Source organism: Chanodichthys erythropterus, chromosome 12 (assembly GCF_024489055.1).
Source record: "Chanodichthys erythropterus isolate Z2021 chromosome 12, ASM2448905v1, whole genome shotgun sequence".
NCBI lineage: Eukaryota > Metazoa > Chordata > Actinopteri > Cypriniformes > Xenocyprididae > Chanodichthys > Chanodichthys erythropterus.
Window position 1 is genome coordinate 11,628,031 of NC_090232.1, and position 106,918 is coordinate 11,734,948.

Consider the following 106,918-nt stretch of genomic DNA (forward strand, 5'->3'; position numbering starts at 1 on the left):
GAAGGCCTCTCGAGCGGAGTCAGGGGGGGTTGAAATATTAGCATAACGCTGAAGCATTGTGGAGCCATACGTTCTGTAGAAATACTCATCTGGCTTAGCAAATTTGTTCCGGAAAGCAGAAATAAGTCGTACAAAAGGGTCCCGTACAAAAAGGAACTTTGTGTAATTCTTTACTTTGTGATGCATTAAAGGACGTGAGAAATTACCAAAGAGCCTCCAAAACTCGTGGGATAACGCTGGTGGTACATCAAGAGGATCCAGATATGGAGCTCCATTTGGTGCCTTCAGGTTCTGGCTGAGCACAATCATGACTCGTTTCCAGTTGGTACATGCTACCTTCGGTACAAAACAGTAAATAACACCGTGATGATCATCCACAATGAGATGGTCCAGTGCTTTGTTCGGAATCTGGTCAAATGTGATTAATTTCTCTTTAAAGTTCAGGCTGCTTTTGGCCGAGCAAAGCTCTCTTATGACACGTCTACGATGCGCTTGACGCAGTTTCAGGTGTGTGAGATCTTGTGATGAAGCCGTGTGTAGGGAAAAAGTCCCATCTCTCATCTCATCCCAGAAAATTATTATGAAGAATGTGACAAATACTGATCCCACAAGAAAGGCACACTGGAGCTGCCTCTGCATTCCCATTTTCGCTGGACACCAGATTCTCAAAAGAGATTGAATGCTAAATATTATCGTCTCTGGAATGAATCAAATTGGGAATTCTGGAGAAAAACACAAAAAGGACAGTTGAATTCTGAATTTACAATCTACCACCAAATATTCTCATCACTGTATATAAACTCACACACAATGTGAAAGGAGCATAAAAGTTGATATTTCCGTCAGACGACATTCTTTTTAAAAAGATTTTATCCATGAGACGGTTAGTCTAGTTTTAAAACATTCTTCATGTTCATCGAACTGTTTAGCAACAAGCAAACTTTCTAAGATTTGAGCCAGACTGTGAATGCAACATAGGCTTTATAATATAATACACAGAACTCATGCATTGCAGTACAATCTACTACCACAAAATATTCTGGTATCACTTTAGAATACTGATCCTTCATTAATGAATAACTACACAGGAACAAATGAATAATGCATTATTAACACTCTAGTAAAGACTATTAACAAGAAACTCTGATTAATGAATTAGTTAGTAATAGTGCTCAGTTGAAGGTAGTAGTTCAATATTAGCTAATCAGTAACTACTGTTTTTTCATACCTCCAAATGACTGTGATTTTAACAGCAAAAGACTGTAAAAATGCTGCGGTGAAAAACTGTCAATTGGTTTCCGGAAAGTTTTCGTACTATATACGGTGAATAACTAATAGATCTAATGTTATGTAATTTTACGGTAAAATACCGTTAAATTCACAGTTTTTGGAAGTGAAAAATAACAATTCATTGTAAAATTTACAGTGAAAAAACGTAAATTTCTATTCACACATTTGATATATTTTCGTTGAAATAACTCTGTTTCTTCTTAGTTTTTCTCATTTTAAAAAATAAATAAATCAGTTATGTACATTAGGGTTTTATGTTACATCTAATGTTGTTAAATTAATGTTTATTGCATTTTGTAAATTTCATGCATGTTACCATGATGGTGTTTAGTGTGTGTGTGTGAATGACACTGTGTGCACCTTCTACATGTTAGTGTTGTCCTTCTCAGCTTGTGGAAAATCTGCTTGTGATGAACTTTGATTCATCATGTGACTCTTATCACCACTGTGTTTGATGACTGGCAGTGTATTATAAAGGTACAAAACAGATATTAGTACTTCATTAGGTTGGTAAATTAACATATCAGTTAATGAAATACGTTATTTTACCGTAAATTTAACAGATTTTTTTTTACGTTGCTACTGTATTTTTTACGGTAAAGTTCTGGCAACCGCAGCTGCCGTTTTTTTACCATAAATTTTACAGGGATTTTTTTTACAGTTTACTAAAAAACTACTATATACAGGTTTATAATTAACATGAATGATGCATAATGTATAATTAATTCTAAAGTAAACACACTAGTAATGACTGAAGTATTACTAAATCCTTAAGAAGGAATTAATAATTATTTGGATCAGTATTCTAAAGTGAAAAGCATGATAACTACTGAAGTCATTGTAAACTTTTGATGTTTTTGTATGTTGTGTACAATAATTCCTTATGATGTATTTGGTAACACTTGAGTAATTACTAGTGGATTACCATGATCTTCAGTTTAGAAGTAATTATACATTATGCATTATTCACATTAATTACGAACATGTATATAGTAGTTCTTAGTAGTTCTCTGGGAGGTATGAAAAAACAGTAGTTACTGATTAGCTAATAGTGATCTACCTTCAACTGAGCACTATTACTAACTAATTCATTAATCAGAGTTTCTTGTTAATTAATAGTAGTTAATAGAGTGTTAATAATGCAATAATCATTTGTTCCTGTGTAGCCATTTATTAATAAAGGATCAGTATTCTAAAGTGTTACCAATATCCACTATAGCCTAAACTCACACACAATGTGAAAGTAGCATAAACGCTCATTTTCCATCAGATTACATTCATTTAAAAAAAAAAAAATATCCATGAGTTGGTTCGTCTGGTTTAAAACAGCATTCTTCATATTCAACTAGCTGTTTAGCAACAGATAAACTTATTAACATTTGAATCAGCATGGACTGCATGCAACATAGACTTTATAATAGGCTATAATACACAGAATTCATGCAGCACTTTAAAATGTTCATAATTTAGAACTAGCCTTTATAATTAGGCCTGTAAGGGTGATTTGTTAAAAAAATAAAATAAATAATAAATAATAATAATTCATTTAAAAAATAAATCAGGAAATGCTTTAGTAGCTAACATTTCACAAAAAAGAAAAGAAAAAGAAAAGAAAAAAAAGAGGATGATGACGGTCCTGCATACACACGAGAAAAATCAGGTTTGTTTGTTTTTAGTTTCCATGCTCATATATTTATATTAATGCAATTGTAATAAGCAAAAGTTGTTTTATTCCATGTTTCTTCAAGAAGGTGAGTGAAGAGGATGTTTATGCTGTCATTCTTTTCAAATAACCTACATACGCTAGTTACATATGCTAGTTTCACTGATGTCTTTGTTATGATGAGAATGTGCTGCAATCCTGTGCATTAGTATGTCTGAGATCATCTTCATATGCTAAATGTAAGCACAATCACAGCTGTTATTGCTACTAGTTGATTCTTCACTCAGCATGTTAAGGCGCACAGGAATAAGTGATTATTTCTCATAACATGCAATACATTGCTTTTAATATTTCTATGTTTTGTAGTAATCAAGAGAAGTGTTATCATTGCTGAAGAAATGGCAGATTTTAATCCTCAGACACCAAGTAGTGCAAGCCCTGAAGAAATAACACCATAGACATAATCTTCTCTGACACAACCAATTCTGAAACTCATATCAAATGTAAATTTTCACCACTTCTGACGCGTGTTCAAAGTTTCATGAGTTGTCAAGCATGTTTAGGCCCTCAAAAATGTGATTCATTTCGGAGAAAAAGAATAACAGACTGAGCAATTCCAATAGGGTCCTCACACCAAAATTCTTCCGGAAAACAGAAATCAGTCGTACAAAAGGATCCCCTACAAAAAGTGCTCGGGCCCTAAAAATCTAGAGTAGGATCATAAAACAGGACACACACACACACACACACAAAAATTAAGTAAAAATAGATTCCATCATGCCCCAAAGATGTTTTTTTTTTTTTTTTTAGCAAAACATTGACAATGCATCCTCAACCTGCTTGTTTGTCAGCTTCATTTTGATATCGGATCAACTTTCTGGAGTCCAAAAAAAAGCAAAAAACCCTAACTTACACTTGCACTGAATTTAAATATGACTGACATATGTTCTTGACAGGTTTCATGGGATTCAATATAATTCCTCTGCAATGCAAAACCAATTAGCCATACTTGTCACTCATCTAGAAGTGTCTCAGGTTTCTCGTATTCAAATAATTTAAAGTCTGTTTTATAAAGATTGTAGAGTTTTCTCCTGTCAGCTATGGATATGTTTGCAAACCAGTCTCGCTCCCAGTCTACTGATGTCCTATCCTTAAGCCCTGGGGGAAAGTGAATATATTTTTCCAGCCCAAGAATCTTCAACAAATGTTCTGTATCCTCATCAAGAGTTTCCAGCTTCCCAACAAAATCATAGTCAATTTGGCACGGATGGCAGAGTCTGTACATCTGCTGCCAGTGTTCATTGAATGGCCTCTCCTTCTCAGTCTGTGGATCTAACAGGTACTGAATAAAGTGAGTAAAGGACAGTCTGATACCTGCAGCGAAGGCCTCTCGAGCGGAGTCAGGGGGGGTTGAAATATTAGCATAACGCTGAAGCATTGTGGAGCCATACGTTCTGTAGAAATACTCATCTGGCTTAGCAAATTTGTCCCGGAAAGCAGAAATAAGTCGTACAAAAGGGTCCCGTACAAAAAGGAACTTTGTGTAATTCTTTACTTTGTGATGCATTAAAGGACGTGATAAACGACCAAAGCGCCTCCAAAACTCGTGGGATAACGCTGGTGGTACATCAAGAGGATCCAGATATGGAGCTCCATTTGGTGCCTTCAGGTTCTGGCTGAGCACAATCATGACTCGTTTCCAGTTGGTACATGCTACCTTCGGTACAAAACAGTAAATAACACCGTGATGATCATCCACAATGAGATGGTCCAGTGCTTTGTTCGGAATCTGGTCAAATGTGATTAATTTCTCTTTAAAGTTCAGGTTGCTATTGGCCGAGCAAAGCTCTCTTATGACACGTCTACGATGCGCTTGACGCAGTTTCAGGTGTGTGAGATCTTGTGATGAAGCAGTGTGTAGGGAAAAAGTCCCATCTCTCATCTCATCCCAGAAAATTATTATGAAGAATATGACAAATACTGATCCCACAAGAAAGGCACACTGGAGCTGCCTCTGCATTCCCATTTTCGCTGGACACCAGATTCTCAAAAGAGATTGAATGCTAAATATTATCGTCTCTGGAATGAATCAAATTGGGAATTCTGGAGACAAACACAAAAAGGACAGTTGAATTCTGAATTTACAATCTACCACCAAATATTCTCATCACTGTATATAAACTCACACACAATGTGAAAGGAGCATAAAAGTTGATATTTCCGTCAGACGACATTCTTTTTAAAAAGATTTTATCCATGAGACGGTTAGTCTAGTTTTAAAACATTCTTCATGTTCATCGAACTGTTTAGCAACAAGCAAACTTTCTAAGATTTGAGCCAGACTGTGAATGCAACATAGGCTTTATAATATAATACACAGAACTCATGCATTGCAGTACAATCTACTACCACAAAATATTCTGGTATCACTTTAGAATACTGATCCTTCATTAATGAATAACTACACAGGAACAAATGAATAATGCATTATTAACACTCTAGTAAAGACTATTAACAAGAAACTCTGATTAATGAATTAGTTAGTAATAGTGCTCAGTTGAAGGTAGTAGTTCAATATTAGCTAATCAGTAACTACTGTTTTTTCATACCTCACAGAGAGAACTACTATATACAGGTTCAAAATTAACATGAATGATGCATAATGTATAATTAATTCTAAAGTAAACACACTAGTAATGACTTTTTAATGAAATTACCAAATCCTTCAGGAGGAATTACTAATTATTTGGATGAGTATTTTAAAGTGAAACACATGATAATTCTCTAGTAACTACTGAAGTCATTGTAAACTTTTGAGGTTTTTGTATGTTTTGTACAATAATTCCTTATGATATATATTGGCAACACTTGAGTAATTACTAGTGGGTTACCATGATCCTCACTTTAGAATACTGATCCAAATAATTAGTGGTTCCTTTAGAATTATGTAGTAAATCTTGAGTTGTTACTATCCAATACTTTACAATGACTTCAGTAGTTACTAGAGAGTTATCATGTTATTCACTTTAGAATACTGATCCAAATAATTAGTAATTCCCTCTGAAGGATTTGGTAATAAGTACGAACATGTATATAGTAGTTCTTAGTAGTTCTCTGGGAGGTATGAAAAAACAGTAGTTACTGATTAGCTAATAGTGAACTACCTTCAATTGAGCACTATTACTTACTAATTCATTAATCAGAGTTTCTTGTTAATTAATAGTCGTTACTAGAGTGTTAATAATGCATTACTCATTTGTTCCTGTGTAGCCATTTATTAATAAAGGATCAGTATTCTAAAGTGTTACCAATATTCACTATAGTCTAAACTCACACACAATGTGAAAGTAGCATAAACGCTCATTTTCCATCAGAGTACATTCGTTTTAAAAAATATTTTATCTATGAACTTGTTCGTCTGGTTTAAAACAGCATTCCTCATATTCAACTAGCTGTTTTGCAACAGACAAACTTATGAAAATTTTTGTCAGTATGGACTGCATGCAACATAGTCTTTATAATATGCTATAATACACAGAATTCATGCAGCACTTTAAAATGTTCATAATTCAAAAATGTTCATCAATAATTTCATAAAACTAGCCTTTATAATTAGGCCTGTAAGGGTGATTTGTTAAAAAACATAAATAAAAAATTATAATAATAAATAATAATAATAATAATTCATTTAAAAATAAATCAGGAAATGCTTTAGTAGCTAACATTTGACAAAAAAAGAAAGAAAAAAAGAAAAGAAAAAGAAACGTAAAATAGTTATGAATTGCCATGAGATAATGCTAGCCTATCAGTGAAGTTTTCGCGTAATTATTTATCAGTAACACGACATTACCAACATTTATCCCCACCCAACGAACGTACTCGGTTACTAACGTAACCTCGGTTCCCTGAGATACGGAACGAGTACTGCGTATGGGAAAGGTCTCCTTTTTCCCCGTTACTGAAGCCTTTTTCAATAACGCAGTGTAACTGCATCGTCATTGGTTCACTCATAGACAAGTTGTTGAACCAATGACGGCGCGGCATAGCCGCTCGGCCTATGGCGACAAAGCCCGCGAATATTCCCGCCGAAATGGGCGGGGTAGCTATATAAGCAGGCGCGTCGCCATAGGATTTCAGGTCATTCGACTGAAGCGACGACACTGAAGCCGCAGCCTCGTGGCACGGCATGTAACGCAGTACTCGTTCCGTATCTCAGGGAACCGAGGTTACGTTAGTAACCGAGTACGTTCCCTTTCGATACTTCACTCGTACTGCGTATGGGGAACGAATTCAACCGCGCCGTGCCACGGCAGGGAACGACTGGACTTGTCTTGGACACCGCGAGGGAACCAGGAGGACAAGTGAGAAGGCTGGAGCCGTCGAACCCTTGTTACACTACTAAAAGGGGAGTTAACTCCCAGAGTGGCATGAAGCGGAGCTCAATAGAGGCCGCTGGATCATACCGAGATGACCGAGCTTGTAAGGTCGGGACATCCAAATGATAAAAACTGACAAAAGTGGACGGCGAGGACCAGCCGGCTGCCTCACAGATGTCTTTAATCAAAACTCCACTAGACCAGGACCAAGAGGAAGCAATTCCTCTAGTGGAGTGGGCTCTAACTCCTATGGGGCAGTTGAGGCCCATAGAGGAGTAACAAAGAGTGATAGCATCGACTATCCGACACGCAAGACGTTGCTTTGAGACTGAAGACCCTTTGGTGCAGCCACCAAAGCAGATAAAGAGCTGATCGGATTGCCGGAAAGGCTGTGATCGCTCAACGTAGGTCCTTAATGCCCTGACGGGGCAGGCCAATTCCAGCTCTCGCTTGTCCGACGAGGGAGGAAGCACTGAGAGGGAAATGACCCGTGCTCTGAATGGAGTCAAGACCACCTTAGGGACGTAGCCATGCCTAGGTTTCAAAACGACTTTGGAGTCGTTGGGCCCGAACTCAAGGCATGCAGGGCTCACGGAGAGGGCCTGCAAGTCACCAACTCGCTTAACCAATGCTAGTGCAAGTAGCAGAGCGGTTTTGAGCGTCAGGGGCCTGAGGTCAGCTGAACGCAGTGGCTCAAAGGGAGGCCCTTTAAGAGCTCTGAGGACCAAAGAGAGGTCCCAGGTGGGAACAGTGAGAGGACGAGGAGGATTTAATCGCCTAGAACCTCTCAAGAAACGCACCAGGAGGTTGTTTCGTCCCACTGACTGGCCAGCAATAGGAGCGTGAAACGCTGCAATGGCTGCTACGTAAACTTTGAGCGTTGAAGGTGTGAAACCCAGACTCAAACGCTCCTGGAGAAAAGACAGTATCGGAGATACGTCACACTCCACTGGGTCTATGTTGCGTGTAGAACACCAGTCAACAAAGACCGACCATTTCTGGGCGTAGAGGCGTCTCGTGGACGGAGCTCTCGCCTGAGAAATGGTATTCAGCACCTCCCTGGGGAGGTTAGCAGGCTCCCGTCGAGGGACCAGAGGTGCAGAGCCCAGAGTTCTGGCTGGGGATGCCAAATCGTCCTGTTCGCCTGAGAGAGGAGGTCCCGTCTCAGGGGGATCGGCCACGGGGCTTTCGTGGAAAGCCTGAACAGCTCTGAGGACCAAACTTGGCTCCTCTAGAGCAGGGCCACCAGGAGGACTCTGTGCTTGTCTTCCCTGATTAATCTGATGATCTGCAAGATCAGAGCAATCGGGGGAAAAGCGTAAAGGAGGGTGCTGGGCCAGACGTGAGCCAGCGCAATGTCCTCCTTCGAGAAATAAATTGGGCAGTGAGAGTTGTCTTCTGAGGCGAAGAGGTCTACCTCTGCCTTCCCGAAGAACTCCCAGATCGTGAGAACTGTCTGGGGGTGGAGCATCCACTCGTCTGAGGGGACATTGCTCCGGGATAGCATATCTGCTCCCAAGTTTGTTCTCCCGGTTGTGTGAGTCACTCTGAGCGACTTAAACCTTGGTAATGCCCATTCCAGAAGACGCTTCGCCAGAGCGCATAAGCGGCTGGACGAAAGACCACCCTGGTGATTTATGTATGACACCATTGTCATGCTGTCCGACTGGACTTAAGACGTTGCGTCCCGTCAGGTGTGTCTAAAAGGCGCGAAGGGCTCGAATCACTGCCAACATCGAGGCAGTTGATGTGCAGATGGCTTCTTCATGAGACCACGAGCCGAAGGCCGGTCTGCCCTTGCAAAGAGCACCCCAACCTGTGTTGGGTGCATCTGTTGAGAGCACCGTTCTTCTGAACACCGCCTATAGGGGTACACCTTGACTGAACCATACAGGGTACATCCAGGGTATCAGAGCTGTCTAACAGGCCTGATTGACCCGAAACGCAGGCGGCCGTGCCGCCAGGCGTGAGGAGGGACCCGGAACTTCAACCAGTATTGCAAAGGCCGCATCCGTAAGAAGGCAGAGCTGCAGAATCGGGAAGGCGGAAGCCATCAGCCCTAGCATTCTCTGGAAGTACTTCAGAGGGAGACAGGCTCTGTTCCTGACCAATGCCGCGAGCTGCTGAATGGCCAGAGCGTGCTCTGGCGATACCTACAGCCGTCATACGGGCTGAGTCGAAGACTGCACCCAGGAACATTATACGTTAGCTGGGGAGCAGTGAGCTCTTGGCAAAGTTGACCCTGAGACCCAGACACTCCATGTGGCTGAGTAGCACGGATCTGTGATGCTCCAGCTCAGCTCGTGACTGGGCTAGGATGAGCCAGTCGTCGAGAAAATTGAGAACCCGGATTCCCAACTGTCTCAGTGAGGAAAGCGCCACGTTCACGCACTTGGTAAAAGTGCGAGGAGCTAGGGACAGCCCGAATGGAAGGACCAAATATTGGCAAGCCACGCCTTCAAATGCGAATCTCAAGAATCGCCTGAGATGGGGGGGCTATCTGGATGTGAAAGTATGCATTTTTCAGGTCCAGCAAGCAGAACCAGTCCCCGGGGCAAACCTGCGCGAGGATCTGCTTCAGCGTTAACATCTTGAACTTCCATCTCATGAGGGAAAGGTTCAGGAGTCTGAGGTCTAAGATGGATCTAAGACCGCCATCACTCTAGGGAATGAGGAAGTAATGGCTGTAAATCGCTCTCTGAGGGGAGACCATTTCTATAGGCCCCTTCTCGAACAGAGACATCACTTCGACTCGGAGGACGTGAGCGTCGTCCGTGTTTACTGAAGTGGGAAGCACCCCGCAAAAACGCAGGGGTCTGCGAGCAAACTGGAGCGAGTAGCCTTGAGATATTATCCCCAGAACCCACTTGATACTCCGGGGATGGCCTGCCAGGCCCGCGTGACAAGGGGGTTGAATGGTGCCGGTTGGCGGGCCGCTGGAAGGGGGGCCTGCATACCGGCTAGTTTTTAGAAATGCTCATGCATCCTCATGAACGTGGCTTGCGGGGTGAAACCGGCAAACGACACGCTGAGAAACTCAGTAAACAGATATATGCTTCTTGGAAAAATATACATGTGTCCCACCTGAGTCAGGGGAGAGCATCAAGATATATTCCACAGAGCGGTGTCGGAAGTGAGACCGCTCTACCTCAATGAACATGGCTTGCAGGGCAGAGCCAGCAAGTCACATGAACAGAGGTCCAGCATAATGAGCATGTTAGTTCCACCAAGCACAAGTGAGCATTGAGCTCGCTTTCCAGTGAGCGCATACATCCTCATGAACGTGGCTTGCAGGGGCAGGGCCGGCAAACGACACGCAGAGAGACTGGAATAATATGCTACATCAACTGATATGCTGAATATAAATAACATAGGTCTCACCTAAGACAGGTGAGAGTGTCGTTATATTTCTCAAAGGACGCTTGCAGGGCAGAACCGGCAAGCAACGCGCTGAGAAATTCAGCAAACTCGGCAGAAATACGCTGTATCAACTGTATATATACACATATATATATATATATAACATATGTCTCACCCGAGACAGGGGGAGAGCGACATGTTATATTTCTCAATGAAGCGGCTTGCGGGGCAGAACCGGCAAGCAACGCATAGAAAAACTACAGAATCAGCTCCATTAATACAGTATAAAAACATGTTTCTCGCCCGAGTCGGGGGAGAAGGTCACGTTATATTTCTCAATCGACGCGGCTTGCGGGGCGGAACCGGCGAGCGACGCGCATTGAGATAAGGAAAAATACACTCACACAAATAGAAAATGTATCATGAGTCTCGCCTAAGTCAAGAGCATCATGTCAAATTCAGCTGAGAGATTGTTAACTTCTGCAAAAATCTGCTATATAAACTGAATGTTTATAACATGGGAGTCACCCAAGAGGGGGAAAAGTGACATGTTATATTTCTCAAACGCGGCTCGCGGGCAGAACCGGCGAACAACGCATAGAGAAGACTGAGTGCATACAGCAGAAAGATGCTCCATTAAATTAAGCATATAACATGTTTCTCACCCAAGCTAGGGAAGAAAGACATGTCATATATCTGAATTAACGCGGCTCGCGGGGGAGGGACCGGCGAGCGACGCACATAGGGAGAAATAAACTCACTCAGATAGAAAATGTATCACGAGTCTCGCCTAAGTCAGGGGAGAGTATCATGTCAAATTGAGCTGAGAGGGCGAGAGCTCGCATCCTCAACGAGCGCGGTTTGCGGGGAGGACCCGGCAAATAACGCGTTCGGAGACGGCATTTGAAGCAAACGCCAGCAAGAAAGTAGAAAAATAAGCTCTGTACTCACCTGACGGAAGACGGCAGGGAATAAGCTGAATGCTCTCAGATGCTGAAGGCGGCACGAGGGCGGCGCGGTGAACAGCTGCTAGAGAACGAAGATCCGCGGAGCGATTGGCTCTGCATGTGCCACAGTTGTGGCGCGGCATTGGAGGCAACGCCGCCGCCATGAAAACGGCGATTGTAGCTCTTTTAGAGCAGCGAGAGCCGCTGGGAAAGCTCTTAGAAAGCGGCGTTAAGCCGCGGGAAAAGCTCTTTGAACGGCGCCGGATGGCGGCAGGAGACGCGCTGAGAGGCGGCCGGAAGCGGGAAGCGGGCGGCTCGAGAGCGGCGCTCGAAGCGGCAGTCTGCGAGGGCGCCGGCGCTGTCTTCGTTCGGCGGTCTCAGCTCAGTCCGCTGCGGGAGCCTCTTCAACGGCGGCGAGAACTTCTCCCTGGCGAGCTTCTTCCAGGCGGCGAAGGCTTCAGCCGGAGATCAGCGAAGAGTGATATGAAGTCGTCGCTGAAGGAGAGAGAACTGAAATCCTATGGCGACGCGCCTGCTTATATAGCTACCCCGCCCATTTCGGCGGGAATATTCGCGGGCTTTGTCGCCATAGGCCGAGCGGCTATGCCGCGCCGTCATTGGTTCAACAACTTGTCTATGAGTGAACCAATGACGATGCAGTTACACTGCGTTATTGAAAAAGGCTTCAGTAACGGGGAAAAAGGAGACCTTTCCCATACGCAGTACGAGTGAAGTATCGAAAGGGAACAACTGTTTTACCAGACTCGAGTTTGTTAGTCGTCCATGTCTTAGTTTTTTAGATCTTGTTAAATTGTACTGTTATTCACATACCATCTGGGTTCACCCCAAAATGATAAGCAATCATTACTCACCTTCAGTGAGCCTAGTATCTCTTCATCCTGTAGTTGATCGAATGGCGTTCTTTCTCCAGTTGTTCGAATGTCCTTCTTTCTCCACATAAGGAGGAGCTGCTCTCACTCTCGAGTGGCCGGTTGCATAAACTGCTAAGACTAGTCTTACAAGTTAGTCATCACATTTTTTTCTTTAAGACTGTTCATAACTGTTTTAGGTCAAGTACATAAAAACGTAGTTTGATATAATTTGAAACCTAAAAGTAACACTGATTGCCCTTGACTAATCACTAGTTGGTCATACTAGTACTTAAGACACAGTCTTAACATATTGGCTATGTTTATGCAACTGACTGAACACACATTTACATACCATATGCATATTTGAATTTTTATATAATATTTTCTGCAGGTACAAAAACACCGCTCCCGGTGTTATGAAATATTCGGTGTCTGAGATTTTCGGTGACACTGGGCGGAGCTTACATGAATATTCACGAGTTTCCTGTTTTGAGTTAAAGCGCCACTGAAAGTGTTAGTGGATTGTCCTTGGATCACAACTGTTTTCTGTAACGTGATTGTGTTTCCGCATCAAATGAATTTATGATTCTTTTTTATTAATAACTGTTTATGTATGCTCAATTGTTTGTAGGTTACATTGTGTCCTGAGATATACTTTAGTAGTGATTACAGCCACTGGTGGTCTATCGTTAGGAAATGAGCCAACACTGAGTTTGTTTGTTTTAGTAGGCTACAACTGTTTTGATTTTATTTTAGTTCGTTTGAGAAGATAACTTGTATCAATGTAGGCCTAACTGTGGTTGCATAATAAAAGTTTCAGTTGTGATTGTGTCATTCCCTATTGCTTTCTCAGATAGCCTGCATAACTTTAACCAGACATTATTATTTATTATTTTTTTATTTTTACTTAGACATTATTATTATTATTGTTCCGTTTATGTTTTTGACATGCATTAATTAATGTAAACCTTCTTTATCCTTTTCTGCAAAACACACAATGCTCTCTATATGAATAGAAACATGATGAGACAGTGATATTAGCTTCCCTGCAGCACTTTCACAAGGTTTTATTTTAATGCGCTTTCCACAACAATTAAAATGTTAAAATTGAATTACAAGTGGTTAAATTGATCAGCTACAAAACTAAAAGTTACTAATGCAGGTTTTATTTAAAAATATTTATATGGAGAAGACAATTGGCAAAAGTATGACGAATATTATTGTTATGTGGATAATCAGACATATATACATAGCCTACTGTGATTGTTCTGTCATTTCTTAATTGCTTGCTCATTTGGTAAATATTTTTAAAGAGACTTTATTAAATCCTAAAGTTGTGTTATTTTTTTTTCATATTATTAGGAAAAATTCTCTTTTTTCCCACAAAATGATGCATTTCATCGACAAAATACAATTTTAATGTGGAAAAAACGAAGCACTGTGAATCAGGATTCAGTTTAACAGTGTTGATATGAAACTATATGGAACTAAATTATCAAACCTGCAGTATATTCACAATGAAATGTATTAGTTATATTCTGCAAGCTTTCCATAACAATTAAAATTTTATTTATGTTAAATTAGCTGCTAAAATAATAGACCATGTAGTAATTTGCATATCTGTAATATCAAAGATGAAAGTAAATAATGAGAGTAGTTTCATTTTGAATAAAAAAGAGCAACTGATTCTGTGTTGGAATTTTATTCACAAATGAGAAGTCACGACATATGACATATTTAATTAACAAAAACACTTGTATTTAAACACAGATTAACACACTTTACACAGGGTCTTGTGATCCCAGACAAATGAAAGTTTGGTCTGCTCTTGTGATCCCAGTGATTCCAGCCTCTATTGACACATTCAATCTGAAATATATAATAAAATGACATTACAAAACATGTATTATTAAAATTTTTAATACACTGTCATGTTCGAAACAAAGTGAAAAATACAAGTGTATGCCTTGTCTGGTGTACATGGATATTTATTGGCAAAAGTCAAATTTGTGAATGTAAGAATATTTGCTATAGATATTATATTAGTTATCGCATGCATTATTCACCGTGGCCTATTTGGATAATAAATAAACTATATTTAAAGTACATTAACATGGTTTCTTGCATGTGCGCAATTTTTGAAACATTACATATAGAAATTCAAGTCTACCCAGATTAGAAGTGCTTCTGCAAACTAGGAAAGTTTACTGCTGCCTTCACCACAGGAGTTTACAATTAATATTATTATGCTACCATACATTTTGGCAAACTTTCAAAACGACATGCTTAAAAGATTCAAGGTAATACAGAAACAACAAAAATAGGCTACTTAAAACGCTATTGGCTCGTTTAGCGAATTCTAATAACACCTCTGGCGAATCATTGCCTGTGTTCAAATCAAACATAGCTAACACATGACACAACATAACACAATATAGCTTATATATAATATCTTGTGCATCAATAACAGAATATAAGCTTCACTTCGTTTAACACTGAAACATATGCTAATTAACTTTAATGTAAGCCGAAGAGCGTGCACTAACATTTTCAGTTGCGCTTTAACTCAAAACAGGAAACGTGAATATTCATGTAAGCTCCGCCCAGTGTCACCGAAAATCTCAGACACTGAATATTTCATAACACCGGTAAGAACCAACCAATCAGAGTCAGGAGGAGTGTCTTAGCAGTGTCAATCAAGCTCGTGTGCGCGCTGATCACACTCCTGTCATGCACAGCCATAGTGCACAGCGTGTACAGGCATTCAAATTCAAGATCACCGGTGTGCAGCAGCTTTGCTTATGGCGGACAAACAATCCAGTTTCGTACGTATAATACCCCATAAAGTGCGTATCATATGCACGCGAAAAACTCATTTTGGCGTATATATTCTACGAGATTACAAACTCGTACTATTGATACGCATTTTCGTGTGATCGGGCTCTATTAAGTCATGATATGCAGTTTTAAGATTTTATCAGGCGAGAATGTGCTGGTTTAAAGCTGAAATTCGTGGTTAATTGATAAAGATAGCGCCTTTCTGACAATTTGATCTGACGTTGTCGGAGTTTTGAGATCGAGGCGATCACCGGACTCTCTGCGCTCATGTGCCCAGCCGAGAGCAGCCTTACCTCGGATAATCCTTCTGACGTTTGCCGCTGGCTCCGTTTTGGCTGAGGGCAACGTGACGTTTCATAAATTTATATGTGGCTATATAACTTTTGTGTCATACTAAAGCGCTGATTTTGTACACTTGACTGAATTCTTTGCTTTATTTCTTATTGTATATTTTTATACCTTTTATAATGGCTATTATTGAACATTAAAACTGACATTTAACAAAAAGAGAAGGTTGTGTTTTATGTTAAAGCCTATTTCATTTCATTACAGTGAAGATAATCAGAGTATGCACAAATAGTATTACATTTAATATGTTTGAAATGTAAACGAAAAAAGGCAGGGTTGTTTAATATTTCGTTTTGTTATAAATATAAGCAGACATATTGCAGATAATGAGCACCGCGATGCGACTGCAAAAGGCACTTTCACTTGCACGATCAAAGTGCAGGCCACTGATAAGCATTGAAGTGCAGTATTACAGTATACACATACCAATGAAACGCACAGATCTCCTCTCGTGCGTCCTCCACTGGATGAGGCAATATCACTTTCGTTTCTATTTCAGATATCTCTTTTATGGATGCCATGAATGCTTTTGCCTTTCAAGATGTAATTACCGAAATCAAAACAGTCCATAAACTATAAATCCTCATGAAAACGTCAGTCAAGCCAGCTCGCGCGTCAACCTGAGAGATCAGCCTCTTTACCTTAAAGTGTCAAATTTCTCGGTTTCTGAATGGACGGTTTGGCTTGATTGACAAACGCTAACGTTCGGGCATGATTTGTATACCATCGACCTGTCCTAAAACGTTAGCACACTTTGATCGATGGTTTGGAGATCGTGTGTTTCTCCGTTTGAGAGCGCATTTCCTGTTCACATCCGCGACAAAACAGCTGATTATTTATGAACGAAAGCTCACAGAAACGTGAAAATGGTCTCATTTGAAAGAAAATATCCTAAGCTAAAAGGTGATATAGCTTGACTGAAGCAGCCCTTATCAAAAGTGCGGGGGTCGACTTCTATATTTTCAAAACCGCGGGGGTCCTGACCCCCCTGTCCCCCGTGCCAACGGCGCCCCTGTACAGAGATAACCGGAGAAGCCAGTTATTTGCGTACTGTAAAGGTCATTGCACACCGAAAATTCGCATGCGAAACTTTCGCACGTTAAAAAATAAATTCGACCTCACGTTATGTCAATCGCATTTGCACACTGCCTCCGAAACTTTCGTCCGTCCAAAAAATATTCGGATCAGGTTCGATTTTCTGCGTTTTTCGCATCCGTGGCACGCATTTTGAGAGACGTTTTGACAATTCAGAGCCACCGTACGCGAATGCAAAAATCCAGAATGCCATCTGACAAGTTGATCCACGTCGTCTACAGCACAAAACAGCAGCACTGAATGACTAACAACGTGAGGAATACAAAGAGACCGAATATAAAGACAGATTGTGCCAGTAGTAAAGCATCAAACAGAGCCACTGACATTCTGAAGTAAACTTTTAAACGTCCCGCAGCTCCTTGATGAGGTGAATTCTCCTTTCTCTCTATGCAATCTCGGGATTGAATAGACCCAATATTTTCTCTTTCTTTTTCTCTAGGAGACAACTAATCGTGCTCACTGCTTGAAGACTTCATTTTGTATTGTTTTGCGATTTGTTTTGCGATTTTTTCGCAACGCATTCATTAATACGCATCGGACTCAGTGTGCAAGGTCTCTGTGCGTGACGAATTTTTAGGATTGCGAATACGAAAAAACGCATGTGAAAATTTCGGACTCAGTGTGCAAAGGCCTTAACCGTTATATTATCTTACTAGCTATTTATTACTTATAGAAATAGTGCACTTCATATAGTTACATTACATGTATTGCAAAATACGTAATGTTTTGAGGACCAAGTTTGTAGTCAAAGTATGGGAAGGCCATAGTCAATGTAAATCAAATTGTTGATGTTTTGTTCGTATCAGTGAATGTGCTATAACTGTTTATCCGCCGTCATCGGTGGCCCTGCTTGCTTACTAGCCTGCGCGTTCACGGCAGGCTCCGTTGTGATGGGGGAGGAGCTGTGGAGGGAGGGCTGTAGCGCAGCAGAGAGCAAGGGGGAGTGACCTGTGAGTTGTGCTTGTTCAAATTTTCTGGCTAAGTCAACGTTTTCTAAAAACTCCCTACTGCAGCTTTAAATGAGGAGTAGCCTAAGCTAACTAATATTTTATTGTCTTCGCAGCGCGTCGGTTATGGGTTAATACGCTATGATAGGCAAATGAATTGCAATATTAGGCTAAATTAATAATAAAAGTAGCATGATAATAAGAAAAATTATTTAATAGCTCTGCATGCCCGTCCGCTATATGCCACTGTGAAGGGATAAATGGCGTTCGGGCATGGCATCAAATCGATTAACTGTTTTATCTAAATCCACATGCATGGACGGTCCCGTGTTCAGTACTGCAATGTCCAAGTCTCTCCTGTCTCATGATGTTTCTCATGTGTTTTCAGTCGGCGCAAGCAAGAAACGTTTACTATACCGCGGACTAGCTTTGACTCCCTGAACAGTGGCCGCGCAGCCGAATTTTTATGACCATGGACAGTGCGTTTGTGCAAGCGCTGAACGCGTCTTTCCGCGCTCATGGGCAAGGAGTATCTTTGAAAGGCTTGCGCGCTCTGGGGCTAAAGGAGTATCTTTGAAAAGCCCGCACACTCATGGGTAAAGGAGTATCTTTGAAAGGAGTATCTTAGAAAGACTTGTTCAGCTGTGCGCGAGACGGAGGGGAACGTGGGAAATGCGGGCCTTAACAGCTCCAAATTAGTGGACTGGGGCATGCATATCATTCAGCATATTTTGCAAACGCACCTTTCGCATGTTGTGCCTCTGTTGACTCAAACGTCACAAAAGCTCTTACAGGCGCTTGTGAAGGCACGTCTCAACAGGTAAATGGGCTACTCTCAATAAAAGTTCCAACATATTAGAAATACTTTTTGCTGTGTTGCTATTTGTCACGAGCAAGCAAATGAGTAAACTAACACTGAGAACGCAAGCGTCTCGCATATTAGCTATAAACCCATTCAACGTAACTGCATTGGCCACATTTATTTACATGATGCACCACACAGCACACCCGGTTAAAAAAGTCACCGCTCGCCATTGCATTCTTACTATCCTAGATTAAAGTTTGGATGTGTGTCTCTAATTATGAGATTTTCTCTGTCAGCCTTACTATCTCACTGCATTTATGACATGTGACTCTCTCGTTGCTGACAGAGAAAGCTATACTATGCATGTGACAGGCAGTGCAAGTAAGAACAAAAGGAGAGGATGACATGACTCACCATGTTTGTAGACTGATCCGACTTACCACAGTTGTTTGATGGACTCATAGAAAAGGGAGCACGAGAGAGAAGAAGGTATGCATGGATAAGTTAACAGGCTAGTGAAATACTAACGCGTTGTGATAGTGATCAAGATTTAAATGCTAGCCACGTCAGATTAATATGATAGGCAATGTAGGAGCCATTTTGGTGCAGCTATACATCTGTCCATTGGGTGGAGCTGTGACAGTAGGCTATAAAGCCTCATATACACTGGGATGATTATGTCACGGTTTGCAGATCCACTGTGTCTTTCTGTTGTCTGTGTGTGGGTTGTGGGGTGTGTCACCTGATTGTTCTGTGTGGGCGTCGCTGCTGATCACTGATCAGCGGCAGCTGTGTATCATTACTTCTGCCTATATAACGCCTTGTCTTTCGTCTCATGTTTGTCAGATCATTGTTTGGAGTCCTGGTGTTTGTCCCATGTCTTTCTCGTGTTGTTTGTTCCAGGACTGGATTTCTCGTCGCTGTTTCCTGTTCCTGTCTGTTTCATTGGATTACTCGTTTTGGATTACGTTCACGGATCATCACACGGACACAGCCTCACCTCATGGATCACCATTCACCACGGACAGTCACCACCCATCGAAGTCCCTGTGTTACCATCTCTCCTGCTGTCTGTGTATTTACCGTAACTGTGTGTTTGTCTGACTTTCTTGGCGTGAAGCTCTATTAAAGAGATTAACTTGCTATTGCATCCAGTCTTCATTTCCCGTGACAGAACGATCTGACCAACCATGGATGCAGCGAGTTCAGCAGCTTTCACGGAGTTCATCAGTCACAGTATGAATCACATGGACCAGCAGCAGGAGAGCATCTCGTCCAGGTGCTGGTAATACAGGTGTCCGAGCTCTCCCAACAGCTACAACAACTTCGCGCTCCCACTGCGCCAGCCCCACCGTCCGTTCCCCCACCATCAACCGAGCGTAGAGACCTGTCGGAGCCCTGCCTTCCCGTTCCCCAGAACTATGCCGGTGAGCCTGATTTTTGTCGAGCATTTTTAAACAGGCGCTTGTGAAGGCACGTCTCAACAGGTAAATGGGCTACTCTCAATATCCACCGGGAAGTATACACAATGGATCTTCCTGAGACATTCAACGGGCTTGTTGAACTGGCGCTTCGAGTTGATTCCCACCTCCGAAGAGTGGAGTCACTAGTGGAGTCCGGAGAGAGGCACAGCGGTCTTCCTGTCAACCGGTGGATGCGGTTAGCCCAGCACCCGATCCTGAGCCCATGCAGGTAGGGAGAGCTCAGCTTTCTCGGGAGGAGCAGGAGCGGCGGAGGTCCCTTGGTCTTTGCTTATACTGCGGGACATCAGGACACTCAATGGACAGTCTCTTCCCAGTCTCTCCCACACCACGGATTTCATCACCCTCATCACCTCCGGTAACCATTCAGAAGAGGTTCAGTTCCTCCTCATGGACTCCCCTCACGCACCTGTCGTTCTTGGACACCCCTGGCTCACCAAACACAACCCTCGCATCGACTGGCAACTTGGAACCATCACTGAATGGAGCACCCAGTGTCACAAGTCTTGTCTTTTGTCTGCTTGTTCCACGGTGTCTTTTTGACCTTTGACCTCCTTGACCTGAAGGAGGTGTTCAGTAAGTCCCGAGCTGCTTCTCTCCCTCCGCATCATCCCTACGATTGTGCAATAGACTTAGTTCCGGGTAAGTCTCTGCCTAAAGGCAAGTTGTACTCTCTATCTGTTCCCGAGAGGGAGGCCATGGAGAAATATATTTCTGATTCTCTGGCAGCCAAGTTCATCCGCCTTTCCTCATCTCCAGCGGGGGCGGGGTTCTTTATTGTGGGGAAGAAGGACGGATCTTTGCGACCTTGTATTGATTACCGGGGGTTGAACAACATCATGGTAAAGAATACTTATCCTTTGCCGTTGATGTCTTCGGCATTCGAGAGGTTGCAAGGAGCGTCATTTTTCACTAAATTGGACTTAAGAAACGCATATTATTTGGTCCACATCAGGGAGGGGGATGAGTGGAAGACTGCTTTTAACACCCCTAGAGGGCACTTTGAATACTTGGTTATGCCCTTCGGGCTTTCCAACTCGCCTGCGGTCTTCCAAGCACTCGTCAATGATGTGTTGAGAGACATGGTTGATCAGTTCATATATGTCTACCTGGATGACATATTGATTTTTTCATCGTCTCTCCAGGAACATGTTCAACATGTCAGACGAGTGCTTCAGTGACTGCTAGGCGGAGAAATGCGAATTTCATGCACAATCTGTTTCTTTCTTAGGGTCCATCGTCTCGTCTGAGGGAATTCGCATGGATCCTGACAAGGTTAAGGCTGTGGTGGCCAAGTCCAGATTCCCGTAAGGCCCTACAGCGGTTTCTGGGGTTCGCCAATTTTTACCGGCGTTTTATTTGCAATTTCAGCCAACTAGCCGTGCCTCTGACTGCCTTGACCTCCCCCAGAACTATCTTCAGGTGGTCAGATGCAGCCGAGGCTGCATTTGCCAAACTGAAGGGCCGCTTCATTTCGGCCCCCATTCTGATAGCCCCTGATTCATCGCTTCAGTTCGTGGTGGAGGTCGACGCATCAGAGGTGGGGGTAGGTGCAGTTCTATCCCAGCGTTCTCCCTCAGATAACAAGATGCACCCTTGCGCGTATTATTCTCATCGCTTGTCTCCCGCCGAACGCAATTATGATATTGGTAACATAAAGTTACAACAAAAAGTTGCTGGCAGTCAAATTAGCGTTGGAAGAGTGGCGTCACTGGTTAGAGGGTTCAGGGGTACCCTTTATCGTTTGGACTGATCATAAGAATTTAGAGTATATACGATCGGCTAAAAGACTCAATTCCAGGCAGGCTCGGTGGGCACTTTTTTTTCGGTCGTTTTGATTTTACTCTATCGTACCGCCCGGGCTCCAAAAACATCAAGCCCGATTCTCTTTCTCGCATTTTTGATCCCTCCGAACACCCGTCTACTCCCGAGTGTATTCTTCCCGAGACATTAGTGGTCTCCACTCTTACATGGGAGGTCGAATCGAAGTTCCTGGCGGCCTTAGAAGGGGTAACGCCTCCGCTCGCATGCCCACCGAACCGTTTGTTTGTGCCGCATGAGTCAAGGTCCTGCGTCATCAAGTGGGGTCATTGTTCTAACGTGGCTTGCCATCCAGGGGTTAATCGAACCAGATTTTTGGTCAAGCAATGATTCTGGTGGCCAGGTATGGCTTGTTTTGGCTTGCTCGGTCTGTGCTACTGGTAAGACTTCCAACCGCCCTCCAGATGGGTTACTCCAACCGCTGTCTGTCCCTTCGAGACCCTGGTCCCATATTGCGCTAGATTTTGTGACTGCCCTCCCATGGCCTCCCGGTGGATGTGGTTTCTGACAGGGGTCCCCAATTTGTGTCCAAATTCTGGCAAGAATTTTGTAAGTTGCTGGGGGCGACGGTTAGTCTATTACACGTCAAACTAAGATTACTGTAGAGACAGAAAGTAAGACTGTTAAGCTAGCACTTCTAAACATATGCTCACTTAAAAATAAATCACTTCTAGTCAATGACTTAATAACCACAAACAACCTAGATTTTATGCTTCTAAATGAAACATGGCTTGAAGCATGGCTTGAAGACAGCTGCAGTGCAACAATCCTGAATGAAACAGCCCCTCCTAACTTTGCTTTCATGAGTGTCTGCAGAGCTGTTAGGAGAGGTGGAGGTGTAGCTGCTCTATTTAAAGATGTCTATCAATGCAAGCAAGTGTCATTTGGTTATTACTTGTCTTTCGAATACTTGGGTATTGTATTAAAAGTGCTCCTCGCATTCTACTTATAGTTATCTACAGGCCTCCAAAATACTCTCCAGCCTTTGTGGAGGACTTTATCAGCAATTTCCTCAGAGTTTGACTGTTTTGCTATTACTGGGGACTTTAACATCCACATAGAAAATGCAGAATCCAATATAGCAAAAGAAATCATAACTGTTTTGAATACTTTTGATCTGACTCAGCATGTACATAGACCTGCACACAATCGTGGACACACTCTAGATTTAATTATCAGTAAGGGTCTAAACATTTCATCCATTGTCATTAAGGATGTAGCGCTATCTGATCATTTCTGTATTTTCTTTGAAATATTGATCTGTCCGACTGTTGAAGCTAGATCTGTCTCGGTCAAAAAGCGATGCTTAAATGAGAACACTAGTGCACTGTTTATGAAGGCTATATCTTTAACACCAAGCATATCTGCAGACTCTGTTGATTTTCTCCTTGATTCTTTTAACTCAAAAGTACAGAATGTTATTGATAACATTGCTCCTGTGAAAGTCAGGAAGAAAAGTGGCAGACAAAAAGCACCATGGAGAAACTCAACAGCAGTGCAAAATATGAAAAGACAATGCAGAAAAGCTGAGCGCATGTGGCGAAAGACAAAACTTGAAATCCATTATAACATCTATAAAGATATTCTTCATGCTTTCAATGTGGAATTAGGCAAAGCTAGACAGACCTTCTTCTCAAATATTATAAACAGAAACTTAAACAACACCCGCACTATTTTTGCTACAGTAGAGAGACTAACAAACCCCCCAAGTCAGATTCCCAGTGAAATGCTCTCAGACAGCAAATGTAGTGAGTTTGCTTCCTTCTTCTCTGAGAAAATTAATAATATCAGAAAGGCGATCAGCACATCCTTGAGCTGCACTGGGGTAAAACAGATCAGATCACAGCCTCAGAAAGTAGCTATTATGTCTGATTTCGAAGCAATTGATGGTAAAATTTTGGAAGAAACAGTACAGCACCTTAAAACATCAACCTGCACCCTTGACACACTTCCCACATCTTTTTTCAAAAGAGTGTTAAACTGTTTAGAAGCAGATTTCTTAGAAGTGGTAAATTCCTCACTTCTCTCTGGGACTTTTCCAAAATCCCTGAAAACTGCAGTTGTTAAGCCCCTCCTGAAAAAGAGCAATCTGGATAACACCATATTGAGCAACTACAGGCCAATCTCAAATCTTCCTTTCATAGGCAAGATCATTGAAAAAGTTGTTTTCAATCAGCTGAACAAGTTCTTAAGCTTGAATGGATACTTTGATAACTTTCAATCTGGTTTCCGACCGCATCACAGCACAGAAACAGCACTCATAAAGATAATAAATGATATTCGCCTAAACACAGATACAGGTAAATTATCAGTGCTGGTTCTACTTGACCTCAGTGCTGCGTTTGACACTGTCGATCACAACATTCTTCTTGACAGGCTCGAAAACTGGGCTGGGCTTTCTGGGATGGTCCTTAAATGGTTCAGGTCATACTTAGAAGGGAGAGGTTATTATGTGAGTATCGGTGACCATAAGTCTGAGTGGACATCCATGACATGCGGAGTCCCTCAAGGTTCAATACTTTCACCCCTCCTGTTCAACCTATATATGCTGCCACTGAGCCAAATAATGAGAAAGAACCAAATTGCATATCACAGCTATGCAGATGACACCCAGATTTACTTAGCCCTATCACCCAACGACTACAGCCCCATGGACTCCCTGTGTCAATGCATTGATGAAATTAAAAATTGGATGTGCCTAAACTTCCTTCAGTTAAACAAAGACAAAACTGAAGTCATTGTGTTTGGAAACAAAGATGAAGTTCTCAAAGTGAACATGTACCTTCACTCTAGGGGTCAAACAACTAAAAATCAAGTCAGGAATCTTGGTGTGATTTTGGAGTCAGACCTGAGTTTCAGTAGCCATGTAAAGACAATAACTAAATCAGCATATTATCATCTCAAAAATATTGCAAGAATTAGATGCTTTGTCTCCAGTCAAGACTTAGAGAAACTTGTTCATGCTTTCATCACCAGCTGGGTGGATTATTGTAATGGGCTCCTCACTGGTCTTCCCAAAAAGACCATAAGACAGCTGCAGCTCGTACAGAATGCTGCTGCCAGGATTCTGAGCAGAACCCGAAAACTTGAACACATCACACCAGTCCTCAGGTCCTTGCACTGGCTTCCAGTTGCATTTAGAATTGATTTTATATAACCCTCAAAATGGATCTTTACAAAGTGTTTGTCATGCATACTGAATGCATGTGTCGGATTATGTGAATATTGTATTTATTTGGGTTTTTACATTTGATATTGCATGAGTTTGAGGCTATGCTCCGTGGCTAACGGGCTAATTCTATACTGTTGGAGAGATTTATAAAGAATGAAGTTGTGTTTATGCATTATACAGACTGCAAGTGTTTAATAATAAAAATAACGACGGCTCTTGTCTCCGTGAATACAGTAAGAAACGATTGTAACTTTAACCACATTTAACAGTACATTAGCAACATGCTAACGAAACATTTAGAAAGACAGTTTACAAATATCACTAAAAATATCATGTTATCATGGTCCATGGATCATGTCAGTTATTATTGCTCCATTTGCTATTTTTCGCTGTTATACCTAGTCTGGATCTAGTCAGACTGGATACCTAATCTGATGATTCAGCTGTGCACATCCAGATGTTCTGCCCTTGTGTAATGCCTCCATGGGCTGGAATATGCAAATATTGGGGGCGTACACCCCGACTGTTACGTAACAGTCAGTGTTATGTTGAGATTTGCCTGTTTTCCGGATGTCTTTTAAACAAATGAGATTTATATATGAAGGAGGAAACAATGGAGTTTGAAACTCAGCAGATGTCTTTTCCATGCACTGAACTCTTGTTATTTAACTATGCCAATATGAATTCAATTTTTTATTCTAGGGCACCTTTAAGATAGCATCTGATCCTGTGTTTGGAGATATCCAGGACAAGGTTAAAATTCCAAGCATTAGGGCTAATGTTGATTTGCTGATTAGAGCCAATCCATCCCAAGTGTAAGTACTGGCTGGTTATAAAACAGTCCATGATTCGAAAGTACTGATGTCCATGCATTTTTATTTATGGAACACCGTGAAAACACAAACAGAAAAAACAAGCACAGTTTTACACACAACAACACTAAACCACAAATCAACTAAAGGATATACAAAATATTAAAATTTTTACTGTGTTTGCCTGGTAACCAGCAGTAGAATGGTCAGCACTAACGTGTGTCTGAATTCACGTATCTCCATACAGTTGGCGCTAATACATCCAGGTTAAGTAATCAGGAAGAGTCACATGACATTCAGCTGTTAGACAACTGAGAGTTCAACAATAATAAAGTACAATACCAACGAAATTATGAAAATGACTCGCATACATAGAAATACATGTATAAATTATAAGATCATGAAAAATAAACATTAACCTCTTGAAAATCAATAATTTCATTTTTAACCCACAGCTGACCTATCAGTGTCAGCTACACTCCCACCAAATTACCTTTGATTTACTACATAATAAATACAATCCATATCAATCCAACAATACATATTCAATGGCAATTTCATCAACACAATACACATGAAATCAAACCAACATGATTCAAAACCCCACAATTCATAATTGCATATTCTTCAGCTACAAATGAACAAATTTGTCCACCATATAATCACATCATTTAATATTAACCAATTTTAAACACAACACAAATCAACACATGATCAAGATACAAATTAATACCAATGGGATTAAGATTCTAATAAAGTGATAGGGCAATTTTATCTTTCAACTTATGACTAGAAGAACTAGCAACTTGCACATTCCCTTTCAGTATGTAACATCTTTGCCCAAGGGAAATGTTAGCGACATAATCTATCCTCCATCTAATCCAAAACCATTTGCACAAATAGCGCACCTGCTTCCACCATTTCTTTGCATAAAGATCTTATTATTTGAAAGGTGGGTGTTGGGTGATCACTGTTGGATGATCACCTTCGCTCTGGTGGTGAATGATAGTATGAATCCCAGTGGATCATATTGGGATGCCAACACCTGGTAGGCAGCTCTCATAGTCAGTGTTGCATGCTCAATAGGCCGATAATGATATCCGAGGGTATCGGTTGCACAATTCCACCGGAGGCCCAATGTGGGCTCCATCGGGTCAACGTGGTTTTGAACTAGCCACTGCTCTGTGGCAGAGGAGCGGGCTTCAGTAGGAAGATGAGCTACCACCACTGGATGAGATCAAACCCTCCTTCTGCTAACATGCTGCGTAGTCCGTCCACTGTTTGTTTAGCTGCCGCAACAGTAGGAAAGCTTGTTAGGCAATTGTCCACGTAGAAGCTCTGGTGTACTTTATCTTGCAACCCTGGATATTTGGCTTCAGAATTGGTAGCATGATGCTGCAGAGCGAAGATGGCACAGCATGGACTGCTTGTTGTACCAAATGGTAGAACCTGCCACTCGTATACATCTGGAGGGTTCTCACTCTGCAGATCTCTCCACTTACAGCCACATGATGCTGCCTGAATCTTAGCAGGACGCCCAACAGTGATGGTCCCAGTGTAGGACCTGGCAGGAGTTGATCGTTAAGAGACAGACCTTGGTGTCTGAACGAACAGTTGAAAACCAGTCGTGGCTTGTTGTTATGGCTCACCAGATGGTGGGGCAGGTACCATGACTCGTCTGACTGGGCTGCTTTGCTTTGATTAAGCCTGGCAACATATCCTGCCTCGTTAAGCTTGGTAATCTCTCCTGAATATACTGCAGCCTTCTCAGTGTCTTTACAGAGCCTCCTCTCAGTACTCCTCAGATTTGCAAGAACGGATTGCATGGAGCCTTTGAGTTTAAGTGCATCTGGTTTCCACAGAAGAGGGGTGGCGTAACGTTGTACTCCCTTTACGTTGACTCGCTGCGTTTGGGACTCAAGCAGATCCATAGCCTCTTTGTCTTGCCTAGACCGGACAACCAGTTTCTCATTGCGAAAGGGCAGCACATCCAGTTGCCATAACCTTTCCACATTTCTGTAGAGAAGATCGTCTGGGTGGGAGGTGGAGAGGAAGAAACACTGCTGCACTGATGCATGGTCTGTAGTACACATTGCTGCTCCTTGGAGAGCCCACCCAAGAGCTGTATGGACTGCTACTGGACCCCCTCTGGTGCCTTGGCGAATTGGTTCTTTAGCGGTAATGAGGTGAACTTGATCTGAACCTATTAGCACCAGCGGACGTACCTTGTGAAATGGATGCAGCGGAACTCCCCTTAGATGTGCATACCGTCTCTGAAGAGTCTGAACAGGGTATGACTGTTCCACCAGATCAAGACCGGAAGCTGTGAATGCTCCTAGCACCTGATATCGTTTCTCTGGGTTACCTCTTGGGGAGATTTCAAAGGTGATCTTGAAGCCACTGAGATGAGTAGTGTCTGGTCTGACTGTACGAAGGGCTAAAGTCTCAGGTTCACCTTTCAGCTGGAGCTGCTGGACAGCAGTGGGTAGGATCATGGTACGCTGTGCTCCATCATCTAATATAGCATAAGTCTCCAATGTCTTTGTTTTATGGTGTAGCAGCACTGGTACTACTTTCAGGAGGACTCTGCCTGAGGTAATGGAAGGTAAGAGGTAGATACGGCTCTCAGAGGTAGCTGATGATGTGTCATTTGCATGAGTTTGGGCCACACCATGAAGCACTTGAAGGTGAATACCACCACAGTCACTGCAGGGTTTCTTTAGGTTGCATACCTCAGGCGCATGGGAACGAGGAATGTGGGAATGTGGGAATTTCCCACAGCGCTTCCCCTCTGCAATCCACTTGCAAAGTTCAGCAACTGACTGTTCTTTGATACTGCTGCATCGAGTGATGTAGTGGTCTTTGCTGGCACAGAAGAGACAGTTGACTTTGGGTGAAGTTCTCTTCCAAGACACCTTAGGACTGAGGGGAGTGGCTTTAGCCTCTGTGGGTGCTGCACCATGATATAAGGCTGTACTTTGGCTTCTAGGTTTAACCACAGTCTTTTCCTTTGCACTGCTTGGGGATTTTTCATATTGGTAACGTTGCACTAACCTACTGGACAGTCTCTGTTGCTGAGCCTGGACTTGGAGCCATCCAGCAAAGTCTTGTAGGTTGTACGGGTTAATATTTGGGGAATTGAGCTTTCCTTGCAGCTGGAGAAACTCTATGAAGCCATCTCTTAAGTACTTAGGCAGCTTACTGAGCAAGCGATCTACATGCGAGCAGCAGTTCAACTCCATCCCTCTGGGTCCCTCCAAAGATAACAGCATACTCACTAAGAGGTGGACACGGAGAGCGAAACTCTGGAAACTGCGAGCATCATTTGGCTTAACCTCTGGTGCTGTGAGGATTGCTGCTATTTCACTCTGAGCCAGCTGGTGTGGTTGACCATATTGCAACTGAAGAGCTTGCATAGCTGCTGAGTATGGATATGGATGATGGCGGCAGGATTGGCCAATCATCTGTGCCTCAGGCAGTTTGAGATGTTCCAGCAAAATGTGGTACTTGTATTTCTCATCGAGCTCTGCATGAGGTTCCAGAAGGTTATCCAGTGCTAACTTCAGGTTAGCAAATTCCCTTTCGTTGTCATTTACAAAATCAGGAATCTTTGGCTGGGGCGCAGCCTGTAAAGGGCGGTGAGGTACAAAGTATTCTGGTTGCTTCAATGGCTGGTTCAATGACTGTAAAGAAGTGCCTGCAAGGGTAGGAATGTTCATAGCAGGAACTGAAGCACTGTGCAGAGTTTGAGGCACTGACACTCCTGGAAGCATTGAAGTATATTGAGGAATTGAAAAACTTGATTCAGGTGGAGCAGCGACAGGTTGTCGTGGAGAAGGTGCCACTGTTGTATAGATGTATGGCAGACTGGGATGCTGGTAGGTTGGTGTGGGTGCTACTAGCTGTGGCTGCACCTGAGGTTGAAAGGCTTTTCCACCATCATCATAAGGGGGAAACTGTTTTGTGTACAATAGTGGCACAGTCTCTGCTCTTGTAGCATGGGGCACGGCGGCAGGTAACATACCAGATGAAATTGGTGAGTACAAAGGGAGTGAAGTGACTGGCTGTATTGGTACGAAACCTGGTTCGAAGTGCTCAGCCTCTGCAGCAGGTGTACTAGCATTCAGCTGTGTGGCACTCACATGTCTCTTGGCATGCAGCTCAATGTCAGGTGATTGTGACGAAGGGGTAGAATGACATGAGGAATGCGGAGGTGAAGAAATTACTGAAGGGGACTTTGGTGGTGTTGTGACAGGCTTTCCACTTTGATCCTCCTCCTCATCCTCTTCTCTCAGGAACGATGTAATATGTTCCATCAGCTCTTTGCTCCGACGCTGTCGTTTTTCATACTGTTTCAGTTTATTGTGAAGTGCAGCCATATCAGCAGCCTCATCCTTTTCCTTATCAGAAATGGACTTCAAGATTTTTCTCAGTGAACTCATGCTTAACAAGTCCATGGAGCTTGTGTCTGGGTGCTCACCCTGGCTGGAGACTGGTCGTGACTGACTAGTGGGGCTCACTGCGGCTGCTGTTCCTCTCTGCTCCACTGGCACCTCTGCTGTAGGTGGGGAGGAAAGTGCAGGTCGGTGATGGCCATAGTCAAGAAGATACTCCTCCAGATGCTTTAGTATGCGGCGCTGCCGTGAGGGCCTGTCTGATGTCGCAGCATGAGGTAGAGAGATGGCTTGCTCTTCCGATGACATAACTACAGTAGTCAATAGCTCCGGCTCGAAGGACCAATGTTGGGGATTGCCCCACAGAAAGCTGGTGTATATATTATTGACCGCTGCAGAACTCTGTTCAGGGAGTCGGAGTCATCAGATAGATTTGTTTATTGCACAAGAGTGACCATATACACATAGAAGTGTACTTGAGGTAGTTTTTCTTGGGCATGAAGGCTGCACTTTAGTGAGAGCTTGCGATCTGACTGCTCCGCTGGAGTGTTAGTGAATAGGCAGATACGCTGAGCTCATACACGCAGGAAACACTGCACTACGTTATTTACGTAAGACAAAACTTAAAATGTCACACACATAACGAACTTTAAACTTAAAAGGAGACAATTCACAACAGTGGGAATGTGTTTTAAAAGGAAGGGGCGTCTCAAGAGGGCCACATTCCTTCTGATGGACACCTTCCTTTGCAACTTGCAGGAGGCGAACATCATCCTGTGATATACTCTATTCTCCTAACTGTGTATCTACAAAATCCAGCTCAAGTGCTATAATAAACGCAGTAGATGTCACAGGGGGAAGCTCTTTAACTGACATACGGTGACATAGGCCTAAACCGGTCATATTCTTAAAGTTGACACTCTGTGGAGTTCCTCCTATGATGCTCCAGCGCAGGTCAGTCTTGATGGCATAAGGCTCTTCATCGACACCAGTGATGACCTGTCGAGGTGCCAGTGCTCTGGAGTAATCATAGCCGATCAAAAGACCCACTCCACAATCCATCCATGCAGGCATTTCTTTAGCAATCACTTCTAGATGTTTCCACTTTTTAGCTGTTTTACAGGTTGGGATGTGTGAGGAGATGTGCAGCATCCTCTAATTCTCCTCGCAGTCATTCAGCACCTGAAGACCCTTGATATGTGGCATAGCATCGCTCTGCAGGAAGTCACTGAACTCTCTTAGCTTGATGTACTCTGATCCACCAATCTTAGGCCACCTGTTAAGTTTCTCTCTGAAGGCACGTTGCACCACAAAGGAGTGACCATATCTGGCATTCAGCTTCTCCCACACTTGATATGCCTGTTTGTCTTTTCTGTAGAAGCTGCCTTCCAAAGCTGATCTTGCCTCACCATCGATATACTTCTGTAAATAGAACAGCCTATCTGGATTTGAGCATCGTCCCTCGATAAAAGCCTTAAAGGATGTGCTCCACTCTATAAACTTCAGTGGGTCACCAGAGAATACAAAGGGTTCTGGAGCAGGAAGTCGAGATAGAAGCATTGACCCTTGTACTAAGGATACTTCACTTTTTGTAACTTGCTGATTCAAACAGGACATTCATGTCACTGCATGCTGAACTACACTGCTGACTTTTCACTCTTGCCCCCTCTTCAGTATACACATAAAGTCTTGCTTCCATAACCTCAATGTCTCTACCATTTTCAAGCTTCTTCAGTTGGAGCCTTTGTGCATCAATGTCAGCCTCCATTTTCACTTCAGCTTTCTTTGCAGCCAATAGTGCAGCTGCCTCTGCTCTTTTAGCTGAAATGCTTTCAGACTCTGATGGAGGTTTCGAATTATTACTTCTAACCGTGGCTCTAGAAACTGTGGATCCATATATGGACCTAGCATACACACAGTCCAACAGCATGCGTAACCTTGCTCTCACTGCCTTAGCATCACACTCCATGTCATCTTCCACTAGGCGTACCCGAATTAATTTCACCAAGTCTGCCGTTACAGCTGAACATGCATCAATTTTCCTCAATATTTCTTGGCTTGGTGCTGCTTGGAGTCGCATGTTATAACTCTTTAAAATCAAACTCTTGCTTTTCAATCCCATCCATCATGTTATACAAGTCACTTTCAGAGCACTCATGTTTTAACCTTGAACAGACATTTCAGACTTGAATCTTCCAATTATCATATGCAGATTTGAACTTCCTTTATTTTTGAGCCAGTTCTTGCTCTTTTAACTCCTGCATCTTTGATGTCAAACGTTTCTCATTGGAAGGCTTTCTAATTTCATTTGTCTTCAATAAATCAAAATGAAGCTCTTTAAATCTTGCTTCGGATTTCTCTGTGCATGTTGTAGCTACATGATGGCGATTTCTGGCCATTAATTTTCACAATAAAGAAAGACATTTGTTTTAATTGCATCTACATCCGTCTGCATGGACTGTGGACGTTCTAAACTTGCTCAATCCTACTAACAATGCCAGCAGCTTAATGGAAAGCCATTACAGGCAATATTAGACAATATCCAAGATATATGGTGATGATAATATAAAAAACAAGGAATGATAGTAAGAGATTCAAAACAAAGCTACGGAGCTACAGATGCAAACCACTCTGAGCAGCGAGGCAGACAGGGGCAGGAGCAATCGATCAGCGATCAGGGGAATCCAACCAATGTCTTCCAAATGTTCAAATGTCTTTTTTGGCTCATTGTGCCTGTAAAAGAAAACCTGCCTAATAATTATGCACACCTGAATATAAAGAGTTATTTCATTTCCAGCCTCCATGAACAATTTTATATCACTTATAAATTAATAAATACAAAATTAATAGTAGTTATTAAGATTGATGTGGTTTAGAATTGGTAAAATGTGCCTAGAAAATCAGAAAATCAATGTATCTGCATGGTGTATCATGGGGAGATAGGGTGTGTTAATAGGTTAATAAATCAAGGCTATTGGTCTTGTTTAGTGCTTTTTGCTTTCATAATATCCAACCTAAAAAATAACTTCTGGGTTGACAGTTGACTTTAATTTGATAGTAATGGACACACTTCCTGTGCATGTGAGAAATGCGGTGTTGCCTTGCATGTTGAGCGCTTCAAAAAATGTCATGCAAGCCAAAAAATAAATGCAGAACATGTTCACACTATATGAACATAACCTATGACTATCTGCATGAAACCATTCAAAAAAACATTTGGCACAAATGGGTTAGGAGTAATTGTGTGCATATTTTCAAAATGAAAAATATTGTTTGTAAATAATTCAAATGCATTAGGCTACTTTTACAATAAATTCAAGTTCTTTTACATTATTCCCTTAAATCTCTTTATTTAATTCCTTTTCCTTTTATCAAATAATGGATGAACATTTCATTGTTTTTAGTTTAGCCCAATTTTACCATCACTTCACTGGTTGCTGGTTCATTAGTTGATTATAAACTCCTCCACTAATTAAAAAAAAAAAAAAAAAAAATATATATATATATATATATATATATATATATATATATATATATATATATATATATATATATAATTTGATCAGTGATTTATGATGTAAAGCACATTGGTCAGCTGTTGCTGTATAAATCGAGCTCTATAAATAAACTTTGACTTTTAGGTTTAATAAAAGGACATTTTTTGCTCATTACAACAACAGCACCGCACCTCCCTCCTCCTTGAGTAAGATGGATATAGGCCTGCCCATCTGGGTGGCGCTTACGCGAACATTTCTGGTATCCTCCTATTGTGGGCGTGTCCTTGAGACAACGCGCAAGCTAATGGAACTGACAATATTAGGTCTACACGCTCCTCAAATTGCATCGGTTTAATTGATTATTTCCAAATGTTAATACAATATTCCTTTGAAATATAAACCTTTGGAGCTTTGTTTTGATGACAGTCTTCACGCCAGCATCTACTTAAATAATGTTATTTTTGTTTAAGATATTATAATTATGATTAATTTTTAGTTTAGTTTCGTTTATTTAAAGTTTGACAAGGCAGGATATTGCAGCACAAAACCCTAAATTGTGTTAAACATAACACATACCCAAACAACCTTATGTAGCCTACCTGATTTAAAACAATTTAAAAAGCAGTCAAATAAAATAATTCTGATAATAATATAATTTATTTCTGTGAGGTAATACAGCACAAATGCACAGAAAAAAAAAGTATGCTATTTTATAAGATGACTATGGAGTCAAATTAATGCCTTAAAGGTTTGCACAAAAATAAAGTTTTGCAAAACAAACAAACAAAAAAGAATTGAGCAATAAAAAAAATGTTTTGCAAACAAAAATAAAGAATTCCAAAGGAAAAATAAAGTATTGAGCGGAAAAAAATAAGTTTTGCAAACAAAAATAATAAATTGCAAAATAAAATAACGTAGTGCAAAAATAAAAATATAATCAATTACAAAAATCAATGACAGCTGTAATCCTATTTTATCTTTGCTACATATTTTTCATGCTCAAACCTACTAAATCATTTGCAACGCTCATTTTATTCTGCGTTTCAGTCAAGCGTGCGCTCACAATACCGGTTTCTCTTTGCGCTGCACTGTTCTGTGTGGATCTCTTTATGGCACTGGTTTGACGTGGGGGTGGAGTCAAGAAACGGGGGCATGCCCCCGCGAAACATGTCATCGGCAGGAGACGCAGATCGCAAAAACCCAGAAATAAGTTTTTATAAGCTGTCAACCCCAAAAACCGAATGTTTAAGGACACAAAAATGGATACAGGCAGTGAGACAGAGTGCAACAGGTCATATTACTATAAGAAATGCGTTGGAGGGGGTCGTAATCGGCGACAACATATGCTGAACAAACCAACAAAAACAAACCTTTCATTATTTTAACCATGTCAAAGAATTATTTCAACTGTTGCCGATTACGTTCCCCTCCAATGCATTTCTTATAGTAATATGACTCATTGTGCTCTGTCTCACTGCCTGTATCCACTTTTGTGTCCTTAAACATTCGTTTTTTAGGGTCGACAGCTTATAAAAACTTATTTCTGGGTTTTTTAGCTTGTTAGTTGTACACCTTGTCACACAGCAGCTTTTAGGCATTGTTATGTTTTTTGTAATAAGTCAGAAAAGACAAGAAGACAGCCTCACGCAATACAAAGTCAATGGAGACGGTTGGATTGTTTCCCCAGGTTTTCAGATTATAATAAATGCGCTCTGTCTCTATGCTTGATCTGTTCTGTTGCGATCTGCGTCTCCTGCCGATGACGTGTTTCGCGGGGAGGTGCCCCCGTTTCTTGACTCCACCCCCACGTCAAACCAGTGCCATAAAGAGATCCGCACAGAAAAGTGCAGCGCAAAGAAAAACCGGTGTCGTGAGCGCACGCTTGACTGAAATGCAGAATAAAATGAGCGTTTCAAATGATTTAGTAGGTTTGAGCATGAAAAATATGTGGCAAAGATAAAACAGGATTACAGCTGTCATTGATTTTTGTAATTGATTATATTTTTATTTTTGCACTATGTTATTTTATTTTGCAATTTATTATTTTTGTTTGCAAAACCTTTTTTTGTGCTCAATACTTTATTTTTCCTTTGCAATTCTTTATTTTTGTTTGCAAAACATTTTTTTTTATTGCTCAATTCATTTTTTTTTTTTTTTTTTTTTTTTTGCAAAACTTTATTTTTGTGCAAAACTTTAAGGCATTAATTTGACTCCATATATGATGTTATACTTGTTATTATCGCCAATGTCATTATATGGTTTTGTTTTGCTTTTGTGATTTTCCACATTATTCTCATCTTGCAAAGTCACTGTCTGTTTCAGACTGGATGTGAGAGCTGAAGTCTTGGATAGCTCTGGCAGTGTGTGATCTGGACATACATGAAGGCTGTTCCTGAGTGCCAAGGCCCTGGTTAAATATTTACTTCAGAAGCTCACATTTTGCGTTGCTTCATTTCACACATTTTGAATTTTTTCAATTTGAGTTACATTCAAAGTAATTACTTCTGTATTTGTTATAACATTTAATGTAATTCATATTTATATAGGCTATGCCGAGGTAAATTAAATTTTTGAATCTAGGGCACCTTTAATGTGGAAAAAACATGAAGCACTGTGAATCAGGATTCAGTTTAACACAGTGGTGATATGAAACTATATGATAACTAAATGATCAAACCTGCAGTATATTCACAATGAAATGTATTAGTTTTATTCTACAAGCTTTCCATAACATTTAAAATGTTAATGTTAAATTAGCTGCTAAAATAATAGACCAAGTAGTAATTTGCATATCTGTAATATCAAAGATGAAAGTAAATAATGAGAGTAGTTTCATTCTGAATAAAAAAGAGCAACTGATTATGTGTTGGAATTTTATTCACAAATGAGAAGTCACGACATATGATGATATACTTGTATTTAAACACACATTGACACACTTTACACAGGGTTTTGGGATCCCAGACAAATAAAAGTTAGGTCTGCTCTTGTGATCCCAGTGATACCAGACTTTGCTACTGACACATTTAATCTGATTTAATTCTCAGACACCGAATATTTCATAACACCGGATACAAGCGGACCAAGCGCCACGCCTACCTGCTCTCTGATAGGCCTATTCAATTACGCACATCCCAGAGCCCTATATGGCTCTGGCACATCCTATTCCTTCATGAGAGTAATCTGAAAGTGAAAGTAGGCTACACAACGCTTGCACTGTTATTTTTCGCACTGTTATTTTTCGCTTAATAAATAGATCTTGTGGGTAAGTGCCGATTTTTCTGTTTTGTGAGTCCGAAAAGGCAGTTGACTGGTTTTTGAGTGTTTCGACTCCAAGGGAGGATCTCTATTTTTTACACACACAGGATTTTCAGAAACATGTCCAGAGCGCTACGAAATCTGAGTGAGTGCTTTCTGCCGGACAAATCCGGTGCGCGGAAGAGGAGCCGTGAGATTGATGCCATGCTGAAACGAGACTGGCGTTTGGGCGAATTGATCTTAGTGCTCGGCTCGGATAAGAGCGGAAAAACAACTTTCCTTAAACAAATGCGTCTTGTTAAGGGAGCAGAGTTCAACCATGAGGAGCGGCTTAAATTCAGAGAAGCAATTTACAACAACATTATACGGGTGGGTTATACCAATATAGAATATAGCCTATTGACTATAATGATCCAAGATGTTCATGTCTTTCTTTCTTCAGTCGAAAAGAAATTAAGGATTTTGATTAAAACATTCCAGGATTGTTCTCCTTATAGTGGACTGCAGTGGAGCCCAAACAGTTGAAGGTCAAAATTACAGTTTCAGTGCAGCTTCAAAACGTTCTACATGACCCCAGATGAGGAATAAGGGTCTTATCTAGAGAAACCATTGCTCATTTTCAAAAAAAAAGAAAAAAAAAAGTGCATCTTGAACTAGCTCTCTTCTTCTTCTCTCTTAGAATTCTGGCAGTGTAGACACTGCTAAGTACTGCCCTCAACAGGTCAAAGTTTCAACTAATTGTTATGTACTTGCACTAGAATATTGTATATGATAATTTAGTTCTAACGTTCGCTAAATGAGCGATGGTTTCTCAAGACCCTTATTTCTCGTCTGGGATCGCTGTAATCTGTAATTTTGACCTTCAGCCGTTTGGGCTCCATTGAAGTCCGCTACATGGAGAAAAATCCTGGAATGTTTTCATCAAAAACCTTCATTTCTTTTCGACTGAAGAAAGAAAGTTATGAACATCCTGGATGACATGGGTGAGTAAATTATCAGGAAATTTTAATGTGAAAGTTTGAAAGTGAACTAATCCTTTGGGACTTTGGTTATACGGATAGATCAGAGGACAGCTGTAAACAATTCTGCAGATTCAAAAACAATTGATTGTTTGATTCCATACATAAAGGTGTGTTGCACGGTTGTGACGAATAGAGGGTATGCATCGACGTCACTTTCCCGCCGAAAACGCTCTCCCTCAGCTAGACTGAGTGGCAAAAGAACCAGCTGCGTAACTGGATTAATAGGAGAAACGGCGAAAACGCGAGTAAAACTAACGAATTACCCTAAAGGTTGGACTCGAAAGTGTTTCTTACAACTTGTCAAATAAACCTAATCCTTGGATATTGACATGCAGCCAAGAGTCTTGTTTCCTGACATTTATATGTGCCCGATTTGACGCCAAGGAAATACATAAAGCAAATCTGCCTGTGAATATTTTATATAACTACAATATAGTTTAAATCTGCTTAATCACTTATATCAATGTTATATCGTCATATTGTCCAGCCCTAAAACTTTTATAGTATAGTTTTTGACAGTGTTGTTTATTTAAAAACACATATGCATAATATAAGATGGAAAATATTTAATTGATGAGTCGTCAACATAATTTATAACAATACAATATATAAGGTATGATTTTACCTCAAAATCCAACAATACGACACAAAATTATAACTGCAAATCCATGTTTCTCTGCTGGAGTCCAGCTGTTTCTGTGAATTGCAGTGATCAATTTGCTTCTTTTTCTGTTGCTTTCTCTAGTTTTTAAATATATACCTCAGATTTTGTGTCAAATCTATTTGTACAGTCAGCCGCAAAGCCGTTTTGAATGTGTTTTGTGTGTTTTTCGGGACATTCACGCTGAAAACCAATGCTGCTGCTCAGTCTTTTGCCACTCAGCGTGCGTGACCGCAGTCCTACGGTCGACGGTGACATCACGTGCATACTATAGACCCTTTTCACAGACTGTGATGACGCGTTGTAATGGTCATCAATATCGTAAATCCTGCAAAGTTATATATATATATTCCCTCTTACCATCATTTCTTACTGTATTCACGGAGACAAGAGAGTGTCACTATTGTCATTATTAAACACTTGCAGTCTGTATAATTCATAAACACAACTTCATTCTTTATAAATCTCTCCAACAGTGTGTAATGTTAGCTTTAGCCACGGAGCACTATCAAACTCATTCAGAATCAATGTAAACATCCAAATAAATAAGATACTTACGCGATTAGACATGCTGCATGGTGAATACTTTGTAAAGATCCATTTTGAAGGTTATATTAGCTGTGTGAACTTTGTTTATGCAGTGATAGAGTCGAGAGCTCGGGAGGGGGCGGAGAGCACGAGCAATTAAAGGGGCCGCAGCCTGAATCGGCGCATTTCTAATTATGCCTCAAAATAAGCAATTAAAAAAATTAGCTGCAACTTCACAGACACATTCAGGGGACACCTTAGACTTATATTACATCTTGTAAAAAAACGTTCGATGGCACCTTTTCACACATAAGTTGTGTGACAGATGTATCGCTTTTATTACATTTTTCCTTTTTATTAAAAATATTCACAAGTTGGCCAAATTGGTGCCCTAAGCAGAACTATATTGTTGTGCCCCCCAACCCCCTCCACAAATGCATTACCAAATTAGTTTTTTTGTTTGTTTGTTTTTTTGTTTTGTTTTTTATAAGTGAAACTTTAAAATGACTTAAAATACATAGGCTATATAATAAAAATGAGGCAGTAATACATGTTTCAATGAAAGTAACAAAAGCAAGTTATGTTTTTTTTTGTTTTTTACAACACTGTCAAAATACATAATGTAAACAATCAACTTACGTACATTATGTATTATATCAAATGCCTCCCCCAGGGAGTTACTGCCCTACACAACCTGCATACTCTGCGTATAGGGAGTGGAAGTACTGCGCCTGATATAAGTGACTTCCCAGCTAATATGGTACAGTTGGCAACCCTCAGTTGGTATATATCAAACCTTGGTATTACCATCTGAGTCATGGTACGGCTATGGCTGCAGAGATTGCATTATGATAAACTGAAAATCCTTTTTCTGACATGTCTCTCTGTTTGTTTCATAGGGTATGACAGTGTTGGTTGAAGAAAGAAAGAAACTGGGCATTCCTTGGCAAAACTCAGCCAATGAGATGCATGTGATGTTAACTGAGACGAGAATGAACTTTGAGCCTTGTGCATTTCAACCTTATGTTAGCGCTATTGATTCTCTCTGGAAGGATTCTGGGATTCAAGAAGCTCATCGCAGCAGGACCAACTTTGAGTTGGTAAGTGGCGGCTCTTTTTCATAAAACCAAAGCTACAGCAGATGAACGAATTTGTTTTGAATAATGACTTCCTTTTCGCACCCACTTTGAATATAGCTCTCAAGTCTTGTGAAGTGCTTTTGAAGCTTGACAGTAAATGGTCACTATATGCTTTCTTTTTATGAAAGACAACAAAGTAGATATTCTGCTTAATGTCATCATGTGCTCAATGAAAGAAAGATTAACCATACTGTTCCAATGAATGCCCATGGGGATGCCATAAAAATTACACACTCATCTTTTCTGTTTTTATGCAGTATGAATCAGTAAAGTACTACTTTGACAACATTCATCGTATTGGCCAACTGGTGAGTAGTTCACAAGTAATCATAAGTATTTGCTGAGGTGATGTGAAATGCTAGCACATATTTGGCTTAAGTAATCGGACATCTATTAATATTATTATTATTATTATTATTATTATTATTATTATTATTATTATTATTATTATTTACGGTCACATAGACCCTTTTCACAGTTTAAGGTTTGGACTGTTAAAGTTAACACCAGCAAGGTAAACTTCATTAGAGGTAAATGGGAGACCATAGCAAATATTATTTTCCTGTTTGTACCAAGAGCAAAAGAATAAATCCACTACTGTTTACATGACTTCCAAAAGAGGATATGAAAAGAGGTGGATTCTGGCACTCAGAAGAGAAATTTAAAGGGTTAGTTCACCCAAAAATGAAAACGATGTCATTAATTACACACCCTCATGTCGTTCCACACCCGTAAGAACTTTGTTCACCTTTGGAACACAAATTAAGATATTTTTGATAAGATCCGCTCAGTAAGGCCTGTATCGACAGCAATAACACTCCCTTTTTCAATGACCAGAAAGCTACAAAAAACATCTATAACAGCTCATGTGACTACAGTGGTTTAAACCTTAATATTATAAAGCTAATAGAATACTTTTTGTGTGCCAAAAATAACAAAATAGCAACTTTATTCAGCAATATCTAGTGATGGGTGATTTCAAAACACTGCTTCATGAAGCTTCAAAGCTTAACGAATCATTTGTTTCGAATCAGTGGTTCAGAGCGAATATCAAACTGCCAAAGTCAAGTTTCAAAACACTTAAAAGGTAACAAAGCCTCGTTTACTGAAAACATGGGATTTTGGCACTCTGAACCACTGATTCGAAACAAATGATTCGTTAAGCTTTGAAGCTTCATGAAGCAGTATTTTGAAATCGCCCAACACTAGATATTGTGGAACAAAGTCGCTATTTTGTTATTTTTGTATTCTCGTCACTTTATAAAATTAAGCTTGAACCACTGTAGTCACATGAACCGTTTTAAATATGTTTTTAGTAGCCTTCTGTGCATTGAAAAAGGGAGTGTTATTGCTGGCGATGCAGGCCTCACTGAGCCATTGGATTTTATCAATAATGTCTTAATTTGTGTTTTGAAGACAAGGTCTTGCGGGTGTAGAACGACATGAGGGTGAGTAATAAATGAAACAATTTTCATTTTTGGGTGAACTAACCCTTTAATCACTGTATTAGGAAACCCCTCACAGCACAACTTTTTTTTTTTAATTAAAGGCTGAGGTAAAATTAAGTATAGTTATATATGTTTATTAAATAAATAAATTAAAAAAAATTAAAAGTTGGCTACATTTCTTGATTCACATTCTGTGAAAAGTGTTTTTTCTGCATCTGACCAATAAAACGTCACATGATGCATATGGGAGCAAGTTTATTCTTTTCTTTTTTGACTGACACACTCTCTGTACTTGCAGAACTACGTGCCGAACAATCAGGACATTCTTTATACACACAAATACCGGAGCAAAGAAGAGGATTATATTGTTCTCCGTGATAGCCCTTTCCTTGTTACAGTATGCTGTTTGAGAGGGCCTTTTTCTCAGATATTTCCTATCATGTGTCCAATCTTCTATGTTATTGGATCCAGTGATTATGACCAAATTTCTGACAAGTACAACTCCCTGGTTCAGTCATTGGATATGTTTAAGACCCTCTACAATAAAAAGATGTTCCTCAACAACAACATCATCCTCTTCTTTAACAAAATGGACCTGCTGGCAGAAAAAGTACAGACTGCAGATATCCGGAAGCATTTTCCTGAGTTCCAAGGTGATCCTCACAGGCTGGAGGATGTACAGGAATTCTTGATTCAAAGTTTTAAAAAGAGGACAGGGAATTACAGCAGGCAGGTTTTCTATCACATGATCACTGCAGTGGACATAGAAAATTTTCGTGATGTGTTCAAGACTGTTGAAGACATAGTAATGTGCAGGAACCTCAAAGGATTTCCAATCCTGTAAGACAGGGTTTCCCAAAAGGAGGTTTATGAGTTGCTGAAAAGCTAATGTATCACAATATAGGACAAAAATAATCGCAAAAGTTGTGGAGCCCTATTTTTTTATTTTTTTCAAATAAAGTAAAAAAATAAAACATTACAAAAACACTATACAACAACATATTGAACAGACTATACATCATCCTTTATTAAGTGACCCTAAAAAAAGTCTCAAACTGTAACACAAAATATTCTCAATAGCAATCTACTGTATTCTCCTCACTCTGCTGGGCTGCTGAAAGAATGTCCTCCATTAATGATCGGGCCGAATTCACAACATGATCACTACTCAACTTCAACGTCCTCTGCATGTCATCTAGATCGAGTATGTGCAGTATCATAGGTAGGCTAATGTCTTTGATGCAGTGTAGATCACTGTCTGTTCTCTCATCAGATGCTGTTACTCCATTAGTCACACACACAGATCCTTTGGCCTGTTTGTTGAGGTATCTACTCTGCACCTCGTCCCCCCATCTGTTCCCATTTACATTTAAGACAAGAGCGTAATCAAAGTCTGTGCACTCAGATATAAGTGTTCTGAGTTTGAGCAAGAGCGCGCAGGCTTTCTCACACACTGGTCTGTCGCAGTCAAACAAGCAGTTAAACAGCAAGTCAAACAGCCCAAATTCTTTCAGTTTGCTCAAGGCCTGCGTCTTTTCAGAGGAACCAAAGTTCTGGACTGCGTACGGACAGCAGGTCAGTGTCTTCTCCATCAACACTTCTGCTAGCTCCAGTGTGTGCATTTTCACTTCCCAGTCGAAATCGTTGCCTCCCAGTGACAGGACGGAGCTCAGGGACGGGTGCACGGCTGTTACGAGGTGTGATCCTTTCAGCCATGATGTAAAGGCTTTGACCACTGCTCTACGTGGGAAGCCCTCTGTGTCCTGAGAGAGAATGGTCATCATCTGCTTCAAAGCTTCCTCCTAAAGTTCAACAATACATGAAGAACATGAGATTAGTCTGAGAAAGATAATGAAACAAGAATATCAACATGATGTCAAGAGTCAAGATTATTAAACATGTTTTCAAAAGATGTGGCTGTCTGCAGCATAATAAAAGCTCCACTGGTTTTCAGCTCCATCTTGCTTAATACTACAGTAATGTTAATGCTCATGAATATGATTTCAGCCTCGGATTCTTTTCTACCGACTGTAGACGTGAAGACAACACCTCCCATGATTCCGCGAAATCAAGGTGCCAACAAGCTATGCCTTTGTTTTGAATAAGCGACCTCTAATGGTTAAAATTACATATTGTGCCTTTAAAATGAACAATGAGCTATAATTGCACCACTTGACAAGTACACTGAGGTCAGAATGGCCTTCTTCACACTTGTGGGCCAAAACTCATTTTTAGATACATTTGAGTGAAACACGTTTGGTTTTTGTGGTCCAAACTACTGCTTCTCAGCTCACAATTCACTGTTTTTTTTTGTTTTTGTTTTTTACAATTGTTTATCATGTTTCATTGTACAGCACCATTTTTAATTCTTTTGATGAAAATATACTTTACATATATATTACTTATCTATATAGTACATAAACTATATACTGATTATGACAGGATCATATGAAACACACATATTCTTTTGACATTTTTACTCTTCAAAAACAGTTGTATTGTATTTTGCAGTGTTATTTTCCGTAAATTTAAAAAAACATTTAAACAATAATACATTTTGTTGGTGAGATTGCATTTACCTTTGAGCAACGAAGATGAATTTTCCATTAAAATGCCTATAGCATGCTCATTTACAAGTTTATTACTTGAATTTTGGGGTCTGACAGAAAACATTTACATGAAGTACAAAAAACACATTTTTCTTATACTGTACATAAATACTGTATTTTTTCACGCTCTGCCTGGAATGCTCCGTTTTAGTTCCTGTCTCTTTAAAGCCCGCCTCAGTCTGTAGTGATTGGTCAGCCGGTTAAAGCATGTGTTGGAAATGTAACATTTACTATTATCAGGTTTCAGCTCTAGGGCTTCATGAGCAGCTGTAAACAGTATTATATCTATGGTAACTATGGCATTTGTATTGGAAGTCCATACAATTCTTTTTTTGCCCTTGCAGCAGTACTTTTAAATGAAGAGCAGTCATCTGTGCTTTGCCTACAAACCTACAATAAAGAGACCTACACGTCGCTGGTTATTTTGTTCTCTTGCTTTCTTTTATGACAACAACAGCTTTGAAAATGTGGGATTGAGGGAACAGGTCCTACATTGATCAGAAACAAGCAATTTCATCACTTGCTAAGAAAATAATGCAGGACCATCCTAAAGATCATATTTGAAAAACTGGAATTGTAAGATATGAGTAATTGTCTCACCAGCAGGTTGCTGTTGCTCACAAGCACCGTCTCTTGGAAAGAAGAGGTAACTGCCTCCCCGACGGCAGCCACGGCACTAGCTCTTACATAGCCTTCTGCATCTGCCAGTGAAGAGAGAAGAACAGAGACCATCCCGCTGGTGTGGAGAGCTTCAATGAAACCAATGTTACCTGGGAGAAAGAGACAAAAAGTACAATTACATTGAAAAATATCTCTAAAATACTCTGCAGAGCAATAGATGAAATAGTAAAAGCATAATGATAAATATGCTTGTGGTACCGTTGAGGGCAACAGTCAGCTGTGTGATGAACTCTAGTGTGGAGTCTCTCACTTCCCATCGCAAATCACACGTCCGTTTCTCCAATACAGGAAAGAGGTCTGCAGAATACATATGCTTACTTTGTGACCATATAATGTGAAAATATTCACAATATATATATACTTCAAAAAGAATTCTTCATTTTTCAACATTGTTCAAAAAAATCTTCCTCTGTGTTCAGCAGAAGACAGAAAGTCATACAAGTTTGGAACAACATGAGGGAGAGTAAATGATGACATAATTTTCATGTGGTTGGACTATCAATCTGAATGATACAAATTAAAAATGAGGCTGACATCCTCCTCACCATGACTGATAAAGTGCAGGAGATCAGGGAAAGGCGAACACACAGTAATCCACCTCACAGTGGCCTGATATGTTTTCTTCAAGACCTTGGAAATCACAGTAGGTTCAAGTAAATAAGGAGCTTTAACAACTGATCTGCTTTGAAGGCAAAACTCTAATATTAGTAAGATATAAGGAAGTGTGCATACTTACTGTAGCATGGGAATCTGGACTCTGTAGATAGTCCAAGAGGACACTAAATATGTCCTTCCTTAAATCCACATTTTCTATATGTAGAAAGATTAATCAGATATTACAGCCAATCCAATACTAATTCAATACCAATCACTTTCAAGGTCAATGATGCCAAAATAAGGGCAGCCAGTAGGCTTTGGACTTTTTTTTTACTACTAACTAATACACATTCATAATAGTCCAGGTCAAATTAAAAGGATAGTTCTGCTAGCAAATAGCATCTGCCAAGTAACTTTAAAACTATAAATACTTTGCTCTCCACCAAGCTGTGATCAGGTTGTTTCATGTATCTACTTGTATATTTCATGTGCACTGCTGTTCAAAAGTTTGCGATCAATAAGGTATATATATATACATACATACATATAAATAGATAGCCTTTTATAATTTTTTATAAATTCATTTTTACTCAGCAAAGATTTATTAAATTGACTGAGTGTGACTGTAAAGACTTTTACATTGTCAAACATTTCAAATATGCTATTATTTTTAACATTCTAATCATCAAAATATCCTGAAATGTATTAAGGTGTCCACAAAAAATATAAAATATTAAGCAAAAAATTATTGCTGAAAATTCAGTTTTGCCATCAGAGGAATAAATTACATTTAAACTGTAGTAATATTTCACAATATTACTATATTTGTGATCATATAAATGCAGCCTTGGTGAGCATAAGAGAAAAAAAAATGCCATTTAAAAAAATCTCACCTTTAAATCTTTTCAACAGTAGTGTAATTATGCATAAATATTGTGTATATTGATAAGGTTATCTTTGGTAATTAATTACTGTATGTTTTACTCATCCCTGTCATATCAATATCAACATAAGGTGAAACTAAAATTCTGTCTGAAGGATTCTTTACCTTCATACATGCTGAGAGCACCTAATGTATCCAGGCCACACCTCTGAACCTTGCAGCAGCCAATCAGATGAGTGGAGGTATTAATATATAACAAAGAGGAGGGACAATTCCCAAAGCAAATCCTCAGAAGCAACACCACAGAGCAGGTGACCGAGTGAATGGAAATGCCATCAAACTGGTATTTCTAACAAAAGAAAGGGACAAATTTCACTGTGTAATATAAATACATAAAAAAAAAAAATCCAGGAAGATAGAACATGTTTTTGCTTTCAAAAAAGCAAGAGACCGCACAATAGATTTTAACTGCAGAGAGAAAGAGAGCTGCGTTTAGAGATACAGTACATCCTGAACCTAAAGTTTGAACTTGACACAATCTCTCTTGACACAACGGTCAAAGACATCCATCTAGTGCATGTTTACATAAAAAACAATTAAAAAGCAGCACAGTGGGAAAAAAGACAGCTTCTGTGTGAACCGGCTCTAAGAAAGTCTTTAGAGTGAAGCAAAAGTCTACTTACAGTGTATGCCAGCTCTGCTAGACTGGATAAACTTTGCATGAGGAGGGAAATACATGAGGCTTTCTGGGATAGCTGCTCCTTTAGGACTAAATTCATCTTTTCTGCTGGAGATATGAAGACTTCCGTAAGTACAACTGCATGATTTTTATAATATAAAAGGCATAATTCTGTGAATGTGTGATACCAGTGTCTTGAGACTGGGCTGACACACACTGCAGGGGGAGCAAGATGATATCAATGGCCTTCCTCTTTAAAACCTCAGGACTAAAGTATACACAGAGAGAGAAACAAAGAGAAATTACACAACATATAACTGACTGCTATTTGAAATGTGTGTATGTTGCATAGGGGTGGACGATATGACCAAAATCTTTTTATATGTAATTTTGTATCACGTTAACTAATTAAATCTAAGTATTATTCAGGTAACAATACTAAAGAAATACTAAAGTCATAAAATGTAAAAATACAACTCTACTTAGTCTTCACAGCAAGATGGACATTCTTTGACATAACCTTGTGGGTATCTGACAGTTTAATCACAGTAAGTCTTGAAAGAGAACCCAGTTCAGTATCCACATGCTATATGAAAGACGGCTTTCTCTGATTGCTCAGAAAACCGCCAGAAAACCCAAGGCTTGAAAGAGCATGCCAATAATAAACTTTCAAGATGGCGCAGAACTGTAATGTCACGTGAACGTAACAGAGATGATAATCTCAAATTTTTACTGGTTTATCATGTCGACCAGTATATCGCCCACCCCTAATGGTGCACTATGTATATGTGAAAAGTCTTCGGTAGTCACCATTTCTCCAGCTTTATGATTAGTGCAGCACACTGAAAACTCTCCTTTTTGTTTCCAGAACCCAACATGGCTTCCAATAATTTCTCCACTTTATACTCTGATTTTCCGAGCAGAGGCGTCCTGTAACAGACAATAAACAATTCTCTGCATCCTTGCATTACACTGAATACATTTTTAAGGGAAGACAATAAAACAATATTTACTTTCCATAATGAGTAACTGAAATAAACTATAGTAATACTGTATAATATAATATAATATAATATAATATAATATAATATAATATAATATAATATAATATAATATAATATAATATAATATAATATAATATAATATAATATAATATAATAATGTTTTAATTTATTTTTGCATTAAAAAAAAGCTTTTAAATTATATCAATTTAAAGGATTAGTTCACTTTAAAATGAAAATTACCCCAAGCTTTACTCACCCTCAAGCCATCCTAGGTGAATGTGACTTTCTTCTTTCTGATGAACACAATCGGAGTTATATTAATAAATATCCTGATGCATCCAATCTTTGTAATGGCAGTGAATGGGACCAACGAACTATGAAGCTGAAGAAAGTGCTTCCATCAAAAGCAAAACATACTCCACATGGTGCCGGGGGGTAATAAAGGCCTTATGAAGTGAAGAGATGCATTTGTATAAGAAAAATATCCATATTTAACAAGTTATAAAGTAAAATATCTAGCCAGAACACCTTCCGTATTCCACTTAGGAAGAAAGCGTAACCGAGTGAAACTAATGAAGCTTTTTTTCGTAAATTGAATAGAGAAGGAGTAGGACGTAGCGTAAGCGTTTTGAATTGCGAGAGGCATTACAGTTTCTTCGTAAGTTGAATACGAAAGGCAGTCTGGCGGAAGCTAGATATTTTACATTATAACTTGTTAAATATGGATATTTTTCTTACACAAATGCATCGCTTCAGGAGGCCCCCTGGTGTATGTTTATGATGGGTGGAGGCACTTTCTTGAGCTTTTATACTCGTTGGTCCCATTCACTGCCATTATAAAGCTTGGATGCATCAGGCTATTTATTAATATATCTCTGATTGTGTTCATCAGAAAGAAGAGAGTCTAGGATGAGTCTAGCACCTAGGATGGCTTGAGAGTGAGTAAAGCTTGGGGTAATTTTCATTTGAAAGTGAACTAATCCTTTAACCATAAATAATCAGGAATCAGGATTAATTAAATGTAACCCCAATGAAATATGTAAGGGATAATGTTATGCCATTATCATGGAATAAACCTAGATGTACAGCAGAATTACAGACTTTTATTAGCATTAACATTTATATGTTATTATAATACGTTTTTGGTAATACAAATATTTAAACTCAAATTAATAGATGAATAAAATGTAAGAAATGTCCTATTCAATTCACCTCACAGCAGCTTGGAGAACAGACATTAGAGGCTGAGTCAATGATTCAGACCCCGTGTTGATCAAGACTTCCAGAGGTACTAGCACATCTTTCCATAGCATGCTTTTGATAGGCTCTCCACACTGAGAGGTAACCGATGACAGAAGCCTTAAGCCCTGGAGGACCCGAGGATGATCATCTGAGCTCAACGCCTCAACCTCGCCATTCATAATCTCTGAGGAGACCGAGACCCAATCAGGGCTCAAAGATGATTCACTTGATCCCACAGCATTTCCGCCGTTGGTCATGTTTGATGATGTGAGGAAGTTTAGGATGTGCACTAAAAGCTGATTAGCCAAACAGGCAACAAACAGACTCCTGTCGTTCTGCAGCTGGAGAATTACTTTGATGAGTCCTGTGGATAGTATGGAATATCAGACTTAAATCTTGAAAATCTTTTTTCTTTTTTTTCATTGTTTCATCTGAACCTAAACATCAACTAACAGGCAACAATCTAGAATCAACATAATTCTGAATAATTTTGGATGATAGGTGATGACAATTCTCACCCTTTTGACAGATGAAATCCAGAGCTTGCCGGTGTTTCAGCATATTCAACAGTCCTTGCATCCAGCCACTGCGAACTGAGGCATCCTCCCAAAGATCACACACACACCAGGCTTCCCGATCAAACACACGCACCAAAAGACCTCCCTCCTTATTCCCAAAAACAGAGAACATAAAAACAGGTTGTAACTGGAAAACACTGCAAGAATACCATAGTAATTTTTGGTGTTAGTCCTACACCAGTGGGTCATCTGCAAACTTCCAAGGGGGGTAAAAGATGACTTAAAATGATTTAAATAGAACAAAAAAACAACCATTAAAATAAACTAAAACATAAAAATAATGTAAACTGAGATCACATTTCTTAAATAAAAATGCATTTGTTGAGGGAATGAATGAAGAACCAGAGTCTTGGAAAACCTGTATATACAGTGTCCTCCACAAATATTGGCACCCTTAGTAAATATGAGCAAAGGCAGCTGTGAAAAAAAATCTGCATTGTTTATCTTTTTGATCTTTCATTCAAAAAATTAAAAACAATTCTAACCTTTCATTGAAGGAAAATAATTGAAAATGGGGGAAAAGCTCATTATGAAATAAATGTTTTTCTCCAATACATGTTTGCCAAAATTATTGGCCTCCCTAGAAATTCTCTAAAATATCTCAAGTATATTCCCATTTACATTTTTTAGCACACCAGGGTGACTAGGAGCATGAAATTGTGCAGCCATGACTCCCTGTTCCACAGGAGTACAAATATGTGTATGTCCAAATCCCCTTAATCATTCATCACAATGAGAAAAAACAAATAATATAGTTCTGATGTGCAGCAAAAGATCGTTGAGCTTCACAAAATAGAAAATGGGTATAACAAAAAAGCTTACGCACTGAAAATCCCCATGTCCACTATCAGAGCAATAATTAAGAAGTTTCAATCAACTAAAGATGTTACAAATCTGCCTGGAAGAGGAGGAAAGTTTGAGTGGCCAAAGACTCTTCAAGGGTCACAGCTGGAGAATTGCAGAAATTAGTTGAGTCTTGAGTCTCAGAAAGCCTAAAAAAATTACCAAACAGCAACTACATTCCCACAAGATATTCGGGAGGGTTTCAAGAAAAATCATTCTTTGCAAATCCAAAAACAAACTCCAGCATATTCAGTTGTCAGACAAGACTGGAAGTTCAAATGGGAGTGGCTTCTTTGGTCAGATGAAACTAAAAAAGAGCTTTTTGCAGCAAACCCACCAGATGGGTTTGGTGCACACATGGATAAAAAGTGCCCCATGTCCACGGTTAAATATACTGCTGGATCTTTAATGCTGTGAGCCTATTTTTCTGCTGGAGGTCCTGGACATCTTGTTCAGATACATGGCATCATGGACTCTATCAAATACTAACAGATACAAAATCAAAACCTGACCACTTCTGCTAGAAATCCAATAATGGGCAGTGGTTGGATCTTCCATCAGAACAATGATCCAAAACAAACATGAAAACCAACACAAAAATGTGTCTCTGAGCACAAAATGAAGCTTCTGCCATGGCCATCCCAGTTCCCTGACCTGAACCCTAAAGAAAATGAGTGGAGTGAACTGAAGAGAAGAAGCACCAACATGGCGCTGGGAATCTGAAGGATCTGGAGAGATTCTGCATGAAGGAATGATCTCTGATCTCTCCTCAGGTGTTCTCCAAACTCATCAGGCATTATAGAAGAAGACTCAGAGCTGTTATCTTGGGAAAAGGACATTGCAATAATTGGGTGCCAATAACTGTGGCCAACATGAACTAGAGAAAAACATTTATTTCATAATGAGCTTTTCCACCCATTTTCAATTCTTTTCCTTCAATGAAAGGTTAGAATTTTGGGAATTTTTTGAATGAAAGATCAAATAGATAAACAATGCAGATTTATTTTCACAGCCGCCTTTGCTCATATTTACTAAGGGTGCCAATATTTGTGGAGGACACTGTATATGGGAATTTTAAAAGTGTGATATTTAGACCAGGATGTAAATTAATAAAATCCTAAAATGGCATGGCCATTTATTATAGTGAATAAACATTTTTCTAGTTATGTTGAGCTTTAAAATATTTTATTGGGTAGAAATTGCTATTTGTGAGTAAAAAACAGTATTTTAAAAACTGTAATCACAAATAATGAGAAAAGTCATTTAAATTAATTGGTGTAAAAGTGTAACTCTGAAAAATTTATTTATTTGAATTATTATTTTACTGAAATATTTTTATATATTGCCAATCCTGTATTCTGTAAATTTCTGTATTTCTAAATTCTAATTTCTGTAAATAAAGCATCTTTTGAAAACACTAAAAACAAGCATCATCCAGAAATATTTAGGGTGGCCTTCACATATTGTCTAAAATATTTGAGTCAGAAATGTTGATAACGAAACCACTGTCCTAGACATCACTGTAAGCAAGTAATCTGTCACAGATATTGTGACAGTATAGTGGAAACTGCCTCACCTCAAGCAAGTGGAAACCCTGCTTGGTGCCAGCCAAAAGTCCAGTGAGTTTGAGGGTGAAAGACAGGATAGCAGGATCTGTAGTTTTAGACTCACAAACACTGGAAATGAACTCCTTGAGGCACGGCTGATGCTGCAAAAGCACCTGTTCATCACCTGAGGAAACACGTAGTAATCACTGTCAGACAGTATGTGCAGTAGATATATACAAGCGCTTGCGTGTGCGCATCAGGTGTATATGTATAAAAGCTGTCAAAAATATAGTGTTAATTTCTGCGATTAATATTTTCAGTTTAACACAGCATCTGTTTTTTTCCCCTTCCTGACATCCTTTGACTAGCCTTACAGTATATAAACACACTATCCGGGTTACACACACCAGTTCCTTTAAGCGAGAGAGAGCGGCTGACTGAGGATGGTTCGCATGTGGCATCAAAAGCTCACATTATCACACTTCCCTTAGGGAGGACGATGGGAATGTGCATGATATGCGAGACCCAAAGGACGCTTACATGTTTCAAGCTCCATCTGGCAGCTTGTTTTTGATAATCCTGTCAGTAACGTGCTTGTCTCAATAATTAAAACGCGCAGGTGTAAGTGCAAAAAAATGTGTAAATACTAGCGCTACTGAAGTATTGAGAGGATCGATCCTCACAAAGATATAGATACCAAATGTTTTACCTAGTAATTTTCTTATTGTAAAATTAATGCACAAAATAAACTTAGTCTGGAAAAATTAACTGATAGCTTTTACTAAAACAGAGAGAGTTAATATTGACAGCGATTCTACCAGGATTTGTGAAGACGGTTTCAAGTTCAATAAAATTTAATAGTCTTTTTTAAGCCTATTAAATGTAAAAAAAAAAATGGATTTCAATTATACTGTAATGTTAAATGGCTGCAATTTGGCTACTCATTTCATCCCCAGAAATTGAAACAAACATCAGTTACAGTATTTATATCAATGATACTGACCTTCATTCATAGTAGGTAGTAAAAAGATGCCATTAAAGGTGCAATATGTAAGATTTCTGTCCGCTAGAGGTCGCTAGAGGCCTATTCAAAACAAAGGTGTAGCTTGATGACGGTAAGTTTGAGCGCAGAATCTTGGGACATGTGGTCTCCATCTCAACGGCCAGGGGAAAAGAATTGGGATAGGACTCGGGAAGAAATCATGTTCATGTATGTGATTATTAATGTTACTGTAATATGAAGCAGAGCAGGACCGAGTGTTGTGGGAGCTGATCGAGGCCGCTGGAGCAATTGCGCAACAGAGCAGAGAAACTTTTATTATGACACAGTCGCCAGAGCCGCTTCCGCTTTTCTGGTCACTGGTCAGTATGAGGTAACACAGCTCTGTTTATCATATTAGATACTTTTGAGTGTGTTGAAAATGTTATAACGTTACTCTGTGCATTACTCTGCAGTAAGATAGATCGATTTTACAATATCATATTAAATGCGGGATGGCTCGTGTTGATAAATGGCAATTAAATTTAAAACGTATTGTATGATGGAGAAAACGCTGCATTACGGTTACTAAAAATAAAGCTGCATCTGATTATGCTATGTTATCTACTTGACAAAATAGTGTTTTTCTCTGAGGCATGGTAAAGCATAGCCTGGTAATACCAGACTCTGCTACTTCACTTTGCTTCGTAGACAGAGTCTGGAATGGCATAATAGAGAAGTGTTTTCTCTCTCGCTAGGGGGCGCTTGTCTGAAGTTTAAAATCATTGGTTACCCGTAAGCCAATCAGATACGTTTAGTTATGACGTATGTTATGCGCCTGTACAGCCGCATCGAAGCACAGACATCATGCATCGAACTCAAATCTATGATTGAACTTCCACTGTAAACCTGTTGTAAACACATGATGATGCGTTTATCAAACACTCTTCTTGTTCTGGCTTCAGTTTGAAAAAGAGTTGAATGTTCTCCATAACAGGAATTGCATCCCGTGTCTCGTTTCCCATTTCCGCTGTCGTTGCGGTTTTCGATTTCTCTAACCTACAATGTAAAACTCGGCGCTTAGCGTCTACGTCACGGCTCTCAGCCCGCCCTCTGTTCGTTGATTGGCCCGGCTGTTTCCAGACCGGTGGCAAACAGAAAGCTCTGACGCTGTATCAGACTGAGTACAGAAACGAAATGAAATTGAGCGGAAGTAGGAAGTCTGACGTAGTCAGGCTAGGTAAAGCATGGTACTTGCAAAAAAAAATAAAATAATCAAGAAAATTAGATTTAAACAATAAGACTAAATGTGTTGAGCTGTTTAACAATAATTAGTTTTCTGTCTATAAATATATCAAAACAGTTGTTCCCTTGTCTATTAAAACATGTAATATATTAAAGCGTCTTTGGTGTTTCCATGGTTTTTACAAAATAAAACCGGAAACCAAGGGTAACGCAGGTATGACGCCATTGACAGGCGACTACTCACACGTCCCGGAGCCTTGGTTAAAATTGCAATTTTCTCACAATGTATAAATAGTTGGAAACATTTGGGATGTTGTAAGTACTCAAGTGAACAAAATATATAACACTGGCATAGTGGATATTTTACTTCAAAAATCTTACATATTGCACCTTTAAACAAATATTTAGAATATACCATCTTTGTTGTTTTATTATTAATTTGGAGAGTCAATGTGAAAATATGTATCAAATATAAAAAAGATATTTGTAATGTAAGGTGCAAAAAAATTGAAAAAAAAAATGAAAAATGTGTGATAAATTAGCTTTTTTACTTGATTAACAGCACTAATATGTATATGTCTGTACCGGGTGTGTCTCATACGTCCTGAAAAGTGAAGCCGCGGGCTCTTTGATCGCCCCCTGGTGGCTGGATGCTGTACAAGTTATAAACCCGCCCTCTCAATGCAAACTAATGGCACTTGTCAAAATAACAAAAAATTAATTACACATACAAAAAAAAATTCCGAAAGATGGTTTTGGTCATTTAAGGTAGTTGTTATCATGCTGATATATATTCAATAGTTCATTTTTGTGATCAGATTGATTTTTGCAAGCAATTTGGTGCTATAGAAACGGGGCGTATCGTCACGATTTACAGTTGATTGACAGCTTCTCTGAGGACTGTCGGAGCTTTGAGGGGAGATTGAAGATGAATAAATAACTATTATTTTTCGATTTCTGTGTTATTTCTCACTAACAAAAGTTGTTGTTCAGCTGTAAACTGTACTAACCGACCTACAGATTTGACGGATAACTGAGTTTTTTTCGGTCACGTTAAATGTGGGCTTTATAAGCTAAATGTTATTAGCCAAGATAACACGGCTAATGTTAGCCATGACGGAAAAAGCAGGTGATCATAATCTGGCAGTTACTAATTATCTTTATGGGTATAAAATAATAATTATCAGGACAAAACTAATCCTACTCTAGTTAATTAAGGAGCACTGTCTAACGTTACAGCAATCGATCTGCTGTAGAGTTAGTTCAACTTTACAGAGGTTTCAAAAATATTATTGCTCTAGAAACAGAATATTTTTTCACAAGTATAATTTTAATTTGTGTATAATTTATTTATTTAAAATACATCAATTACGATATGTTGTTTTGACCTAGTTATGAGTAATTTAGTTTAAAACTGAACAATGTGCATTAATAAACATTCAAATAAATCTAAATTCCTTATTGCCAGATGTAATTAGCATTGTTTAAGCCAGATGAAAAAGGGAGGAGGAAAAGAAAAATATAATAAACAATAGATAATAAAACAAATAGGTGATCTGATCTTGGTGACGCAGACGTCTGGGCGGAAGTTTGATACCGCGACTCCGCCTCCGCCTCCTGGTTTCACTGACGAGTCTTTCTGCGCATGCCCAGGTTCCAACATGTCAACGCCCATCATCGTCCGTTTTACCTTCAGTTCATTACAATGGAAGGAAGCGGCGTCGCGTCGTCCATCTTTTTTTACAGTCTATGGTCTGTACACTGCATTCCAAATTATTATGCAAGTGACATATCAGGAAGATTTCAGTACAATACACATTCAGATTTTTGTTTTTCTAAGAAAATGTTTGTTTATTTATCCATGTCTAAAGCCGGGCGCACATTTAACGACTAGCTAAAACATTCTAAGACTGAGCTCAACATACAAGCGATTGTTTCCTGCGACTGAAGCAGATTTATATACTTACACATGGAATTTGAACACCGACTGTAATCGCAGACTGAACGCAACTGGCTCTGACTGGACGCGTTTGAGCGCGATCAGTCATAAGTATCAATTTACATTCATAATCGGCCTTACAATCATTAAGTGTGTGCACGGCTTTAGAAAACTGCTATCAATCTCAGACAAAATAATTTGCCAAGTCTATGGAAACCCTACTTAGAGATTGTTCCACATTTTTAAGCAAGTCACAGTTCTCATGCAATATGGGGAGGAAGAAAGATCTTTCTGAAGATGAAAAGCATGAAATGGTGCAATGTTGTGCAAAAGGCATGAAAACAACTAATATTGTGTGAAAACTGAATGGAGATTATCAAATTATCATAAGATTTGTGAGTGATTTAGAGCACAGCAGAACTCAGTCAGATAAAGGTTTAATAATGCAAGTTCCTGTCAAAAAATGTATTGTATAAAAACAGGTATTGCTGGCATTGCCATTAATCAAACCTCACAAAGAGAAACATTTACAGTGGTGCAATGTTGTGCAAAAGGCATGAAAACAACTAGATAGACAGACAGACAGACAGACAGATAGATAGATAGATAGATAGATAGATAGATAGATAGATAGATAGATAGATAGATAGATAGATAGATAGATAGATAGATAGATAGATAGATAGATAGATATGTAATGTGTAAACTCTGAAGTAAAATAATTGAATTTCCCTCAAACACTACAAGCACAGACATACAATATATTACTCTACCAAATCTTGGTCTCAACTAGTCACAAATCTGTATCAATTTGTTTTCAGGTTACTCACTTTGGTTGTGCAGCTCTTTGAACCAATCAAGGAGCTTCTCTAACGAGGTGTCGTCAGGTGGAGACTGCTTCGGGTCGGCCAGTACCAGACAGACCGCTGGTAGCAAAGTTAAGCAGTCACTGTCCATGGTATCCAAGTCCCTGAGTCACCAGCACATAGGATCAAATCGAACTGCAAGTGGCAACAAAAAGTTAGTTACCTTGATAACATCACAACAGCGTACGCAAATATGGAGAAATGATTCAAATGAATGCAACAAGACATTCAAAAGCAAGTGGGGAAAACAACTATACACTCTAAACGTAACAACACTGAATAAAACACCTTTTCAGTCGCATTTAAAACAGCCTGCTGTCAAAAGTTGCCTGCACTTACTTTTGCTCCGTACGGCGTGCAGGAAAGGACATAAAAAAACTACATGTAGAGCGTCGAAGCTTCCAGCTACGTATGCGCAAATTCTGCGCACGTTAATGTTCTTCAATACCCTAACCGCCTCTCACTCACACACATGGTTACAGCGGACGCTTTAAGAGCTCCTAACTGCGCAGATAGGAGGCAATCAGCATCTATATTATCTGACGCATTTCTACCAGTTGTCTAACTAAAAGCAAACATACTGCATTCAAATTCAAGCCCGTCAAATGCAGGATACGGTAAATATGGCGGCTGAATCAGAATTTGATGAAGAAGAGGAGCCTTTGTTCAGCGATCCGGAGGATTTTGTGGAAGACATCGATGATGAAGGTGAAGAGGCTGCAATGAAATCCGCATTCAGCTATGCGCGCGGCCTCAACATGAGACAGTCACCATGCACAATAGATGAACTAAAACTGCTTAAATGACCTGCTTAATTTGGGATTTTAAAATATTTTTAATAATATTTTTTTATTACAGTTTATTTCTGTGGAATAAAAGGACGATCTGCTGATTTGACAGCAAGCAGACAAACGTGACAGGCATTCTGTCTTGATAGTCTTGAAATTATTTCTTATGAGATCATATTTTATATCCATTCAATTTATTTTTTTGCTACATTCGGTCCTTGGAAAAATATTTACCATGGTAACATCATTTCCGCCAGAATACAATGGAGGTACAGTTATTAAAACTGCATATTAATAACTTGGTACACAATTTTCATCAAAATATTAGCCTACCTTTGAAATAGATCCAAATTTATTTATTAATTTGTACAGTACCTGTGAAAAGTTTGGTAATTAAATTTTTTTACTGATTTTGAAAGAAGTGTATTCACCAAGGCTGCATTTATTTAATCAAAAATACAGTAAAAACAGTAATATTATTACAAATTAAAATAACTGTTTTCTATTTAAAATGTAATTTATTCCTGTGATGGCAAAGCTGAATTTTCAGCATTACTTTAGTCTTCAGTGTCACATGATCCTTTTAAACTTATTTTAATATGCTTTTCAAGAAACATTTCTTATCTTATTATCAATGTTGTAAACAAATTCAAACAATGTTACCAATTAAACATTTGTGGTAAGATTAAAAAAAGAAAGAAATTAATATTTTTATTCATCAAAGATGCATTAAATTGATCAAAAGTGACAGTGAAGACATTTATAATGTTACAAAAGATGTCTGTTTAATAAATGCTGAAATAGATTTAATAAATAAAAGTAATACATGTTGTAAAAATCTTTCTATTCATTAAAGAATCGATTTCCACAAAAATGTTAAGCAGCACAACTGTTTTCAACATTGATAATAATAAGAATGTTTCTTGAGCAGCAAATATATATTAGAATGATTTCTGAAGGATCATGTGACACTGAATACTGGAGCAATGATGCTGAAAATTCAACCTTGTTATCACAGGAATAAATTACATTTTAAAATATATTCAAATAGAAAACAGTTATTTTAAAATGTAATAACATTTTGCAATATTACTGTTTTTACTATATTTTTGATTAAATATATGTAGCCTTGGTGAGCATAAGACATTTCTTTCAAAAACATAAAAAATGAAATTTTTCCAAACTTGTTTCATACGTTCCCTTAAAATGTTCTTCATGTGTAAACATCTAAATTAACTGGTTATATTTAAGTTAAAAATATAATGTAAAATGAATGAATCCACTTTAGTTTACACTAAATCGTCAGATTAGGTAAAAAAAAAAAAAAAAGCTTATGGTTTCATTTTTTAAATTGTACACTTTTAAATAATAATTATAATATTAAATTTTATTATGATTTTATAACACTATAATATTTTGATGGACACTGGTAAGGGAGAGCGTGAGGAGCTTTTATGCTTTCTGTGCAAAACAGCAGGCAGAGTTTTTCCTCTACTTTAGTAAAACTGAACTCTACATTCTGTATGCTGCACAATTGCAGGATCTATTTAAAACATTTAATTCAGGCAATAAATATCATAATGCACATCTACAGTAACAGTTTCCAAGTTTTCCAGTAGGCCAATTTGTACTGCTAGAAATTTCTAGTGGCAAGTTATCTGTGCCGTTTTATGCAGAATTGTTGGAGGATGTTTTAAGGGAGAGACCTCTGGAGGCTGATGGGATTGATTCTGTGGTCGTGGTGGACAACGTTCCCCAAGTGGGCCCTGAACGTCTGGAGAAACTGAAAAATGTGATCCATAAAATCTTCTCCAAGTTCGGAAAAATCACTAACGAATTTTACCCTGAAGCGGCTGGGACCACCAAAGGGTGAGTTACTGACTTTAAGATTATACATTTTAGTAGATAAAACTATTGATTTCTCGATTTTAATTTCATTTTGAAGAACCGTTATCGATTCTTATCTCCCATCCAATAAATCATAATAAACTTTGTGCTTTGTTACTTTTGATATGAAACAAAGTCTCAGCTTTTAAATTCTGTCAATTTTACTACAAAATTCAAACTATAAATATTGTTTTTTTGCACTTTATTATGGTGCGGCAGATCGCTGTAGTGCCTCAGTTCAAGCGAATCGCACATGAACTGATCATCTCTTCCTCTTTACTACTAGTAACAGCACGAAATAAACATGAATGAACATCAGAAGGTACAGTATGTTGAAAGATACAGTACAATTTACCAAAATCCATATCACATCTCATGTAATCCTTTCAACTGCTGAAAGACCTCAGTAAAACAGTTTGTAAACAACATGTTGTGTAATTTAAATGTAAGTAGCCAACAAATCAGTTCATTTTAACCTTTATTATTATAGTAATTTACCAGCTGAGGTTCCTGTATATTTTACAGCATTAGTTGAGAGATATTTTTTTCCTTGAGGAAATTTGTCATGTACCATACCCAATTAATCAATATTGAATTGAACTGAATTGAAATCACATCTGAATCGAATCACAAGATTGTGAATCGAAATCTAAATGAATTGTGAAATTTGTGTCAATGCTCAGCCCTAATTGCAATGATGCTGATTCTTTTCAGAACACGATTTAGTGACAAATGTGAAATATTTGCTGTGTTACTTGTTCTCAGGTATATCTTTCTGGAGTATTTGTCCCCTAACCAGGCTCTGGAAGCAGTTAAGAATGCAGACGGTTACAAGCTGGACAAACAGCACACATTCAGAGTAAATCTGTTCACAGATTTTGATAAGTAAGTTTTAAAAGGGTCCATGTGTTTGGAAGCAGAACACAGCTGGTTATGACTGGTTTATGACTATTTTATTGTGAACTACAAAAAAAAGTTTCAGTTACTATACAAATATTGAGGTTCAATGCTTATGGGCCATTGATCCGTGTGTTTTTAGGTACATGAACATCAGTGACCAATGGGAAACCCCTGAAAAACAGCCTTTTAAAGACTTTGTATGTATTTTTTAATCTGTTATTTGAAAAAAAAAAAAAAAAAAAGTCAAGCTTGGTGTTAATTTATTTGTGACTGCCTTGTATTTATACTTAAAAATTTGGTTTTGAAAAACACTATAATTGAGACATTACAAGATTACTGGAATATGAGCATGTTAGTGTATGGCTTGCTATCTGTTTTTTTAGTGAGTAGGCAATGACATCTTGTCATTACATCATGTTCTGTCACTGTTTACCAGGGCAACATGAGGCACTGGCTTGAGGATGCAGACTGTCGTGATCAATACAGTGTAATTTATGAATCAGGAGAACGAACTGCCATATTTTCCAATGACCCGAAGGAGGCGATACTGGTTGAAGAGAGAGCTGTGAGCATGTTTCTTTTCAAACAGATTTGCTTTATTTTAGTATTAAATATATTCTATTAAATAATTAATACTATGAACAGATTTGCTTATTTTTTATAGTATTTTATTAATATTTTTTAATTGGCTTTTATTTTTATATTTTCAGTTTTCGTTTTATTTTAAAGGTGCCATCGAATTGAAAATTGAATTTACCTCGGCATAGTTGAATAACAAGAGTTCAGTACATGGAAATGACATACAGTGAGTCTCAAACTCCATTGTTTCCTCCTTCTTATATAAATCTCATTTGTTTAAAAGACCTCAGAAGAACAGGCGAATCTCAACATAACACTGACAGTCGGGATCATTAATATGTACACCCCCAGTATTTGCATATGCCAGCCCATGATCGAGGCATTACACAAGGGCAGGCAGTATTAACGTCTGGATCTGTGCACAGCTGAATCATCAGACTAGGTAAGCAAGCAAGAACAACAGCGAAAAATGGCAGATGGAGCAATAATAACTGACATGGCCCATGATATCATGATATTTTTAGTGATATTTGTAAATGGTCTTTCTAAATGTTTTGTTAGCATGTTGCTAATGTACTGTTAAATGTGGTTAAAGTTACCATCGTTTCTTACTGTATTCACAGAGACAAGAGCCGTCACTATTTTCATTATTAAACACTTGCAGTCTGTATAATTCATAAACACAACTTCATTCTTTATAAATCTCTCCAACAGTGTGTAATGTTAGCTTTAGCCACGGAGCAAAACCTCAAATTCATTCAGAATCAAATGTAAACATCCAAATAAATACAATACTTACGCGATTAGACATGCTGCATGACGAACACTTTGTAAAGATCCATTTTGAGGGTTATATTAGCTGTGTGAACTTTGTTTATGCAGTGATAGAGTCGAGAGCTCGGGAGGGGGCGGAGAGCGTGAGCATTTAAAGGAACCGCAGCCTGAATCGGCGCATTTCTAATTATGCCCCAAAATAGACAGCTAAAAAAATCAATTAAAAAAAATCTATGGGATATTTTGAGCTGTAACTTCACAGACACATTCAGGGGACACCTTAGACTTATATTACATCTGATAAAAAAACGTTCAATGGCACCTTTAAGTTTTAGTAATTTTGTTCATATTTCTATTTAGAAATTTGTATTTTAGTTTTAGTTTTAATTTGAGTCATTTTAGTTATTAAACTCAACTTGTGTATTTTATTTAGTTTCTAAAGCAACATTTCTAATTTTAATTTAAGATTTCACACCACTATTACAATAACGGCACAGAGGAATGATATTGTTGGAATCACTTTCGGAATGATTTTTTCCAGCTGATGAACAATAAAAACATTGACAGCCAATCAGAATCCATCCTGCTTTGAAGAGTTTGAGTATTTAAAGCAGCAGACGACAGAACTGCAGCGTGCGCTTAGAATAAACAGAACGATAATGTGCACTGGTGTGGACGCTGTTGTAGTTATCATTATAGTTATCGTTCTTGGTGTGAAAGGGCCTTAACTAGAGCTTTTCATCAAGACATTAGCTAAAGGAATAGTTATGTTCAAGTTAGTTAACATGAACAGTGAATTATCAACAGTATTTTTTACTGTTCAGTAGTTTAATTTATGAAGTAATTGCATCTGCATATCTTGTCATGTCACTCTACAAAGCAATTGCAATATAAGCCTTACAGTACTAAGTTGGATATTTTTACAGCGCTGGACAGAGACTTACGTCCGCTGGTCACCCAAAGGGACGTACCTGGCCACTTTTCACCAACGAGGAATTGCATTGTGGGGTGGAGAAAAGTTCAAGCAGATACAAAGATTCAGCCACCAGGGTGTGTCTCTCATTGACTTCTCCCCATGTGAGAGGTAAACACCTGAGAGGATGCAAAAGCAGCTGTTACAGAGTCAAAGATGTGAATAACACATAAAAAATTTGTGTCAGGTATGTGGTGACATTCAGCCCACTGATGGACACTAAAGAAGACCCTCAAGCCATTATCATCTGGGACATCTTGACTGGACAGAAGAAGCGAGGCTTCCATTGTGAGAGTTCGGCACACTGGCCTATTTTTAAGTGAGTGAATTAATTACCTTTTGTTTGTCAACATTCATGTACTTTTCATTCAGATAATAAGCACTTCTAAATTGCATCTCTCACAGGTGGAGTCAGGATGGGAAATTCTTTGCCAGAATGACACAAGATACTCTCAGCATCTATGAAACCCCTGTAAGATAAGCGTTTATCTTCAATTAATATGTAGTTTCTGTAATTACTCTTTTTTTAATAATACCTTGTTAATTTCTTCCAGTCAATGGGTCTGCTAGATAAGAAGAGTTTAAAAATAAGTGGAATAAAGTAAGTAATCCAGGATTGTAGAAAGTAATTAAAGGCATAATTCAGCCCTAACATACATACACACACACACCCATATACAGCCATGGAAAAAATTAAGAGACCAAGTTCAGAAATCAATGTTAAGTGGTCTCTTAATTTTTTCCATAGCTGTATATATATATATATACACTACCGTTCAAAAGTTTGGGATCGGTAAGATTTTTAATGTTTTTAAAAGAAGTTTCATCTGCTCACCAAGATTGCATCTATTTAATTAAAAATACAGTAAAAACAGTAATATTGTGAAATATTATTACAATTTAAAATAACTGTTTTCTATTGGAATATAATGTAAAATGTAATTTATTCCTGTGATGCAAATCTAAATTTTCAGCATCATTACTCCAGTCTTCAGTGTCACATGATCCTTCAGAAATCATTCTAATATGATGATTTGCTGCTTAAGAAACATTTATTATTATTATCAATGTTAAAAACAGTTGTATAATTTTTTTTTCAGGATTCCTTGATGAATAGAAAGTTCAAAAGAACAGCATTTATCTAAAACACAAAGCTTTTGTAACATTATACACTACCATTCAAAAGTTTGGGGTCAGTAAGAATTTTTTTTTTATGAGAAGAATTTAAAGAAATTAATATTTTTTTTCAGCAAGGATGCATTAAATCAATCAAAAGTGACAGTAAAGACATTTAAATGTAACAACAGATTATATTTCAGATAAACACTGTTCTTTTGAACTTTCTATTCATCAAAGAATCCTGAAAAAACAATATTGTACACAAATATTTTGTACATCTGTGCGCAATAAATGTTTCTTGAGCAGCAGATCAGCATATTATGATGAATGAATGATAAAATGATTTCTTAAGGATGTGACACTGAAGACTGGAGTAATGATCCTGAAAATTCATCTTTGCCAACACAAGAATAAGTTACATTTTCAAATATTTTCAAATAGAAAACAGTTATTTTAAATTGTAATAATATTTCACAATATTACTGATTTTACTGTATTTTTAATTAAATAAATGCACCCTTGGTGAACAGACGAAACTTCTTCATAAAACATTAAAAATGTTACCGAGCCCAAACTTTTGAAAGGTAGTGTATATATATATACAGCCATGGAAAAAATTAAGAGACCACTCCAAGTTCAGAAATCAATGTTAAGTGGTCTCTTAATTTTTTCCATAGCTGTATATATATATATATATATATATATATATATATATATATATATATATATATATATATATATATATATATATATATATATATATATATATATATATATATATATATATAGTATTTATTTCTATATTTTCTGTTTTAATTTAAATTTAAGTCAGAGATTTAGTAAGTTATTTTACTTGGAATAAAGTAAATAAACCTATCCAGGATTGTAGAAAATAGTTAAAGGAAAATATATAAAGCATACATATAAACCTAATTTTATATATATGTCCTATTTTAATTTTAGTTAAAGTTTTAGTAATGTATTTTTGTGTTTTTTTTTAATATGTCTACATAGATTTTATATATATTTTTTATTTTCTTCAATTTTAGTGAAAATGAAAATGTTAGTTATATATTATAAATATAATAAATGTAAAATAATATATAAAACAAATATAAATACTTAAAAAAAACACTTATTTTATTTCAGTTAACATTTTTTTCATTTCAAGTAATGGAAATATTTTTATGGCTATTAGTTTTAGTTAACTCTAATCACAATCTCATTCAAAAAAGAAAATTCTGTCATCATTTCACACAGAATAACATGAGGTTGAAAATTATTCCTTTAAAATATCTATAATGTGAGGGCAACTTTTGAATTATTGAAAATGATTTATCTTTGAGTGTTACCAGGAAGTCAGTTGATTGTGAAATGCAACCCTAAAGTTCTTCCCTGTCCGATAGAGATTTCTCTTGGTCACCGGGAGACAACATCATTGCCTTTTGGGTCCCAGAAGACAAGGACATTCCAGCCAGGGTAACGCTAATGCAGTTCCCATCCCGTTTAGAGATTCGGGTGCGGAATCTTTTCAACGTGGTGGACTGCAAGCTTCACTGGCAACGGCAGGGTGACTACTTGTGTGTGAAGGTGGACCGAACGCCCAGAGGAACACAGGTCGGTTTGTTTGTTTGTGTTTATTACCTATCTTTATACCTCCCTGATTTGTTTTCTGCTCTTCAATAGGGTGTCGTCACAAACTTTGAGATTTTCCGCATGAGAGAGAAACAGGTTCCTGTTGATGTGGTGGAGATGAAAGGTAACCAAGGCCTTAAATGCTCTTAAAAGCCTTCTGTCACATTTGATAAAATATAGTGATCTAGGCGCAATCACAAAATATTTGGTTTTGATCTTTATCTTAACATCTGATCTTTATTAGAGAGCATCATTGCATTTGCCTGGGAGCCCAACGGCAGTAAGTTTGCGGTACTACATGGAGAATCTCCCAGAATAAATGCCTCATTTTACCACGTCAAAAGCAATGGCAAGATTGAGCTCATAAGTAAGTGCCAATCTTAACGTCACTCATGAAATATAGATGTAAATCTATGTTAGTATATCTAATACTATGTAAATATATGCTAGTAATATTATCCTGATTGATTTGGTACTCGCAGGGATTTTTTGTGACTATTCTGTGGTTTTCCAGAGATGTTTGATAAGCAGCAGGCCAACAGTATCTTTTGGAGTCCTCAGGGTCAGTTCATGGTACTGGCAGGACTGCGGAGGTTAATTTATATATATTATAAGTATTAAATTAAATTAGATATACAGTTCGAATATTTGGGGTTGGTAAGATTTTTTATGTTTTTGTTTTTTAAAAGTCTCTTATGCTCACCAAGGCTACATTTAATTGATCAAAAATGCAGTAAAAACAGTAATATTGTGAAATATTATTACATTTTAAATAATTCTTAACTATTTTATTATATTTTAAATTGTAATCAATTTCTGTGATTGACTTTTTTTAGGATTCTATGATGAATAAAACGTTTAAAGGGGACCTATTATGCCTCGTTTTTCAAGATGCAATTTAAGTCTCAGGTGTACCCAGAATGTGTCTGTGAAGTTTCAGCTCAAAATACCTCACAGATCATTATAACATGTTGTGAATACTCATTTGCATGCAAAAGTGCATGCAAAGACACACTGTTTTCATGCATTTGTCTTTAATTGCAAATGAGCTGCTGCTCCCCGCCCCCTTTCCAGAATAGCGCTTCCTTCAACAGCTCATGCCTGCATTGGATACTCTGCCAAATACTAACATAACATCTGCTTGGTTTAGATTATCATCTAAATCATGATCACGCTCATGAACATTGCAGTTCTACTTCATCATAAAAGTTTATTATCTGCATGCGTTTTAAAACTATATCAGTTTAAAGGATTAGTTCACTTCTGAATTAAAATTTCCTGATAATTTACTCACCTGCATGTCATCCAAGATGTTAATGTCTTTCTTTCTTCAGTCGAAAAGAAAGGTTTTCGGGGAAAACATTCCAGGATTTTTCTCCATATAGTGGACTTCAACAGTTCCCAACGAGTTGAAGGTCCAAATTGTAGTTTCAGTGCAGCTTCAAAGGGCTCTACACAATCCCAGCCGAGGAATAAGGGTCTTATCTAGCTTTTTTAGTTTTTTGAGTGCACACATCTAAAACAAATGCACAGAAAGCTGGCTGTCAGATGGCATGTCTTGTGAGTATTAAACTAACTTCTCTTTCATGTTTTATTGTGTTTAAACTGTCACAAGGATATGTCAAAAACACACAAAGTTCACAAACAGTTGGTTATATCTGTTAACGTAAACAGCAGGGACAGAAATCACATGTGTATATTATATATATTATAAAACTAATCTTCTGCGTTCAGAGGATTAGTTTTATAATTATTCAGTCCTCATGTTCACTCTTACATCCAATAACAAACACCTCAATCGCTTACGATTTATTTTTGTCGCTACAGCTGCTCCGGTGTTGAGACAATGGCGGACAGTGTACAATTCCCTCAGGGCGGAAACGATGCTAATACGGCAGAGTCTGTTAGCAGTTGTGGGTGGGGCTTGTACAATGTGGCATCACAATGTACAGAAAATGAAAGCGGCTTGTTCTATGAGACTGTTTAATGGGAATTTAAAAAAAGGAGAGGATGGATTTTTATCATTATAGGGTGGTTGTGTATACACACTGCCAATACATATTTATGTTTAAAGTGAATTTTGCATAATAGGTGCCCTTTAAAATAACAGCATTTATGTTTATTTGCATTATAAATATCTTTGCTGACACTTTTGATCAATTTAATGCATCCAATGATCAGTTTCTTTAAAAACAAAAATAAAATCCTACTGACCCCAAACTTTTGAATGATAGTGATCTGTGTTCATGGCCAAATGTTTTTCTTCAGTCTTAATTGGTTAGCTCTTACAGGTGATATTTCTTTTCTTTTTCTGTGCAGTATGAACGGTGCGCTTGCATTTGTGGACACGTCGGATTGTACCATCATGTATATTGCGGAGCATTACATGGCCTCTGATGTGGAATGGGATCCTACAGGCAGATATGTGGTGACTTCTGTTTCCTGGTGGAGCCACAAAGTAAAATTCAAAGACATGTTCACTTCCTTAATATGAACATTTATCCTCATTAGGCTTTTTTTATTTACCCCTCATACTTTTATTTACTTTGCATACAGGTGGACAATGCATACTGGCTTTGGACGTTCCAGGGACGCCTTCTGCAAAAGAACAACAAAGACAGATTCTGCCAGTTGTTATGGAGACCACGCCCTCCTACTTTACTCAGTCAAGAGCAAATAAAGGTGATGTTGTTTACCTTTGTAACGTCTACTCAGAGTTTTAACTGTGAATATTATAAGGAGACTGAGGTTTTCTTTATTTTAACAGGCCATTAAGAAGGACCTCAAGAAGTATTCAAAAATCTTTGAGCAAAAGGACAGACTGAGCCAATCCAAAGCTTCCAAGGTCAGTTTTTTTCTTTCTTTCTTTCTTTCTTTCTTTCTTTCTTTCTTTCTTTCTTTCTTTCTTTCTTTCTTTCTTTCTTTCTTTCTTTCTTTCTTTCTTTCTTTCTTTTTCTTTCTTTCTTTTTCTATAAATGTTTAACTGGTTGTGATTATTACCTGATTAATTTGCTGTGTTTATTGACATAATTATGTAATTTAAAAAAATGTAATTAAAGGGTTAGTTCACCCAAAAATTCTATCATTAATTACTCACCCTAATGTTTTTCCAAACCCATAAGACCTTTGTTAATCTTCAGAACACAAATTAAAATATTTTTGACTCTTCCATAAGACAGCAATTTAACCAACATGTTCAAGGACCAGAAAGGTACTAAAGACATTGCTGAAATAGTCAACGTGACTGCAACCTTAATTTTATGAAGCAACGAGAATCACAAAACAAAAATAACGACTTTATTCAACAATCTCTTCTCTTTAGTGTCATTCTCATATGTTGTTTACGTTCAGCGCTTCCAGGTTCTACGTCAGAACACCGAATCATTATTGGCCAGCTCCTGCATCAGCATCACACGCATGCGTCGTGTTGCTCACGTGATCAGCTTTGGCCAATACTGAACCGGCGTTCAAACATAAACATGGAAGCCTTCACTGTGCTTACTGTGTCAATTACCTAAGGATAATGACAGGTAAGAGAAGAGATTGTTGCTTAAAGTCATTATTATTGTTTTGTTTTTGTAAGCAAAAAGTATTCTCGTCACTTCATAAAATTAAGGTTGAACCAATGTCTTTAACAATGTCTTTGGTATCTTTCTGGACCTTGAAAATGTCTGTTAAATTGCTGTCTATGGACGAGTCATATACCTCTCAGATTTCATCTAAAAAATCTTAAAGGTGCCCACGAACGTTTTTTTACAAGATGTAATATAAGTCTAAGGTGTCTCCTGAATGTGTCTGTGAAGTTTCAGCTCAAAATACCCCTTAGATTTTTTTAAATTAATTTTTTTAACTGCCTATTTTGGGGCACCATTAACTATGCACTGATTTCACTCGACGCTGCCCCTTTAAGACGCGAGCTTCCTGCCACACGAGCTGTCAACTATATTACAGCGCATTTACAAAGTTCACACAGCTAATATAACCCTCAAATGGATCTTTACAAGATGTACGTCATGCATGCTGTATGCATGCTTCGAATTATGTGAGTAAAGTATTTATTTTGATGTTAAAAGTTTAATTCTGAGTGAATCTGAGGCTGGGCTCCGTGGCTAACGGCTAATCACTGTTGGAGAGATTTATAAAGAATGAAGTTGTGTTTATACATTATACAGACTGCAAGTGTTTAAAAAATGAAAATAACGACAGTCTTGTCTCCGTGAATACAGTAAGAAACGATGGTAACTTTAACCACATTTAACAGTAACGTTACATTAGCAACATGCTAACGAAACATTTAGAAAGACAATTTACAAATATCACTAAAAATATCATGATATCATGGATCATGTCCGTTATTATTGCTCCATCTGCCATTTTTCGCTGTTGTTCTTGCTTACCTAGTCTGATGATTCGGCTGTGTGCAGATCCAGACGTTAACTGGCTGCCCTTGTGTAATGCCTTTGATAATTGTTGGGAACGTGGGCTGGCATTATGCAAATATTGGGGGCGTACACCCCGACTGTTACGTAACAGTCGGCGTTATGTTGAGATTCGCCTGTTCTTCGGAGGTCGTTTAAACAAATGAGATTTATATAAGGAGGAAACAATGGAGTTTGAGACTCACTGTATGTCTTTTCCATGTACTGAACTCTTGTTATTCAACTATGCCAGGGTAAATTCAATTTTTGAGTCAAGGGCACCTTTAATTTGTGTTCTGAAGATGAACAAAGGTCTTACGGGTGTGGAAAGACATGAGGGTGAGTAATTAATGACAGAAATTTCATTTTTGGGTGAACTAACCCTTCAATGTGTTAATACAATGTTTCTGCAATGCTCTTGATGCAGGAGTTAGTGGACAAACGTCATCTGATGATGGAAGAATACAGGCAGTACAAAGAAAGTGCCATTCAGCTTTATAACCAGCAGAGAGAGCTGCGCCTTCAGCTCAGAGGAGGTGAGAAACACCTCTGTCTTTCCTTTATTCTTTCTCTCTATTGTTTTCATTCTCTCTTGACATTTCCATCATGTCTGCACATCGCTTTTAACATGCACATGACCAGCCTTTTAAAGGGATAGTTCACCCAAAAATGTTGTCATCATTTACTTACCCTCATGTTGTTCCAACCCTGAATGAGTTTCTTTCTTGTGAGTTAATATATCACAATTCTGAAAAAAAAAAAAAAAGAGTCAGATTTGTGAGATTAAAAAGTCGCAATTATACCTTTTTATTTTTTTACTTAGTGGAGGAAACAAGCTTCCATAGTTAGCACAGGTTTAGTATTTCTTTTTAAAACCCGATTAATCGTAGGCTCATCTGAGGTTCAAATCTGAGGTCAGTAAGTTTTAGTCCAATTTGAAAACATTAACTAGCATTTTTGGTAAAAAGAATATCCTCTCTGGGTCAATGAGGAATGCCGGGACACAACATAAAGTTTAAATAGTTTATTAAATTAATTTATTTTGCCATTTTAAATAGTAATTGTATCAAGGTTTGTGTTCAGAGAAGAAGGAGCCGGGAACTGACGAACGTAAAACATAACTTTAATCCAAATATGAACAAACAACAAAACGAAAGTAAAACGGTAAAGTCCCTCATGGACGACTACCGCATATAAACATAAATTAACAACATAAAGTCCAGGCCTGGTCCTCTCTCGTCTTCCACTGTCATCCCTCCTCGTTCATTAGCACTCACGCCACTGACCTCACTCTGTTCCCACGGCTCTTGGCCCCACCCTGATTAAATGACTGCAGATGCACACTGCAGCCCATAACGGATTACCCATAATGCAGCTTGATGAACAGTACACACATTGTTTATCAGAGTGCCCTAAAATAAAAAAGTACAAATATTTTAATGAGAAGTTCATGAGTTGCACTGATATATCATCTCTCAGGTGTGGACACAGATGAGCTGGACAGTAATGTGGAGGACTGGGAAGAGGAAACCATCGAGTTCTTCATCAGTGAAGAGATCATTTCTCTCGGAGATCTGAAGTAGACCTACATGGAAAGCACTCATGTTTCCAGCTCTAAGACAAAATACTCACCCCCCAGAGGTCACCACCACAGGTCCTTTACAAGTGCTTTGTATGAGACACTAAGTATGTTGACATGCACAGTTATAATAGAGCGGGTTTTTGCATAGTTGAGTTTTAAGTATGCAAATGAAAATTTAAAGTCGCCATGAAACAAGAGTTGTGATGGTCTTTTCTTCCCTTTTGTGATGTATATCCAAGTAAACCAGCTTCTCGAACAAGAACAAATTTAGGGTGGGACTTAATTTTGTCCATCGGGAATTGATTGGATGGTTGTGGTTTGCTATTGCTGGGATGTCATGTGAGTGACAGGTTGCCCCGCCCTCACGCCAGTAAACCCGTCATCACAGAAGAGAAGAGATGTCACTGCAAGAGGAAGGAGAAGATATTTTGATTAAAGATTATGAAGGCACATGAATTTAAAAAAAATATATATAATGATGTGCACAGATAAATCATTTATAATAAATGCTGCATGCAATATTCCATAAACCAAGAATTATCCATTTTGATTTCATGGTGACTTTAAAGAATGAAAAAACCTCTGTGTTTTGGAGCAACTGTTCAAAGTTGAGGCCAACTGTAGTCTGATTAATGTTTAAACATGCTGGACGAAGCTGAGCTAGATCTGTTGACTTCGCAAAAACCAGACTGGTACGATTTCAGTCAGACTAAAGCATTTTCATGACATTTAAAATTGATGAATTGTTGTTTAAATCCAACTAAATTCAAACTTTTAAAGTGCTTGTAAACACACTTACTGATTCACATATTCCTGCTGAGAAGGGATGTTGTTTAACTTTAAGTTGAATTTTAAGGGTTAGGGTTCACCAAAAAATGAAATTTCTGTCATTAATTACTTACCCTCATGTCATTCCACACCCGTTAGACCTTCGTTATGTTGAGATTCGCCTGTTCTTCGGAGGTCTTTTAAACAAATGAGATTTATATAAGAAGGAGGAAACAGTGGAGTTTGAGACTCACTGTATGTCATTTCCATGTACTGAACTCTTGTTATTTAACTATGTCAAGGTAAATTCAATTTTTAATTCGATGGCACCTTTAATTTTATGAAGCGATGAGAATACTTTTTGTGCGCAAAAACAAAGCAAAAATAATGACTTTATTCAACAAATTTGTCTCTCCCCTGTCATTCATGCTATATACGTTGCAGTGCTTCCTGGTTCTACATCAGAATGACTATTTTAATTATATTTTTACTACTTTTCTGGACCTCGAATGTGGTAATTTGATTGTTTTCAATGGAGGATAAAAAAAATCTCGGATTTCATCAAAAATATTTTAATTTGTGTTCCGAAGATGAACGAAGGTCTTACAGGTTTGGAACGACATCAGGGTGAGTAATTAATGACAGAAATTTCATTTTTGGGTGAACTAACCCTTTAAATCTCCCTTCATACAATTTTCTGGTAGCATTCGCTGAAAGCAGTAAAGGGCAGTGATTTATCATTTGCTATTCTTCTGACAGAGCAAGAAAATGGTTCTGTTTTGTGGGTTATTGCTTCTCAAAAGAAAATATTTCTGATATAGGAGAGGAATTTCTTTTGTACTGTGGTCTCTGGTCTTTTGTATAAGAGCATTTTGTTTAACAAGGAAACTTCTTGTTTTTTTCCACCATCATTCCAGAGGTACTGTAATACCAAGTCATAATGTCAACTCCAAGCTGCACTTAATTAAAAATAATTGTAAGAGAATTTTAAAACAAACGTGTTGAAACATTTGCTAGGCAAGTGTAATTTATGACATGAGCCAGCATCATCAATTTTTAATATGAGAAATTTCTTTGTATTTTACTTGAATTTCCCATAAAATGAAATTGTTTTAAAGCTTCCATACAAGATTGTGTATGTTTACTCCCCTGTATTAAATGTAAACAACTAAATGTTTCTTCTGTGGTTTAATATTGCACACACACAGTGAGGTCATGACAGCCAAAATATCTTTGGTCAAAATATCATTGAAATCTCACGTGTCATTCATTATCTGTTATCTCATTTTAATACAATACATTTTTTATGTTTGTTTTTAAAATAATAGCTATTTTTATTATTATTATAAATAATAATGATGGTGTTTGTTGGTCAAACTGACCCTAACTGGTTTTAATACATTAAAGGTGCAATATGTAAGATTTTTGCAGTAAAATATCCCAAAACCACTAGGCCAGTGTTATAAATTTTGTTCACTTGATTACGAAATCGTGAGAAAATTGCAATTTTAACAAAGTCTCTGGGACATGTGATGAGTCGCCTGTCAATGGCGTCATACCCTAGGTTTCCGGTTTTATTTGGTAGAAACCATGGAAACACCAAAGACGCTTTAATATATTACATGTTTTAATAGACAAGGGAACAATTGTTTGGTTATGTTTATAGACAGAAAACTAATTGTTGTTATATATCTCAACATGTTTATTCTTATTGTTTAAATCTAATTTTCTTGATTTTTTTGAGTACCATGCTTTACCATGCCTCAGAGAAAAACACTATTTTGTCAAGTAGCTAACATAGCATAATCAGATGCAGCTTTATTTTTAGTGTTAATTAGTAGTTTTAAAATTAATTGCATGCCATTTATCAACACAAGCCATCCAGCATTTAATATGATATTCTAAATTCGATCTAGCTTACTGCAGTGTGTCTCATAACACAGCAGCCACCAAGCAAACGCACAGAGTAACATTATAACATCATTTTCAACACACTCAATGTATCTAATATGATAAACAGAGCTGTGTTACATCATACTCATGACCGGAGAATCGGCGCCAGCGACTGTGGCATAATAAAAGTTCAGCTGTTCGCGGCGTGTGTTGCACAATCGCTCTAGCGACCTCGTTCAGCTCCCACAACACTCGGTCCTGCTCTGCTTCATACTACAATGACGTTATTAATCGCAATGAACATGATTTCTTCCCGAGTCCTATCCCGATTGTTTCCACCAGCTGTGAGGTGAAGACCACATGTCCCAAGATTCAAGCTACACCTTTATTTTGAACTCCTCACATTTCGTCAGCACTTGACCCAGTAGTAGTAGCACTTACCTTGACTAATATTCTTCTCCTATCTGTGTATTTATATATAAAAAAAAAAAAGAGCACTTTACTGACATAACTGTGACTTCACTCAAAAAAAAAAAAAAAAAAAAAAAAAAAAAGAGCACTTTACTGACATAACTGTGACTTCACTCAGCACTTACATACTGTTGTTCTCATGTTGATTTGATTGATTCTACTACTCTCATTTGTAAGTTGCTTTGGATAAAAGCGTCTGCTAAATGACTAAATGTAAATGTAATGAATAGGCCTCTAGCGGAAAGAAATCTTACATATTGCAACTTTAATCCAAATATCACACTATGAAAACAAAACATAACAAAAAACACAATACAGAAATAAAGCATAATAAATATGACAGCATTTTGATAAATAAAACTTTATTTTTTCAACATTTTCTAATTGTATAATATTTGCATTTTCACTACTGAAATAGTCTGTATAGTAATATAGTAATTACAACTTTTTTTAAACTTCAAATTTTATGCCATGCTTGTTTTTTTGTTTTTTATATATATATATATATATATATATATATATATATTTACTACCCCTAATTAGGCTTATAATTTTTGCATTTGCATTTTTTTTCCAAGTACATTATGTGCGTTTTTGCAAGTTAAATTGATTTGCAAATGTGAGCAAATTAGCATTAGAAAACGACAAAAAAATGAGAAATATTAGTTGGGCTGACTTATTTTGACACAAAAACTTGCCAAAGTAACCAAACGATTATGTACTTGTCTCCATGGCAACAGTAACAGTTTTCTCGCACCAGTGTCTTGACTGGTTTCACGAGGCGCGCAAACACCTTTATCCTTTACTTTTTAAATCCTTCACACACGTTTACTCTTAAATATTAGCGTAAATATGAGGATGACTACGGTTTGGACTGATAAAAATGTTCTTTTAGCTGCACTGGAGAGGATGGGTTGACATCAGGTTGACATAGTCACAGCATGTAGGGACGCGTCAGGTTTTTTCACACCACTAGGGGTTTTATCTCCGTTAACAACAGTCCGCTAGTGAATCCAGGACCTCCGCAGGGGCCAGCACAGGTCCTGCCTCAGAAAGAGATTACCCAGCCATCAAGAAGATTAACTTGCCCGCGGTAAATCACCAGTATATTCTAGCGTGGCACTAGCCGAGGCGTATTTTGATCTTGTCTGTTAAAAAGCAGGCTTTGATAGAGCACAAGATTGGAGTAACTTGGGAATAAAAAGATGAAGGATTTGCCCGGAGAGTGGAAGGACCATCAGCTCACGGTAGGCTGTCGATCTCTTATTAAAGCACCACAGTTCATTCAGCAGTAAGGTTGAACACCTGTCGCTTGCACGCGCAAAGATAGGCTACTCGGGCGAATGTCCCGCCGGAGAAAAGTACAGGCTTCTCACAGAGATGCATGATAATGTGGCTCCTCTGGGACAGCCTGGCCTGGGGAGAATCACATTAGGAACAGAACGTTTCTCTTGTTGTGATAACAAATGATAACACTTTATAATAACTTTTGTTAGTACGTCACTACATTTGGAGACTAGAGCTGCAGTAATGAATATTCTTAGTGTTGTTTAATGTTTTGATAGTCAGTCTTTGCATAGACATTAAAAGATATTATAAAAAGATGTCAAAAGGGAGCCTAGTGGTTATTGGCAGATTAAAAAAAAAAAAAAAAAAAACTAAAGGCAATCTTTCACAACATAACAGTGTTTACAATGTATTATATTTGTTTTTTAATGGTTAATCAACAAAACAAACAATCATGAAATGCAAAATAATTCATTAATGTAGCAGCAAGTAAGACAACTTGCATTACCATTCAAAAGTGTGGTAATTTTTATTTTATTTATTTATTTATTTTTAAAGAAAGAAATTAATACTTTTATTCAGCAAGGACACATTAAATTGATCAAATGTGACAGTAAAAACAATTATAACGTTAAATACTGTTATTTTGAACATTCTATTCAAACCATCATGAAAAAAATCTATCATGCTTTCTACAAAAAATATTAAGCTGCACAACTATTTTTAACATTGATAATAATAAGAAATGGTTCTTGTGCACCAAATCAGCATATTAGAATGATTTCTGAAGGATCATGACACTGAAGACTGGAGTAATGATGCTGAACATTCAGCTTTGCCATCACAGGAATAAATTACATTTTATAATACATATTTTTAAAACATATTAAAATAAAAGTTTTACAGTTATCTTAAATTGTGATAATATCTTCACAGTTTACAATATATTACTGATTTTACTTTTTTTTTTATCAAATAAGGGCAGCCTTGGACCACAAAACCAGTCATAAGGGTCCATTTTTGATTATTTATTCATCTGAAAGCTAAATAAATAAGTTTTCCATTGTTGTATGGTTTGTTAGGATAGGACAATATTTGGCCGAGATACAACTATTTGAAAATCTGGAATCTGAGGGTGCAAAAAAATCTAAATATTGAGAAAATCTCCTTTAAAGTTGTCCAAATGAAGTCCTTAGCAATGATTATTACTTACAAAAAATATATATTTTTTTATATATTTACAGTAGGAAATTTACTATATATATATAAACTTAAATAAAATCCATAAAAATGTGTGTGTGTGTGTGTGTGTGTGTGTGTGTATAAAATCAGAGGTTGTAATGAATTACATATTTAAAAATATACAAATCACAGGTGACAACTTGCCCTGACCACACTGTAAACCCTAATGCTCAAAATACTTACTTGTTTTGAGTAGGACGAACTTAAATTGAACAAATTAGTTTAGTTAAATTAACTGTTATGAGTATTTAGAACTTTATTTTTCTTTTGAGTTCACAGCAATACATATTTCAAGTAAACTGAACTGTTTTATTGTTTTAAGTTGTATGAACACATTTCATTTAGACTAACTTAAGTTTAACTGAAACTGGGTTGGGATTCCTATTTCTCACCATGCTTTGCCCATGGCACTCGAAAGGGAGAGTTATGCTAAAATTAAGGGTTATATAATGTTTTTGTGCAGGATTAATGGTAAGGTAGATTCAGTAGTGAGTAATGTTTTGTTATGCTAATTTAGAAGAGTTTCTGTTAATGTGGGTTTTTGGAGAGTTACCATCATGGTGACAAGTGGCGCATGCGGCTTGGTTTGAGAGCAGGTAAGTTACAGTACATGTTTTAAGTTCATTCAGTAAGTGCTACCATGTTATTGTTAACATGTTAGCAAGTTGGCATTTTCTGAATGTTCTTATTAGGGTTTACAGTGAAGTAACATTTCATTTGATTTGGAAGAACTCAAAATAAAAAAGTGCATTAACTGAATATTTTATGTTAAGTGCTATCAAAGTGTATGAGTTAGCTAACTCAGTACTTCAAGTTAGGAGGAATTAACATGCATAACTTCTACAAACTCAAAATTTGATAGTTGTGCTTCCTTAAAATTGGGAACTTCATAGCCCAACTCATCCAGGTTTACAGTGCTGACATGCCCTTGTCATGAGAACACAGTTTGACCTTTCAGTTAAAACTGACATTTATTGTATATTTATTATATAGTTAATCCTGGTCTGAATTCATGTTAGTGTAGTGTGTCAAAACTGTACAGTAACTGAGACACAACACTAGAGCAAACACTTCCTTATGTGACAACTTGATGTGTAATGTAGATTCAAATATGAATATCAAATGAATTTATGCAATTTTAATGATATGGACACACACTGTTAACATGTTTTGCATCTGATCGGATGAAGGCAAATTCATTTAAATTTATGTTTTTAAATAAATGATGTGCACTGATACTGGTTCAAGGTTGCTCTGCGTATCCGGCCTCTGAACGATGCAGAGATTGAGGAGGGTGCAACAACAGTGGCGCACAAGATTGACAGTCAGGTAGGCAAAAAACAACATGGAGGACCACTAACTGAGACACACATTATCAAGTTCATGAGTTGCACTGATATATCATCATTACCTATAATTCCTGCCTGAAATGAATATCAAATGTTTAATCTAGTGACTTTTGACTTTAAACCTAAATACTAATATATAGTCTTGTTACAACTAGCCCCAGTGTCCCCTATGTATTTTTGTATACATTTTGGAAACATATGCATAATATTCACAACTCCTAATCAGGAGTCTGTTGCACAACCTGTCATGATGAATGATGGTCTAAAGACCTAATCCTCCCTTTCATCTGCAGTAAATCCTGTTTGCACTCAGTAAATAAGGTTTACTGTCTTCTTTGCTTATGCTTGATCTCTCAGGATCCTCAAAGGCAAAAAAAAAAAAAAAAAAAAACATGCAGCAGACATGTCTTTGTGTGCATAATTATTATGCAAATCAATATTCTTGTCTTATATAATTTACCAAGCACATTTTCCAATTGCAAACCACATCAATCTTAATAATTATTGAGCATAATGATTTACTTGAGAGACTTTAGCCACTTTTCCTTCGTCGGGCCAAACTGTTCAAACAATGGCAAGGAACGGTTCCAGTTATTTCCACTTGAGCTTGGTTCGGCACGATTACAAACCGCTCCGGTCCGGAATTCTCAGCACGATTGGCAACAACTGACACATTTGTATTACATTCCAAAGAGTTCTGTTATCAGCCCTGCGGTAGAAAATGAAACCTGCTCTGGATCGGCATGGAATGGAACGGTTAAGCAACAAGAATGTTTTGGCCGAAAAAAGACTTTGTTAAGGGAAGGATGGCAGAAACACGACACCCATTTAATTAGAACCCAGTTCCAACACCACAACATGAACATTTTTCTTGTCATGTACACTACTTTCTACGTGTAAAAAGTTTGGGGTCAGTAATTTCTTTAAAAAAAAAAGAATACTTTTATACAGCAAGGAAGCATTAAACTGATCAAAAGTGACAGTAAAACTTTTAAATTATTACAAAATAAATATTTTAATTAAATGCTGTTCTTTTGAACTGTCTAAAGCTGCGTTCACGTCACCTCGTATATACCGGAATCTTGAAATGACAAGACGTGACGTTATATTCGGAGCTGTTTACGTCCTTTTGGTCCTTGAACTGGGAATTATGCGTTTCCATGGCAGCACTGTCAACGCCTAAATGAATCTACAGCTGTCAGGTGGTACAGCGCGGCCACATGGTATATCTGGGAGCTTTCAGAAAACTCCCAGCTTACAAGCTGTAATTACGAGCTCTACGAGGACGTGAACGCTTTTTACAATCTAGAATCTCGTAACTACAGGAATTACGAGGCCACGTGAACGCACCTTAATATCAAAGCATCCTCTTTACACATTAAGCAGCACAACAGTTTTTAACATTGATAATAAATATTACTGCTGAAAATTCAGCTTTACCTGCAAAAAATAAATAAATTACATGTTAAAATAGTATGCAAAACACTTTAAAAAAAAATATTTCACAATATTACTGTATGTATTTTGATCAAATAAATGCAGCCTTGTTGAGCATAAAAGCCCTTTCACACCAAGAACGATAACTATAAAGATAACAATAACGATAACTATATTTGCATCCACACCAACAAACGATAACGGTCTGTTTATTCTAAGCTCACACGCTGCAGTTTCAAAGATTGTACAATGTGTTTTTGCTGTTGTTGTTGCATTTACATGGCTTTAACCAGCAGATGTCCTCAGCATGCAATTTTTCGAGTGAATAGCTAGTGTAATCAATCTAATCAAAAAGTGAATTTAGCTGCAAAGACAATGTTGTCAACATAGCACTGGATACCTGAGGTAATTTTATGTAGCCTGGCACAACCTCATCTCCGTCAATACTTCTCACCATTTATTATGAGGATATGACCGATTGTTTTACATATATCCGTTTTCTTTAAAGTATCCTTTTGTCAAACAGTGGTGGCTTTTTCTGGACCTCAGAGATTAACTTCTCAGCAGTGTCTGCCATTTTAAATGCACAGGCCCTTAAATTAAAACGGATTTTCTTCTGTCAGTGTTTTATCATTCAACAGCTGGAAAAAATCATTCTGAAAGTGATCCCAATGATATCGTTTCTCTATATCGTTATTGTTATAGCTGTGGTGTGGACACTGCTATTCTTTTATATTTAGAACAATATCTTTATCATTATCTTTATAGTTATCATTCTTGGTTGGAACGGGCCTTAAGAGGCTACTTTCAGAAACATTAAAACATTAACTGACACCAAACTTTTGAACAGTAGTGTACAGTATGTCACAGAGAGTGTGGACATCAGTCTAATATTTCAGGTCATTAATTTTGCAGTTAATGTTTGAACATTGCAAAACTGATCTAATAGTTTGAGTTCATTCTCATGTCTAATTACTTTCTTCAGATGGTGGTGTTGATGGACCCCTGTGAGGATGCTGACAATGTCCTGAGGGCCAACCGCTCACGTGAAAAAACATACATGTTTGATGTGGCATTTGATTATACTGCAACCCAGGTGTGTAGAAGTGTCGTTCTTACACACAAATTTTTGTAGGTCATGCGATACTTGATCCTCATTCTACATGTTTATTAAGATATTTAGGTGCCGTTCATCTGTTTTCAAATGATTTTTTTGTGTTTAGGTCATTTAAAGGTGCAGTAAGCGATTTCTGAGAAACGCTATTGAAAGTGTATCGGACCAAGCACCAAAACACACTTGTAGCCAATCAGCAGTCAGGGGCGTATACACTCATTAGGGGGCCGTGTTTGTTTTGGTGATTTCAAATATCAACAGCGTTTCTCAGAAATCACTTACTGCACCCGTAAGGTTTTCAGCATGATCATAGTTCTAGGCCTCAATGTTATTTACTTTTTTCTTTATTTCAGGAGGATGTTTATGTAGCAACAACAAAAAATCTTATTGATGGTGTGATTGCTGGTTATAATGCCACCGTCTTTGCATATGGACCTACAGGTAATGTAGATGTGAACTTTTCTTTGGTGTTTGGATAAAAAAACACTACTACTGTATATCCCAATTCCCTACAAAATTGTGATTACCCTAAATAATCTCTTCTTTTATTAGGCGCTGGAAAGACGTACACTATGTTAGGCTTAGATTCTGAGCCTGGCATTTACATCCGAACACTCAATGATCTCTTCAGGGCCATTGAAGACAGCACTGAGGACTTGAACTGCAGTGTTTATATGTCATATATAGAGGTCAGGTTATTGTTTTGAAGAGATTAAAAGATATGACATCATTTTTGGTACTGTCCTACGGGGACTTTATTCAAACAGAGTGTGTCTTGAATGTATTAAACACTAACTTTTTTGCAGATTTATAATGAGATGATCAGAGATCTGTTGAATCCGTCTTCTGGATACCTTGAGCTGCGTGAGGATGCTAAAGGGGAAATACGAATTGCAGGCATCACTGAATTCTCTACATGTAATGCTAAAGAGGTACTTTGATTTTATGATGATTTGAGGATTTTATCATAATTTTCTTTAAGAAATGAATACTTTTATTCAGCAAGTCTGCATTAAAGGGAAAGTTCATCCAAAAATGAACATTTGCTGTAAATTTACTCATCCTTAGGCCATCCAAGATGTGGGTGTCTTTTTTTCTTCAGTATAACAGTAAAGAAGATTTTTGGCTGAAAGCGTTGTCCTTGGTGAACTGAGTAAATGAACAGCAAATTTTCATTTTTGGGTGAAATATCCCAAATATCCCATATTTATAATGTTACAAAAATAATTTTTTTAATGTTTTTTTTTTTTTTTTTTTTTTTTACATTTCATTCATTAAAGAATTCTGAAAAAATATATATTATGGTTTCCACAAAAATATTTAGCATGATAATAATAATAATAATAAGAAATGTTTCTTAAGAACCAAATCAGCCTATTAGAATGATTTCTGAAGGATCATGTGACACTGAAGACTGAAGTAATGATGCTTAAAAATCTGATTTGCCATCATAGGATTTTATTTTAAATTGTAATAATATTTTACAATAATATTTTTTTTTTCTGTTTTTTTATTTTTTTTTTTTTTTTATCAAATTAATGCAGCTTTAATGAGCGTAAGATACTTCTTTAACCTCCAAACTTTTAAACAGTCTAGTTATTAGAAGTTACATTAGTTAAAATAATGTGAGCATGTCAGTGAAAGTGTCATCCTTTTGGGTCTGAATGTGGAATTTGATTGTTTACAGCGCAGACTCTTTTTTGAAGCAAGTCATTCCATTTGGTGGCCATCTTTGCCACCAATTAATTTCCCATGATTGGCCTCTGTCTACTCCTTACAGTGTCTCTATTAAAGGAAGATGTCCTTCTGAGCCTGGTGTTTGCTTGTGATTTTAGATAATGGCTCTTTTGACCAAAGGGAATAAACAGAGGACCCAGGAGTCGACAGCTGCTAACAAGACATCATCTCGCTCACATGCTATACTTCAGGCAAGCCTAAAACAGACACACACACAATAACCATGTGCATGACCTCAAATTGGCACTGTAGTCTGAGTCCACACCTCTTGCTTTGTCTGCTCCACAGGTGACAGTCAAGCAAAAGAGTCGCGTAAAGGATATCAACGAGGAGGTCAGGGTGGGGAAGCTATTCATGGTAGACTTGGCAGGAACTGAGCGAGCATCACAGGTACGTGCTGTGTGTGTAGATGTGCTGAAGTGGAAACACAAGCTTTCAGATTCCTCAAAGGTGCCAGATTTTATAGTCTAGTGCCCTCTCTCATCTTTCATTGAAATGAATATTTAAGTTCTTCTATCCTTCATTATTTATATGCAAATAATCTGAGACTGATTAAGGAATCTGAGCATGTCACATCTCGTATGGCAGCCAAAACATCACTAGCATCCTTCGTTAAATTCAAACATTCTTACACACAGTTGCTTTGTCTATTAACACCAACAGTCATTTGTCCTTTTCTGAAGCACATATTCTCTTCTCTCAGACTCAAAACAGAGGAAAGAGGATGAAAGAAGGAGCACATATAAACCGTTCCCTATTAGCACTGGCCAACTGCATCAATGCCTTGAGTGAAAAGGGTGGGAAAGGTGCTCAGTTTGTCAACTACAGAGACAGCAAACTCACTCGACTTCTTAAGGTGGGCAAAACCAGCCAGGCTACAACATGTTTAACAAATCTCCTCATTCAAATAGATTTTGTAATGCTCATCAAGGCTGCATTTATTTGATCAAAAAAACGGAAAATAATCAATTTAAATTAATGGTTTTCTATTTTAAAGTACTTTAAAATATAATTTATTTGTGTGATGAGATATATATGATATACAATAGCTTACTAACATATTGCTGATATTATTTCTGTATTTCTGTATGGAATACCCAGATGAGCTACTACATTTAGCAAAATGTAAAGTGTACAACCAGAGCACACTGTTTGAAATACTGTATCCCACAATGTTTACAAACGTCTTTTGAAAGAGTCGGTTTGTCACATATTTGCAAGTTTTGATGTGGATTTCAGGATGCTTTAGGAGGAAACAGTCGCACAGTCATGATTACCCATATTAGTCCTGCCAGCTCCAACTTTGAGGAGTCAAGAAACACGCTGGTTTATGCAGACAAAGCCAAAAATATTCGAAACAAGGTAAACACACTTACTTAATATTTGTCTAGACAATCTGTATCAACCACAACTTAATACTGGAAAACTATTGATTTTAAAAATAACCATTGAATAAATATTACACAAACAGAATTAAGTAATAAAATGTATTAAAGGGATAGTTCACCCAAAAATGAAAATTTGATGTTTATCTGCTTACCCCCAGTGCATCCAAGATGTAGGTGACTAATTATGATTTTTAACTGCAACTGCTGCCGTCTATCAGTCAAATAATAGCAGTAGATGGGAACTTCAACTATAACAGTAAATAAAACTTGCTTAGACAAATCAAAATTAAAACCTGCGGCTCGTGACGACACATTAATGTCCTAAGACACAAAACGATCGGTTTGTGCGAGAAACCGAACATTATTTATATAATTTTTACCTCTAATACACCACTATGTCCAACTTCGTTCAGCTTCCTGTTAGTGAGGTCAAAAAACGCGTTGTGATGACAGAAGTGATGTCTCGCCCATATACTTCAATGAGCGCGAGACATCACTTCCGCTGTCAGAGATCAGACCTCACGATCAGACCTCATTAGCCGGAAGCTGAACGAAGTTGGACATAGTGGTGTATTAGAGGTAAAAAATGATATAAATACTGTTCGGTTTCTCGCACAAACCGATCATTTCATGTCTTAGGACATCAATGTGTCGTCACGAGCCGCAGGGTTTAATTTGGAGTTGTCTATGGAAGTTTTTTCGACTCTTATTGTTCAAGTTCCCAATCACTGCTATTATTTGACTGACAGACGGCAGCGGTTGCAGTTAAAAATCATAATTTGCGTTCGACTGAAGAAAAAAAGTCCTCTACATCTTGGATGCCCTGGGGGTAAGCAGATAAACATCAAATTTTCATTTTTGGGTGAACTATCCCTTTAAGTTTAGGTCTATGAGGAAATTTACAGTACACTACCACTCAAAGGTTTTATGTCAGAAAAAGATTTTTCAATGTTTTTGAATAAAGTCTCTCAACAAGACTGCATTTATTATTATATTGTAAAACATTATTACAGTTGAAAAAAGTTTATATATTTTTTTTATTATTTATTTATTTTTTTTAATGTAAAAAACTGATTACATTTAACAATGTAAAAGCTTTTACTGTCACTTTTAATCAATTTAATCCATCCCCTCTGAATAGAATTTAAAAAATCTTATTGACCACAAACTATTGAACGGTAGTGTATATTTCACTGATAAATTATTTTCTGTTATGGTTTAACATGATTAATTCAGCATTATATTGAAATGATTTGTCATAATTATGTTTACAATGTGTACTGTATAAATATTATGGATGTTAATGAGATCTTCTGTTAATATTCAGTGTCTGATTGCCCAGTTGTGTTTGCATTGGCGATTTCATTGTGTTGAGATGGAGTCCAGATCCTCTCTAGCTATCCTGTTTTAAACTCTTCTAGGTGAAGCGTAATTTGATGAATGTTTCATATCACTTGGCCCAATACACCAGCATTATTGCTGAGCTGCGGAGTGAAATCGACCGACTTCGTGCAAAGATTGACCAACAGAGTCAAGAGCAACAGAAAGGAGAGAAATCAGACATTTGTGACAATCAAGGTGTGTTCAATTTTGTGTTTGTATTTGAGAACAGTAGCTGACAACGTTGAAATAAACAACTTTTTTTTGTTCAAAATTAACTAAACTGAATACATTATCAGTTCTTGTTCCAAAATGTTTTTTTGTCTTACCTTGATTCACTATGGTAAGCCTGTTATAAGTGTTTATATTTTAGACCTGACGGGATGGTTTTCGTGTGAAGTTGCGTACATGTATGGCGTGGGAGTGACATTAGTTAGTTGTCACAGCGAGTGAGAAATATTGACATGAAGTAGCTAAATGCTGAAAATGCTAAACTGGAATTTATTTTCAAGGAAGTACCGTGTCTATTAATGGGTAAGGCTACAGTAACGTCTTTAGCTAGTCAGCTTTGAGATCCTTTCCATCTAAACTGGTTATATCTCTTAAGCCTAGTAGAGAATGTTTTATGAGCAGTAGAATAATTGATCTTTTTTTTTTTTAGTTATGAGAAAGAACCATATTCATCCACATAGTCATGCAGAATCAAAGCACAACCAAAACAACGTTCTTCCGAAAAATGCATGCAAAAGTTACATAGTGAAACTTTAACATCAGGATTTTATACTACTTTCGTTTTAAAACGGCTTTTTAAAATGAAAACGATCCTCGTCTACACTGGCATTACCATGGCGTTTAAGAAACGATCTCTGTCTACACTACAGGACTGAAAACACATGTCACATGACCGTTCATGCAAACTGGACATGTGAGTACAAGTGTAAACAGTTGCCTCTTGTGCATGTAAGTAGCTACGGTATTAAAAAATGCAGAGTTTAACTGCACAATGACTGATAAAAATTACAACAAAGCCAGCAAAGAATGCAGTTTAGTGTCCATGTTATTGTTTATATGGTCGTCAAGGATATGCAGAACGAATGTGGGCAGCCACGCCATCGTTTTCAAAAGTCTCCGTTTTGGTCAATTTACACTGAAACACAACCCCGGCATTTTCAAACTAAAACAGGGTCTGCAGCATTTTCGAAAGTCTCTGTTTTCAAGGATCGAAAACGCCAGAGTTGTGTAAACGACATAGCAAAACGTATGCGTTTTAAAACTAAAATGCACTAGTGTAAACGGGGCCTTAGTTACTGACCGAAGTTTAATACTTTAGTTGTTCAAATTCCTAAAGTATGCAAGTATGAGCAATAATATGAGATCTTACTGTGTTAGTATCATCAATGAGGAGTTTTTTTTTTTTTCTCTTGAAATTGCAGTAAAAGATTTTTTTGTGATTGCCAACTGATTTCTCTGTATGGGCTGTTCTTAGCTGAGGTGCAACAGTACAGTCATGGTGAGATGGCTTTACTGCAGGAGCAGCTCTTGTCTGCCTTCAGGGAGCAGATGGAGATCAGACGCAGCTTGATGGAGCTGGAGAACTGCAATATGGAACTCCACATAGACACATCCAGACATCTGCTCACCATCTCAGAGTAAACACAAACTAACTCATAAACAGTATATATAAACAGAGTTCCAGTGATCAGCAAGTTTTCAATTAGGGGCAGGGTAAACTAAAACAATTAAAAAAAACAAACATTAAATGTTAAAGTCACCTTGAAATTGAAATGAACATTTCTTATTTTTTGTGGAATATTGACGTTTTTATTATTATTAATGATTTATCCATGCACATCATTATTTTTTTTAAACATGTGCCCTCAGTCTTTAATCAAAATAACTTTCCCTCCCTCTTGCAGCAACATCTCTTCTCTTCTATTTTACAACCTGTCACTCACATGACATCACAGTAATAGCAAACCACAACAATCCAATCAATTTCTGATGGAGAACATCAAGTTCTGCCCTTCATTTGTTCTTGTTCAAGAAGCCATTTCACATATAAGTCACAATAGGAAAAAAGGAAGATTGCAACTTCATTTCATGTTGACTTTAACTTAAATAAAATATAAAAAAATTTCAACATTTCTCATTTTCGTTTAGTTTAGCAATGTACTAAAATAACAAACTGAAATATAAATTAATAACTATATAGGCATTAGAAAATATAATAAAAACGAAAAACACAATATTACAGTGAAAATGAAAAATATAAATATACATGCTAATTAAAAATATTAATAAAAACTATAACAGTATCTCAAAGATACTAAAACAACAATGATTACTGTCTAATATTAATGTAAAATTTAATTATAAAGTTTAAATATAATTTAAAGTTTAATAACCTTCAAATGTTATTGTGTCTCTAATTACTTTCCCCATATTTCTAAGAGTGTTGAAATGGTAATTTTGACTGTGTCTATTTTGGGCTTGTCCTCTAAATATGTTATCACCACCTTACATCATTGCCATCTCACACAATATTAAAAATCTACACCATCACAGGACAGTAAATGATAAATGTTTTAAATGTGTATTTTTTATTTTAAGTAGTCATAAATCTTTGATTACATTATATAGAGTATTTAATCTTATTCTCATTTTCATCTCACATCTACTTTCTCTTTTCCTCATCTGGCAGTTGGGAGCGTGATCAAGTACGTGCCCGGAGAGGGAGAGATGAAGTAAACGGAGAGAAAAGAGACAGAGATAAGGATGAAGAGCAAGAGAGTGGGCCAGAGGAGCCACAGTATGTTACAGCAGCACGAGAGGAGATCGGCTCCCTACTGGCTGAACAGAGAAAAACAATGGAGCTGAAAGTAAACAAGTTTAATTAAAGGGATAGTTCACCCAAAAATGAAAATTTGATGTTTATCTGCTTACCCCCAGGGCATCCAAGATGTAGGTGACTTTGTTTCTTCAGTAGAACACAAATGATGATTTTTAACTCCAACCGTTGCCGTCTGTCAGCCGTATAATGCGTGTCAAAAGGAACTCCATCTATAAGAGTCAAATAAACATGCACAGACAAATCCAAATTAAACCCTGCGGCTCGTGACGACACATTGATGTCCTAAGACACGAAACGATGGGTTTGTGCGAGAAACCGAACAGTATTTCATTTTTTACCTCTAATACACCACTATGTCCAACTGCCCTGCACATCTGGTTAGTGAGGTCTGAATGCACTCTGACAACTATGACTCATTTTGAACGACTCATGAAAGCAAATAGACATCTGACATGTAAAGCAGTGACTGCCGTTTTATGACCTCAGCTTGATTTGGAGGCATTATAAAATATTTGTAATTTTGTTTGCCAAAATTTGTTGGTCTATTGGTTTCCACTCTTTTTTCAGTGTGAACTGGAGGAAAAATTATTGAACATGAAACTGAAGTCATCGAAGATTGAGGAGTTGCTCCCTAAACGCATAAGTAACAGTGAGCAGAGAGACATTCTAACACTGCTTTGTAAAGTCCATGAGCTGGAGCTTGAAAAAACTGAAATCCAGTCAGCTGTTCTCTGTAAAGAAAACGTTCTCCGAACAAAAGACTTCATCATTCAGCGCCATGAGCAGCAGCGGACACTTTGTGACGACATCATACACCAGCAAAAGGCTCTAATTGAAGGTGAGGCTCACTGTAATGGTCAGATTTCTTTAAAAAGACAGATTGCATCTGACATTTGTTATATTTTATCTAATGTATTTATTAGATCAAGGACTTTGTGTACCTGAGGAATTACAAGAGCTTTATTCACTATACTTTGGTGAATTAAGTGATGCAAGCGTTGACCGAATTCTCAACCTTCACGCTTTCGCCACAAACCCCAGAGCGGTAAGCAACACTAATTTTTTATTCTATTTGTTTTATTCTGTTTATTTCTATTTGATCTCTGCCTTTCTTTCTCCTTCTCTTGTCCCTTTTTATTCAGTTTCAACAGTCTCTTTTGATTTTTATATATACACTACCGTTCAAAAGTTTGGGGTCAGTAAGATTTTTTTTATGTTTTTAAAGAAGTCTCTAATGCTCACCAGGGCTGCATATATTTAATTAATAATACAAAAAAACAGTAACAAATGTGAATAATTTTACAATTTAAAATAATTGTTTTCTTTGATATATTTTAAATTGTAATGTATTTGTGTGATAGCAAAGCTGACATTTCAGCAGCCATCAAGGCCCGAGTATACATCATTTATGTATATATATGTATATATATCGTATACATATCATATATATATCATTTTTTGCATTCCAGTCTGTTTCACGCAGAGTTGAGAGCGCAAGCCTTTCAAAGTATACTCCTTTGAACGACGCGTTCGGCACATATGTACTATCTAGTGAACTTTGTGAGCTCTCAAGTCACACATGCGCTGTTGTACGTGTAACGTCTGCACAGACACAAAAATTGGACTGCACTTGATGATGAAAACTGATGAAAATGACATCACACAGACAGTGCACAGACCATTACGTTTACTTGGGCTTTACTCTAGTCTTCAGTGTCACATGATCCTTCAGAAATCATTCTAATATGTTGATTTGCTGCTCAAGAAACATTCTTATTATTCAATGTTGAATACAGTTGTGCTGCGTAATATTTTTTGGGAAACTATGATTCTTTGATGATTCTTTGTTCAAAAGAAAGTTCAAAAGAACATCATTTATTTAAAATAGAAATCTTTTGAGCGATTTAATGCATTCTTACAGAGTTAGTTCACCCAAAAATTAAAATTCTGTCATTATTTACTCACCCTCATGTCGCTCCAAACCCGTAAGACCTTTGTTCATCTTTGGAACACAAATGAAGATATTTTTGATAAAATTTGAGAGCTTTCTGTCCCTCCATAGAGATCCAATGCAACTACCACTTTCAAGGTCCAGAAAGGTAGGAAAGACATCATTGGTTTAACCTAACGTAAGTGCTTTATAAATAATTCAACACTTTATTTACAAAAAATAATATTATCCAAAGCGTGTTCACGCAGCAATGTCAGCTCTCTCACGAACACAAAACGCATGCGTTGTGATGCACGTGCATTGTAGATAGGGTTTGCACCTGTCCCGGTTTTACCGGGATTGTCCTTCTTTTTAAGAACCTGTCCCGGGAAATTTATCCACTCTCCCGGGACACTGAATGTCCCGGTTTTCAAAAGGCTACGTGAATATGTATGTTCAATTTACTATTTTCTCACTTGAAATAGCCTATGCATTGTGCACAGAGTGGTCGGTGTCTCTCATAGGGTGTCTCTTACGTGTAGAATGAATGCGCTATCATTGGCTCTGGGACGGGTGTGTCGTGTGACGTGACGTAGGCTACGTCATCTAGCGCATCTGTCTTGGCAGCTAGCCAGTTACTACAGGCGGCAAATTGAAGCAGTGAAGAAGGTTGTACGTCGTCAACATCGTTTGTTTTTAGTGTTAACATGGGTGGCGAGACGACGGAGGACGAAGATGACAGTGTGTCAACAAAGACTGACAGGCCAGTAAAAAAGAAAATGAAACGTTCAACCTACTTTAATAATGACTGGATGAAAAATGACAATTACTCCACATGGTTAAAGCAAACACCAGGCGATCCACTATATGCTACTTGCTCCGTATGCTCAGTTAAAATTCTGGTTAAACATGAAGGCAAAACTGCTTTGGATGACCATGCTAAAATGAAGAAACATCAGAGTCGCGTTCAAGTAACCAGACAAACAAAGGTAATTTCATAATTTATGATTACAAAAAACTCAGAGGACAAAATTACTGTCGCCGAATTAACAGCTACCTATCACGGTGTGCGACATGGCCATAGCTACCTGTCAACTGACTGTGGGAACAAGGTCAGTGCGAAAATATTCAGTGACTCTAATATTGCAACTAAAATGTCTTGTGGCAGAACTAAAAGTGAGGCCTTAGTGGAAAATGTGTTGGCACCATTTAGTCAGCAAAGATTAGCAGCAGAGTTGCACTATTTTGCAGTATGTTCTTATGCATCCAATTCTGGGCACACAAAATTGTTTCCCTATACAGTCCAGTATTTCTGTGCATCCGAGGGTGTGAAGTATGGATTGTTAGACTTTTAAGACGACTCCAACGAATCTAGTGAAGCCATATTCAAACAAATAGTGTCTATTACTGAGAACAATGGACTTTCAGTCAGCCAGATCAGTGCCTATGTTGCAGATAATGCATCAGTTAATTATGGTCTGCACAACTCAGTTTTTCAGAAACTCAGAGAAGCTAACCCACAAATTGTGAAGGGCAATTGCAAGTGTCACATCATAAACAACACTGTCAAAGCAGCTAATCGTGTCTTTAGTGCTGGAGGGTGTGACGTGGAGGCCTTTGTGCTGAAGGTGTATAGTGAATTCAGTTGTTCTGCCAAAAAAGTGGAAATGATTAAGGAATTCTGTGAATTTACTAATACAAAATACAGGGAGATTCTGAGGCATGTCCCCACAAGCTGGCTGTCTTTGCTGCCAGCGATACAGAGGATTTTAGAGTGTTGGCCAGCTTTAAAGTCTTATTTTGTATCCCTGGGAAAGGAGGACTGTCCAAGTATCATCTGGACATTTGTGTGTGGTGCAAGTGATGCAGAAAATGTAGACTGTACTGTAGCTGAATGTATCCTTGCAATCATGCACAATGTGATGCAAGAATTTGATTCATCTATTAGGGTGCTCGAGAGTGACATGTATGTTTGAAATATTCACAAGTCACGACTATGCACAATCTTACTGCACGAAGGCCAATTTTAGGGTCTAATGTCTAATGGACATTTTCACTTGTGAGCAAAGCACACAGATCAGTATTTTCATAAAGTGGTCAATAATGTTTTTTTGCGCAAACAAAGCACGTCACTTTATAAAATTGAGGTTAAAAAGTCACATGGATTACTTTAATGATGCCTTTCCAACTTTTTTTGGACCTTGAACATGGTAGTTGCATTGGATCTCTATGGAGGGACAGAAACCTCTTGGATTTAATTAAAAATATCTTAGTTTGTGTTCTGAAGATGAACAAAGGTCTTAAGGATGTGGAATGACACGAGGGTGAGTAATTAATGACAGAATTTTTGGGTGAATCAACCCTTTAAAGAATAAAAGTATTTAAAAAACCTTACTGTCCCCAAACTTTTGAACAGTAGTATATCAATTTATTTCTGTTTATACAGGATAACTCTATTATGATTATGGCAAGGCAACTGAGACTTGATGCCATCTCCGATTTAGAAGAGCTAGAGAAAACACAGCAAAACAGCAGGAAGTTCAGTCCTTTAGATAAACATGCCCGAGATTCTGCTTCCTCTGGGCTGGAGTATGACAGGTAAAGTATGTAATTAGAAAAGTAAACTGCTACTGTATGTTCATCTGGTACAACAGACATAGTATGCTTTCATTTTGTTTGTATTTTCTCTCTTTTCATGACAGTGACAGTAACAGAGCTTTCAAGTCATTGTCTAAAATTCAACCACATAGACGGCACCACTTACCTTCTAGCCCAACTCTTGTGATGAAGGTAAACACACAGAAGTGCTTGTAGACAACTTTCAGTCTCCTCCTTTAATATGTATATAAACCACTTTACATCAGAAACACTTTTGGCTATCAAAATGAAAATAATAAATTAATTAAATTGAACAGTTCAACATGAACTCAACTTGATGTAACTATATAATTCCCAGATCTTACTCTATTTTGAAATTAGTCTACATAGCATGTTGATTTATAGTGATACTTTGACGTTTTGCATTTGTGCTTCATAGATAAAGTTTTGTGAAGATTGTAATGTGTCTGAATGTCTTTGAGCAGGCTTGTGCTATTAAGAATTCGACTCCCATATGTCCTACTGAAGCTGTGAGTCCAGACACTCTGAGGGAAATTGTCAGTGACACCAAGAGCATCTCAGTCATTGCTGCAAAACGCCGCTCACACCTGCAAGCAAAGCAGTCTAATTCCAGGGTGGCCAGTGTGGCTTTGGCCGCAGGACACAAGTCCTCAATGAGCATGGACAGTCTAGTTTCTACTTTGGCAGATGATTCTGTGGAGGTCAGAAGAAACCCCACAAGATATAGAGGCAGCTCCCATTTGAAGCAGGACCCAAAGAGAACCGATGGCAGAATGGAGCTGCCTGAGAAACAACAGCGCAAGAAGCGGTCCAGATCTATTGAACCAACCAAAAGGGTATGAGCACATCTGTTTTTCAGTGAGCTTTGGTTTGGTAATTGGGGGGGTTTAGACTGAATTTTTAAAAATTGCCACGAAACTCAATGACTTTTTTTGTGGCAGTCGCTGTGACCACAAAAAATCGTGGACTTGATTTGGAAAACGGTCATAAAAAATAGTTACGCTTGTTTTGTTTGAGGTCAAAAATGACCGTCATAGGAAATGAATTGTAAATATGCAAAAAATACAGATCATTTTTTTGCGTGCACAATCTACAAATAATTCAAAGTGAAGGGGTGACACTCTAAAATAGCAAGACTGCAAAATAGACACATTCCACCCAGACTCAAGACTCAAATAAGAGGTTGAAATCAGGTTGATTAACCTCTGATAAAACATTCCTGTTCATTTTTGTTACATTTCTGTTGATTTGTAACATTCTGTTGATTTGATGTTGTGTAACAAAATGTAATGCAAAAACTGACACTTCAAACCAACATTTCAAACAAACAAAAACAAACTAAACCTTTTCAAAAAGTTGTCTGTGAGAATGTCTAAATATATATCCAAATCCACAACTTAATAAAAATAAGTATTTATGCCTAAACACAACTATAGAATTTATAAGCCTCTTTATATAGAGCTATATAAGAATCTAGTAGGGCATTACAGATGTTTTTCTCCCACCAGATGGCACTAATCTGCCTTCAAAAATTGGATTTTAAAGGCATTGCCTCAGTTTTAACATGCAATAATGCTTTAAAAGTAATAAAAAATTGAAAAGTAATTAAAAATATATATATTTTTATTATTATTATTTTCAATGGGGAAAAAATGTATATATTGCATAAATATTAATTAGTACCATGAAATTCTCTCAAAATACAAAATAAAATATTATTGAACAAAAATATATTGATTTTACTGAAAATACAACACAACACAAACAACACAAGTGTGACCCCCAAATTATCAATACCAGAGGGCTAAGCAGTTTTCAGCTGTAATAATAATACGATTAATAATATATCAGCATATTAGAATGATTTCTGAAGAATCATGTGACCCTGAAGACTGAGGGAATGATGCTGAAAATCCAGCGTTGCCATCACAGGAATAAATTACATTTTTCAATGTATTAAAACAGAAAACAGTTATCTAAAATTATAATAATTTTTAACATTTTTACTGTATATTTGTGCATCTTCTGTGAGTATAAGAGACTTCTTTCAACAACATCTTACTGACCCCAAACTTTTGTACATTAGTGTAACATAAGGGGTATGTGGAAAAAAAGCCAATTTGAAATTTTATCACTGCACTGTATTTTCATTGGCTGTCTTTAAATCATTGTGAGATAAATTATTTCATTTATTATATATTTTGTGGCAAGCGGGGCAGGGCCGAGAGCTGTGGGAACTGACCGAGTGAGTTATAATGAGCATTACCTGCACACCACACCTCAAGGATAACTGCCACATATAAACATAATAAAACATAACATAAAATCCAGGCCTGGTCCTCTCTCGTCCCTTGCTGTCATCACTCCCTTTTATTATTCTGGAGATCCATAGGACCAGTGTCAGGTGTTGCACGCAGGTGGCACTTATCATCACTCTCTCCACCGGCCTCACTCCGTTCCCACAGCTCTCGGCCCTGCCCTGCTTGCCACATATTTCTTTTTTTGTTCTTTGTCAATATCACATACAGTTTTTAATCACTTCAAACAATCTATCACTTTTACAATGTGCTTTTTCATTGGGACCATGACAAATGATAACCTAATAATTACATTGAGAAAATAGGTTTGTATATAACCTTTGTAAAAAAATTTGTAAATAGATGAAAAACTTTAAATTTCAGGTTACATTATTAAAGGAGGGGCAGGTACAAAAACCAAGACAGAACCCTTCCAGGTATACAGCTTTGGAGAGCATCTCAGACAACCGCCTTGTGCAACCAGCATTAAACATGATCCAGTCACTCAACGGTGGTGCTGGAAACCCTGCGACACCCCCAGTAACTAAAATGAAGAACCCTGTCTCTCACTTTACAGGTACAGAACTACATCTGTTTCAGTTTCACAGATTTGTTTTCCAAAACTCAAGCTAAATTGTTGTTCAGGCTAGCGTTTGGATCTCTGTTAGAAAATGCAGAACATAAAGTGTTTTCATTGAGTTTTTCCGGCTTTTTAACATGGGCGCCAAAATCAGCGTGTTCGTGCCGCAGACGTGAGATGCGCCTAAAAATGAGCAAATTTTGATATTTTGTCAAAATAAATTTAGGAGAAGTGCCGCTTCAGATGTTAGAGATCAGGGGAACACCACCCAGCACCATCCATCAAAAACACTCCGATGTCAAACGAGGACAGGCTATCTTCAAACGACAGCGAGGTGAGATTTTTTTTCTTGCTATTCAACATCATGTTGTTTTTAATTGTGAAATGATGTCTGCAGGCTGTGGATTGTTTTGTAGTCCAATCTAAGTTAATAACAATGTTTTTAGGCCCAGTAGATGTTTCGTACCCCAGCAATCTCCTACAGCAACCAGGAAATTACAAGAAGTCCACTAATGAAAATCCTAGACAAAAAGGAATGGCCGATATCAACAAAAAGAATGAAGCATGGCAAAAAAACAAACAAACTGTAAAAAAGTCATATGTTTAAGTTTTGGGCTCTTATTTGCATAAGAATCTTTTTTTCTCTATTTTTGCACTAAAATGTACAGCTGAGACTTTGTTGCAAATTGACATTATTTTAATTTTATCAGATAAAATATATTATATAATATAATAATATTTAATAATATAATAATATTTAATAATATAATATTTAGCATTTTCCCAGATATGTATTTAAAATCTCATAATTCAAAAAACCCAAAAATAAAGATTTTATGCTGTTTACAGAATACATACTAATGTTTTGAAAAAAAAAATGAAGTAAATTTATTTGGAGAAAATCATAGAAATAAGATTATTTAATTATTTAATTGTTTTATAATAAAAAAATTATATAAAAATTTGCTTGAAAGCCCATATTGGTTTCTTCTGTGGGGATCATCACTGTAATAACTGACATTAGTTACTTTGGAGATATCAGCTAAATTACATTGGCACAAAATGAAGGCTTGTCAAGCTCAGTGAAAATGAGTGTGAACAACATCAGCTTACATCACTGTTTGACAATGTGTCAGTACAAATTGGTAAAATAGTCTCATGTTTCATTGAAATAGATGATAGCTGTTATCTGAACCTTGTAGTAAGCCATGTTATTCTGTACTACCTCATGTGAACCAGTCTCCTGAATGATGCATTCTCATATACGAAAATAGGAGTTAAAGCAGTTTCTCCATTATTTAATAAGTACTTTTATTAATGGAACCATATTAATATAGCCATATCTGATAGGGCTAGACAAAGAACAAGGTCTGATTCATGCATCATTGCATTTCACTCTCTCTTTTTTGGCATTATTGTTGATTTTGATATTATGATATGTTTATACAGTATGTACAAAAAAAAGAAGAAATGAAAGGGGGGTGCAAAAAGAATACAAATAGAATGAATTTAGACACAAAGTTTAAAGTAATAAATGCTCATCACCGGTGGTGGATATTGACATGTTGATGTTATTCTACCTTGTCTCATGCTGTAGCTCAAAATTCAAAAACTGAATGTTAAAATTTTTAAAGGGGTCATATAATGCCACTTTTACAAGATGTAAAAAAAAAAAAAAAAAAAAGTCTCTGATGTCCCCAGAGTGTGTATATGAAGTTTTAGCTCAAAATACCCCACAGATCATTTTTTATAGCATGAGCAAAAACGCATTTTTGTGTGTCCCTTTAAATGCAAATGAGCTGCTGCTCTATAGCAAAGGGTGGGGTTTCAAGAGCTCCTGTTAGCACATAGTGTTAGCAGCGCTGATTACCTCACAGACTCACTGAAGATGTCAGAAACTGTTCAGCCTTTATGTTCAAACCGGACTGCTACCTGTTAAGGCACTTCAAACTGATAAACACAGTTTCAATCTCCCCTTTTGCCAAGACACCTCAAACTGCACCACACAGCCCTAATCCCTTTTCCGGAGATATCTTACCTATGCAACGCAGTTCAAATTTCCCCTTTGGAAATTTCCCCCTTTGGAAAGTGTCCTGACTGTAATCCAGAGATATCTCAACCATGCACTACAGCTTAGCCCTAACCCTAACCCTAATTTCCCCATGGTTTGTCCCCTTATCCAAATTTACCAAATTTTAACCTAATCACTTTCTTCCTAATTCTCCCAGCTCTTTCAACCAGACAGCAATATTTAAAATGCATTAAAAGTCAGAATAACAAGATAATACATAAAAGATATAAAATACATTAAAAAGGAAATAAAAACAGGAAAAAGAATAAAAAGATAATAGCTCAGATCTTTACAAGATGTTCGTCATGCATACTGTATGCATGCTTCAAATTATGTGAGTAAAGTATTTATTTTGATGTTTACGTTATATTCTGTATGAGTTTGAGGCTATGCTCTGTGGCTAACGGCTAATGCTACACTGTTGGAGAGATTTATAAAGAATGAAGTTGTGTTTATGAATTATACAGACTGCAAGTGTTTAAAAATAAAAATAGAGACGGCTCTTGTCTCTGTGAATACAGTAAGAAACGATGGTAACTTTAACCACATTTAACAGTACATTAGCAACATGCTAACGAAACATTTAGAAAGACAATTTACAAATATCACTAAAAATATCATGTTATCATGGATCATGTCAGTTATTATTGCTCCATCTGCCATTTTTCGATATTGTCCTTGCTGGCTTACCTTGTCTGTGCACAGATCCAGACGTTAATACTGCCTTTCCTTGTGTAATGCCTTGAACATGAGCTGGCATATATGCAAATATTGGGGGCGTACATATTAATGATCCCGACTGTTACGTAATAGTCGGTGTTATGTTGAGATCCGCGTGTTTTCCGGAAGTCTTTTAAACAAATGAGATTTACATAAGAAGGAAGAAGCAATGGGGTTTGAAACTCAATGTAGGTCTTTTCCATGTACTGAACTCTTGTTATTTAACTATGCCGAGGTAAATTAAATTTTTGAATCTAGGGCACCTTTAAACAGTGTTTAAAGGTGCCCAGAGTATTCTTTAAAAGACAATATCTCCCTTTGCATTGAACTTTGAGTGTCGTAACTTTGCAGATGTTGTTTATGCTCAAACAGCAACATTACACACTAACTAGAGTTAAAAGAGTGAAATCATAATCAACCACACCTTTAAAATTGTTAAAAACACTTATAGACAAATAATTAAATTAGATGACATTAACAAAGAAATGAAAGGGAAATAAAGGGGACAAGGTAAAAGAAATAAAAGGTAAGTAAAAAGTAAAGTAAGTAGTAAAAAAGTAAGTAAGTAAAAAAATCACTTAGAATATAAATAACATAATGAAATTATGAAAATAAATGAGTGTAAAAGAAAGGAAAAAAAGTAAATGAAAAAGGAATTAATTTAGATTTAAAAAATATAAAGTAATAAATCAATCTTAATAACTCTCTGTGTAGATTGTGTCTCTGTCCTTTCTCCTCTTCAAAACAATCCCTCTGAAATCCCACGAGGGGCCACTCTGTCTCAGGGGTTCGGCTATTTTTGTAACCTAGAACATGAGTGAACCTTTGAATTTTATTTTGAAATGAAATAAATCCTAAGAGTTATTTTGCGACAATACTGTTTTGATAATATTTTTGTGTCATTCTGGAGCCGACACTGCAAGCGTGTTGGTTTATTTTCAGCTGTGGTTTCCTGTGAATAGTTGTGGTAGTTTTCGCTGAACCCTCTGGAATAACAGCATATGATTTAGTTCTGGCCGAAAGGCGGAGCGTTTCTCTCCTGTGTTCACACCCTAGTGTGAGTTTATACATGTACATTCAAGCATTCCTGCCCTCTTCAAAGTTTTCACATGGAACATTATGAAATGTAGAGCACCAGAGGACAAAATGTGGGTGAGTGATGGATCATCTTTTGTGGTAGTAATTTTGAATTGAAACTTCAGAATGTCCTAAATTTGTATGTTTTTCTCCAGAATTCCCAACTTGACTCATTCCAGAGATGATAGTGTTATGCATTCAAGTCCGGATCTGTCACAGACTTGTTTTCGATGAAAATGCTGAAGAAGCTCCAGTGTTTCCTTCTTTTGGGAACAATATTTATCATACTCTTCGTGATAGTTCACTGGGATGACGTGAGAGATGGGACTTTTTATCTGCACGTGGCATCATCATCACCCGATATCCTCACGAGCATGACGTCCTCTGAACGTAGGACAAGTGAGGATTCATTTATGTGGAAAGAGTCAAGCAGGTCAGTCAAACCAAACCTGACAATCATCACACCTCACCAAAAACATGACCACAATCCAAACTACCTATTGCACACGTTTACGCAGTCCTCTCCCACGCGACTCGCACTGCGTCAAGCACATCGTAGACGTGTTATAAGAGAGCTTTGCTCGGCCAATAGCAGTTTGAACTTTCCAGGAAAATTTAAGACATTTGACCAGATTCCAAGCAAAGCCTTGGATCATATCATTGTGGATGATCATCACGGTGTTATTTACTGTTTTGTACCGAAGGTAGCATGTACCAACTGGAAACGAGTCATGATTGTGCTCAGCCAGAACCTGAAGGCACCAAATGGAGCTCCATATCTGGATCCTCTTGACATACCATCAGCGTTATCCCACAATGCTACTCTGCATCTGACGTTTAACAAATTTTGGAGGCTCTTTGGTCGTTTCTCACGACCTTTAATGCATCACAGACTAAAGAATTACACTAAGTTCCTTTTTGTACGGGATCCTTTTGTACGACTTATTTCTGCTTTCCGGAACAAATTTGCTAAGCCAAATGAGGATTTCTACAAACAGTTTGGGTCCACAATACTTCAGCGTTATGCTCATATTTCAACCCCCCCTGACTCCGCTCAAGAGGCCTTCGCTGCAGGTATCAGACTGTCCTTTACTCACTTTATTCAGTACCTGTTAGATCCACAGACTGAGAAGGAGAAGCCATTCAATGAACACTGGCAGCAGATGTACAGACTCTGCCATCCGTGCCAAATTGACTATGATTTTGTTGGAAAGCTGGAAACTCTTGATGAGGATACAGAACATTTGTTGAAGATTCTTGGGCTGGATAATCAGATTCACTTTCCCCCAGGGTACAGCAATAGGACGGCTGTAAACTGGGAGAGAGACTGGTTTGCAAACATATCAGTAGCTGACAGGAGAAAACTCTACAATCTTTATGAAGCAGACTTTAGATTATTTGGATACGACAAACCTGAGACACTTCTGGATGAGTGACAGAGCCAGTTGTTTCTTTAAAAGGGATTATATGCATAGAATATAAAATAAAAGTGGATTGTACATATACTTTGGTAATTAAACAAAATTCTAATTTATTTGACTAAAACAGTGAATTATCAGGTGCACATTTTTATATTTGTTGTTAAATTTGTTGCTGTTTTGTATTGTTTTGCTCAATGATTAGATTTTGATGTTGCCCTCTTAGAAGATTTCATTAATATTTCATTGTTCGTACAAACACTGTTATGCATGGAAGCTTGTTTCCATCACTGAATAAAAAAATTTTAAAAAGTAATTGTGAGTTTTTTCTCAGAATGGTTTATATCTTGCAATTCTGACTATAACTCACAATTCTGACTTTATAACTCACAATTGTGAGTTTATATCTCGCACTTATGAGAAAAAAAGGTCAGAATGGTGAGATGGCAGAAACAAGTGGCGTGCAGTGGTGCTCTGAAATGAGGCGGCACATTTTTTATTTATGAATCATTGTAAATTCATGTGCATTACTCACATTGACACATCTTCCTTGTTAAATGAACATTACATCACATCAAAAAAGAAACCAAATACAATTCTATTTTGTAATTTTACATTACAATGTATTGTAATAAATGTTCTATTTATCAAAACCAAGTAAGTCTCATCAAGTTAGTGTTTTAAGCATTTCTACATTCATTCCAAAATAATAACTAAAGGCAATACTAATTTAAACAATATATTTTATTTGTGTATTGCTGTTTTTCTTTTTAATTGTCAACTCACGATCATTGATCATCAGTCATGCTCCGTAAACACCGTCTGTCACAGACACGAACTGTATTTTTAATTTCACCAAGCTAATTGCACTAAAAAAAAAACCGCAGTCATCATGCTTTCAGTCCATTTCAAGTTTGATTTTGACGTGACATAAAGCGGTGATATCTTATTGGTCGATCTGTTTACTTACTTTTCAATTAGTCTTCCCATTGACACCATCATTTGTTCATTCAAACTGACGCACGGAACATGCACTTAAACGAGGCGGGATTTATCGCACAAACCAATCATAACCAATTACATCCAATCATAGCATGATGGCCACATTACTATTGTTTTGTTACTTTGTCAGTAAGAGGAAGTATCAAATGAGGGTCTTATTAGTCCAAGCTAAAGAGATTTGCCCTTGCCTAAACCATTTAAAGAAACAAGCCAACCAGTCTTGATTTCAGGGCAACTAAATGTGCACTGACAGAATCAATACCTTGCTCTTTAACCTCTTAAAACTTATGACATAATTTTTTTTTTGTGCTTTCCTGCTTTTGTGTCAGCAACAGTTAGAACAAGTGTGTGTATGTGTGCTTTGCGTGACTGCTACCACAGGAGACATTGCCTCCTCTCACGTGACTTTTCCCCATTCATTCTCAATTACTCCCCACAAAACCCACCGCACACCGGGGGTCTAATGGTTTTCTATGAGAGCAAAGGGAGGCATGACTCCTGCTGTAACTTAACCTGCGGGTGTCACTGTTGGGCAGTGTTCCTTAAGAAATACGAGTGTAATATTTGTGTTGTTTTATATGTAATATGGATTATTTTCTCATCCTATATTTTTTTAGGAGACACTGCCTCTCTTGCCTACTCAGAGGAAACACCCCTGTTATACAGTACAGAACATGTACATGTAGATAAATTCTAAATTTGATGAATTTTGGTTGGAAATGACCAAACCAGTGCATTGATATGTTTTGGCCACAAGGGTGCAGTGTTTCTCAATTGATTTGTTGCAGCCAGTGCAATATACTACAGCCATGTGAGCAGCGCTCAGATGAAGTTCTGAAATTTGACTAAGTATGAATCTTTAATGCTAAAAAAGACTAATTTAGAATTTATGAAAAGAGGCATATTTCGACAGCTCTACTACTAGGTCCAGTGAAATATGTGAAATAGAGGCTCCTGTTTTCATTTGAAACAAGACATCTCTGAGCAAAAGCAAGAGACGATAAAAATAATTGGAGACAAAGTGACATTTCACATCATCTGAAAGTGTAAGAGTTTCTTATCTGGGAAAAGTATGACATTTCAATTTCCGATGTTTTATCTCTATAAAGTGTTCTCAGGAATAGATTTTGATATGATTTTAGCATAAATACTGTATTTTTGTGGTCATATTTTCTTTACTCTTTAGTTCAACAGGTAAAAAGGTGTATACCTACACTGAAAATCACTAACCTGAAAACCAGCATGCATAACTTTGCCAGATTCCTGAGGCTATGTTGGGTCAGGTTATTCACTTTTTAAGGTTAAAATACTAACTTATTCATAATATGTAGATTATAAATGTCCTCATTGTGGCTCACTTTTGCCAACATTGTTCTGTTTGTATGAATATCCCAAGCACATTAACATTGATTTAACCAGTGGCATGAGTTTTGGAAGGGACTATCTGCTGAAAAAAGTCATTGTTAAATGTTATTATAAAAAGAAATGCTAAATTTTGTTTTGATAAATACATGAGTTTAACTTGTTGTTGTAATCTATTCTCTATTAAATTGAGCAATGATAAATAATGGTACTAGGAGTTCATAGTCATATTCATTACAAATTAGGATATGAAAAGGTCACTGTGAATCCCATCAAGCAAAAAAACTGTTTTGTCTTATCCTCTTTCTCCATCTCTCTTTAGTTCTCTATCAAACTGACTAGAACTGTTTGGTCTGAAAGGTCAAGGGCAAATTCACCACAGAGTAAAGTCTTCTGAACTAGCGTCCTCTTCAGCTTGCCTGTGCTTCTGCTCTATGACAGCTTGAAAGGTTGTGTGGCAGGTCCTTTTAAGTTGTCCCCCACTATGAGATGCTTTTGAATAAAGGTCAATACTAATGGCCTACTGCAGTCGCAAAGAAGAACAGGATGCAAGTACATTTTTGCTTCCTGTGACTCCTGTCTATGCTGACTCATGTCCATTATTTCTTACTTTAGACACATTCTTTGGCCCCCTTCAAGCAGCATCCTACTTGTTGCTAAAATGTAGATCAGTGAATGAACTGAAAAAGGAATAGGCCAAAGGACTAATAGAGAAAGCTGCACTTTCCAAGGCTGCACTTTGCATTAACAGTGAACAAAATAGGGCCTGATACATTAAAGATACATTAAAATGATTTACCACACACACATTATGAAACTCCTAAAGGTTTTAAAATTTACATTTTTGGACAGCTCATTTTAAATTTGATTTTCATTTAATGTCTTGCCAAGCACTTTCCTACAGGAAGCAAACCTGTTAAAAATAAATACAGAAACATGTTGGCTATATTGTGTGTTGTATAATAAGAATGGTTTCAAATTATATTTCAACCTAATCAATAAAAACATCAAATGCTAGGCTACTATTAGATGAGGAGAATTTTAAAAAATGTTTTTTTTACTATTGTTGTGTTACTTTGTCAGTAAGAGGAAGTATCAAATGAGGGTCTTATTAGTCCAAGCTAAAGAGATTTGCCCTTGCTTAAACCATTTAAAGAAACAAGCCAACCAGTCTTGATTTCAGGGCAACTAAATGTGCACTGACAGAATCAATACCTTGCTCTTTAACCTCTTAAACCTTATGACATAATTTTTTTTGTGTTTTCCTGCTTTTGTGTCAGCAACAGTTAGAACAAGTGTGTGTATGTGTGCTTTGCGTGACTGCTACCACTGGCCTCAGGCCCTTTCCCTTTCCCTTTTTTTCTGGCATTTTATTTATTTTAAAAAAAGTAAGTAGAAATCCCATGGCTAGAGGCATTGGTGTCACAAGTCATTTAAACCAGCAGCATACATTTATGTTCTTCCACATAGACAATATGTTACTGGGGTTAAATCCCAAACTGGCAACGTTAGGCAGTTTTGATTTATAAGCTTTTTAATGTTCAATGATCACATTATTTTATGTTCATAAGCAACTCTTCTATTGCTTGTTTCTGCTTCTTGTCTGTGTTTGGATCCAGAGATTCTGTACTCTTAAAACCCCCTACCATATAAGTAGGTGCGTTTCCATCAAGTTGTTCGAGCTGATGACGGTGGTATTGGTCATAGCCGAGCCAAGCACCCACATAAAAACACAAGATATTCTCCATTCATTTTATCAAAAAACAAAAACACAAGCATACTGTATGTGTGATTTGGCATAGAAAGTGTGCAGAGCGCTCCCTTTATAATCATTAAAAAGCTGTCATCAAGTTCTGTTATAATAAACAAAGCTGACTGCACAATTAACATAATGTCTACACTGTATTTATTTTGTTATAATGAGAGGACTTTGCGAGCATGGAGAACTCAAAACCCACTCGCTGCTCAAGAGTTTTTGTTGAGTGCTAACTTAAACACCCCTGATTGGCTATTGAGTTCAAGAAATTCACAGATATATTTGTGATTGGCTACATTGCTCTATGCTGCAAAACATGTTGTAAATAGAAACCTTTCGCACTGGATCGTTTGCCAAACCAATATGCTATTATTACGGAGAAAACTGATCCTATACCAGCAGTTATGGGCTTTTCCCTCTAAAAGCGATCAGAATCAGCAGCAGGCAGTGTTTTAAGTGAGAAAATTCCACGATAGTCTCAATGAATTTGCAGTCCATGTTTTTCTTCGCAGGACACAAATAACTTTTGTGTAATCAAATCATCAGGGGCACAATTGCACAGAGAGTAAAACACGATGGAGTGTCGGCACCCACTGGCAAAAACCGCAAAAACATAAATTTGCGCCTATGGTATTGGCAACCTAGTAGCAACCAGCAGTAAATAAAACACCATCAGCGGAAAAAGCCGATTAGCCACATGGGTTTAATGTTTACTACGTCAGAATTCATTTGGCAAATGTGTTTCCATCTCCCATTATTCGCATTAACACTTTTTAACAAAACCACCTTAAGTGAGCGTAAAAACTTTTTTTTTCTCGAAATTTGGAATTTCCATCACTCGTTTCTGATGCAATATTTTAAAATGTGCATTAAAAGTGCCCTAGATTGTTTTTTTACAAGATGTAATATAAGTCTTAGGTGTCCCCTGAATGTGTCTGTGAAGTTTCACCTCAAAATACCCTATAGATTTTTTTTTATTAATTTTTTTAACTGCCTATTTTGGGGCATCATTAACTATGCACTGATTTTTTTAGCACGGCCCCTTTAA

The 106,918-nt window shown here is 37.6% G+C and overlaps 7 protein-coding genes across 10 annotated transcripts in view; 4 read left to right on the top strand and 3 right to left on the bottom strand.

Moving 5' to 3' along the window:
• LOC137032790 (carbohydrate sulfotransferase 12-like) overlaps window positions 1-645 on the bottom strand; it is a 1,014-nt gene extending 369 nt beyond the window's left edge. Inside the window, exon 1 of the mRNA XM_067404739.1 lies at window positions 1-645. This exon is cut by the window's left edge and continues 369 nt beyond it. Coding sequence (XP_067260840.1) covers window positions 1-645 — 645 coding nt within the window.
• Window positions 646-3,965: 3,320 nt separating this feature from the next.
• On the bottom strand, window positions 3,966-4,979 carry LOC137032818 (carbohydrate sulfotransferase 12-like). The gene has a single exon (XM_067404777.1). The coding sequence runs from the start codon at window positions 4,977-4,979 to the stop codon at window positions 3,966-3,968; it is 1,014 nt and encodes a 337-aa protein (XP_067260878.1).
• Window positions 4,980-36,907: 31,928 nt separating this feature from the next.
• On the top strand, window positions 36,908-42,629 carry LOC137032909 (guanine nucleotide-binding protein subunit alpha-12). Its single transcript, XM_067404930.1, has 4 exons — window positions 36,908-37,345; window positions 40,087-40,287; window positions 40,584-40,634; window positions 42,073-42,629. The coding sequence occupies exons 1-4, from the start codon at window positions 37,097-37,099 to the stop codon at window positions 42,616-42,618; spliced, it is 1,047 nt and encodes a 348-aa protein (XP_067261031.1). The 5' UTR covers window positions 36,908-37,096; the 3' UTR covers window positions 42,619-42,629.
• A 218-nt stretch (window positions 42,630-42,847) lies between these two features.
• Window positions 42,848-57,817, bottom strand: brat1 (BRCA1-associated ATM activator 1). Of its 4 annotated transcripts, none has more exons than XM_067404927.1 (14): window positions 57,806-57,817; window positions 57,431-57,601; window positions 52,467-52,621; window positions 49,988-50,135; window positions 49,440-49,833; window positions 48,034-48,153; window positions 47,412-47,491; window positions 47,228-47,331; window positions 46,710-46,893; window positions 45,801-45,874; window positions 45,610-45,694; window positions 45,263-45,361; window positions 44,984-45,153; window positions 42,848-43,576 (listed from the first exon to the last, which is right to left on the bottom strand). In XM_067404927.1, the coding sequence occupies exons 2-14, from the start codon at window positions 57,555-57,557 to the stop codon at window positions 42,848-42,850; spliced, it is 2,469 nt and encodes an 822-aa protein (XP_067261028.1). In that variant the 5' UTR covers window positions 57,558-57,601; window positions 57,806-57,817. The 4 variants fall into 4 exon arrangements, with proteins under 4 accessions (XP_067261028.1, XP_067261029.1, XP_067261030.1 ...); XM_067404928.1 differs by lacking the exon at window positions 57,806-57,817 and adding an exon at window positions 57,755-57,801 and having other exon boundaries at window positions 47,228-47,328; XM_067404929.1 differs by lacking the exon at window positions 57,806-57,817 and adding an exon at window positions 57,755-57,801 and having other exon boundaries at window positions 46,710-46,758.
• A 239-nt stretch (window positions 57,818-58,056) lies between these two features.
• LOC137032261 (eukaryotic translation initiation factor 3 subunit B-like) lies at window positions 58,057-73,510 on the top strand. Its single transcript, XM_067403967.1, has 18 exons — window positions 58,057-58,174; window positions 59,931-60,123; window positions 60,907-61,026; window positions 61,181-61,238; window positions 61,478-61,606; window positions 63,321-63,478; window positions 63,555-63,686; window positions 63,773-63,839; window positions 63,922-63,968; window positions 65,893-66,103; window positions 66,173-66,245; window positions 66,366-66,488; window positions 66,636-66,714; window positions 68,441-68,579; window positions 68,678-68,803; window positions 68,889-68,966; window positions 70,967-71,075; window positions 72,019-73,510. Exons 1-18 carry the CDS (start codon window positions 58,072-58,074, stop codon window positions 72,120-72,122), a joined length of 2,049 nt encoding a protein of 682 aa, XP_067260068.1. The 5' UTR covers window positions 58,057-58,071; the 3' UTR covers window positions 72,123-73,510.
• Window positions 73,511-76,412: 2,902 nt separating this feature from the next.
• Window positions 76,413-97,129, top strand: si:dkey-26i13.8 (kinesin-like protein KIF19). Its single transcript, XM_067403790.1, has 21 exons — window positions 76,413-76,500; window positions 79,031-79,111; window positions 81,554-81,664; window positions 82,036-82,123; window positions 82,235-82,371; window positions 82,489-82,614; window positions 83,518-83,610; window positions 83,708-83,809; window positions 84,123-84,275; window positions 84,659-84,781; window positions 86,229-86,385; window positions 87,674-87,836; window positions 88,889-89,066; window positions 89,606-89,876; window positions 89,962-90,083; window positions 93,415-93,566; window positions 93,671-93,758; window positions 94,052-94,423; window positions 96,287-96,461; window positions 96,691-96,798; window positions 96,911-97,129. Exons 1-21 carry the CDS (start codon window positions 76,459-76,461, stop codon window positions 97,069-97,071), a joined length of 3,003 nt encoding a protein of 1,000 aa, XP_067259891.1. The 5' UTR covers window positions 76,413-76,458; the 3' UTR covers window positions 97,072-97,129.
• A 3,433-nt stretch (window positions 97,130-100,562) lies between these two features.
• On the top strand, window positions 100,563-101,768 carry LOC137032170 (carbohydrate sulfotransferase 12-like). The gene is made up of 2 exons (XM_067403791.1): window positions 100,563-100,681; window positions 100,847-101,768. Exons 1-2 carry the CDS (start codon window positions 100,563-100,565, stop codon window positions 101,766-101,768), a joined length of 1,041 nt encoding a protein of 346 aa, XP_067259892.1.
• Window positions 101,769-106,918: the final 5,150 nt, after the last annotated feature.

Coding starts and splice junctions, on each gene's coding strand:
- LOC137032909 (XM_067404930.1), top strand. CDS start 37,097: ATGTCCAGAGCGCTACGAAATCTGAGTGAGTGCTTTCTGCCGGACAAA. Junction 40,288..40,583: donor GCAGGACCAACTTTGAGTTG/GTAAGTGGCGGC, acceptor GTTTTTATGCAG/TATGAATCAGTAAAGTACTA. Junction 40,635..42,072: donor TTCATCGTATTGGCCAACTG/GTGAGTAGTTCA, acceptor CTGTACTTGCAG/AACTACGTGCCGAACAATCA.
- si:dkey-26i13.8 (XM_067403790.1), top strand. CDS start 76,459: ATGAAGGATTTGCCCGGAGAGTGGAAGGACCATCAGCTCACG. Junction 87,837..88,888: donor CATCTGCTCACCATCTCAGA/GTAAACACAAAC, acceptor CTCATCTGGCAG/TTGGGAGCGTGATCAAGTAC. Junction 89,067..89,605: donor GAAAAACAATGGAGCTGAAA/GTAAACAAGTTT, acceptor CTCTTTTTTCAG/TGTGAACTGGAGGAAAAATT.
- brat1 (XM_067404927.1), bottom strand. CDS start 57,557: ATGGACAGTGACTGCTTAACTTTGCTACCAGCGGTCTGTCTGGTACTG. Junction 45,875..46,709: donor TGCTCTCAGCATGTATGAAG/GTAAAGAATCCT, acceptor TTCTACATATAG/AAAATGTGGATTTAAGGAAG. Junction 45,695..45,800: donor GTCCAGATTCCCATGCTACA/GTAAGTATGCAC, acceptor GTGATTTCCAAG/GTCTTGAAGAAAACATATCA.
- LOC137032261 (XM_067403967.1), top strand. CDS start 58,072: ATGCAGGATACGGTAAATATGGCGGCTGAATCAGAATTTGATGAAGAA. Junction 63,479..63,554: donor GACTTCTCCCCATGTGAGAG/GTAAACACCTGA, acceptor AATTTGTGTCAG/GTATGTGGTGACATTCAGCC. Junction 68,580..68,677: donor TTTCCTGGTGGAGCCACAAA/GTAAAATTCAAA, acceptor CTTTGCATACAG/GTGGACAATGCATACTGGCT.
- LOC137032170 (XM_067403791.1), top strand. CDS start 100,563: ATGAAAATGCTGAAGAAGCTCCAGTGTTTCCTTCTTTTGGGAACAATA. Junction 100,682..100,846: donor TTTTATCTGCACGTGGCATC/ATCATCACCCGA, acceptor GCACACGTTTAC/GCAGTCCTCTCCCACGCGAC.
- LOC137032818 (XM_067404777.1), bottom strand. CDS start 4,979: ATGGGAATGCAGAGGCAGCTCCAGTGTGCCTTTCTTGTGGGATCAGTA.